Here is a 141,979-nt window from a genome sequence, read left to right on the forward strand (position 1 = left end):
AGAGAGAGAGAGAGAGAGAGAGAGAGAGAGAGAGAGAGAGAGAGAGAGAGAGAGAGAGAGAGAGAGAGAGAGAGAATGACATGCAGCAAAGGGCCGCAGGTCGGAACCAAACTCACAGCTGCTGTGGTTAGGACTGAGCCCTTCGCACATTGGAACACTCGCTCTACCAGGTGAGTGATCCAGGCGCCCCAGGATGTGAGCTTTTAAACAGTTTTCTTTCCCCCACTGTCTCAGTAACACAACAACTACCAAATATGATGTTTAATAAATGTCTTCACTAATATAAATGAGATTAATTGAAATGAAACATCACATTTTACTTCCTCTTGCGTAGTTTTACTTCTACAACGAATACAAGAAAAAGCACGAGTCAATCGGAGAGTGGCAGACCTTGTTGCTAAGCGACGGGTTGATGAATGTGACGTCAGCCAGAGTCAGTAGGATCCTGTTTGGACCCTTAACCTGTCGGATATGATTGATGCGTCGCCTAGGCAACAAGAGAGGAGGGGGAGACAGCAGGATAGAGTTATATATAGACTCATCACTAACTGACTGACTGACTGACTGACTGGCTGACTAGCTAACTAACTGACTGGCTGACTGACTAGATAACTGACTGAATAGCTAGCTAGCTAACTGACTGACTAGCTAGCTAGCTAACTGACCGACTAGCTAACTGACTGACTGACTGACTGACTGACTGACTAGCTGACTGACTGACTAGATAACTGACTGAATAGCTAGCTAGCTAACTGACCGACTGATAGAGGAGGGCAGTAATACGTCATCAAGTAGCATCTAAACTGCCATAATTTACAAGAAGAAGAAGACTGACTTGCTAACAGCTGTTATCAAAAACAGCTTTATTTGTGAAAAATACTAAACTGCAAACAACGGTCACATCTTCCTGTTAACTTTTTTTCTACCTGGAAGTAATTCACTTTAGTCTCCGTTTTTAGTTTCGTTTTAGTTCTAGTGATATTCCAGACCAACATGACTACCTGATGCAGTAAATAACTGCCACTCCAAAAACAGAGGCGGCCATTGCTTCGAGGAATATGCTGATGGTCGAGAACAGATCCAAGCCTGAAACAAGACAAACGTGATCTTTAAGATTTGATGAAAAGATTAAAATGTAAAGTGTTTTTTTATGGAAATAAAGAAAAACAAATTCAAGAACACAAATCTTAAATGCAGAAGGATTTTAAACTGCTGACACTATTTTCAAGTAAAAAAAAAAAGGCAATCCAAGATAAACAGCTGTTTGTGTGTGTGTGTGTGTGTGTGTGTGTGTGTGTGTGTGTGTGTGTGTGTGTGTGTGTGCGCATGCGTTGCTAACCCCCAGAGCAGATGACTCCAGGAGTAAACCAGCAGGAGGCGTCCTTCCTGGGTCCGTAGCCGCGAGGGAAGTGGATTTCTCGACCAAGGAAACGCACCATACCGCCCTCCATGTCGATCCTGTCAATCAATTCGACCGAGTTATTAATCCAACAATAACACCTCCATTCTTTGAGTAGAGTAAAGGCACACATTAGAACAAAATGCAAGTAAAACTACAGCCTGAGAAATGTATGTTCTTTTCTTTCTGACTGCTCTGTAAGTAATCGAAATATTGCAAAGAAAACCTTTTCCCCACTTTACTGTAGTGATGACCAAATGAAGTTTCGTGAAGCATTATCTTTATTTTCTGAGCCCACTAGATGGCGCTTTTTGTTAAACAAAGGGTTGAAAGCACACTGAGCTGCCATTCTGTCAGTGTTTTTCTTCAAACCCAAAGCGCCATCTAGTAAAAAAAATGGTTTGCGAAGCTTCATTTGGCCATCACTATTTTACTGTGTTTTAATTTAACAAAACTCCAGTTCTTTTTGAAGTTTATCGACATGTTAAAGCCTAGTTTGACTTTGTTTTACCTTACCTATCTGCCATTGAATATTTCATTTGTTTATTTGCTTCTCTCTCTCTCTCTAACTTTAGTGCTCATTTACCTGTATGTTGGCTTCAGCTCCCAGGAGAGTCCGTCCGTGTCCAGTATGAGGTATTCCAGCAGAGCCGCTCCAGCGCTGTTGGTTTTGATCGGGTGGCTGAAGCCCTGCAACGTTAAAGGTCCCATGACATGGTGCTCTTTGGATGCTTTTATATAGGCCTTAGTGGTCCCCTAATACTGTATCTGAAGTCTCTTTTATATAGACCTTAGTGGTCCCCTAATACTGTATCTGAAGTCTCTTTTATATAGGCCTTAGTGGTCCCCTAATACTGTATCTGAAGTCTCTTTTATATAGACCTTAGTGGTCCCCTAATACTGTATCTGAAGACTCTTTCCTGAAATTCAGCCTTGGTGCAGAATTACAGCCACTAGAGCCAGTCCCACAATGAGCTTTCCTTAGTATGTGCCATTTCTGTGTCTGTAGCTATTGAGGAGGAGGTGGGGGGGGCAAGGTGGAGAGTGGGGGTGTGGCCTTGACCAACTGCCACTTTGCTCGTTTGAAAGCCATGATGTCTCTCTTTCTCATGGGTGGGCCAAATTCTCTGGGTGGGCAAAGCAGAGAAAGGAGAGGTAACCTGCCCAGATGGAAGATTCCAGATCGGCCCATCTGAGCTTTCATTTTCTCAAAGGCAGAGCAGGATACCCAGGGCTCGGTTTACACCTATCACCATTTCTAGCCACTGGGGGACCATAGGCAGGCTGGGGGGAACTCATGTTAATGTTAAAAAACCTCATAAAGTCAAATTTCCATACCATGGGACCTTTAATACGATGTATAGTTGGAACAGCCCTTTTTATTTTGGGCTTTTGTCCTCTATCATGCCAGTGAGCTTCAAGTGTTTGGTTTGGATACTGTGAGAACAATTATATGTGGCTAATTAGTTAACTATATAGTGTCATTTAGTCTAGAAATTTTAGGGAAATTGAACAAACTAATAACGTTCAACTGTTTATTATTAATGCTCAATTAAATTAATTATTTTATTATTATTAAAATTAGAATGTGATGTGTGTGGGGTAATTTAAAGGAAATATGACCTTTAGAAATGCTACAACTGAGAATGAGAATAAATACAGACATTCCGAAAAAAATCTTTGGTCCCAAAGATTTTTTTCAAAACTTCCCACAACGGGCTTGTGGCTAACGTTAGGTGCTACCTAGCTGCTACCCAAAGTAAACCATATCCAGTGTAATTTCTACTGAACATAAATTAAATTTTCTGAGATTATCGGTATATTTTGAAACACTGTTTGTCTTATTCACGATCCTTATTGGTACCTGGAAGTCCAGGTTGTGGGTGTGTCTTGCCAGGTTTCCCCCAGACATCCACTCCCGAGCTTGCCGGACGCGATGCACCGCATGAGCCATGAAGAGGACAGAGCTGTAGATGGTGCCGAAGAGTGGCGACACCTGCAGGACACACAGACAGATCGAACCGCTCAAGGAGAATCTCAACAGGGCACCAAAGCCCTCCACCACGGCCTGTAATCAACACCAAACCACGCGCCAAATGCGGCTGCATTTTGCCATTGGCGGATGAAACTGTCTACCTGCCACGTTGGCGGGTAGCCGATGAGAATTGAGTGATTCATTAGTTATTTTTGCCACTGTTGTTCTTTCACATACAGTATAAATCAAATCTGCCATTTTCTTGGATTTGAGCTAAAAAATGTGGCGGCACATTACTGGGATGAAGACGCCGGCTGAAAAAAGCAACAAATAAAAGGATGTGGATGATTCAAAGAAAAGTAAAAGAAGACATTGAAGTGGACAGTTGAGACAACTGCAAGGTTCATGAGGTGCTGATTTACGACAGCAGTACAGAACAAATGTACTGCAGTGACTGTCGTGTGTATGGCTCAGAGCAGGAGAAAGTTAAAACCTTTTGTAGTCTTGCATTGCCAGACCTTCATCCGCAGCGCTGTGGAGGAAGGTCTTGCTAGTCCACACAACATTCCAGGATGGGAGAAAAACGTGCTCTTTATTGGCATTTCTTTAAACCAATCACAATTGTCATGGGCGGCGCTAAGCGCTGGACGGAGCCACGGTGCCGCTGCAAAATAGCCTCGGGAAGGAACTTGTTTTGTGTACGTTCAAAGGTTGTTTTAGTTGTGCAACAGCAAACTCAGATTGGACAGATAGTCTAGCTAGCTGTCTGGATTTACCCTGCAGAGATCTGAGGAGCAGTTAACCATAGTCCTCATAAATCCACCGGAGTTTAAAATTCCAACACAAAGAAAGCAGAATGTGACGGAAATCCAGCCGAAAAGAATGTCATCCGGCGGAATTTCTAGCGGCACCAGAGCAATCCCTGCAGTTGACTGTAGTGGATATAGACTACCGTTTTGTAATCTGGACTAAAAAAATAAATTGGCTGGTAAAAAGCTTGTGTGGCGGATTTTCAAATCACACACATAGACTGTTAATATTAATGGACAAAGCATCCGGTTCGGCGAAGTGCTGCAAATGCGGAAGTTCCTTAAACCTGCATTCTATCTGAATTCCAGCAGGGGGCGACACATGCGGTTGCAAAAGGAGGTCGGTTTCTGTAGAAGTCAATGAGAAAGTGACCCACTTCTCACTTGATTTATTACCTCAGTAAACATTTTCATAATGAGTTTATGGTCTCAATTGTTAGTTTTAAGTCTTCTGCAACACAGAATGATGTTCATTTTTTTAATTATGCTCTCGTTGATTTTAAAATCGGCAATAAAGCAGGGGGTGTTTTGGGGTGTGGCTATGATGTTATTGCCATTGAAAGTGTGTAACATAACGTGGCTCCTCCCTCACTCTTCCCTCTTGTCTAAAATCATCACATCCGCAACCAGGATGGCTGCGCCTGTAATGGCAAACTTGACTCACAGCAGATCTCCACAAACCAATGGGTGACGTCACACATGCTCTGTCCATTAATATTAAAATTCTATGATCACACACCACAAAAGTTAACTTCAGGCCCTGGTCAACAGTCCCACACATCACCTGCTGAGGCTTCAGCGTCCGGGCCAGCTCTCCCCTCTCCATGGCATCGCTGTAGGCCTCGTAGAAGGACACCTGGGGTGAGTTGATGGTCACGGTTAACACAGCGTCGTAGGCCCTCAGCAGCTTACTGTTCCTCTTCAGAGCTGGGTAGGTCACGTTGCGGTAGGGCAGGCTGTAGAGCAGGGCGTCGTAGGGCACAAAGACCAGCGAGCCGTCAGTCAGTTGCATGTCGTACGCCGTCTCCAAGAGCTGCTTCTGGGCTCCACCGCCGATTAGTACGGAGTGCATGCAGAGGATCACAACTAGAACCGGACATAATGAACTGCAGGTTTAATGTTTCTACCACTGAAGAACGGACATTCCTGATCAGGATTCATTCATTTCAAACAATAAGGAAGGAAGGTAGGAAGGAATAATAGGTTTTGTAGCCAGGTCTCTTTTTTACTGTTTTCAGTTCAATGAAACATACATAAACTCACAAAGACATAACTCCAAGTCCCTTCCCTGACGCACCTACTTACAAATTAAGTAGGCCCTACTCAAAAGGAGTAGGTGATTTAAAAAAGAAAAGAGGCAATGTAACTTGTCCTGACGACCAGTGGCGTATCAATTCAGATTAGATCTGCTATATGACTTGTTAAGGTATCCTTATAGGCCGAATAGGGCTTCCATATCTCGAGAAATTTGTTATATTCATTCCGAAGAGTACATGTAATACTTTTAAGTGGAAAACTTCCAGAAACCATCAATAGGGAGAGGGGAATTGGACTTCCATGTCATGACTATGAAGCTTCTTTCGGAAGTTTCTTAAATGTGCACTGGTTATAAAGGGTTGTAAAGTTGCCTAACAGCAGATTTGTGGATCTGGTGGCAAGGCAAATCCAGTAAGTTTTGTCTTAATATACTATCACATAATCACTGTAGATATGCAAGAATGTTTTTTTTTGAGGCTCTGAACATCAGCAATAGACTGGAACTCACCCCGTATTTCTGCCATCTTGCGGAGCTTGGTCAGAGTTCGTCTGATGCCGTGAGGCGTGTTCTCCATGATGCTGACCAGTCTGACTGGCAGACCGTGGCTCCTCAACGAATCAGCAACCTGGACGGGACAGAGGCAGTCACTTTTCCCCCTTCATTTCTTAGTAAATTAAGTATTTAGGTATCATAATTATACATTATATGTCCCAACAAAGCATGAGTTCCTCTGTCATCAGTTTTTTTGGATAAATATTCAAACCTTGGTGGCCGTCTCCACCCAGATGTCCTCTGAGGAAGAGATGATGCCAACGTGGGCCCACCTGAAGTAGTTTATGACACTGAGCAGCACCCAGGTGGGCCTCGGCATGGAGCGGGCAAAGGTCGGGTGGCTCTGAATATCGTCCAGCTCGTAGCCAACACAACTCCAAGAAAACAAAGCCTGGAAAAGAGGAGGAGAGTAGAGGAGATGTGACCACACATACAGCATCTAAAGTCCCTCTGAAATACCGTTCACACAGAAACACATCCTACTTTGTTCCAGCCTTTGCTCAACATTGAAGCAGCGTCACAGTAGCTGGGGTTGGATGGTCCGATGTACCCCGAGGCCTTCGTGTGGAAACCGATGAACTTCTCGAGCGCCCTTGATGTCTCACATGGCTCCTGAAGAGTGACAGGCAATGCATAGATTAATTGATGTACCAATCAGTCAGTGTTGTGAATCTGTTTAGTAAAAACTCTGAACAAAACCTCTCTCATCTGTTTTAATTTGTATCACAAATTGGTATGATAAATTGTAACACTGTTTTCCTTTCTGAAGATGTATCTGCTTGAACCTTGAACCACTGCTCCTTTCCTCTGGAGCTTCTTTCTTATCTATCTACTCTCACATAACCAAAGTGAATGGAGCGATTGTTAGACAATGTCTCATTAAACCTTGAACATTGTGTACTGAACCCTGCTTCATGTCGCTTTGTTCTCTGAGTGTTTCTTACTGCTGAACCAGTAGATGATAGGATAGGAAACACAAAACAATCGTGATCAGATCAGATTGTTTCATAACTACTTTGATTTAACGCTGAGACAATTCCTCCAAACCATACGACGAAATGGTCATTTGTTTCTATCCTCTAATACGACCCACAGGAGCGTTTTCCGTCCTCATATCTAAACCAGAGAACATCGGTCGTGGTTTTGAACCAACACGTTCTCACACTCATCTCGTAAAATATGGACACTTGGTCAGACGCCTTTATCGTTCTTATTGACGATAGAAGTCCCCTTAGCGCTTTAAGTAAACGACGCAGTTATGTTAAGGAAAAGGTCGTGGGTGGGTGTACGGTTCTGTTACACACGGGAAGAACGGGACGGTTGGGTTTAGGAAAGGGTCGTGGGTGGGTGTACGATTCTGTGACACGCGGGAGGAAAGAAAATAGCGACTATAGCAAGCGTGACAAGTGGGAAGCGAACCCCGCTCTCCTAGGTGACAGTCTTGTGTTTGACCCATCTACCACCTCAACCAACCTCCTTAAATGGAAATTTGCCCTTACATACTACTCGCTAAATCCTATCTAACTACTGCTCTCCCCGGTGCGTTACACAAATATGCCCGAAAGATGCCTTTTTTGTTGCATCAGACGCTGACAGCCACTGTCCAAACGTCCTTATTTTACGAGTTCGGAATGAGAACGGGTTGTTTGAACTTAAAGATCGCAGTTTTAAACACGTCTTTAACATGGAATGGTCACATTTGGTTATGTTTAGGCACAAAAATGACTTAGTTAAGTTTAGAAAAAGATCGTGGCTTGGGTTAAAATAAGATGTTACTTCACGTCCACTTATGCACGTGATGCACGTAAAGTTTGAAAAAAAACGTTTACTTTTATTTTCAAACGGGACTCGAACCCATCCTGGGTGAAAGTCCTGTGTTTGTTTGAACCATCCACCACCTCAACCTGCCTCTCTACATGGAAATGTAGTACTGTTATACTTCAACCACCTTACTACCTGCTTTGCTCCAGTCATAATCTAGGGACACTGCCACTAGAAACGTAAATATGAGTCGTAGTTGCTGCTTGAACAAACGATTATGGGAGAGTTTTTCGAGGGAGGACAGTCTTGGCTGAGGTCAGCATCGTACCTGCAGCACAGTGTAGTCGAAGGTTGCAGCGTAGGACAGCGAGCGGTCCTTGTTGATGCGGTTGACGGCGAGCTGTGCAGCGACACTGGGGAGGGCTTTGGCAAAGAGAGGGTCACACCCCCACGGCCCCACCACCCCGACCTGAAACCAGGCCGCTTGTGCTGGGCGGGGCAGTAAAAACAGGAAGGCCAGGAGGAGCAGGAGGAACCTCAGGAGGGATGGACGGAGCAAAGGGAAGAGGGGGGATAAAGCAGAGGAAGAGGAAACAGAACCAAGTTTGGATGCAGCAAAATGGTTGACAGGAGAGAAGTGAAGACGAGGAGGAGGAAAGGAGGATGGATGGACGTCAGGAGCTTTGTCTGGTGTCTGCTTCCATGTTTGAAGTGAGAAGAAGACGATGAAGGCGCGGCACTGTGGTTGCATCTCAAGTCTCAACACCTTCAGAGCTCACACGAGCCCGGAGGAAGATGGTCTGAAGGTGTGGCTTCCCTGGAACAACAAAGGATTTGAAGAAGAGTAACGGTGAGGTTATTTTGTAGCGATACTCTGTGAGAGATAGTAGGCACTCAGTGGTGGAAGAAATGAAAGTACCCACATCAAAATATACAAATACTGGCTCTGTGTTACTGCAGCGCCCGGGGCTCCCGGCCCACCTGCCGGAAAAAAGTCACCCGGAAAGGCCCTAACATACCAAGGAGATCGTCGGCCGATGGTGAGCGTCTGTCACCCTATAGTTGTTGCGGTGTGTCACGTGGCCTTCATCTGCCTTTTTTTTATGCAGACAGATTCAATCTGCGACTGCATCAGTGTCGGTGCAAGGAATCCATCTGATTGGCTGTTCAGCTCAAGCAAATTAGTACACGAGAAGAAAACGGAAGTGCGGAAAGCAAACAAACGACTGTGAGAGCGCACACAGAAGGCAGTTCTAATTTTGCATGTCATCTGATCAATCTGTTCAAGTGTCATTTTTTGGCTAAGACCAAGACGACGTGGGGCTACGTCACAGTCGGCCGCCGTTGCCACTAGCTCTTTGCCGTCTGCCTTAATGTGTTGGTTTGCGTCATCTGACAGACTTTTACCGCACTTTGGCTGCATTCACACCAAATTGCAGCGAAAGTTAGACTGTGGAGATTGTGTCTCGCTCAGTCAGCTACAGGATTAAGATGTACTGAATCAAAATCCTCATGTCACTAAGAGAAGACAAATCCTAGTTGTTCGAAGAAGAATTTCCCCAGTAATAGAACTTTTGCTCCATTGACTTTCTGGTCCAGTCAGAGAGACTGGGGGGAAATGACACAAGTTGAAGTTATTTTATAACCCTAAAAGTTTCGGGGCTTTTGAGAAAACATTCGGGGCTGGAGCCCCATAGCCCCCCCCCCCCCTTGTACAATAGGTGAGTAGATGCAGTGTTATCGTCAGAACTAATGAATGTTTTCATGTCTGCAACTTCAGTCATTTCAGACATAAATGCACAGTCGTCATTAAACAGATGGATTACGTCTTCCGTAAACAGGATTGTTCATATTTGCATGTACTTGTTCTATGTTCTCCTTCTCATACATCTTATTGTATACTCATGCATCTGATTCTTTTCATTGATTAAAGGACTCCTACCGAGCATTGATGAGACGAGGCAAATCTTCTGCTCCAAAGCGCCACAGCGATGGATACTTTCATCACTTCCTGTTTGGTTCGCATCCAAAAGGCAGAAAAGTTGGAAGAAAAAAAATCCGGAACCAAGTGAGTGGTACTGCCTTAGACACACACGTATCACAGTTGGTGTATCTCAGCTCGTCCGTGTGTGTGTGTGTGTGTGTGACGACCTAGAACAAGTGTGTGACCTGTCCTGTCAGATTATATCAAATCTAATCAGGACCTCTGAAGAGATAAGCCGCACTGATTGAGGTGAAGGGAACATGATGACCAATATTATTATTATTATCAGGACCCGAGCACCAGCAACAAATGTATTACTCATTAAAATTATTGTGTTTTACTTCCACCCTTAAAGCTACTTAACTTATATGATAGTAATTCCAGTTTCATCCATCTCCTATTGCAGCTGGAGACAGTTTAGTTGTGATAACTGAAAGCTGATTCCCTCGTGTTGCATCGTCTGCTTACGTAGAAAAGCACCTTGACTGTGTGCCTTTGTTAGAGAAAGCTTCATGTTCCACAATGAAGACATTCCCGTCAGAAGCATGCGGCTGTGTTGCATTAATATCTGCCCTGTTGTTGTAAACATCATATATAGGCACAATGTTTATAAACTGAAGGGTTATGGCAGCAGATTATTACTTGTTTTGTTGTATTTTCATTTTAATGTTCTTTGTAAACCATGTCGATTTGATTTGTTGGAGATTTTCCACCTGTTGATTTTCTGTGAACAATAACTCATTGGAAGTAAATCCTAATTTAATGTGGAGACATAATAAAATATGTGTAATATGTGTGATCAGTGCATGAATACACACACACACACGTTGTCAAGAAGTGTTGTCACTTCTATGTCGCCATAGCACTGCTGAACAAACTATCTTGCTGACTTTGTATAGATTTGGTGTCGCCGTTGTAAATGTGGTTGTTTCTGTACCTGTCTTTATGTTACCTGTTGATGTATTTGTCTGTGTAAATTACCATGTGCATGAAGCAGACTGTGAAAACAAATCTCCCTCAAGGGACAATATCTATCTATCTATCTATCTATCTATCTATCTATCTATCTATCTATCTATCTATCTATCTATCTATCTATCTACACAACCCTTTGCATCATAGCATGAAGCTATTGCACAACCCCTGCAGCCTCAAGCAACATTATTTAATTGAGGTAGGTCTAAATTTGTTTAAAGAAAAAAGGTTGAGCTTACATTGGGGTACTCTACTACTACTCTACTACTATATCATCTGCCAGAGGGCAAGAATGTATACTCTGCATGGAGAGTATGAGAGAGATCAGACAATTCTGTGTTTGTCTGAGAATAGACAGCTCTTATATTGCCTGGAGGGACTGGTTTCCATTCTCTCCATAACCTTCATGGCAGTCTGTACCTGACAAGCAAGCTTTAAATGAAATGTTTTGAGATATTACCATACCTGACATCCCGACTATGCTATGGCATCGCACTACTGCACAAAGCTCTCTTTTTCAGCAAAATTGGCTAAAGGACTTATTTTGTGCAGTAGGCTGAGGATAGCAGTGTGCCAAAAATGACAACCAAAAAACATGGTGTAAATTTAATAATTATTTAATTATTTATTTATAAAAACACATGGTGTAAATATACACATTCAAAGCTACATACTAGACAATGATATCTTATTTTGTGAACAAAAATCTTCCCAACAATCTACTTTTCCTTCTAAGTTTAGGATGGCTACAAGCTAGTAGCTAACCGTGGTGATTCATATGATAATCATCTTTTGAATATGATAATTAAATGATGTTGCCCCAAATTGTTACTTGTCACTAGAAAAAGTGATTTATTTTCAAGAACTAACATTGCACTGTGATGTTATATTAAACAAAGGTACACACATAAATGAGTTCAGTTTATGTTTCTTTTCCCTTTCGTCTCTGGCTATTAACGTTTATGAACAAAACTAGCACATTGTATTTTCAAATAACGTGATGTGTTACAACAGTACAAGTCAAATACACCAAATGCAAATTTGTCAAACAAGCTCTTTTTCTTAACACTGGACTGTGAGGTTAGATGAACTTGAAAGGCACAGACAAAAACATACAGTACGTTTAACTGACATGCGAAACATGTCTCCTGGGGAAAGTTTGACCCATCCATTTTCGGTCTCTCATACTACTCGCTCTTGTAACATAGAATAGAATAGACTTTAATTGTCATTGTGCAGTAGAACCATACAATGACATTTGCTTGTGCAGCCTCTAAAACAACACTCACTTTCATATACACACTCACACAATAAATAAAATAAGAAAAATATAAAAAACATTAGGCATCCAATATTGCACTGAGTCCCATTGCATAGAATCCCTATCTATAAAGTGCAACTGTGCTGGCTGGGGGGGGGGGGGGCATGATTGTTAATTTCTGTGATGGCCCATGATTGTTCAATTCTGTGATGGCCCTGGGGAAAAAACTGTTCTGCAGCGCCACAGTCGATCTGCTGCTATGCCTGGTGCGTTCCATACAGACGCTAAAGGTTGATTTTTGCGCCGGTACCTGACGCTGAGAGCCACCGACCAAGTGTATTGTATTTGACGAGTTTGGAATGAGAAGGGATTGGTCATAGACATGTATCTGTATACACACAAATGAGGAAATGATCTGCCTTTTTTAAATAATTGCTTGTAGAGTGTGTACATTTAAGGCTTAGTTGAGATGTATAATTGAATATCATCAGCAAACCAGTGATTCTTATTTGCATGTACAAGAAGATCAGAATAGGACCCAGAACAGAACCTTGGGGCACACCACAATAACGAGTTTGACATGAGGTTGTGTATAGCAGCAGCAGCAGCAACTGAGAAGCTCTTATAGGACAGGTAGGAGGAGAGGATGACCCACAGATTCATAGTAAAGAGGGACATGCTAGGGTAACATACGCCGACAGGTGCTGTTTCTGAGGGGCAGGCAGGATGGGCGTTTAGCTGACTTTATTTGAAACATGGTCATGTACATGCACTCATAATGGGCATCACCCCCTTGTTAAAAATATATTCCTGTGAGCATGTACGGTGTTTGTAATTTAAGTTTTGTTATCGTTTGTTAGTGCAATGGGAAGGTGTCACAAATTTTTCAGACAATAACACAAAACAGTAAGACGTAAAACATAGACATTATGATTTGAGTTTGGTATAATTGTTAATGTTAAACTGTTGAACTGCATATAGACATTTGGTATTTGTATTTATTTCTGTGCATGTATAAATGTCCATTGTGTTTTCATTATATATGTGTGACCAGAAGATTGTGCAGGTATGTATGAGGAGTAACTACTTTTTGAGTAAACACTGAGTTGTAGATTTTTATATCGGTAGTTTTATTGACAGATTTCCAACAGAACCAACAATCCTTTATCGTCAGCTTGACAGGAATCAAATGACCTGTAACTAAAATGTGTGCTTATTCAAATCAAAATGTGTCACACGGCCCAGCGCACCTGCCTGGTCTGTAAATCTGAGTGTGATCTTATAATTTTGTCTATGTAAGTGAGGACCTTTTCGGAAAGTGTGGTCATTTTGTCATGTCCTAGATTAGAGTTGTACATGCAGGTGTGATGATTAGTTATGTATTAGGTCAAGGAGGGTCAAGCAGGCAGTCGCCACCGCAGACTTTTGGTTTTCCATTATAAACATGACGGCAGCTGTGTTGTCTCTCTGTCTGTGGAGGCTACAGAAACCACACCGAGACAAAGTATACAGAAGCTCATTTTACCATTATCATCCAAAATTATTATTATAAATATATAGACATATTTGAATTGAACTTAACCAGACAGGTGAAGTGGGGACAGGGGCGGACTGGGACAAAAATTCAGCCCTGGCACTGTAGCCACACCAGCCCACATTACCACGCCCATGCAGCCCCCCCCACAGACATTCTCTCTCGCTCTCGCAGACCATTCCCCAATACGTGAAATAACTACGTTTCTTTCACGCCCACATGCAAAAACATGTTTGTTGCTGCTATATTAATGTGCTGAACATCGAGTACAGCTCCTTTAAAATAACACAAACATGCAAAACAGTTAATGACTCTATTTGATTTGAATACACGGCAGGCTTTGACTTACTTTGAATTCTGTCAACTGTCCATCTAATGGACCGATCAAATAAACTCCAGCTGGATCGATGTTGTGGTAGAACTTTATGAGGCATGAAGGACTGTTTGATTTTTACTTGTAATTTTAATATTAAGTTGTCTGATTGTGTGATTATACAATAATCTAGTTACCATATAAAGCTGAGTGAAATGTAAAGCGATTTGGTATGACTGTGTCCATTCATTCATGTTGTACCAAGATCTTCTCTGATGTCAGATTTGTGTTGCAATAAAACATATATTCAAGTAAGGACAACTGAGGCTCACTGCGTTTGTTCTATTACAGTTTTTTTACAACTGCTTACACACGTTTTCAAAACTATATCTCCTGTTTTTTAAACTCTACACACAATGCCCAAAACTACACACACAAAATGCAAAATGCCTCATATCTCCTTCAAAATGAAACGCTGCATTCAAAATGCCATAAACACATCTCAATTAAGCATTTGCATCAAAACGGCAAACACTTTTTTTCACGATAGTACATTTTTGGATATACCATGTACACACTGTTGTCTCTAAATCTAAAGCTCTTTTTTCTTCCATAGGCTTATATCTACATGTCCATACAATGTTCTAGAGTGACAGTAATCTGCTGAGAGAGGTTGAAAAGTACACTCTAAACACTAATACAACTTGCATACAAGAAAACCAAACCATAAACATGGGTGTGTGTGTGTGTGTGTGTGTGTGTGTGTGTGTGTGTGTGTGTATGAAGCAACATGCTACATTTGCTTTCATTAAAGTGCAAAATAAAGTCTGATTGATAATGCTGAAATAGTCATTAGATAGTTGCATATCTGTTCTCATTTCTGAAGGTTGGAATTATGGACACCACTGTAAAGCAACTCATGTTGGGCTGGACTCTCAGTCCAACTTCTCTCATTGTCGACCTGTGGTTGATCACATGATCAATAAGTGTGGCCCTGATCTTATCAGAGATGGCTCTCCTTCCTTCTCTTCTTTGCCCTCGTCCTCTTACAACTTGTCCTCTTCCTCCTCCTCTTCCTCCTCCTCCAGCACGCCCTCTTTGAACTTGTCCTAGTTGTCGTCCCCTGCCTCTCCCTCCTAATCCCCTTGCTCTATTGTTGGCATCCATTGTTCGAAGCAGGTATTCTGACCATTGACCTTACCACAGGCCTGTACTAATGCAGTGGTTGGTTAGTGATCAGTTAAGCAATTACTGTTTGCACATGTGAGGAGTGTGTGTGTGACCTGGTGAATAAATGTAGCATTTTAATTGGTTGTGTTTGGAACAGGAAAGCAAGTGACTTCCTGTTAGATTTTTGTCTTATGTAGAGAATTGTTTGTAGTGTTTTATGCAATTGAAAACTGAGTGAAAGGCTGAGAAATAGCTTCTGGTTTTGGAGATTTGGTGTGTAGTTTGGCTCTTTGAGTGAGAGAGGTTTCAAAAAACGTGACCTGTAATATGTTGTGTGTAAACAGTTGTAATCATGTAATCATGAAAATCACATCAGATGTGTTGTTGAAACATTTAAAAACTGACACCAATGTCTGTTCAGATGTTAGAACTACTTTTACAAGACACCCGGGTCAAAATGTGTTGAGATATTATATCTGGACACAAATGGTATCATGTAGTGGTCAGTACTGTATGCACTAATCAGTAATGCAACAATATAATAATAATAATAATACTAATACAAGTCATTCAAATAAAGGAAAAAATGTAGGATACTAAGGATATTATATTGATAGAAATTCAATTTGATTGAATTTGATTGATTGAAACTGTGATTGTTTATTTATCAATGGGTTCATTTGTCAATGCCACTTTGTTTTTTATTCAAATAAAACCTTTGAATTTGGATTGAATTTAGAAAGAGAGAGAGAGAGAGAGAGAGAGAGAGAGAGAGAGAGAGAGAGAGAGAGAGAGAGAGAAAATGGGGCTGTGGTATAGAGCCAGTATAATTTGGATCAGATACTCAGACACAGGAGTCCACAGAGGGAGGAAGACCAGCAACAAATACTGACAAGGTCAGTGTTCTTATTACTTTTTAATATCATCATCTTCCTATATCCACATTATTGTGAAACTGATAGAAGACAAACTTTATCTTAGTGACACTTGCAAAGTTGATTCTCTATTTTATAAACTCAGTGGAAGACTCATTACAGAAACTTTAAAGGGGTACTACATATACACTATATACTGTACTGTAAGTAAGTATACTGATATTGTATTTTTGTGTTTTTTTTTCTGTGTGTATTTGAATGTCTTTCTCTTTTCCAGATATGGCAGTAAACTCTTTCAATGACTCCGTCCATCATCCGTATGACGGTCCTATGGGCATACGTTGCTTTATGACCAGACCAAGCTCCTTCATCTTCTTCGCATACAACATAGCGAAGATCCTCCTCCTCCTCCCTCTCTGCATCCTTGTCCTCTACCTGGGTCTCCAACGATGGCGGCAACATCGCTCCACCTCCACAGCAGCAACAACGAGTCACTCAGACAGCTTCACCTACCATATGGTCGCCATGGAGCTGATTGGTGTCTTCGGGTACGCCCTCTCCTTCTGTGGTATCTACGGGGATCACGATGATGTATTTTTTGTGGGGTTCTTTCTTTGGAACATCCCCTGGTACGGAGAGATTTTCTTTCACATCCTGACCTGTGTTGAGCGCTACCTGGCTGTCGTTCATCCTGTCACCTACCTGAGTCTGAGACGAGAGAGAGGGATCAGAATCAGAAATATCAGCATTGGCTGTGTTTGGCTGCTTTCCTTTGTAGCAACAGTTCTGATGCGTTTTGACACCGTATTGTTAATCATGGATTGCAGCCTCTTGAGTTTCTCCTTGTTCGTCATTTCCTTCTGCAGCCTTTCTGTTCTCTATGTTCTGATTCGTCCAGGGCCAGGGGAACAGGGCGGGGACAGGGAAAGAGTTGACCTATCAAAGCAAAGGGCTTTCTACACCATTACGGCCATACTCGTAGTGCTGCTGTTAACATGCTCTGGGAATCTGGTTGGGCTTTTTCTGTCAAGCAAAAATATGAATTGTGTGCTGGTGATGTCTTTATTCTGGTTTAATCTCCCCAGCAATCTGGTGTTACCTCTGCTGTTTCTACACAGAGCAGGAATATTAGCGTATCGTAAGAACAACACCTAAAGAGGATCAGGATTAGATTTGCATTAAATCACTCCAGATTCAAGCAAACTGATGCCTATTTAAACATCTTCTGATTTGATCTCCACCTGCTGCTGAGAAACTATCTGGCTCTTTAGCTGCTCCACATTCTTCACCGGCTCGTCTCTAACTGCCGGTCTGCTGGGTTAGGATTAGTTTGTCCAACTCCCTGCTACACCTGTATGTACAGTATATATCTGTACCTATAAACAGAATTTCTTTTGCCTTTTTTTTCTTTTTATGCAGTTTCATAATTGTGGTCATCCCATGGCAGAATCAAATTGTGATTGTTTTAATTGTTTCTCAAACAAACTGCACCCACACACACACACACACACACACACACACACACACACATCTGATCTGCCCCCTCTGAGTCGGCTCAATGCCAAACCTCTAGCCACTATTGGCCTTTTATGATGGTTGTTTATTAGTTGTTTTCATTAGTCATATATTTTATCTTAATCTCTGCCTGGTATATGAATGATTTAGTTGTCTGCTGTTGACCCGTTTTATTCTGCCTGTTTGTAAAGCACTTTGGTCAGCTCATGTTGTTTTAAATGTGCTATAGAAATACTTGTGACTTGACTTGATTTACCTCTGTTAACTGAACATGTTGTTGTCTCTTTAATTAACTGAAGTTGCTGTATATCTTGTGTTCCCTTTAAAACAACACATATAATCTGTTATGTAACGTTTGGCTCACTGCATAATCATGATTAAACAACTATCAATCAGGGTTTGAATGGTTTTATTTAAGCATCTTTTTGGATGCCACGCAAAACACAAACAGTAATTTACACACTCACTCTCTCTCTCTCTCTCTCTCTCTCTCTCTCTCTGTTAAATGAAGTGTGCATGTTAGATGTCATTGTTTGACTGACCATTGGCAGTTTAAATTGGGTTTCAAGGTTGTTCCTTTTTGTATACTGAACCAACTCTGTCTACTTAAAAAAAAAAAATAGGTTCCCATACAATTAAACTGCAGTCTCAATTACGTTTTGGATGGAGTATGGGCTTATCTGCTAATGTAAACTACCGACCGTTACCTTGAAACCAGAAAGAGTGTAAGCTATATTTTAATCGTTCTTCACTTCTATGAGAAGTTAATATGTTTATTTTCTATTTTAACGGTTCATTTACATTTTTTTACGTATATTTACATTTTCACCAACTGTTTCTCTATAACTGTTTTCTCTTAATAGTCATATTTTCAGACTGCATGGCTCCTTAAGCTAACCTACTACATTGTATGTGTGACGAAATATTATATAGCCTATATAAAAAAAAGATTACTTATTGCCGTTTTTAAAAAATGTTCTATAAACTGGATGTTGGGTGGATGTTGTGGTAGAAAATTTCTCAAATCATGTTTACGGGGGAGCTCATGTCCTATTCTCTGGTCACACTGCATTTTTTTTTTTTTTTTTAAGATTCTTTTTTGGCCATTTTTAGGCCTTTATTCATACAGGACGGTTGAAGACATGAAAGGGGAGAGAGAGGGGGAATGACATGCAGCAAAGTGTCGCAGGGCGGAGTCAAACCTCTATATATGGGCACCTGCTCTATCAGGTGATCTACCCAGGCGATCCAGATCCACCCCCAATGCATTGCTGATGACCTCTCTGGACCTGCCATTTCCCATCCATCCACCAGATGTCCTCAGACTTTTAAACCAGCCCTGACTGTCTCATTCACCCAATACTACCTGCTCACCTGAACCTGAACCCTTATCTGTACTTATACCTGCCAACCTGCTGTGATGTGTGATGTATGAGATAAGTAAGCTCATACATCCCTGAACTGCTGGGATATTATACGAATTGTTGTGCATGAGTTTTGACACCATATCATACGAGCCCCATCATGAGAAGGCGTTAAGCTTTTTTTTTCGATGCACCAACTCCTAACATTTTGCTGAACGGTAGCTGATGGAAACAAGCAAAAACGTGGGTTTTGCAGACTTTATGGAAATTCAGCAACGAATCCTCCAAACCATAAGACACATTGGTCTTTTGTTCCTACCCTTAAATACAGAGATCTTCAACAGGGGGTCTGGGACCCCTAGGGGGTCCTCAGAGTTTCTACAGGGGATTTTCCAAATTATTGTAAATATTTGAAAGTTCTTTTTCAAAAATCAAAATGTCTTATCATGAGACCAACATATTATTAGCAAATATAAATCCCCATTGGTGATAGGCTTACTGGCCTATGGGTAAGGTAGTCACTAAGCTTACACAGTTAACAAGGATTCACTGTGCCCATGTATGGTTAACATTAAAACATGATTTATAAAATCTTGCTGACAATTATTACTTTAATAGCTTAGTATATTATACACTAAAAATTAATGTATAAGGGCTTTAGGCCGCCCTACACATTATTGTAGGCCCAGTTTAATATGCAACTTAATTTTATACAATATATATAGTAGGGGGTCCCTGCTCTGTCTCTCTTTCAGTTAAGAGGTCCTTGGCTTAAAAAACGTTGAAGAACCCTGCTCTAATACGACCCTTAGGAGAGTCCATCCCTGTACGTAACGGTCGCGTCATATTAACAATGGCCACTTGACGGTAATGCACAAAAACAAACGCAAAGTTGTGGTAATTGCTTTATAGGCGAGGACAGTCTCAAATATATTTAAATAAAACATTTAAATCACATTTCATAGTTGTTTAATCAGGCAGTTTGTTTGTTCAGAAACACAACAAAAACTCACAATTTGATTCTGCCACGGGATGATCTATGAACTATGCAAACTACATAAAAAGAAAAAAAGCTAAGAAATCAGTTTATATGAACGGATATATGAGTGTAGCAGGGAGTTGGACAGATTTTAAAGTGCTCATATTATGCTTTTTGGCTTTTTCCCTTGCCTTTATTGTGTTATATATCTTTTTTGTGCGCGTTATAGGTTTACAAAGTGAAAAAGCCCAAAGTCCACCCCAAAGGGACTTACCATCTCCAACAGAAACACCCTCATACTCTGCTTCTGACTGGCTAGTAGTCCTTACCTAGCTACTGAGCATGTGCGACTCCCAACAAAGATGGAACAGAAGTGAGATGTCTCACTCTGTAGCTAAAACAGAGAGCTCAACACACAGGGTGAAAAGAGGAGCTGCAGCAATGTGCAGTACAACAAAAATATGGTGTTTTTTGAAAATGAAACCATGTAAACCTATTCTGATATAAACCTCTAAATACAATTATGAACCTGAAAATGAGCATAATATGAGCACTTTAAGAAGGTTTAAATTCTGCAAGTGTTGCCCAGTATTAGTGCAAGCCCTCTAATATAAAACACTAAATATGGAGGCTCCATTTATATGAATAATGATTCAAATGCATCTGAAATAATTATCACCCAACTCTGCAGCTCTGCTCAGCTTCTGAACCTCTTTTAGCTTTGTTTCGGCTTCACACTTGGCACATTTACTTTAAAACCAAAACTGTGTGAGTTAGTGTCAAACAGCAGACAGCTCAGGTAAATCCAGTGTACACTGCCTCCCCAACATCAAACTGCAAACAGACACAGTTAGAGACGAGCCGTTGAAGAACGTGGAGCAGCTAAAAAAGAGCCAGATATGTTTCTCAGCAGCAGGTGGAGATGTTTAAATTGGCATTAATTTGCTTGAATCTGGAGTGATTTCATGCAAATCTAATCCTGATCCTCATTAGGTGTTGTTCTTACGATACGCTAATTTTCCTGCTCTGTGTAGAAACAGCAGAGGTAACACCAGACTGCTGGGGATGTTTAACCAAAGTAAAGAAATCCCCAGCACACACTCACCACTTTCGATCGACAAACCAATAAAAAGCCCAACCAGTTTCCCAGAGCATGTCAACAGCAGCACTACCAGTATAGCCATGATGGTGTAGAAAGCCCTCTGCTTTGATTGGTCAACTCTTTCCCTGTCCCCGCCCTGTTCCCCTGGCCCTGGACGAATCAGAACGCAGAGAACAGAAAGACTGCAGAAGGAAATGATGAACAAGGAGAAAATCAAGAGGCTGACATCTATGTACAACATTGTGATGTAAACATTCATCAGACTTGCTACAAAGGAAAGCAGCCAAACACAGCCAATGCTGATATTTCTGATTCTGATCCCTCTCTCCTCTCAGTGTCAGGTAGGTGACGGGATGAACGACAGCCAGGTAGCGCTCCACACAGGTCAGGATGTGAAAGAACGTCTCTCCGTACCAATTGAAGCTCCAAAGAAAGAACCCCACAATAACTATATTAACATGATCCCCGTAGATACCACAGCAGCAGAGGGTGTACCCGAAGACACCCATCAGCTTCATGGTGACCATGTGGTAGGTGAAGCTGTCTGAGTGACTCGTCGTTGCTGCTGCTGCTGCTGCGGAGGTGGAGCGATGTTGCCGCCATCGTTGGAGACCCAGGTAGAGGACGAGGATGCAGACAGGGAGGAGGAGGAGGATGTTGGTGATGTAGTATGCAAAAAGCATGGAGGAGCAATCCATGCCCAAAGTGAGGTCAGGATCAAGGATGGAGTCATTGGAGGAGGTAGAGTTCACGGCCATATCTGGAAGACAAAAAGACAATCAAATGGAGAAAAATACACACAACAATACAATAGTAAATGTATAAATACGTCTATTGCATGTCTATCATTCTAGGAGGATTTTTTTGGCAAGGTCACTCAGACATCATCACATCTGCACAAGTCCACCAAATGTGGTTGCAATAGCACAAAGCGTTCCGGAGATATATTTTTTAGTAATACAAGCCGTGCGCACAGCATTTGATAGCCCGCTATAGCCAAACTGTATGGAACATCAAAACTCCGAAAGTATATATTTTTCCGGCTTGGTCCAGAGATGTTCTGCTCCAAATTTGATGATGGTTGCGTACAATTTGTATGAGTATTAGGGGTGAGGGTGGGGCTTTTATGGATAGATTCGCTTACACCCCACAGAATGCAGACACAAATTCATCTCTCTGAGTCTTACGCTTCAAATGCTAAAGGCCAATACGTTGTTATAGCGCCACCATCAAAATTGCCGCCTGTGTGGCTGGCCACGTGCAAAGGCTCAGTCCTCGACTTATCGACCGTGGGTTCGGTTCCGACCTGCGGCCCTTTGCAGCATGTAGCTCCCCCTCTCTCTCCCCTTTCATGTCTAGGCTGTCCTGTCACAAATAAAGGCCTGCAATGCCCAAAACATTATCTTGAAAAGAAAATAAGTTGCACAAAATTCAACACTGCACTTCCTTGGGTCCCCAGCAATGCACCCAACCAAGTGTGAAGTAGATCGGATGAATGGTTCTCCAGATATGGACACACACACACACACACACACACACACACAGATATTCTTTGCTTTATAGTTAGACTACAGTGCAAAGCAGTTAGCCGTTCAGAATTTGTTGATAATAATAATAATAATAATAATAATAATAATAATAATAATAACCACTCTCCACCAGCTGATTACTTCTACTTCTCCATCAGAGGAAAACATTGTCCTCCTACTACATTTACCTGACAGAGAAATGTCACTTGTTACTTTGCAGATTCAGATTTTTCTCTCAAAAACTATGACGATTAAAACATGATGCATTGTAATTTATTAAACTATCCAGCGTTACATTAGAGTTCAATGCTCCCCCTTAAACAGACAGGAAGTACATTTACAGTAAGTATACATTGTGTTTAAAATGACTCCCTTTCACTCTAACTTACATTTATATCAAGAAATACATTTTACACAGAGTCTGTGGGAAAATGACGAAGGAAATTACAGTATTTTCTGATCCTTGTCTTGTCATCCAAAAATAATTTGCAGTATTTTTTTAGATGAATCGTTTCACTTATTTTGATTCAAAAATAGTGAATATATGATAAACAGTCTCCTGTTCCAGCTTCCAAAAGAGAATGTTGCTGCTTTCTTCTGTGTTATGTCTCATTAAACTTTGTAAATCTTCAAGTTTTGCAATTTGAATCCAACAAAACATTTCAAGACATATCTTGGGCTTGAAAATGTTTCGGCACTTTATGAACAAAAAATCGATTAGTCGAGGAAATAATTGGCATATTAATCGATAATGAAAAAAATCATTAGTTGCACACCCAGACATTAATAACTAAAACATTTCATGATATTTTTACACCCACCTTGTTGTTTATTTCTGACCTTTGTCCTGCGGAGACGGCTCAAAACTGACATCTGATCCAAATATACAGTGTATTATATTGTGTGTGTGTGTGTGTGTGTGTGGGAAGCAGGTGTGTGGGTGTTTTTGCATTTTGCAAAACCAGTCCAGACTTTGTGATACTTTTTTTACACGGTTCATTTCTTAGGTAAATGTTCTCATCCTCCCTTTCCAGGGAGTATTAACATCTGCTTAAACCTGACAACTGAAACATAAATACATTTCTTCATCCACTTAGTTTTGACATTACTAGAGCTTCACTGTTTAGAAAATGGTTCATCATTTTCTAAAGTCTTACTACAGACCTAAAATCAAACAAATACTGTAATGATTTGAGCTTATATTTGTGCCAGTGTCCAGTTTCATAGCACCAATGCAAATGTAACTCATTGTATTTGTCCATTAAAATGGACAATGACAGAATTCAAATCACTTTTATGTAAGCAATGACTGTTGCTGTGTACTCAAATCAGACAAAGTGAGCGTCTGTATTACTTCATACAAATATGAGCCTGCAGATAAAAGAGAACTTTGCTTTGTGTTGTTGCAAATAACCACATTAACAATCAATCAATTAATCAATTTCATTTGTCACATGAAATGGTACGAGGTACAATTCCAGTGCAATGTATGTAGTATAATGTGTGTCTATTTTTAGCGTCTTAAAATTGTGCGTGATTCATCATGAAGCAGAATGTGGCCATCAGATCGACACACAGAAGAAGGGGTCACCCGGTTGAATGGCAGCGGCACTCCAGGATCCAACCGAGTCTCGGCGGAAGGACACCAAAGATACCGACCAACCCCTATGGAAACCAACACAGGCACAGAGGCCACCCAGCTTAGCTCACCGTCCGTTGCCTACACACTGGCTAGCAGGAAGCCCTGCAAAGAAGTCCCAGTCGGTGTTCCATTCCTTGATTTAGAGATGGATGCAGAAATGGTCTTGCTCTGGGGTTAAAGTGGGAGCTGGCAGGTGAAGGAACCCAAAGATCTGATCCTATTCCTTTCTCAAATGTAACACTTTAAAGTTTCTTATTATGGTAATATAAAGTATCTGTGCATTACACAGCACACTGACTTTTATAGTCTATATCCACGTTACTTTCATCTTTCTTTGTGTTGTAATTTTGGACTATGGTTAACTGCTCCTCAGATCTCTGCAGGGTAAATCCAGACAGCTAGCTATCTGTCCAATCTGAGTTTTCTGTTGCACAACTAAAACAACTTTTAAACGTACAAATGTTCCACCAAAACAATTTCTTCCCCAGCCTGTTTTACAGAGGCTCTGTGTGTGGAGGTTAGTGCCACCCAAGACGATTGTGATTGGTTTAAAGAAATGCGATTAAACCAGAGCACGTTTTTCTCCCATCCCAGAATGTTGTGTGGACTAGACAGACCCTCCTCCGCAGCGCTGTGGAGGAGGGTCTGGCAATGCGAGGCTAGTTCACTGGTTACTCTCGTTATTTCCTTCTTCCAAAACAGTGGGGAAGAACACCAGGAAATTGCCAGGAGTTGAGTTTTCATTAAAACAAAATGATGACTGGTGTGTTACCTGCGTGCTAGTCTGGATCAACGTCGGTACATTTCCAGGATAATTGCCTCAACATCCCTCACCTTCCGCTCTCTGTGCTGACATTTTCAAACGCTGTTCGATTCGTGAAACAACAGAGCTAGCGAGCTACACGCTGAAAATGTCAAGTTTTGAAGAAAGTTTAGATGGTGCAACAAGACAGGCCCGCTTGGTTCTTTCGGGGAGTGATTGTAAAGATTTACAAAGAATATGTTTACAGCATTTCCTCTCTAACTGGGATGTTTTGGGATCGATTGGTGGGATTGCTGTGGACGAAGTACACACGGAGATACACTGAATCAGAATCAGAATCAGAAATACTTTAATAATCCCAGGGGTAAATTATTTTTGTTACCACTCCAGGTATACAAACAACATATACAAACAACATATATTATCCAGACTTTTAACATATATAATAAAAACAAATATACAGTAATAATATATAAAATATGAAATATACAATGTTAATGTGCAAATAGTGCAATAAATGATTACACAGAGGGTGTGTGTGACTCTCTGAGGGAGGCGTTGTAAAGTTTAATGACCACAGGCAGGAAAGATTTCCTGTGGCGCTCTGTGGTGCATCTGGGTGAGAGCAGTCTTCTGCTGAAGGTGCTCCTCTGCTGGGCCAGTGTGACGTAGAGAGGGTGTGATGTTTAACCATGTACCCAGCTAATTTAAATAGCTCACGTTACTGTACCTTCATACCTAAATATTGTGGCGTTTGTGGGGTGAAAATGTTCCACCAAAACAATTACTTCCCGAGACTATTTTGCAGCGTCCAAAGCGTAGCGCAGCCCAAGACGATTGTGATTGGTTTAAAGTGCCTATATGTTGTTTTTTTTAAACTCCTGAAACACCACCTGTTTACCACAGCTTACAACCTCCTTTAGCTTAGCCACAGTCATTCTGTAAAGTGTCCTTGGGTTTCATGAAAAGGTTGGTCCATGTTGTGTCAGGCCTTAAAAAGCACCAATACCACACTGTGAAAACACTCCACTACAAGTCAAAGTCCTGCTTTCTTACTTAAGTTAAAGTAAGTATGTATCAGCTAAACGTACTTACTTAGAGTACTTAAAATAAGTATATATTGATCAGTGGAGATGTGTAACTGAAGTTATGTTTCTTCCTTCAAACAGTTTGGACCCAGAACCTAAGAAGTGAAGCTGCCAAATGTCTCCTCACATCTGGAGCAGTTCTGGCTCTAACTTGTTCTGCTGGAGGAGACATGAGACTAAAGTAAGTGCAAACAAAGCAAAGACGTTTACTGTTGACATTTAGACAACATGAACATATGAAATCACTCACAGATTAGAAAATTGATGCAAAGAAATCGGCTCAAAGTTTTATATTTGGTTCTATTTTCTCCACGATTTTGATCTTGTGATCTTCATTTGATAAATGACAGGAGCCTCATGCTGAAAATCATTTCAATTCAAATTTCTCTCATCACTCGACACACGATACCTCATAATGACGATGACATTGCACATAAATCAAAAAGAGAAAAAGTATTCATACTCTTTGCTATGACGCTTGATGCTTGCATCAAATGCCAAACACTCTTTTCATAATAGTACATTTTTGGATATACCATGACACTGCTGTACTAAATCTAAAGCTCTTTCATAAGCTCATATCTACACTATCCCCTATGGGCCACTACTGATTATTTGTCTTTGGTTAATTGTCTTTTGGTTAAAAAGTTATTTTATGCATGCAGCCACACATATTCAAGATTTTCCTGCAGCAAGGTGCGTAGAAAGATCCCCTGGCGGCACTGGCCGCTCACTACATCGACCTGTGCCGGTTGTGTTCCACCGGCACACCGTTTAACGGCATGTGAACATGGTAACATAAGTTAATGGTCAGTGACAAACTGTTAAGTAATTTAATACAGTATATCCTTGTAGATGTTCCCAAAGTATTAGAGCTAACATGAGCTAACATGGCTATTGTTAGCCTCGCTACCGTAGTGGCTTATTCCCACAGACAGTGCTTAGCTTATGCCACGAACTGTTTACGTTACTCATTAAAAGTAGCCTCATGGTGAATAATAAATAACGTTATGCCATATGTATGCCTGTTTAATGTTCCACAATGTGGAGTTTTGTATGATGGAATGTGTGATCATGTTCTACTATTAAACATACCAAAGGCGAGCATTGAGAAACAAATATATGTATAATGATACAGTCTATACTGGTGGTATAGGCATAAGCCAATCGACATGCAATCATCAGCCAGTTCTGCCGAGTATACGTTGGCTCCAGTCCCGGCAGTACCTCCACACTGCCTAGGCGAGACCTACACAGCAGCTTCACAACTCCCATAAGCGACCTCCGTGTTGCTTTTGGATCAAGCCGATTTGTATCTATCGGGCGGAATAGCAACGTGGATTTCGGTGCATCATTTTGGTGCCGCTGAAATACCTGCGCTGCTCTCTGGTGCTCGAAAACGGACATCAGAGGCATCAGAAGCATCACTGCATGTAACGCTAGTTAACATTACAATTCACAGCAGGTAACGTTAGTCAGTACTTGCTTAAATATGGTTAAATGCTGAAACTAAACGGTGTAACGTTAAAATGTGGCAGTATTTCACTGGAAATGATTCCAACACTGGAACACAAAAACAGTCGGCAGTTAAAGGGGTGCTATGCAGTTTTGGCAATTTCTTCTTCTTTGCTTTTGCTCACAGGTTTCTCTATAGAGCTCCCCCTACAGCTGCGGAATAGATATTTGGCAACACTGGTGTAAAAACTCGTTGGCGACTCTCCCCCCTCCCATCTTCTCCCTCTGATCATGTGCATTTGTTTTCAAAGAAGCCGGCGAACGCATGGAGCCATGTCCACTGAGGTAGACAGCTAGTAAGCTAGCTAGTAAGCCCGTAACAGACAGCGATCATAATAAAAACCTTTACAGACAATAGCAAACATCCTGAGGTCACAATAACAAGAAATACAAAGATTAAACTGAGTTTATCCCAAAGATACTTACAAGTGCAACAACAAGAACGCCATGTCAGCATCGGATTAGCAGGCTTCTGTTTGTCTCAGTTCTCGCCATTCTGAAAACGCAGGTCCGATGTTTACTCGTGTCTGACTCCTCGCTCGGTCAGTCTGCCGTTTCCTCTTTCTCTGTTCCTCCGACAATGCTTTCCTAGCTTTCTGCTTCTGTTTTTGCTGGCTCAGCCATGACGATAATGTGAAAAACTCCATCGCTACCTTGTTCTAGCTAGCCGGTTCCTGTATGTGTGCAGTGCCGTGAAGCAATTCGTTACATCGCAAGACCTGATATCATGCGGCTCACTGGCTCAAAGTTGCAAGGGTGGTTTTTCCGTTCACAGGCGCTAGGGGGAAGCGAGAAGGCCACCATTCAACCCGAAAAAAGTAATATAACAATTCCAATGACTCCGAAGCTGTTCAGTTAAGGTAAATTAAGCTAAAAAAAACTGCATAATTCCCCTTTAAAGACTCAGAGTTGTCGGAGAAACAACACATACTATAATGGTATGTTCGATTACAGTTGGTAAATTAGTGGTGCATTCAATGTTATTGTAAAATACCCTTTTATCATCTAGTGGTTCTTCTTTTTGTCGTATAACTGCAATTGACTAGTAAAATAAGTTTTGTTATAAGTAATTGTTATTATATTCTTAATAAAACAAAAAGATTTGACCATATGGCCTTAGCAATACACAAGTCGTGCTCTTCTTTATTTTGAAGTATCGATTCAGGCACAGTTAAGGAACCTACACCATTTCATAAGTTTCATTGTTTTAGGACCTGTATCAGAAAAAAACCCAAACGATACCCAACCCTACTCTGGGTCCTCCACAGGGTAACTAGACACCAGTCCTATAATGCGAATGAGGAAATCAATGAATTGACATCTGCCGTTTTTTGTTTTGTTTTTAATGTTGTGATATACGTAGGTCTTAAATTTCATTCATAATGGTCATAAAAAGGTCTTAATTCAAATTTGACTTGGTAGAACCTGCAGAAACCCTGCATTTTGACAACATTTGTTGGTTTTGTGAGCTAATGACTGCTTTCTATCAGAGCCAAAGTTGTGGTTCTAGGAGTCCAGAGTTTATTCTGCTGTCTAAATTGTGCCTGTGGCCTCCAAAGATTGCGGACAAGTGAGACCTCATCTTGGATTAGGTAATTAATTATTCTTTTTTGTGTGCCTGTTTTCCAGATTAGGAAAACAAATTTGCTGTTTTTCTCCTTGATTTCTTAACTGCCCGTATTGTTCACCTTCACCTCAAATGTTGAGGATGTTTTTAGTGTTTTTCATGTCCCAAAAAAAGTGTTATTCAAATCTCACAACTACCTTTGAGAGAAGCAAAGAGATGAAAGTATTACAATTTATTTCATATTGTATGATTTAACACGGTGAAACTCCCATGTGCTTTATAAGGTGAATATAATACTGTAAAGAATCTGCTCTAACATATTGACAGATATACATCAATGAATAATTGCTTTGTTGGTTATTTTTCACTAAACTGACGTATGTATTTACCTTGCCAGAGTCACGGCTCTTTGCTCTCAGCTTGTTGACCTGGGACTCTGCGATGTCAGCGCGCTCCTCAGCCTCCTCCAGCTCATGCTGAACCTTCCTGCACTTGGACAGATGAGTGTTGGCCTGCTCCTCCTGAAATACAAGACAGAAAAAAAAATGTGCAAAAAGATCCATAGTACTACTGTACATTAAAGTAATTATTATATATTGTCAAACTTTCAGTGTTGAAAATGTATGTTTTGTCCTTACCGCCTCCTCAGCCTGCCTCTTGTAGGCCTTGACCTTCAGCTGCAATTTGTCAACCAGATCCTGCAGCCTGCCAACGTTTTTCTTGTCCTCCTCAGTCTGTAATAGGCAATATAGATTTGCATGTGTATTTTTAATGGTAAATATATTAGATCATTGTTGTACTGTACATGGTAGCTATCAAAGTGACTGTACCTGATAGGTCAGCTCCTTCACCCTCCTCTCATATTTGCGGACACCCTTAATGGCATCTGCTCCGCGTCTCTGCTCAGCCTCAACCTCTGCCTCCAGTTCACGCACCTTCAAAAACCAAGACAATAAGTATCCGTCTTTCTTTTCCAAAAATCTTGCTTCAGTTGTGCAAATTCTTAACGTGACATTCATACCCTGGACTCAAGTTTCTGGAGCTGCTTCTTGCCACCCTTCATGGCCAGGTTCTCAGCCTCATCCAGGCAGTGCTGCAGGTCCTTAACAGCGACCTCCAGGTTCTTCTTCATCCTCTCCAGGTGAGCGCTGGTATCCTGCTCCTTCTTCAGCTCCTCAGCCATCATAGCAGCCTAGAAGAGACAGCATAAAATGTTAATGAGAAATATTCAGTCAGATCTGAGATCTCCTCTACAGAGAGATGAATGTGTTTTATATTGTTAAGCCTTACAATGTAAAATAAAAACCCTTTATTCTAACACAATTGAATACAATGTGAGAAATACAAGTGTTGAATACAATGTAGCTGTTATATAATGTAGAACTTACGTTGCAGGTTCTTGTTTTCCCGCTTCATGGTCTCCAGCTGATCCAGAGATTCTTCATAAGAGTTCTTCATCTTGAACAGCTCAGTGCTGAGAGAACGAGCCTCCTTCTGTGCTCCCTCGAGCTCGGCCTGACCCTCCTCGAACTTCTGCTTCCACTCTGCCAACACCTGAATAACATAATTAATACAGTTCAGTTGGTTATGTAGCAATATGGGGAAAATAAATATATATATTTAACTGTTTGTATGGCTTGTCCACACAAAGTAAACAATGCTACCTTGTCAAAGTTCCTCTGCTTCTTGTCCAGGTTGGCAGCCAGCCCATTGGCCCTCTCCACATCAATCATGAGGTCCTCCACCTCACTCTGGAGCCTCTGTTTGGTTTTCTCAAGAGAAGCACACTTGGAGTTCACTGCCTCAATCTGCTCCTCAGCCTCCTGAAGACGCTGAGCCAGCTTTTTCCTGTTTGAAAAGGACGAGATTTGTTTTCCACTGAAACTTTTTTCCAGATATTTTTTCATGAATGAAATAAAAATCATTACATAGTCTCAGAACCTAGATGAATATAAGAAAGCACTGCTTTAAAGGTGCAGTAGGTAAGCCTTATAAAACTAACTTTCTGTCATATTTGCTGAAACTGACCCTATGTTCCAGTAGAACTACATGAAGCAGATAATTTAAAAAAAATAAATCTGGCTCCTCTGGCACCACCTACAGCCTGTAGTGTGATTTGCAAAAATCCACAGCTCCCTGTTCAGATGCACCAATCAGGGCCAGGGGGGGTGTCTAACTGCGTGTCAATCACTGCTCAGGCACAGCATTCCATAGCGTCCTCCCCTCCCCCTTCCCTGCGCACGAGCTGCAGATAGGTTTCCTCCCCTTCCCCCCTCTTCACAAGCACTCTATCGTGCACAGCTCTCCCTTGTGGGGGGAGGGGCTTAAGGGACCGTTTGGGCTTTAGCGGAAAGGGGGAAGGGACTGAGAAGTTGTCGATGTTCAAATTTTTTGGCTAAGTCCTGGATCTTCACAATCCTACCTACAGCACCTTTAATCTAAAATGTTATTTTCGTAATAAGATACTAAATACAAACAATTGAAAAACCTGTTTAGAACATGTGTTTAAATGCAAGTACTGTATTTGAGTTATGCTAAAATGCTACACTTCTGATCTGGCCATTGAATGGTTTGAATGTTACTCACTTGGATTCCTCAAGCTCCTCAGTGCGCTGGATAGCATCAGTTTCATACTTAGTTCTCCACTGAGCCACCTCACTGTTGGCCTTGGACATTCCACGCTGCAGCTCAGCCTTGGCCTCTTGCTCCTCCTCAAACTGCTCCCTCAGCAGATCACAGTCATGGCGGGCTGATTGCAGTCCATGGGCAAGAGCATTCTTGGCCTGGTGTAAGACATGATTGAATTTACAAAATTCCTTAATCCCAAACTAATAATACCAAGACACACTCACTTAATGGTGTCTTACCTTAACCTCCTCTTCAATCTGTCTCTTCAGCTCCTCAATCTGCTGTGTGAATGCCTGTTTGCCTCTGGTCAGCTGGGAGACAAGAGCTTCTTTCTCTTCAACTTGAAGGCTGAACTCACCTTGTGTGAAAGATGTCATGATACATTAGTTTTTGTCATGTTACTTGATAATATACACAACAGATCATTCAGTTTAAAAGTTTTAGATACCATTTTCTGTCAGGAGACGTGCTTTCTGTGCATTTGAGTCATTGACTTGACGGACATTTTCATCATTCTTGGTCTTCAGTTCGCTGAGTTGGTCCTCTAGAGTACGGCACAGCTTTTCAAGATTTCCCTAATGAGTAAATAGAGATGAGATCAGTGATCATATTTCATTTATAATATTAATTACATTATTTACTATTCTTATTTAGTTAATAAAATAGCATGTAATGCATTGTGTACCTTTGCTTTAGCAACATTCTCCATGTTGCTGGAGAGGTCATCAATCTCCATCTTGTATTCACTCTTTTCCTTCTCAAGCTTCTGCTTTACACGCTGGAGGTTGTCGATCTGCTCTCCCAGCTCAGCAACGCTGTCGGCCTGCTTCTTGCGAAGAGCAGCAGCGGTGGCTTCATGCTGCAGAGTGGACTCCTCAAGATCACGACGGAGCTTCTGGAACTCAGCTTCACGCTTCTTGTTCATCTCAATCTGAGCAGCAGTGGCACCACCGGCCTCCTCCAGCCTCTCACTGATCTCCTCAAGTTCCCTGGAGAGGTCAGCTCTCTGCTTCTCAACCTTGGCACGAGCAGCACGCTCAGCCTCAATCTCCTCCTCCAGTTCCTCAATACGAGCCTGTTGAATATAGATGTGATGTCTTTCAGTAAACTTTCACTTTTACTACACAAAATTGGGAACACAATGCAGAAATGTTTCGTGTAATGCGATATGTGACCTGGAGCTCCTTGATCTTCTTCTGAAGCTGAGCACCCAGTGACTGCTCATCTTCAATCTTGCTAAGGAGCTGACTGATTTCAAAGTCCTTCCTGTGAGAATTATAGATAAAGTACATAGAGTTCATGCAGTTGACCACAATTTTTAAAAGAATGGTTGTACAAATTCCAAAAATGACGTTACTTTTTGATCTTCTCGTCAGACTGCTGCTTGTCATTCTCAAGATCCATTATGGATTCCTGGGCCAGTTTCAGATCACCCTCGAGCTTTCTCTTGGCTCTCTCAAGGTCCATACGGAGCTTCTTCTCTTGCTCCAGAGAACCCTCAAGCTAAGAAATAAGATGAGTTTTTAACCATCACATTCAAGAAGAATGCTCTTGCTTTGCCAATCCAAGAGACTTTGTAAACTTACATCATCCACTTGCTGCTCAAGCTTGGTCTTGGCCTTGGTCAGAGTGTTGACTTTGTCTTCCTCTGCCTGCAGGTCATCAAGAGTCTGCTGATGAGCCTCCTGAAGGGCTTTCTTTTCCTTGGTTAGCTTAGCAATGCTCTCATCTTGAGAGGCCATCTCCTCAGTCAGGTTCTTAACCTAAGTGTGCAAGAACAATCTTGTCTTTAAACGGTCATCATTATAATCTTACTTGATCTGCTGGACAGATTATTATTTACCAACCTTGTTCTCTGTGGCATGTTTCTCTTTTTCCACTTTGGCCAAGGTAAGCTCCAGGTCATCAATATCCTTCTTGAGCTCAGAGCATTCATCCTCCAGCTTTCTCTTCTTGGCAGTGAGCTCAGCATTGATTTCCTCTTCATCCTCCAGTCTCTCAGTTGTCTCTTTGAGTTTGGCCTCCAGCTGAATCTTACTCTTGATAAGTCCCTCGCATCTCTCTTCAGCATCATTCAGATTCTCTGATTCCTAGTTAATTTTCCAAAGATTGATGTTAGCGCATTAACATTAAAGGTCCCATGGCATGAAAATGTCACTTTCTGAGGTTTTTTTAACATTAATATGAGTTCCCCCAGCCTGCCTATGGTCCCCCCGTGGCTATAAATGGTGATAGGTGTAAACCGAGCCCTGGATATCCTGCTCCGCCTTTGAGAAAATGAAAGCTCAAGATAGGCCAATCTGGAATCTTCCCTTTATGTTGTCATAAGGGGAAAGGTTACCTCCTCTTTCTCTGCTTTACCCGCCGCCCACAGCTGCCCAGAGAATTTGGCCTGCCCATGAGAAAATAGAGCTACAACCATGGCCGAAAGCTGGTCAAGGCCACACCCCCACCCTCCACCTTGCCCCCCCTCTCTTCTCCTAAATAGCATTTAAAGCTACAGACACAGAAATGGCACGTCCTAAGGAAAGCTCATTGTGGGACTGGTTCTAGTGGCTGTAATTCTGCACCAAGGCTGAATTTCGGGAAAGAGACTTCAGATACAGTATTAGGGGACCACTAAGGTCTATATAAAAGAGACTTCAGATACAGTATTAGGGGACCACTAAGGTCTATATAAAAGAGACTTCAGATACAGTATTAGGGGACCACTAAGGTCTATATAAAAGAGACTTCAGATACAGTATTAGGGGACCACTAAGGTCTATATAAAAGAGACTTCAGATACAGTATTAGGGGATCACTGAGGCCTATATAAAAGCATCCAAAGAGCACCATGTCATGGGACCTTTAAACAATGTGAATCCTCTCAATGAACTGAATCGCACAACATTCAAGCAAACATTTGCGAACAAAGTTTTGCTAGACAAAATGGATCGTGCCATCTACCAACAAATGATCAATATTGCACAAGTTGTAATAGTGCTTATGTGCCAGCTGATAGCGACATATCAAGCTATAATAAGAAAACAACGACGCTATCAACACATTGCTATGATGATGCAGATGCAGATGCACGTAAATGCCCGACGACGGAGGCGGCCTGTGGTGTGGGAACGACAGCGCTCCAAACAGTTCTGGGAGATCGTGGTTCAGAGACACTTCACGGAAACCCTTTAGTTGAAGCATTTTCGGATGACCAAGACAACATTTGACCTGTTGTGTAATTTTTTTGGCCCGTCCCTTTCCCCAGATGTCGCAAGCTATCACCCTCCGGTTCCAACCGAGAAGCGTATCGCCATTGCACTCTACAAGACTACTGGCTACATGCGCAGAGTACAGAGTGGTAGGCGAAACGTTTGGAGTCAGCAAAACCATCGTGCACCGGCGTGTTTACGCCGTGTGCAATGCCATACGAACAAGGATGATGCAAAGGTATATATACCTACCTGGAGTGGATGAGGCGCATGATATCTCGCTGCATAACTCCAGAGCGCACCTTGTGCCACAGGTGTATGGCGCAATAGACGGGACTCACGTCCCGATTAGACCCCCTGCTGAAGGCTACAGGGATTTTGTCAATAGAAAGGGCTGGCCATCAATCGTACTACAGGCTGTGGTAGACAATCATTGCATCATAAGGGACATTTGTGTCGGCACTCCCGGTAGTGCGTCTCCTTGTTCGTCCACTTCCATCTGTCTTTGTTGACACCCGCCATGTGTGCAAACTGGGCGGAAATGAACTAAAACTTCTTCTTCTTCGTTTTGTGGCGGGTTGCAACCATGAAATGACCTAAAACTTAATCGCAATTCATTATTTATTCGGCAAATAACGTTTCCATCAGCGTTTATCGCATAAGCCGTATATCGATCAAGATAAAATCCGATGATACCGAACGTATTTCCTTTGAGTCGATATTCATGAAATTCAATCAAATTTTACTGTTTCCATAAGGCACTGTTTCCATAATACAATTTTACTGTTTTCATTCGATATCACTTAATTCAGATAAAAACATGTGGATGGAAACATAGCTAGAGACGGATCAGGGAACCCCTACATGTTGTATATAATTAGGTTGCATAATAAGCTAGGCCTACAATAACGTGTGGGCAGCCTAAAGCCTTTATACATACCTTTTTAGTCCGTAGAATATTAGGCTATTAAAATATTTGTTGCCATGATTTTATAAATCATGTTTTAATGATAAACATACATGGGGCACAATGAATCCTCAGGATTAACTGTATCTGTGCATGGCTACCATAGTGACTACCTTTAGGCCAGTAAGCCTATCATCAGTTTTTTTCACAAATAGGCTGATTTATATTTGCTAATAATGTGTTTGATTCATGTTAAGACATTTCATGTCATGTCATTTCAAACAACTCCCTCTTCAACCTAAATCTGCAACAACAAACCCCCCCCCACCCAACACATTTGTCATCACCACCCACCCAGAAAAACAATAAAGAAAAGATGACATAGTAACTACAATATGTAAGACCAATCAACAAAACAATATCAAAATAAACAATAAAGCATAAACCAAATAAACACATGTATAAATGACCGTAAGCCCATCATACATGTCTCACCCCCTCCAGAAAGCTCAGGTACTTTCCCCATTTTCTAGTATATATGCTGTTAGGAGAGCGACCGAGAAGCACAAGTGTAAAATACACAAGAGAAGTTCTCTTTATACCAGAACAGAAATCCAGATTTTCTTGGTTACCTAAACAGGGAAACATCATATGGTATTGTTAGTAAAGCAGTGATCCAAAAGAACAAAACCCACTTTCATAACTAAAACAACTTGAGGTGACTAACAGCAAGTGTCTCATGTGGTACTGAACAAGTATTGTGTAATATATCCCCTTTAAAATGACATCAACGTTGAAGCAGCTTTTAATAGTGAGAGTGAGAAAATATAATGCTCTTGTTTTGTTTTAATGCAGTTCTTATGATTTCATTCATACTGTATGCTCTGTTACAAGCTGTTTATTGCCAACGTTTTGTATCTCTTATTTTACTATTCTTTTAACCGTGTTATTTATCAATTATGGTCTGTATGTTTTTTTTGTATACTGTCTGTTTTTCTTGCTTTCTTCGCCAATTTCTGGCGCCATAGGAGGTTCGCGGTCCGAGGAGAGGCTTACCCCCTTGGATAGGACCTGTTGAAATCAGGTTACGTTACCTTGCGTAAGCATGATCGCCTGGCCAATAGTAAGGGCGGGTCTTGCCCCCCCCCCCCTCCGTCCGGTTTTGTGGCGAAATTAAACGAAGTGTGCACGAAGCAAGTGAGGATTTGGTCCTCTTAAATGAATCTAAAGCAGCAGGGAAATGCCTCTTGTTCTGTTCTATGGCTGTTCTGACAGACCAAACCAAGATATAAATATGGTCACTGACACACTTCCATTGACATCTTGCGGAGAGACTTTCAGACTTGCAGAGAGTTTCCTGGGAGGAAAGGCCAAAGTCATCAATGAAGAGTTTACTGTCACTGAGCTGACAGATTGGTTGGATTAAATCATCTCCATTATCAACTCCAAACCACACCACGTGCACCTTGCTGGAGGATGACAGCGTCACGGTAAGATAAAACGCTACCTCTACGCCCGCCGTGGTCGATGGATGATAATAAATATGCTACATCATTAATAATGACACTATGTTGCCTTAGCATGTAGACCAGTTAATGGTGTTCTGCTTCTGTGCGGTTGTGTGAGATTGTGTTTGTTAAGGTGTCGCTGGCTTTGTTCTCTGTATGTTTTATTATAGGAGAGTTTATCACAGCCAGGTATGTCAAGGCTGCGTCTATCGCAGGCCTCAGTACATGTATTTATAATAGCAGGACGATCATGGAAAATGTAGACTTTGGAAAACATAACAAGAACTATAGGCTAAATACCTATCCGTTTTTTTCACAGTCCCAAATGTGTTTTTTTATTTTATGGTTTATATCGACTAGCACTTTTAGCCAAAATGTGCTCAGTAAATAAGGGACTTCACTTGACAAATAACTTTATAGAAACAGAGTTAACCCTAGTTTGTTTATTTGCCTCCTCAGCATGGTCTGATTTTAATAGTGTGCAAAAAGGCCTTTTTCTGACTTCACGTTTTCACTGCGCTGATCTAATCTCCGAATCATTTCACATTTAAGAATAAAAAAAGAGAAGGAAGTTGTAGAGGATGAGTGGAGAAGGTGAGGATGTGCTAGGCTACACCCAGGCAACAGGAAACCCGTTTGATCTTTTGACCAAAGTTATGTGAGGATATAATGATATAAATATAATCCTATGACAAGTGTTGTAATTTAGTTTTTCACCTCTCACCAACAATGAATGCGTTGATCAGCAGATTGATTAACGGTGGTGTGGACGTGCTGCCAGTGTCTCTTTCACGCGCAGCCTACAGCTCGTTTGTAGGTTTGCAAAGTAGTGTAAAAGTAGCCTAAATGTCTTTAAGTTTATTCCTTTTTGCAGTTATTCATGTTGCCAATTTTATATCCCAACGTCTTTATTTTATTTAGTGTTTGAGAGGAAATTAGGTGTAACTACCTCCACACACACACACACACACACACACACACACACACACACACACACACACACACACACACACACAATCCTGATAGTCAAATGGTATTTGCAATTCAGTGTGTGTGGTATTAGTAGTGGTTTGGTTTTATCTACTTGGGTGTGTCAGACAAGTGGGGGGGGTTTATCACAAATAGAGTTCCAGGCAAATAAATAAAAAAGGGTTATAAGAGAGAGTGTGTGTGTGTGTGTGTGTTTGTTTAACTATATTCGTGGGGTCCAAAAACCGGGAGTCCAGTATACTTGTGGGGTCCTGACAGCTTTGTGGGTCCCAAAATGCTGGACCCCACAACTTTAAAGTGCTGTTTGAGGGTTAAAACTTGGTTTTAGGATTAGGGTTAGAATTAGGTTATGGTTAGGGTGAGGGTAAGGGTTAAGGTTAGGCATTTAGTGGTGACGGTTAAGGTTAGGCATTTAGTTGTGATGGTTAAGGTTAGGGTAAGAGGCTAGGGAATGCATTATGTCAATGACGGGTCCCCACAAAGATAGTGCCACAAACATGTGTGTGTGTGTGTGTGTGTGTGTGTGTGTGTGTGTGTGTGTGTGTGTGTGTGTGTGTGTGTGTGTGTGTGTGTGTGTGTGTGTGTGTGTGTGTGTGTGTTTTTCCCTGTACTATGTAAAGAGAACAACTTGGAACTTAACCTCAAAACACATAAACTGTACATAAAAGGGGATAGAGTGAAGAGAGCATCTAGTTTTAGGTTCTTGGGCACTCACTTTCCTGAAGATCACACATGGAAAATAAACACAAACTCACTGGTTAAAAAAAGCACAAAAGTGACTCTACTTCCTAACAACAGTCAGGATGGCTGTTGAAGTCATTCAGCAGCACAAAGGACTTCCTTGACTCAGCACATGAACGCGCTTTTCATGTTTGAAAAAATACAGGTCCATCAGAGCACCGACCACAACACTGATCAACAGTTATTACCCTGAAGCCATCACCACACTGAACTCTGCACTGAATATACAATATCTTATAGACACAGCAGTGCAATATGATTTTTTTTCTTGCAATTATCTTTTATTTTATTTTCAAATGTTACAATACACAATAACTTTTTAACCTTTTTAGTCTTTAAAACTTTTAACATGTGTAGGATTCCTCTAGTCTCAGGATTGCTGCACCTGTTTAGATATGGAACTTTTTTTTAAATGGAACAGACTTGAGCATTAGATTTAGAAGATGTGTGTGTGTGTGTGTGTGTGTGTGTGTGTGTGTGTGTGTGTGTGTGTGTGTGTGTGTGTGTGTGTGTGTGTTTGCACGCTTTATCATTTACTGCATAATTGTAAATGTATAAACATAAACATAAACAGTTAATGTAATGAGAATAGACCCTGTGCTTGTTTCTGGTCTAAAACACTTCACTGTGGAATGTTGATAAAATTATAAGATGTGGCTTTTTTTTAAGTTTTCAAACTTAAGCAACAGGAACCTCTTATTAGTCTCTTCTCCTCAGTTGTGCCAGCAGCATGGGAGCTGACTTTCTTGGCATCTTGCACAGGCTGCTGCTCTCTTTGTGCGAGCGTGAGTCATAACCTCTCCCCCTTCCCCCCACGAACTCACCACTGAACACACATACTGTCAGTATCACATATGTTACAGCAGAGTGGGTGGGTGAAATTAGGTCGAGGTTCATTTTTTTTATTTTTTTTTACCTGGAAGGAATTGCGCTATCTGTTTTCCTTTTGTAGAAAGAATAATACATATACATTATCTATTGTGTGTCTCATGTGAAGGAATGCTTTTTAAAGCTCTGCTTTTGGATCAAAATAATGTACATTTGCATAACAGCAAGTGTTATATCCTCATAGGCTCTCGAGGTGTGTTTTTTTGGACAGAAATGACTGCAGAATCACAGTAAGAAAGCGGTTTATTGCCACAGGGTTATGGGGCCTTGTTTAATGTAGAAAATGAAGTTGTTGACGCTCAAAACTTCCCTGGGGGAGGACACCCAGACCCCCCCACTATGATATGTCCCCCCTTCCCCAAAGGCAGATTCTGGCCCATATATATAGGCCAGTATATATACAGTACAGTATACCCACTACAATACATTAGACTACACCACTGATCCTTAGACCTACTTATGTAGGCTGGGCACTGTTGTGTTTAGTTTTATGCATATGTTTTTTATGATTTCCCTTTTCTCGTTTTATAATTAGGAAAGGATAATATTTTGCTTATCTTTTGTTGTATGTTATTTATTACGGTGTCTTTGGTGTAACGCTGTACCAACTTGCTGCCTTTTGTTTTAGGTAGATTGCTGGAGGGGAGAGGGCTTTTCCTCATTACCATGGAGACTCCTGCCATGGAGTCTGCCAGCTACCACAACTACTGCAGCTGCATTCCAGAATAAACATAACCGAGGCCACTCACTCAGTTTGGAGCACACACACAGAAACACAGAAACAAAGAAACACACATCCAGGAGTAGTGAAGGACATGCTTCTCCTCCTGCCCTCTGTAGTCTCGCATTGCCAGACCTATCGCCCCAGACGTTATCTGGAGCACACACACAGAAACACACAGGAGTAGTGAAGAAAGTGTCCTGACAGCATATTCTGTCCCCTGAGGTTTTTTTTAGAGCCTACAGTCCCGGGCTGTTTATCTGACCGACTAGAGAGATGTCTAAAAGACTAACATCTCAGCCATGCTTACACACACTTTTTCACTCCTAAGTAAAGATAAAACACGACCAAAGGGCTCGTCTTGATTCATTGCCTGTACAGTTTACAGAATGTGTCAGGCCACACCCTGACCAACCAACGTTCCCACCAGGCATTAACAGCTGTCCTGAGTGAACAGCTCTAAGTACGTGTGTTCTACACCTGGGATTAGAATGTGTTTCCACATGTGTCTTGAGTGACCATTTGTGATCAGATCCACTTCTCCTACTTTCTCTATATGCAAAGAAACACAAGTCACATGGCAGACCATGTTCAGCAGTTACGTAACCACTCATCAAAAATTTCCCACAATGCATGGATTTGAGGAAGAAGTGCACGAAACGGGTGAGGATTTGGCCGTCTTAAATGAAGCTACAGTAAAACAGCAAGAATCCCTAAAAATATAATTGAATTCCTTAGCGTCACTGCTAGTCTTCCATTGGCGACATGCAATGTGTGTTGATTTTACTGTCACTGAGCGAGCAAATTCATTTGAAATCATCTCAAAGTCTGATGGAGATACAGGAACGTTGATCAAATTCTGTGCAGGTGTCCCCAGCATAATGTAAATGAATATTAAACCGAATATTGAAACTAAACTAAAGATGGAAACATTTAAGTGTTTGGTACGTTTGGTGTCATGTCAACAGCCCAGGATAAACATATTTTTATGTAAAATATACACTTTGCATTATCAGATGAAAACTGAGACGGAAAATCTTTGTTTCTGGGTTCAGCTTTATTGTGATTCCGAGATTGTGAAAATCGCAAAATGAAATGCATTTGTAGCTACACACAGAAACGCTACAGAAAAAGGCTAAAATATTTTAAATTAGGAGAACAGACATAAGAGATGATATGTAGAAAACACAGTGACTAGTGTTGGGTGGTCAGTTAGAGATTAATAGAATAAATTATACACAGGTATTATTTTAAAAACATGGGACTCATGGATGACAATTGTTGTATGGGATGTTAAAAAAAAAGCAGGTAATTTTTGTCATTTCCTGTGTGATTGTTCTTTTGTTTCTCCCTTTTTGGAATCAAGTAATTAGAAGTATTGGAAAGTAGCTAAACCATCATCATAAACCAAAATCTTCTATCCCGAGGTCAGTTCATATAACGACATAGCATGTTTAATAAATAAAATGATGATTTTATAAATAGTCTATATGGATTACAATGGATAAAATGTTCTCTCTATTGTGTGTGTGTGTGTGTGTGTGTGTGTGTGTGTGCGGGCGCAAATGTAGTTTAAAATTATAGAGAGAACATTTTTCAGCTATAAAGTGTTAACCTGCACGCACACAAATAGTGTGATGTAAAAACAAAACCATGATCTGAGAAATGAGTTATTCAATGGGCTTGTTTTTATCAATCTACCGAGACCAAGACACGTCAATATATTATTTAATCCCAATTTTGATTCCATTGAAAGACGATAATTTATCAGTGTCCGATTGTTTGAGCTGAGGCCGGGGTGTCAGACTGGGGGGGAAAAAGGGGACTGAGTACCCAGGGCTCTCATGTGAGGAAGGCCCAAAAAGATGCTAGAATGAATAGCTGTGGATGTGGGGAGGGGCCCATAGACAATGCCTTTCTACGGTGTCCAGAATGTTGTGCTACGCCCCTGAGCTAAGGTGTGACACTTAAACATGGCAGGAAAATACAGTACAGGAAACTCAATTGAACCCAAAACTTGGATGTCTTTAGACCGTGGACTCTGCTTGAGCATTATTTGACGGGGAGTCCCCGTTGGCTTGAGGAGGAGGAGGAAGAGAAGGCACATCTGAATATCGTCCTCCGATGGGCCCGGGTCTAAATGAGGAGTAGCGGGACTTCAGACACCTGGTCCAGCCAAGCAGAAAAAATGAAGGGGCCACAATCACAAACACAACTGCTGCTGTTATGCTGACAACAGCCCAAGTTCCCATTTTTTCTTTCCCTTCTGTCACCTTCTGTGTCGGCTACAATCGGGAGAATGAGATGAAAGAAGATCTAGGTTAGACTTCAGTTTCAGATGCATTGTTGCGTTATATCAAAATATGCCTGATGTGTCACAGTGTGTGCATGCTGGTAGAGGTTGCACATATCCTGGCGGCAGTGTTGGAAAGTTACAAAGTACATTAAGTCCTGTTTAAATACAATTTTGAAGGTAGTTGTACTTAAAGCTTTACTCCACTACCACTCAAGTGGAAAATAGGCTGTTGTACGTTTTACTCCATAACATTTAACAGACAGCTTAAGTTACATTGTAGATTTATATTAACACAAAATAAAGTGAACAAATGATTTATGATGTAATGTGAAAGATTTACATCTTTACTTTTTCGATCCCAGAGGAAAATGAACAAGCTACTCGGCAGAATGTAGTAATTTAAATGAGCTCCACATGATTAAAGTGAACACATTACTGCACTAATAGGCTTTATATTATCTAATAATATTATAAAAAAATATTAAAGCTGCAACAATTAATGGATCAGCTGTCAACTATTTAATTAATTGCTAAGCATTTGGATGATCGATTAATCGGGTTGAGTCTGGTCAGCTTGTTAAATGTAAAAATGTTCTAGTTTCTTCTGTCTGTGACAGTACACTGAACATCTTTGAGTTGGGGACAAAACAAGACATTCGAGGACGGTTTCTTGGGCTTTTTGGGAAACACTGATCCACATTTTTCACCATTTTCTGACATTTCAATGACCAAAAAACTCATCCATTAATCGAGACAATAAACAACAGATTATTAATCGTTCGATGCAACCCTAAATATTATTCTGAAATGAGCCATTCTCCGGGTGATGACCTCAAACCATTTAGCTGATTCAGGCACATAGCCTCCAGAGAAAAGTTGGATATATTTAGTTCATAATGAGCTTTATATTTTCACTGCGCATTGTTTGTGTAAATGTATGTTAAGTTGGTGTTTGCGGTCTATAAGAAATATGATAATTAAGCTATAATAATAGTTACACATATGATATGAATCAACAGTGATACATACAACAGTTGATATTCTCACTAACTTTCAGCCGTAACCACATTTATTGCACAATAGGAGTTTTAGCTGTTATTAAAACTGACATGAATCGCGAGGCAAATAAGTCCACGCACACAGAGCACAGAAAGGGAGATTCCCTTCAAAATAAACTCCAGAATAATATTCTTCCACTGCCTGGGGAGATACTTACAGTCAGATACGGGCGGCCGGTGGTCTGATCCCGTCTTCTCTCTGCGACCCTCATCCTCACAGCAGCAGGGTCTCCCCGTCCCTCTGGCGCGCCGTTTTGGTTTTGGTGGAAGGAGCAGAAGTAGTCCCCTCCATCCTCCAGCAGAACCGGGTTGAACATCAGCGCCCAGTTTCCTTTCTTGTTGCCATCAGGTGACAGAGAAAGTCTCTTCTTAAATCCTGGCCCATGTTTGATCTCTCCGGAGGACAGATTCTGCTCCAGCACCATCTCTCCGCCTCTACTCCACTTTATAGACTCCACATGTCCACCTGTAATGTAGTAACATGGAAGTGTGGCGTTACCCCCCTCAGTGGCTAGGACTTCAGATGCTAGAACAATATCCAGCTGCGTAGAGTTATCAGGTTGGCCAGGGCATCTTAACTCATACAGTCCTGTGTCTGAGTATTCTGTGCGACTGAAGGAAATGAACGCTTTGATCTTCATCCTGTCTTCGTAGTCCTTTGCCGGCTTCCAAACATCTTCCTCACGAGTAGCCACCTTCCCGGTGATGTGCTGTGCAGATTTGCCCTCCACGACCCGGTAAAGGTAAGCCTGACCGTCTGTCTGACAGTTTCTAAACACATACGAGTCTCCTAAAATCACAGTCACACATTCTCCAAAGTCAGGGTGGAGAAAATAAATTAAGAGAAATGCCAAGACCGGTGAAAATCGTGTCATTTTGAGTGTGGATTTTCAAATGACGGGCTGGCTGTGAGAGGGAGAGAGAGAGAGAGAGATATGACGGGCTGGCTGTGAGAGTGAGGACTGTAATTAGAGTGAAGTCATTCCAATAGGTTAGTTTTAGTGGTACTTCCTGCCATAACTACTTCCTCTATGATGTCATAGAGTGCAAGCCGCAGAGTGCATTTTAGTAACATTTCTGGTCTAGTCTCAAAAGCCTACCTCTCTCTTTATGTAAAGTGGTATGTTAGGATGGCAAGAATGGAGTGTAGAAAGAAGAGGTCGGCACCACACGTCTTGAGTTATACTCAGTAACTTTAATAAACCTTCAACCCTCTTTGTGTGTGTGTGCGCGCGGGCGCGTGCGCGCGAGACTGTGGGGAAAGCAGATGCCATGAGCTTGTTGTAGGGCTTACTGGCACTTACATGGCCTGGAGGTGTTTTCAGTGTCTGACTGGCTCCACATTCAGAGATGCAAAGTTACCTGGACAGAAAGAGAATGGCAAGTTTTTGTTGGACAGGGGATATATTTTTGATTAAACTGGATTGTAATGTGGCGGAGAGCTGCGTATTTCACAACATGTCTGATGACATGTCATTTATCTGTTCATGGCTTATTTGATAGGGACAGATACAGTAGGCTATACGTGGACAAACAGAAAACAACACGATTCAAATAGTGTTTATAGCGGATGATAGTTTGCAGCACATGTCCCTATAGAAGGACTTTAATCGTGCATTTATTAAACATCTTGTGTTATCTCTACTTTCTGCTGTCTGTGTGAAGAAATGATTGTGTTTCTCTGAGGGGATGCACATGCTGGGGCCCACCTACTTTAATTTTTGTTTGGGTGTGGTCCATGTGCCTCGCTCGCTTTCTTCTGAGAGCTGTGGTCCGGTCGTCCTGACACAGTAATGATCTCCCTGATGCAAATGAGTGAAAATGAAAAAAGAGCCTTAACAGGTTTATTTCACCTCATAAGAAAATATGTAGCCTGATGCAAGCAAGGAGGCTGCTGAGGAATGAAAGGACATTGAGACTGTATACAGACTTTAAACAACTCTATACTTTAAAACATTGGATAACCTCCTTTTTATTGAGCAACTTTTAAAATATGGAACAGAATGGAGCCTCTCATTATTTGACAGCTGAAATGACTAGACCATTAAACACTGTTTGGATCGTTTCCAGTTTCTAAAATGTGAGGATGTATCTGCATTGAGTAGTTTTTATTTGACATTTTCCTGTTGATACTTAAATACCTTTACTTAAGTAACATTTTCAATCCACTACTTTTACTTGTAACAGTATTTTCTTACAGTGTGGTAGGCTACTAGTACTTTTATTTAACCTAAGTAAAGAATCTGATTACTTTCTCCGATAAAACGGGAGTGATAGTTTTGGTGCTATACTGCGAATGGACAAGAAATTAGGGCTCATCTTGATACGTTATCTATTAAAATAAAAGACATTCTGAGCCCCAGTTAAAGTGTGAAAGGAAAAATGTTGACAGCCTATTTTAGCAACATTTTATAGAATACACAGATCAGTGAATGCTGCAGTTGGCTACATCAGGACACGCCGCTGCCTGGCTGGACTATTGTAACTCCCTATTATCAGGATGCCCAAATAAAACTCTTAGGACTCTCCAGCTGATCCAGAATGCTGCAGCACGTGTTCTGACAAGAACTAAGAGGGGAGATCACATTTCTCCTGTGTTGGCTTCTCTGCATTGGCTTCCTGTAAAATCCAGGATTGAATTTAAAATACTTCTCCTGACCTACAAGGCTCTAAATGGTCAAGCACCATCATATCTTGAAGAGCTCATAGTACCTTATTGTCCCACTAGAGCACTGCGTTCCCAGAATGCAGAGTTACTTGTGGTTCCTAGAGTCTCTAAAAGTAGAATGGGAGCCAGAGCCTTTAGCTATCAGGCTCCTCTCCTGTGGAACCAGCTCCCAGTCTGGGTTCGGGAGGCAGACACCGTCACCACCTTTAAGAGTAAACTTAAAACTCTCCTCTTCGATAAAGCTTATAGTTAGGGAGTAAGGAGTTGCAGCGTTCGCCTAGACCGGCGAGGGAAGGTGTGTAGGGGGAAGGTGTGTAGCCACAGTCATGATGCACCGCCTCCCTATTTCAGCTTCTCTTCATAGAAAGCCTACTATATTTAGGGTATGAGGAGTTGCAGCGTACGCCTAGACCGGCGAGGATGGGTGTGTAGCCACAGTCATGGCGCACCCCGACCCATCTCTGCTTCTCCCCATAGAAAGCTTACATATACTTAGGGAGTAATGAGTCGCAGCGTTAGCCTAGACCGGCGGGGGGAAGGAGTGTAGCCACAATCGCGGAACACAGCCTCCCTATCTCCCCTTCTCTGCAGCTCTTAGTTATACAGTTATAGTTCTAGACTACCAGGGTACATCCTAGGACACACTGAGATTCTCTCTCCTCTCTCTTTCCATCTGTGTGTATTCGTGTCACAGAAATGCTGCGGGGAATAAGCTCCCGGGAGCTTATTCCCCGCAGTCCTTATGTTCTTTTTCCAACTATAGAATAGATCTACCTATCATATAATCAATAATATAGTGAGAGTAGAGGGGGGCAGGAAGTACAGCCCGTTCCGGCAGGGGAGAGTTCAAGCCCGATCCGGCACCTCTCTTTAGCCTGCCTCTCTTAGTTATGCTATTATAATTCTAGACTGCTGGGGAATGTCCTTCCTCCCTATGACACAATGAGCTGCTCTTTCATCTCTCTTTTCATTTGTTCCTTTTATGTGCATCCTTCTCCCAGAAATGCTTGTTACTAACCTAGCTCTGGGGAGTTTACTCCCCGGAGTCCTTATGTTTCTTCTTCACCCAGAATATCGCCTTGGATTAGGGTGGCACCAAGACATGGGTTTTGGGTGCAGCTGTCGCTAGGGACCTGCTACACCCTGCTATGCTCTGCGATTCCCTGCAGTGTCCGGCTGCGTCCTGCTGCGTCCTACCGCGTCCACCCATGCTGTGCTGTCCCACATTACACCTCGTAATGCCCTGCTGTGCCCTACTATGACATGAACTACTACGACTACCATTGTAGTCACTGTTCCATTATCTTTATTGTGACTATAACTGCCACTGTTCATCACACCCCCAACCGGCACCGTCAGACACTGCCTACCAAGAGTCTGGGTCTGTCCGAGGTTTCTTCCCGAAAGGGAGTTTTTCCTCGCCACTGTCGCAATAGCTACCACTAATACTTGCTCTTGAGGGAATTATTGTAATTGTTGGGGCTTTGTCTTACTCTGTCTGTAAAGTGTCTCGAGATAACTCTTGTTATGATTTGATACTATAAATAAAACTGAATTGAATTTTAGCTATTGAGTGAGACAACTCACTTCTGTTCCATCTTTGTTGGGAGTCGCACATGCGCAGTAGCTAGGTAAGGACTACTAGCCAGTCAGAAGCAGATTATGAGGACGTGCCCCGCTAGCAGCTAGGCGAGCATTATAACGTGTTACAAAGTGACGCACGTTCATCACGGAAGTAAAGGCTGGACTACAATAGAGCTGTTTGGAGCAGTTTGTGAACAGTGTTTTCTGTTGGAGATGGTAAGACCCTTTGGGGTGGACTTTGGGCTTTTTCACTTTGTAAACCTATAACATGCACAGAAAAAAATATATAACACAATAAAGGAAAGGGGAAAAGCCAAAAAAGCATAATATGTGCACTTTAAATAGTTTTCGGTTTCAATTATATAATTTTTTTGCGGATGCCAGCTCAAGAATAAATGTTTTTGTGCATTGTCTCGTTAATGCGATAGTCTGGCTTCACTTGTTTGCTATAGAAGTGTGAAAATAAATGTTTGTCTGTTTGATTTTCAGATTAGCATTCCTATATTTTTATTCATTTATTTTACAGATTTTAATTCCAATATTATTGTTTTTAATAAATGTTTTGAGAGAATGTTTGTTTGAATAGGTAAGAACACCCTTACTCCACACGACAATCTACACTAATAGGCTGCAAGTAAACAACAAATAATAGTTTTTTTATGTTGTGATGAATAATTATATTTCTTTTATTATTTGTAAACCCTGCACTATTTGGAAAGGCTGAAAGGAATAATAACACACACACACACACACACACACACACACACACACACACACACACACACACACACACACACACACACACATACATATATCATGAACAAAAGATGAAAACATGAACATAAGTAGAGAAATCTGAATCAGATTTATTGGCAAAGCAGAAGATGAAGCAAGGACTACAAGGCAAAACACGTAGCAAGACATAGGTAAAAGCTGGTCCAGTGTAAACTAATAGAATAGACTAATTCATACAGTTAGTGTCCTCAGCAGTTATTATTTATAAATTATTATATAAAGGTTCCCCATTGACTTGAGGACCAGTGAAAGGTTGCTCCTCCAAATCCAACTCATCCATTCTGTCTGTCGGAGATCCTCCACCACTGGGTCCAGATGAGACATTTGATCTGAAGGATTTCACCCACCAACCGCAGCCAAAGCACAAGCATGCACTCAAAATCACAGCTGCTGTTACACAGAGAATGGTCTTCGTTCCCATCTTGTTCTCTTCAGTGGCGTTCTGTGTCCGCTACAGAGGGGGACAAGAGAATACAGGAGCACTTAGTTAATCCGGACGTGACGGGAGACAGGCCTAGGCTTTAAAAGTGACTTCGGTTTTTGCACCGCATTTTCTATGGGCCGCCAAATGCAAAAATTCACAATTTTAAAGTTGGTATATTTGGATTAGCCTATTTAGGTTACTTTCCTCACATTTAGATACTTTTTTTCTCACATTTGAGACAGAAATAGCTGTAAAACGTGTTATATGCAATTGTCAACAATATGTTTAGAAAAGTAAAATAAAAAGCTACATTTTAAATCTAAATATGAAATCTAAATGTTAAATATAGCTACATGTTAATTATAAATGTACATGTTAAATCGAAATAATCTGCAATACATAAATGCGCAATTGGGCACCCTTAATTTCCATCCTCTAAAAGTGCTGTTTTTACCACTGACAAGCTCCGATTATTATTCTAAGTGTCTGACAACATTATGAAAGGATCCCTACAGAGATAGACCTTTTTGTTAAAAAACACAAACAGCCCCAAAATCCCTATCCAAACACTCCAGAATAAACAGTAGCCTACTTTTTATCATCGTAAATCACTTCATTCAACGTCGACAGACGATCAAAAGCCTTACCTTAATGTTGTCAGACAATAATAGTCAGTGGCAAAAGAGCACTTTTAGATCTTTGTTCACAGTAGTCATTACACCAATGAATGGGAATATATAGACGCCTATAGGCTAGATATATGTTGCGGTACTTACTGGCACAATCTGGGGCGCACATGTGATCTGATCCGGGTTTCTTTTGGTGGTGATCTTCACCCTCACAGCAGCAGGTTCTCCCTTCGTTCTCTCTGGTCTATCCGTGTAGCAAACGTATACACCCTCATCCTCCGGCTGAGCTCGCCCTAAAGTCAGCGACAAATCTCCAATGCTGTACCAATTAGGTGACAAAGATACATTTCTTCCCTTAAATCCTGTCCCATATCTGATCTCCCCGGAGGGTTGTTGCCGTTCATACACAAGCTCTCCGTCTTTTTCCCATCTTATGGGCTTCGCTGGTTTATCTGCAGTATAGGAATGGCACGGGAGTTTGACTTGTTCTCCTTCCGTCACCGATATGTCGAAGGGAAGAAAAACCTCCAGCCGGATAGTGGTAACAACGCGGCTGCCGCAGGTAAACTCATAGAACCCGTTATCGTTGTAGTTGACACGAGTTAACACGACAGAAAGCTTTGAACCGCGTTCAATGCGGACTCTAGAACTTTCATGCATCATCCAAACACCGTCAACAGAAGTTGCCACATCCAGCGCTCTGTCATCTTTAAGCCGATGAATCACTTTCCAATTCTCGCACTCCTCACTCGCGGTCAATGTAACGGAGTCTCCCAAATATGCAAATATGTCTCGGCCTAGGGCTGCTAGAGGGAGCGCAAAGAGAGTGATCACTCCTGTCCATGCCATTGCTTCAGTAAGCCGAGAATGGCGTCAGGGAAGTGGATTTTTAATGGTGGGCGGTTTTACTACAGCCTGTGATTGGTCAAAAAAAGGATGCGTGTGGATTTCCCAATGCGATCAAACGGTTACAAGTGGTGGACACTTTGTGCAACGTTTAGGTAGGCTATTTAAACGACATAGCACAACACATGAAGAGTATGGAGAATCAATGAAGAAAATAAACATGATTATTGTGTGTGTGTGTGTGTGTGTGTGTGTGTGTGTGTGTGTGTGTGTGTGTGTGTGTGTGTGTGTGTGTGTGTGTGTGTGTGTGTGTGTGTGTGAGAGATCCCATTATTTTTTTTTACAATATCTAGGCCTAGGTTTTTATTGTTGATAAAGCATTAGATTTGAAATGTTGCTGTAGCTAAATAGTAATATACTAACTATAAAACTAATATAGGCCTAAGCAGCTACTGTCTCACTGGATCGGGGTTCAGATTTAAAGAAGGGATGTTAGGCTATATAATGTGGCACCCCAGGGACCCTGAATATTATGCATTGTTTCCTTAAAGTCAGGACAGCGCACATCTTTAGGTCATTGTTTCTCTCTCGAAAGATCACACCCAGGGGTTAAACCAGGAAAAGTTTAAAGCTATTTGGCCACAGGTTTGAGGGTGAGACCCGTGTCCACGAGAGGACTGGTGCATGAGCTGTCTGCTGAATTAACACTGCCTGTTGCAATCTGACATTAAAATGAATTTAGGCCCGTATTTTTACCGCCATATTTATTGTGTCTTCTGAGTAGGCTATATCGTTATTTCAATAATCCTGTGCACGCACGCAGTGTAAGATGTGATTGGGGGTTGTATGTGAGGTTCCTACTTACAATTTCTTTGCAATGACGATATTATTTAATCAGAAAGTCTCGAAATCGGGATCTCATTTTGAGACCTGAGTACAGAGATTTAAAAATAACAATAAATGATAATGCTAAAGTCGTAGATGTAATAAAGCAACAATGTAAATACATTCAGCATGACAAATGAATGGCTAAGATTTGAAAATATCCTTGGCAAAAGGATGAAATATAGGCCTACAGGCATATTATGTAAAACAGTCGCACCTAAAAAAAAAAGACAAAAAATGATTCTTTATTTCAAATAAATGTATGAATGATGCCATTGTTGACTTCAACAAAAGTAGGCTATTTTGTAGCCTATATTTTAATATCCTAAAAATAAACAAAGCTCTTCATGTCAGAACAGTACATCAGTTTTCTCTTGTGAATAAATAGGCCTAGTTGTATTTTGTAGGCCTATTTGCGTTATTTGAAATACAGAAGCTAGGAGTCAGAATGGACATAGAGCACGCCACGCCACGCCACGCCACGCCACGCAGCAAGTGGATTTGATTTGTTACCAATCTCACAGTCGAATCGTAGTGTCTGAAAATGTGCTTATGAAATAAAAGATGATTCCATTCGGGCTTTATGAAGTGCTGAATGTTTGATTTTACGAAATTGCTTGTTCAGCCTCATAATAGTGTTATAAACGTAATAGCCTAAACGTAGCAGAATGGTAAGAGCAGTGTATGTGTACAATTGCCATGGTAACTATAAACGTAGCCATTTTATTTATGTGTATTCTGTAGTTTTTTATTTTTTATTTTTTTTATTTTGAATCATTGTAGGCCTATATTAGGCTATACGGCTGTATGTATGGCTGTGTGTGTGTGTGTGTGTGTGTGTGTGTGTGTGTGTGTGTGTGTGTGTGTGTGTGTGTGTGTGTGTGTGTGTGTGTGTGTGTGTGTGTGTGTGTGAGTGTGTGAGAGAGTGAGAAAGTGTGTGAGTGTGAGAGTGTGTGAGTGTGTGAATGTGTGTGAGTGTGAGAGTGTGTGTGTGTGTGTGTGTGTGTGTGTGTGTGTGTGTGTGTGTGTGTGTGTGTGTGTGTGTGTGTGTGTGTGTGTGTGTGTGTGTGTGTGTGTGTGTGTGTGTGTGTGAATGTGTAAATTGTGTGTGTGTGTGTGTGTGTGTGTGTGTGTGTGTGTGTGTGTGTGTGTGTGTGTGTGTGTGTGTGTGTGTGTGTGTGTGTAGTGTGTGTGAGAGTGTGTGAGTGTGTGAGAGTGTGAGAGTGTGAGAGAGTGTGTGATGTGGCTGTATAGCCTATGTATAAAATGTATGTATAAATGTTATGAAAAACGTGACACACGCCAATCCCCTTATGGACCAGCGGGTGTAGAAAACGCTTAAAACCTACTTTTACTAGTTCTGTATCTAGGCTATATATTTAAGACTACAAATGAATTTAGTATATGCTAATGCTTAAGTTATTATTCTATTATGACTGATTATATATTACATTATCAATCAACAGCCTACATCATCAGAAAAGCAACCATCCACTGGGCTAGAGTGCTGTCAATCTGACAATTTGTGATTTCCATTGGTCCGGCTGCCTGTTCTGTCAATCTTCCCAGCCCTTGTCACATGACTAATTAATGTTTACATGACGACTACCACTATCAACAACACTCTGATACCATGGAAACTGGAATTGTTTAAAATAAAAAAGTGGCAGACCGAGCCTAAAGAAACTGTGTTTTGTATTTTGATACACACTTTCTTTAAAATGAAAACAAGTGAAATTACTGTGATATTGTATTAAGCAGAATCACACTGTGTTCTATCCTTTCCAATATTTCCAATATTTCTAAGCAGATTTTCTGTCTGGAATCGACCCTGGGTATTAGTACTCTAACTTAGGCCTAAGCAAATTGAAAACTTCTTCCACCTCTGGTCATTTGGTATTCAGATCCTGGACTCAGCCAGGAAATCTGGACTCATCCGAGAATTAACTTGAAGAAAAAACCAAGAATTAATGTGCAGCTTCCCTGCTATTTTCTGCTGTGGGAACCACGGACTCAAACATATCAACCAGCCATGACAAACATCCGAAATTAAAATGAATTTAGCCTACCTGTCAAGTCCAGGGACGGTGTCGGTCATAGCGCACGGATGAATATATCACCTTCCCCGTCATTGATCGCTTATTAATAAGATACAACAGACCTGTGACTCTCACTGAGCCTTCGTCACACGAAGCTCTGTGGATAATAAATAAAAAAAGAGGCTACGTGTAATCCATAAGAAGTTGAAAACTGACCAGCTGCAGTCCTCAACATTTTCTCTTTTGAGAGGGAGTGCCTCTTGGACACTTTAAAAATAGCTAGAGGAACCGGATTATTATGGGTTCCTTGTTTACTATAGGCAGCGTAACCAAGAGTACGATAATAATAATGTTACAAGTGAATGCACGATGGGTTTACTAGGCCAGTTATTATGGTTTAGCTCATTTGTTAAATATTCTCTCTTCAACACATCTTGTTGTGTGAACCACTGAGGCCATAAATCGTCATGTAATTTGTTCTCTAAAAAAGAAAGTTGTAGATAAGACCATTGGTACTTATCAGTATTTTTCTTTTTCAATAGGCCAGTCTGACTGACAGGCGCACACACGCCCAAGCACACAAATGTAAATATTTATAAATAAATATGAATATTCCGGCCTACCATTCGTCCCCTTTCATCCGCCTAACACGCACATACCCATACACACACACACACACACACACACACACACACACACACACACACACACACACACACTCATACTAGGATGTGCAGTGAGCTAGGCCTGTGAACAGCTTATAATCGAATCGATTACACACTTAGGCTACGCCATGGATGTATTCACACACCCATTCTTCTGTTAATCACGTGGTACTAAAATCGAAAGCAAATTTCCATTCCCCTTGAATGACTCGGAGGGGTCAGAGCTGCTGTTACCAGTTCCAGACACTGATTCATTTTCAAACCGCCTGTATTCAGAAGGAAGGATTCTTTTTGGATGTTTTTGTGTTTTTTTGCTATGATGGGTGGTCGTGTGTTCCTGGTCATCCCCGTCCTTCTGTCTTGTTGCGCAGGTAACGTTACGCATGACACGTTTAATGTCTGTATCTTGACTGCTTAACGTTGTATCGCTATACGGTTCAGAATGAGTGTGTTAGCTATAAAAGCTGTTAAAGTCACGTGTATGTAAAACGATCTTCGCAAAAAGCGGTGGAGGAAAGGCGGAAGTTGACTAAATAGCCATAGTCGTGTGTTTGTTTGTGATCACTGTCTTTATAAAATGATGTCCCCCCCCCTTTTATATCACACAGCAACAGTGGAGGAAAAGTACTGAAATATTTGGTATAAATAATAGCCTAACAGTCCTGCATTCAACATCTTTACTTACAGTTTATTTTCGATTGCTAAACGACAGTGGGCACAACTGGAGTCACATGTAAAAACTCTAACTACAGTCTGCATTACCAACAGTCACCTGAACTAAACAGTTCACATCATCTGCAAAACTCATTCAAAGCAACACAACTCTTAACACACTCAAAACAGGCTCGGTGCAGCCAAACACTCAGAACAATCCTCACTGAGACAACACACACTGTCACTCAGAACACACTGAGAGTAAAAACACTAGCATCAAACACCAATACTCAATAGTTTATTTAAGGAAAAGATATAGATTGTATAATATACCAATTTTTACGTAAAGTAAACAAGAAGGAATGAAAATCAGCAGTTTTCTTCAGTGTAGTATTTTGTCTCTGGTAATGTATGGAATTACTGGGGGAAAAAAACTAAAGGTACATACGTAACAGTAACAAAGAATAGTGTGACTAATCCTGCCTCTCTCCAGCTTCATGCAGCAAGTTTTCTTCATCACATTGGATGTCTGCATCATCTCTAAATACTAATGAATGTGGTGTTTCCATTGCTTTCACCTCCATTACTTTCTGAAAAACAGTAAGAACGCAGTTTTACTATTGTAAAGATATAGTGTTTTTCACTTCTTTTTTTATAGCTGTGTACATAACCTCATAAAATTCCTCATAAAATTCCCATCAGCAGTGTTTGATTGGCACCTGACTGGAATATATTATGTTTGGAATGTGTGGTTAACAGTTTTGACAGCAGTGTGCAAGTCTGATTTTTCCCATAATCCCGCAGCCTTAATATATTTGTTCTTCCTACTGCTTCAGGCTATACGTCCGTGGTACTTTGAGCTAAACGCTAACACCAGCGTGACATTAAGTCCGTATAATGTTTACAAGGTTTACCTTCTCAGTTTAGGGTTTTACATTTCAGGCTGTTGGAAATGTCATAGGTCTTGCAGGAATTTGGTCAGACACTTAAAGTTTTGGAGGAATGAATATTTCCAACAGATGAAGTTCGCTGGATGAAAAGTCCGGCAAAGTTCTTACAGTTGCATCCTGTGGGAAACCTGAACATCTGAGCCAAAGTTCATTGCCATCCAAACAAGCATTGTTGAGACAATTTCCTCAAAACTACAAACGTCAACTTCTTTGTGACGCTAGAGGAAAATTCAGAGGATCACCCAAGTCTGTAGAATGAGTGACGTAGAAAAAACGTCTTCCATACAGGTTACAAAACACTGGAGTTGTTGTGATTACATCAATTTACTCTCATTTGATGTCATTTTCAAAGATCTGAATGCCAAAGAGGAATTGAAAGTCGACATATTGTGTCTTGTGGCTTTGACATGAATCAGCATGACACTGTGAAAACTGTCTTTAGGCGTTCTCTGAAAACTTGAAACAACACGGATAGATAAGAACTTTATTGTCATTATACTTCTGTGCAAGACAACATTACAACAAAATTGTAAAAAAAAAAATTTTTGTAAAAAATCCACGCTATAAAAGAAAGTCAAAATGAACAATAGCAGCAAAAAAAACGTACACTTTTTACATGTTCCATTGTGCATTTTTTTACTTTTGTTTTACATTATGTCTTTTTACTTTTGCACTGTGTTTATTGTTATGCACCAAATTATCACCAAGTCAAATTCCTTGTGTATGCATTTTTGTGTAGGAAAATAAGAACAGCCAGGTTTGAATGAGAGGGACAGTACAAAAACGTGTGTGTGTGTGTGTGTGTGTGTGTGTGTGTGTGTGTGTGTGTGTGTGTGTGTGTGTGTGTGTGTGTACTATGTGTCTGTGGGGGTGTATGTCAGAGTGAGGGTGTTTGAAAATGCTCTCCCTGTGTGTGTGTGTATGGGTATGAAAGGGGGCGAATGGCATATGGAATAGTCATATTTATTTATATCAATATCTATATTTGTATCTGTTTTTATGACTGTTTTGTGTATCTGCAGCTTGACCACCTGAATTTCCCTATTTTGGGATAATAAAGTTTACCTTGACCTTGATAAACCATTTCTGACTTGAAAACAAAAGAGGCAAGTGTTAGAAAGGAATGAAAACAATTATGGCATATGGACATATCGCCCATTAGAGAGTTCAGTCGGTTTCACTTCTCAACGGCTGCTCGATAATGGAAAAAAAGTCATAATCACAATTATTTTGATCAATGTTGAAAATCAGGATTGACGACACTTTTTCTTGCCTAAACGTAACCGCAATCTCCTCCAAAGTGACCGGCTGCTCGCGGTGCTCTGTACCCATCTCGCAGTCACCTTCTCGGGTAACTGAACCACCAACTACCGCTGACCTGATGGAGCACCGCGACCGGCAACTCGCGGTGCTCTTGCAAGGGTTCAGTTGGCGTCTCCACAGAGGCTGGCTTTTGCTTGTTTCTTGAGTGGATTTTGTTGCTTTTAAGAAAAAGTAACTAATTTTTGGCTGTTTAGGTTCGTCACTTTCTCCGCTCCTCTTCGACGTTTTCTGCCACTAGTTACTACGAAGAAGCTTGCTACAGTTATGCTACATTATCAAGACCATGGAATGTTAATGTACGTTACTCAGCAACAGGTGAGTAACATGTTCATGTTTTTTTTTTTCATTGCTAGGAAAAGCCTCGACGGATGGTGTATTGAAGATCTGGACCTTTGCTGGCCAATCGGTCATTCTGCCCTGCAACATCAGTGTCAGTGTCAACGACGACATCCCATCAGTAGAATGGTCCAAGGAAGGTCTGAAACCCAACATTGCCTTCCTGTATCGGGACGGCTGTGAGACCTTCTCGGAGAAGAATCTGGTCTTTGATTACAGGACAAACCTCATCATGGATGAACTGAAAAACGGAAACCTCTCGCTGAGGATTTCCCCCTTGCAGCTGTCTGATGCGGGGAATTACACATGCAAGACGATCCGGGGACGGCCTCGGGAGATCGTTACAGTAGAGCTCTCCGTGGGTAAGCTAGGGGTGACCCCTGAATAGTCGATGCTTGGCCAATATCACAGTCAAATCTTTGCAGAGGCGTTATGAAATGAGGATCATGCCATGATTTTGGCAATATGGGGGTGCTCAATGACTGATTTTACATACTATATAACTACCTGTTTTCTCCCAATAAGTTAAAGCTTTAGTGCGTAACTTTTTTATATTAATGAACGTTACATTCAAGCCTTTGCCAAGTGAGTTTAAATAAATCTAATTAAGACTATCAGCTCCATAAAACTCTTTTTGTATTTCTCAGTATGGCTATGTTCAGAAACTGGTGTCGTCCGGCGACTTTTGCAAGTTGTGTGCCACCGCCCCGATACGATATGGAAGCACAGCCGCGACAATACAATCTAATTTGACTATGTAAATTCTTAGTCTGGGACATAGGCGAACTGTCAATCTGGCAGTTCTGGCGAATGCCAGAAGGGCCAATGCACTCTTGGGCCGAGATTGGGCCACTGGAAAACAGAAAAAACTGCTGCAAGACTGTACGGCTGCAGCCTGGAGCCTTCCGTCTGGTGCCGCGGGGTTTTCTACTTTTCAAAATAAAAGCTTGCGTCTGGTCCACAATGTCTTCGTACTTTGGTGTTTTGGGTGTTAAAGAATGTAATAATATGTTTTAAATGTGCAAGCATTTCAATTCTGTTCTAAGATGGTGCCATGGGATTTAATTTGAAGGTTTTATTAATTGCTTCAGTGTGTGTATTATTTCATTAGGAAAGCCTGTAAGTGCACCTCATGCTGCTGTTGCCATAATCTTACGTGAGCCTGGTTTTTATTAATTATAAACATAACGTCCCCATCTGAAATTGGGCCAGTAAGGGACGGAATTGCCAGGGCCATATTTTTGTCCTAGTCCATCCTTGGTCTGGGCCACCCCTAGGGTGAGCTATGCCGTTGCATTATAGTCTCCTAGCATTAGCTTATTTCCGTTATGGAGGAAGGGTTTGCCTTGGAGTGCTGCACAGGCGTCATTGCTGCAGATTATGGTCAGGTGTGATACATACGTTTGATTGGTTTATCATTAAATGTGTAGATTTCTGCCGCCAGGGGTCTTTATATCAAAACAACAACAAAAGACACAGTTTGTTGACTTAGTAAAGCTATCGTGGGATCATGGCAGTTGTTTTCTTCAACCACCATTGGCGTCAGCAGTCAGCTTCTCACGGTTAGGAGTCCTTCAGCGTTTATCGTTTAGGAGTTTTTATTGGGAACCAAATTATCCGCAGAGGTCTCCTCTCTAAGACAAATAGACCCTGGGATTTAAACCGGTAAAAACACTGAATAAAGCAGTTTTACGCTAAAACTCTGTGTTTCTCTGACGCCGTCCTATTGGGGGCTGCGAGTCGAGCTGCCGCTAACGTTTGTTTTTAAAAAACGACCAAGATCTAAAGACCATATCGTAAAATGTGGCTAAAGATGGGATAAAAAGTCAATTTATGACACATGCACAAATAGCGCCTTCGATAGGTGACCAAATGTAACGGACCGTTACCTTACATAAGTGATAATGTAATTCAAAATATATAACACGGTTTAGTCCGTTTTAGACATTTTAATGCAGAAAAGTGACATATCGTTAAGGACATAGGTAGAGATTTGGGGAAATAATCACTTTCTTGCTGACAGTTAGATGAAGAATATCAATACCACTCTGATAATTTACTGTATCTGTTCAATACAAAGCTACAGCGTATCATAACGACAGCAGCCTTGTTCCGTGCAAAGGTAGCCAAATCTTCCAACCAGCACCTCTATAGCTCTTTAATTAACACGTCATATCTTGTTTGTTTAAGGTGTACAAAAAAAATGATTCTTTTGTCCCAGTCCACCCCTGTTGTCTAGATTGATAACTAATATGATTTTGACATAAATATTGAAACTACACCTTGTATAATTCTTTTTGTAGGGGCAGCCTCTGAGCCAAAACTCTCCAGAGTTTCAGTTGCGGGTGATGGAGTGACTCTGCAGTGTGAAGCCAACTGCTGGTTCCCGAGGCCTGAGATAACGCTTCATGATGTTCAGGGAAACGTCATCCGTGCCGAAGACACAAAGACTCATCTTGATTCCAGAATGGGATGTTTCACCGCCACAAGGAGAGCGACTGTGCAGACTGCCAACAGGTTCTTTATCAGTTTTATACTCACTTATGTTCTCTAAGAGATGTATAAATGTGGTTCCATCTTTAACTCTAGGTTGTCCTTTACTTCCCTCACGTAACCTAATGAGACTGAAATATATTTCTGTATCATTTGAGCATTGTTACAGTCTGCTCATCGCTCCACACAGATCGGATGGTTTCATCTGATGCCTTTTTTCCAGCACAGACCTCGACATGTATCAACTAAAAACAAACTAAACATGTCTTTGCATATCAGGGTCACCTGCAGAGTTCACCAACCTGAGATGAACGAGGAGAGGGTCACAGAGATTAACATACCAGGTATGCTGGTGCTTTAACAATCCATCTGTATGGCATGATTGCTTTTTCTAATACTATCATTTTTCTCTAATTTTGGCTCTGTGTTTTACAGAAAGAAATGTCTTGTCCTAATCTGAGATGATAGGAGGATAATAGGATGATGGGATGATAAGAAAATGAGGACGGCTGTATATAAGCCTCCAAAAGGGTGGTTCCTTCATTGAAGGAGAGTATCATGTCATTAAACTGCATCTACGTTTCCTTCACTTGCTTCCTTTCCTCGCGTCTTAGTCCGTCCCACCGAGGAAGCATGGGAGAGAAATCATGCAAGGAGAGAGGAAATGAAGAAATGTTTTTAGGGGAATGAGACGTTCTTTCCTCTGCAGCGCCACATTAATTCGTCGAGTTAGCAGCAGCTTTCAGCTGCACGGCTTCCATAAAGGCTGCTCTCTGTATCCTTGCTCATAGCACCTCAGAGATCCATTCTCCATTCTCGCTCCACGGCGCAGGATAAGAGCGGCCTTCATGAAGGAGCGAGGAAATATCAAATAAGAGACCTGAGATTCAGCCTATGATTTTATCTTCAACTCCTATGTGTGGTCAGGTGACCTCTGTTTGGGGAATTTTAACACTTTATTTTCATTTCAGATGAATGCATCAGATCCTGCACTCAAAACACCATCATCGCTGTTACAGTTACCACGATCCTATGTGGATTAAGCTCATGCGCATTAACAGCCCTCCTTTGCAAGAGATGTGGCCACTCTGGTAAGTCGGTAACACGTGTTTTTTTCTGCAGCTGCTAAATCCAAAAATTCATTGCCAGCTTCTTCAGCCAAGTACTTCCAAGACACAGCTATGTGTACAGTATGTGTGATTATAACTTCTTGTGTATGTATATTTGTACCACTCGGGGGCACCAAAGCTGTTGCTTAGCTTCTGGTGATTAACTAACGGCAGCTGATTGACAATAAAAGCCTTTACAGCAAGTAAAAGTGCTGACATAGAACTTTTAATGTGCACCAAACACAGTAAGAATTGAGTTTAATTCAAACAGATGGACAGTATTTTTAAACAGCATATCAGGAAACATTCTTTTATTTCTCGTGTTTCTATTCTGTTTGATAATTTATAGTAACAGTAGTAACAAAACGGAAATGTCAGTGATAAAGTGATACATGTTTCTTTGTGTTTTCCACACAGTGGGGAGACATGAAATGCATAAAAGTCCAACATGCAGCAATGTAGAAGGTCACAACCTTGGTGACCGCGTTGGAAATGCCTCCACTGAGCATGTGATGTCAAACCTTCATGACAAAAAAGAGATCCGCCGACTGACTGAAGAACTGAATCATCTCAGATCTAAACAATGTGTTGCGTGCCAGCATGGCCAGCCTACAGTCGACAGCAGTCCTTCCAAATCTTCAACAGACGTCTCCAAACCCACTGTACCTGACCCAAACCAGTCTCCCCAGAGCAACAGTCCAAAAGCAGCGACCTCAACCAACGGCAACCGTCCAAAACCTGGCAAAAAAGATTCAAAACCTGCCATCTCCATACATATTCCAGCATCCAGCCCCGAGATCCAAAGAAGCAGTCCCAACCACGGCAGTCCCGCTCCTCTGACAGGTAGCGCTGCTTCTTTAGGTTTTCCTTCAGATGCAACGCATGTTGGCCGTTCGATGAGCATGTCGGATTCTCGTCCCCGTCCAAATAGCGCCAAGATCCAACGCAGATACTCCACCTCAGTCCTATCTAACCGCTTCAGTCCTCTGGAAAACTTATCTGAAGAAGATGTGGAGCCGTTGCTGTAAATGAAAACAGAGCAGATTGAGATCTGATGTTTTCCTCTTTTAGCAAGATCACAAACTAAATACTGAGGTCAGTGCTGAAAAAAGAAGTCAGTTCTTTTACATGACTAAAAGTAGAAATACCACGGTGTTAAAATACTCCGTTACAAGTAAAGGTCCTGCATTCATTCTTTTACTTAAAGAGCCCCTATTATGCTTTTTGGGATTTTTGCCATCGTTTTTTTGTGTATGTAATAGATGTAAAAAGTAAAAAAAAAAACACATTCACTCTAGAGCTTAGATCGGGCCCAAAAAATCAAGCCCGACCTTACCCGAGCCCGTGCACGTTGTGTCCGAGCCCGGCCCGCCAGAGCCCGATTTATACATTCTTTTGAGACGCGGGCCGCTATAACTGACGTTCTCAACTACAATTCTGAGTTGTTTGAACTACAGAAATCTATTTAGAATTATCTTAATGAATAATGCCCGATGACCCGGCCCGTGGGATTCGGGCAGAGAATCTAAACTCTAATTCGCTCCACATGGAGCTTTCTCTCGCACAGACAGCACTTGTTCTCAACTGCATGAAAACGGCTCATCCACATTCCTCTTTGAAATTCCTCAATTAATGATGTCACTGATAGGCCTGTAACAATTCCGAATGTTGCTGTACAATTTATTGTCTCAGAAATAATTGCGATTAACAACATAATTGTCTCTTTCAGTCAATTAAAAATAATGTTTATTTATTTATTACTTTTCCAAACACAATACAGTTCTGAATGAATCCCAGGATACATATTTTGGTTATATCACTGTTATTTGACCCATATAGGTGTAGTAACACCTATACAGTAAACCATACCTCTTTATAATCATAAAAATATTGTCTTTTTTCTTAAATGAACATAAAATTGACAGTAGTACATTGTTATATGGTTTTCCCGACCTTTGCTTATGTCAGCAATTAATTGCGGTAAAACAAATTAACAATTGCGATTAGACATATATAATGATTGTTACAGGCCTAGTCTCTGATTGAGAATGCCAGCCCAGTCTTTCATCTGTGCTGCCCATTGGTGCTGCCTGAGCAAGCACGGCGCCCAGTGGCTTGTTTGAATTTGGTTGACCAATCTCAACAGAGTGGGCCAGCTGACCAATCAGAGCAGACTTGGCTTTTCAGGAAGGCAGGACAGACTGTTTCAGGTGAAGGCACTGCAGCAATGTAGCCTGGAAATCCAGACCCAAATCCGAATCAATGTATAGACTATAAAAAGAATCCCTCTGAACCATCACTTATGACCCACTTGAAGTGTGTGGTGGTGCTTATTTTACAGTGTTTGGAACATTTCTGGGCAACAACCTCTAAAAACCTAGCCAGACTGTAACCACACACATCCAAGAGCAAGCTACGAAATTGCCGGTGCAGAAAACAGAACAAATGGCTTCTGGTGGGGCCAACTTTGAATGTTGTGTTTACAAACCACAATGGATAAATATACCTTCTGCTTTTAAAGGTATAGTAAGTGGTGTTAATCCAATACACTTTTTTTTGTCAAATTCAGTGAATATCTCTTTTTCTATCGTTATCGTTTTCTGTGTTCGCTGAAAAAAAATCAGAAAGGACGTAGTTGTGTGAAAAGTACAATATTTCTCTCTGAGATGTATTGCAGCAGAAGTATGAAGTAGTATAAAATGGAAATACTCAAGTTTCAAGTACCTCAAACGTTTACTTAAAGTGGCTATATACAACTTTCAGATTGTGTTGATTCCAGCGGCCGCTTTAGACAAAAGCAGTAGAGTTTTTACCACACCTGCTGTCATAAAGGTCTTTTCTTTACGGTGCTGTATTGCCCACTGTAGATTATTGAGTTAGTGTTACCATAACAGGCAGTCCTTTTGGTTTACTGTCATGAAGCGTGAACTTAGTTATAGAGACCAACAGTTTTTAGCACCAGAGGTCGCCATTTCAAAGTGGAGCTAACTTGAACTACTTTATATACTACTTCATGTACAGAGTTGAAGTATCACATAGTACAAACTTGAAATACGCAAGTTACAAATAGTACTTAAATAGGCTGCAGTACTTGAATAAATGTACTTAGTTACTTTCCACAGCTGTCTGAGGTGAACGACTCACAGCTGTGAGCTGGCTGAGGGTTTGGCTGCATGTTTTCGTAAAGGAAAAAGGAGGCATTAGGGCTTTTTACAAAATGCTCGTTACCTATAAGCTGTTGTAACTCGTTAAAGTGTCAGGAGCTGCTCTTTCTGCAGATTTTAAAAATACACAACACACACAACCACACACACACCCTGTGAACCAAAGAAGACTTGCCAAGTGAGTGTATAGAAGTGTGTAGAAATAAAAAAAATAAAAATAAAAAAAAAAGTCTCTACACACCTAAATTGATTCAGGTTTCTGGTCTTCAAACCTTAAACATTGTTTTTGCTGTTTCTTTATGTAGATTCATTTAAGAGAAAAAGTATTTGTCTTAATATACATCATTGGTAGTGTACAAAACCTTTATTTCAAAAATCCTGTGCACATTTTACACATATAGTATGTTACAGTACTTTTTGATGGGTGGGGTTATTTACACAGGTTCATTTTTATTCTGCGGTAGGAGTAAGTATTAATAATGTGTTTAAATGAACTTCTATTGTATCAATGGTCAAGGAAATCGTATTTTTGCATGTTTTTAAAGCTTTTGTATAACATTACAAAATAAAGAACTATGCCAGTTTTAATGTTGTGGTCACTGTTCATTGAGGCGGCTTCATTTCCTGTTTGCTTGTGACTCAGATTGATGCTGATCTGTGACTCAACGTGGCTGAGAATGAGCTGCAAAGTCACGGTGGCATTCTACATGTTGACGTATGTATACAAAGGTTCGTCAGCAAAATGTAAGACAGATGTTCTGTAGGGATACTTGGGGTGTTGTACAATACCCCCCCTCCCCACCTAATAGATTGCCTTTCTGTTTATACAGCATGTTTTGCTTGTCCTTGAAGCAATTCTCTAAATTCATGCTAGATCTGACTTCTAAGCATATACTTTCATTTCTCTTAAATGTCACATTTCATTTGTCCTGTGACTTCCACTTTTGATGGTGATTCTGATGGTGATTCTGAGAAGGATTATTAGTCTTAACTGTAAAATGCAACGTTGTAGTTTCCATTTGAGATAGATGGGGGATTTGTGTCTCTCTCACTTTTATCATTTTCTCTCTGAACATTGTTCTCATACTAAAATCCACGTGTCTGAAGAGAGGAGTATAAAATGTTGAGTAACTCATCTAGAGCCGGGGGACGTAGAGAAAATCAAATATCACAATATTTGTGACCAAATACATTGATATCGATATTGCGGCGATATTTGTATTTTTTTTGTTTTTGCTTTCACAAAATATTTACAAAATGAGATTTTAGATAAATAATCATCAATAACGTGGTTAATAGAATATGATAGAACAGTCTGGTAAGTTCAGAAAATGACATGACTTTGAAGGTCCAGTGTGTAGGAATTTCTCCCATCTAGCGTTGAGATCATATATCGCAATCAACTCTGGCAGCTACATTTTGAATCAACTGGGAAGAATTTAGAGCAGCTTGACTGAGGCACGAGTAGAGGGAATTACAATAATCCAGACAGGAGAAAATAAAGTGTGAATTGATAGTTCAAGATCTGAAGAAGACGAGATACTTCAGGTTTCTTAGCTGAAGAAAACTGGACTGGGAGTTTAGTGACATGATGGACAAAGTTCATAACAATGCCTTTTTTTTTACGTGACCTTAAAAACTGGTCACCTTTATAAAAGGGGAACAAGAATTTCTGAGAAAGTGCTTTTCAGAAATTCATGATAGAGACATATTTAGCTCTCACTGAAGAAAACGATGACCTTTTTTAAAGGATCAAATCAGCATTTTTAGTTTCATTTTAGTAAGAGACTTTAAACGCACAATTATTGCATCCAGTTCTCAGCAGCAACTTGGTGAGTATAATGTTACATAATTATTACAGACAGAAAAAATAGCCTAAACTACAACAATAAGATTCAAGTTTTAACAAAACCAAATTAACCTATTAATGATCATGATGTAGTCATGAAAAACATTCTTTGTTTAGAATAGATGTGCTGAAACATGCAAAAACGTTAAAAAACAGTAAAGTTTCTTTAATTAAGCCACAATGAGCTCATGTTCTGATATGAAACTTTCCAACTTTCTCAAACAGTATATCCTTCTACTTTTTCTATATTGTTCTCAAACTATATTTCTTTAAAATTCACCTTTAAAGTTGATTATACTTTTTTCATTTCATGTCCAGCACTTCCCTGGCTGTTTATCATGCCATTATCCATTATCTTAAATATTTTTAGTCTCTGTTTTTTATCATTTTTATTGTTTATTGTTGATGTGTGTGTGTTTTCTATGTAAAGCGTCTTTGAGCATCTTAAAAAGTGCTCGACTAAACTGCTGCAGTCACAATAAATGTGTGAATGTGAAGCTCAGTGGTTAAAAGAAAGGTCAATTTGGGAGTAAACCTATTACTGATGGTAAGAGCACACCCCCTTTGATGCTCTGCAGAATATAAATATCAGACTTCTTCCTAACATACGCTCAGTTGATATTTGAGAAAGACCAAAGACACCTGTTTGGCTGATATTCGGGGAAACCTGAGGGACTGTAAGACTTATTTAAGATAGTTTTTTCATTCTGTTTATGCTTCATTTTGTTCTTCTTTTATATCTGTAATTTCAGTGAATACAAATTTGCAGAAAATACAAAACAGAACACCTGCCATGTTTGTTTTTGCACTTATACACGAGCCCTTTCTGCTGATTTAAGTCTCTCTAAACAAAAAATAAAATGCAGTTTACAACAACTGTCCCAACTGTGATTTTGATTATTGCATCTTTAAGCTATATTAATACGCATATTCTGAAATTGACCCACAGCTAAAGGTACATTTGAACAGACGGATTTTCCAAAGTCCTATATAAATGTAATGCAAAGTGCATTTATGTGGACTAATAGTGTTATTAAAGTACAAGTAATCTGTTACTATAATATTAATACAACTCATGGATGTAGTTACAAATCTTAGATGTTTTACTTATTACTGTAAAACTTTACAAAATGAACGATAAATGGTAGATGTTAACATCGCAAGATTTACATTGTTTATTTGACGTGTTTTTTTATATTAAGTTTTTATATATTGAAGACACAGATAAACAACAAGACACAAACTCTTTTTGACCTGATACAGTGTTTGACGATGACATCACTGCCCCTCGCTGCTCTCCTCCTCCTCCTTACCATTGTTCCCACGGTAACTGGAAGTGGTCAGGACGATGTCGGACTGTACAGGGTTTCTCCTCGAGGAAATTCCACCACGTGTCCCGAGAATCTTGGTGGGAGGGAACATCCTGGAACAGAACAGATACAAACCCATTTGCCAGACTTTTAAAAACAGCAGAAGTTTTGTGACGCTCTACGACACCACGAACAGGATTCCAGTGTTTTCTGCTTACAAGTACGGAGAGGTGCAGGGCAGTAGACCCAAAAAGCCCATTTGGAATATAGAACCACAGGTGTGCTTTTTTATTTGTTTACTCCGTTACATTATTATTTAAAATATTGTATTTTTAGCTGATTACATACCTACATTGTATTATTGATTATTCTATCCCTCCTCTCTGGTTTACCCCACAAGTCCATCCATAAACTCCAACTGGTCCAAAAACTCAGCTGCCCGTATTATCACCAGAACCCCAGACCCTGAACACATTACTCCACTCCTCAAACAACTGCACTGGCTCCCTGTCCAATACCATATTAACTTTAAGATTCTTCCTCCATAATCTCGCTCCTCTATACCTCTCTGAACTCCTTCAGCCTTACACTCCATCCCGAACTCTCCGATCCTCCTCTTCCTCATTGCTTTCCCCTCCTTCTGCCCGCCTGTCCACAATGTGGTTCAGAATCTTCAGCCATTCTGCCCCTGGCCTTAGGAACTCCCTCCCTCTATCCAGCCGTACCATAGAGTCTCTCCCACCTTTAAACATCCCTCAAAACTCACGTATTTCAGAAGGCCGACCCCACATAACTCCACTCTCCATCGAATTCCCTAGTTATGTTGCTTTTACTTACATTTTTTATCTCAATCTTTTAAATGTGTTTGTTTTAATTATATTTGCCTTTTTAACTGTATTTCTGCTTGTTTTAACTGTAAGGTGTCCTTGAGTGCTATGAAAGGCACCCATAAATAGAATGTATTATTATATATTATTATTATTATTATTATTATTATTATTAAATAAAAACAGCTTGAGAACAGCATTTTTGCTAAATAGTCAACTATTAGCGTATGTTTTAAGATGACATTTACTGGTATGCTACTGCAATAAAGCTGCAAAAAAACATTCCTGAATGCCTTCTAACTGTAAATCTGGTGATACTGCCCATTAGGGCTGGGAATAACAGGGTACCTCACGATACGATGCTATACGATACATGGCTCGCCATACGGATCATATCACAATACAGCAATTCTGCGATAATATAGTGCTAGATAATCTTATAACAATACATCAGGATATCGGTCTGACTATGAATACAAAATGCCCAGTGAAAAGGTTAAGTGCAGGTTTCTCTCCTAATTCCCTGCAAGTCCAAACTGTTAGAAAACAGCACAATTCTGCAGCACAAGTTTTTAGTGTGTACATTAAAATTACACAACTATAGGGCCGCTATGGGGTCCAGACTTTGGACTTAAACATCACTTTCCTCAAACTGATTTCTGCCATCCTGTTAAAGAACTCTTCCTCTTACCCCTCGTTAACGTATGTTCAAGTTTTCCTCATTAATGCTAATGTTAATGAGCGCCACCTCGAGGAGCCATGAAGTAGCAACACTGGGAGTAGAAAAATCTATCTGAATCTATCTTTGGTGCCAGCATATCGATTATTCTATCACACGAAGCACAATATATTGATATTTGTTCCACCCCTACTGCCCACAACTAATCCTCATCTGTCCACAGCGCCTACTATAGACCTTCTCAGTTGCTCTTCCTGAGGTTTTTCCTCTGTTTCTTCCTGTTTAAGTGCTTATTGGGGATATTTCACACTGCATGAGATTGCTGAGTCAATTTTAAATTGTAAAACTTTGTGTAAGCAATTGGTTAATGTACATTTAATTGACCCTGCTGGCATCAGTAACTTATCCTTCTTTTTGTTACAGCTTGAGAACATTAATGACAACCAGAACATGAAGCGATCTAGTGACAAAGGGATCTACATCTACCAGGCTGGGAATGCTGATTACACCAACCAAGGGTTCGACAGAGGGCATCTGTTTCCATGTTCTTATGCATTGAATGAAAATGATAAGAAATCTACTTTTACCCTTACCAACATTGTTCCACAAGAAGGCACATTCAACAAGGGAAGCTGGAAAGCGAATGGAGAGCTGCATCAAATGTGTTCTGGATGAATACTGTTTCAACAGCAATGGTGTTAAAGAAGGCTTTTTGGTAACTGGAGCACAGCCTGGCCAAAACAAAATGAACAACAAGGTTAATATTCCTTCCATGCTCTGGTCAGCATTCTGCTGCTACAGTCAGAGAGAGATGAGGTGGCTAGCAAGTGCACACTGGGGTGAAAACATCCCTGAAACTGAAGTTAAACATCTGCAGACTAAGACCTTGGCAGAGCTCCAGAATCACCTGGGAACATTGACCTCCAGAATTTTACAGTGTTTCCTGGAACACAATGTCCTCTCTACACAACTGTCACTCAGTTATACCCTTACCTTGACAAAACCTGTGAATGCTCACCAACTATTTCAACCACCTCTACCTCTCCAAGTTCAACATCTGTCCCTCTTCTACCACATCTGTCCCTCTTTCTACCACATCTGTCCTTTCTACCACATCTGTCCCTCTTTCTTTCACATCTGCCCCTCTTTCTACCACATCTGTCCCTCTTTCTACCACATCTGTCCTTTCTACCACATCTGTCCCTCTTTCTTTCACGTCTGCCCCTCTTTCTTCCACATCTGCCCCTATTTCTTCCACATCTTTCCCTCTTTCTTCCACATCTGTCCCTCTTTCCACCACATCTGTCCATCTTTCATCCACATCCGTCCCTCTTTCATCCACATCTGTCCCTCTTTCATCCACATCCGTCCCTCTTTCATCCACATCTGTCCATCTTTCATCCACATCTGTCCATCTTTCATCCACATCTGTCCCTCTTTCTACTACGTCTGTCCCTCTTTCTTCCACATCTGTCCCTCTTCCTACCACATCTGCCCCTATTTCTTCCACATCTTTCCCTCTTTCTTCCACATCCGTCCCTCTTTCATCCACATCTGTCCCTCTTTCATCCACATCTGCCCCTCTTTCATCCACATCTGTCTCTCTTTCATCCACATCTGTCCCTCTTCCTACCACATCTGTCCCTCTTCCTACCACATCTGCCCCTATTTCTTCCACATCTGTCCCTCTTTCTTCCACATCCGTCCCTCTTTCATCCACATCCGTCCCTCTTTCATCCACATCTGTCCCTCTTTCATCCACATCCGTCCCTCTTTCTACCACAACCGTCCCTCTTTCATCCACATCTGTCCCTCTTTCTACCACGTCTGTCCCTCGTTCTTCCACAACTGTCCCTCTTTCATCCACATCTGCCCCTCTTTCTACCACATCTGTCCCTCTTTCTACCACATCTGTCCCTCTTTCTTCCACATCTGCCCCTATTTCTTCCACATCTTTCCCTCTTTCTTCCACATCTGTCCCTCTTTCTACCACATCTGTCCGTCTTTCATCCACATCCGTCCCTCTTTCATCCACATCTGTCCATCTTTCATCCACATCTGTCCCTCTTTCTACCACGTCTGTCCCTCGTTCTTCCACATCTGTCCCTCTTTCTACCACATCTGTCCCTCTTTCTACCACATATGTCCCTCTTTCTTCCACATCTGTCCCTCCTTCCTCCACATCTGCCCCTCTTTCTACCACATCCGTCCCTCTTTCATCCACATCTATCCCTCTTTCATCCACATCTGCCCCTCTTTCATCCACATCTGTCTCTCTTTCTACCACATCTGTCCCTCTTCCTACCACATCTGCCCCTATTTCTTCCACATCTGTCCCTCTTTCTTCCACATCCGTCCCTCTTTAATCCACATCCGTCCCTCTTTCATCCACATCTGTCCCTCTTTCATCCACATCTGTCCCTCTTTCTACCACGTCTGCCCCTATTTCTTCCACATCTTTCCCTCTTTCTTCCACATCTGTCCCTCTTTCTTCCACATCTGCTCCTTTTTCTTCCACATCTGCCCCTATTTCTTCCACATCTGTCCCTCTTTCTTCCACATCTGTCCCTCTTTCTTCCACATCTGTCCCTCTTTCTACCACATCTGTCCGTCTTTCATCCACATCCGTCAATCTTTCATCCACATCTGTCCATCTTTCATCCACATCTGTCCCTCTTTCTTCCACATCTTTCCCTTTTTCTTCCACATCTTTCCCTTTTTCTTCCACATCTGTCTCTCTTTCTACCACATCTGTCCCTCTTTCTACCACATCTCCTTTTTCTACCACATCTGGAATGACCACATCTACCCCTCCCACAACTACAGCTGGCCCTGTTACTACGACAACCAGTTCTCCCTCAACTACCACTTTGAGCACCACTTTACCTACAACTACAGAAACACCAACTACTATTCTAACAACCACTCTCCCTCTGACCACAGCATCTGACATATCAACGACAACTTCTCCTACAACTACCATTCCAGCAACAACCACAGTCCCTACAACAACAACAACAACAACAACAACCAAAACTACTTCCACTACAACCACCACCACAACTACAAAGAAGAAAGATAAGGATGAAAACCCAAAGCCTCCTATACCACCTGCTCCACCAGTTCCACCTGTTGAACCAACAAGTCCTCACAAAACTACTACCATTCCACAAAAGGCCATTACCATTCATCCAGCAACTACTACTCAACAATCGTCTCCCATTGCACTGATGCTTCCAACTTCAATTGCTTATCACATCATCTCATCTCATAGTCCACCTTCCCATTCAGCTCCTTCTCAAACCTCAAGCCCTACAACGATGTTTAACCCTCCTGTTCCTCTTTCAAATTCCTCCATCCTCTGTCCTCCTATTACACAAATGCATATTTCTCACTATTACCAGAATGTCCTTGCCTACTACCAAGTGTTATACCAATACCAGAATAACTGACATATTGGCAATTATGTCCTAATCAAGCAATGATGGTACTAACCTTCAGTGGAAAATGTGGCATCTATTCTTATAAAATGAATAAATGTATCTTCCTCTTCAATGTTTTTTTGAATGTTCTAATGAATTTCTTTGCCTTATGTACATCATTTTAAATCACATCTGTGTTGAAAAAGCGCTATGCAAATAAACTTGTATTGTTCAATATTAAAGTCCATACAAATAATATTTAAAGCCAGTGGATTTATTACATGACCAGTATCAAGGTGCACCAGATTGAAAACCAGCCAAAAAAGCCCATCAAGCTCTAGATTGCCCAAATCTCAACTCATCGCTGGTTTTACATATACTTTATTTAATCAGGATATTATATTGAGATCAAGATCTCATTTACAATTGAGACCTGAGTACAAAGTGAAATATTAAACAAAAATTTAATCAAATGAAAATAAGAAAGATTTAAATATCAAGACAGCAGTATGTAGGCATATTAGGAAACATGTACGCACATTTTAATACAGATAAGTTAAAAACATTTTTTTAAAGTGTTTTAAAGCCCTCATTCACCATTGTAGACTGCATGAACGTGTTAGCTGGTATACACATACTTAAACACTGGCATATCTTAATTTGCAAGGCCATTTTAGGTATGCTTCCCTTCTGACCTTCATCAGAATAGTATGGGGAGAGTTGTGTCTGTGTGAAATGGAAGTGGCTTAAATCAAAATGTCCACTAGATGGCATAAGTGTCCCATTTGAGGACAACTCCTCAGAAGCTATCTACAGTAGATGATAATTTGAAAGCACAAAGCATCACTCAATTGCTGTGAGTTGAGGTTGTTAATTCGTCTAACCAGAGTCTGCTGCTTGTGTTTGTATAACAGGGTTTATATATTATGCCATTTCACTTGCCATTATTGTTATTTAATATCAAGGTGTGTAGATTTATTGGCTCAAGGCACCTCTCTACAGTAGTTAAATACTGCTGGCTGATGTTTACTCATTGCCAGTTATGAGAGACATGCCCAAGGTGAGTTGCCGAATGCAGCACGGAGCACAGATATTGTTTATTTATGTCCGTATATTCATTGAATGAACATGTCATGTTGTCTATAGCTTTATATTTAGGGAACAATAATAGGTGTCACTGTCAATGTCAATTTATTTATATGGCACGTTTAAAAACAACTGGGTTGACCAAAGTGTTTTACAAGGTAAAAACAACAATTGAATACAGAGTACATCACAAAGGAAAATAATAAATGAATAAAAGGTAATAATATCTTCCTTAACTGGAAGGAAAGGCCAAAGAAAAAAGATGTGTTTTTAACAGTGATTTGAAGTGTGCAAGAGTAGGGGCGGTTTTAATATGAAATGGTAAACTGTTCCACAAGTTAGGGGCGGCTACAGCAAAGGGTCCATCACCTCTGGTTATGAGCCTGGTTATTGGCCAACCCGTTCTCACTCCGAACTCGTAAAATACGGACGCTTGGGCAGTCAGCGTCAGATACGACGCAAAAAGCACCCTTCAGCGTGTGTGTAGCAGCTACACGGCGCTTGAATGATGATGACGTAGTGTTAAGAGCGACAATGGTAGCAAGTAGTATGAAAGCCCGAAAATCCACATAGCAAGGTTGGTTTGGGTGGTAGATGGGTATAATACGGTCAGGAGGCAGGCAGCAGCATTTCGGACTAGCTGCAGGCGTTGAATAGACGACTGGTCTAAACCCATGCTCTTTAAAAGAATCACAATAGTCAGAGTCGTGAAGTTATGGAGGTGTTGATCCAACCTCTAAGTCATAGGGACGTAGATAGGCCTTTATGTTGGCTATGTTGTCTCAGCTGAAAGAAGCTAGACCTGACAACAGAGGAAATCTGCTTGTCACCCAAAGCGCTGTCGAAATAGACACCAAGACTCTTACGCCGTGGAGCAAATGTTAGGGCTAGTGGGTCCTGGGGTGCCGACCTCAACCAGATCGTTTTTGTCCAAACACTATAACCTCAGCTTGTCCCAGTCTTGAGGTTGAGGAAGTTTCGAGGCTCATCCATCCTTTAATGTCATTTAGACAATCAGCAGGGACTGCAATGAGCCCTTCGTTTTATCTCTTCATCTAATTCTCTGCAAAATAACAAGATTATTTCCCAAAATGTCCAGACTTTGCTTTTTCAATCTGCTTTATCTTACATTGTTCATTGCCATTTCAAATATTAAATGTATATGTATGTATATGTATATATATATATATATATATATATATATATCCTGTCAAACGATTCAGCCCCCCAACACAGAGAGCGACTCTGCAAGCCTCTCTCTCTCTCTGTGAAACGTTCAGCCCCCAACACGGAAGCGACTCTGCAAGCCTTCTGCTCTTTATTTTTATTAAATCTTCGATCTTATGAAGTGCACCCTCTCCCTTTCTTCTGGACCCAAGAAAGTTAATTTCAGGCAGATTTCAAATGTGTTTCTGCGTTCAGATATTTACAGTTGTACAGTCAATTAGAGGTGATTGAAGCGTCCATTTTCAGATATGATTATGCAATATGAAAATGTGATACATTTACATAGGCTATAGAGGGAGAAAGACACTGACGCATGCTGGTTATAGGCGGATCAGGATCAATTCCAGTAATTCCCCCAAGAGCAAGCATTTAGTGCGAGAGTGGCGAGGAAAAACTCCCTTTTAGGAAGAAACCTGGCACAGACCCAGTAGGTAGGCGGTGTCTGACGGTGTCGGTTGAGCGTGTGATGAACAGTGGCAATAACAGTCACAATAAAGATAATGGAACTATGATTAGAAATAGCAGTTGTAGTAGTTCATGGCATAGGAGTCTAGATCATAGTTTGCACAGCAGCACTTGATCTCAGTTTTCTGTCTGTCTGTAGTAACATTAACATAGTTAAATGGACGTAGAGAAGCTCGGTTGCAGCGTTTCTCCATCGCCTATAATCTTACACTTCACCCTCGTCGTCCTATTGCTGCTTGTCGGCTTCACAGCTGTTGAAGGTAAGCTCATGCAACACTGTCTTTACCACAGCAATGACTACAAACTAGCCTACTGATATATTCAGCCTTATAGACAGATTATTGTAGCCTCTCATGGAAATGAATCAGTATCTCCAGTTTACATGTAAACATGGAAAGATGTAACAATTTGTTTCTTATCATGTTATTCTGAGATGTGTTTTTCTGTTTTATTTCTCTAGACATTTGGTAACTGTTGCTTAAATTGGATTTGCTGAAATGATAATTCAATAATGATCACGGATGAAAAAAAAACATTCTTTGTCCATAACATATATAACATTTCAATAAACAAAAGGGCTTAGTGTTTGTATAAAGTTTACTGACTGAAACTCAGAGAACGATATTAGAAAGTCCATTAATCTGTCTTCATGTCACCGGCTTAAGGTTTTACATGTTGTAATGTTACAGGCGACATGTTTTTATCCAGTTATGTGACACCCACTTTATCTTCTTAACGTTTGGATTGATAAGATTTAAGGGGCCAAAACTCCTGTAATGCTAAAATAGCCACTTTATCTGATACACCTGTTGCAATTCAACAAAACAGCTCTGCCATAAATCCTACCTTTACAAAGTGTATAATGTTTAGTTTTTGTTGACATTGTGGGAAATGTGTAAATTGAATTATGTGGTTACTGAAATCATAGTTAAGGTGGTGTTGCTATGGGCTGCATTATATCTGACCTGTTTAAGTCAATTCATTCTGTCATAAAATGAGCTGCAGTCTAGATTAAAAACTTCTTTAAGCTTATGATATCTCAACCGAGATCAAATGTTCTTTTAGAACCCATTGCTGTGTCATTAAGGGTTGTGGTGGTTTAAACTTTGGTTTAGTCGAAACCTGGTTGTTCTGTGTCGCACACCTGCTTTAACAGAGTTTTAATGTCATGGGTTCATTATGAAGGGTGATTGCTACTTTTAAGAACATTTTATTAACTTTTAATAGTTGAAATCAGTCGACAGTTTTGACAGTTCAGGTTTTTGGACAAAACAAGATTCCCAGATTAATCGTAAAACATAATTTGGAGGTTAAAGTTTCAGACTTATTTGTTAGTAAAACAATAGTGGAGATGTTTAAATCATCAGCATACAGTGAAACAGATCCCAGACTTAATTGGCTTCTTAGCAGGGTTTAAATTTAGGCTCCATTTTTCAGGTGACTCTCGCGTGGTTGGTCCACTTCAGCCAATCGTGGCTGCTCCTGGTGATGACGTCATCCTGCCGTGTCACGTGGAGCCTCCGGAAACCGTGGCGGGACTGACGGTGGAGTGGTCGAGGCCCGACCGTCAGCCGGACCCCAGAGATCGGCTGAGCCGGGTCGAATATGTGCATCTTTACCGGGACACCCGCGAGGTCCCGGACATGAAGATCTCATCGTACGTCGGTCGGACAGAACTGTTCACAGAAGGCCTGAGACACGGCAACATATCGCTCAAGATCATGAACGTGACACTTGCAGACAAAGGGAGATTCAGATGTTTCATCCCAAAGTTAAACGGCCAAATACAGTCTTCAGTTGTTCAGCTTGTTGTTGGTGAGTTAGTCTGTTAAGTTTGTGATCCAGATTAAAGCTGCAATAAACATTTTGACGGAAAATTGATCGTATCAACATTTTGTCTTGTCTGTACAGTGCTAAAAATATAATATACAAGATCAGTGCCTTGAATGTCTTTTTGTCAACAACTTATGTTCCTGCTGCCCCATAGCAAAGGGCTGTTGTCTCCTTTAAATATTATTGTAAGTCATTGCACTCTTTACACTTTTGTTTTTTTTCAGAACGAAAATCTGCTACAACAGAGACGCCACCCAGAAGTCACCAAACTCCTGATCCGAGGAAAGAGGCGGATGGTAAAGGTAAGAAAAAGTCTTAAAATGCCAACGTTATTAGTACAAACATTGGGTTTTAAGTTTCTTTATTCCTGTTTGGCAGGCCATCATTGTCAGTGGTAGACTCAGCCATTCCTGCTTTGGATTCAAATTGCCTTTACACACATACAGGAAACGATGCATGCATCTAGTGTAATTTCATGTCAATAATATTTCATTTCCCACTGCCCCACTGCCCATGCTTCACATTAAAAGCGTAGAGCTACTCAAGAAAACAACAAACACTTTGTTGTGAAGTTAAACTGCATTCGCTTTTACCACCGTTAACTACGGGCGTCACTAAATCAACAGGACCAAAATGAGGATTATTACTTACTAATGTCGGTGCTTTGGCTTCTATCAAACCTGACATTGAATCACATTCATGTTGTTTGTTAGCTCTCATCATCATTGTTTGTTTGATTCTTTTTGTCAGGTGGTTTGTCCAGTCAGCACATATGGGTCGTGGTTGTCTGTGTTGTCCTGATCATCCTGGTTGTTTTTGGAGTCATAGTTTATTTACCACAGGGTGTCACAAAGTGTCAAAAACATAAAGTAAGTCAGAATCAATTTTGAGTTTATGCATTTTCTTATTGTCAAAAGAAAACACACAATTCCTTTCTCTCAGTTGACTAATTATTACTTTTTATTTTTTAAATTGTCCCTCCAGCTTATATTGGTACCAACTGTCTAAGTGCACATTGGAAGACACCGAAACCCACCAAAGGTCCTGTAAGTTTCTCTGATCTAGAGAGTCTTAAATGTGAAATAGAAGATCTGTTATTTGTACAATTGCTGACTTCATGTTGAAGGCATCAGGATTATTTGCATCTGCTGTATCCGGACTGAAACAGGGTTTTTTGGATAGTTTCACCCTATTTGAATTTTGTTTCCATAGCTTTGCATGTGGCTTTTAGTTGGACGTGGCAGCAGTGAGCCAGAGCTAAGTTTACATTTAAATGGAAGACATTGTTCATCAGGGAAAGTTAAAGGGTTCTCTGCTTTGTTATTTCCCTTACTTGCTTTTTATTTTATTCTGTTCTAATTTAATTATGTGTTATGTTCTATGTGTGTGACATGAAGAGGCTACAACTTATATTTAATTGTGTTGTGAAATACGAGATATATAAACCTTGTAACAGTGACTGTCAAGTTATGTCTTAACTTATTCTATATATAAACTCTTGTTCTGTTGTTATATGCTGTTTTTATTCTAAGATGTTTCAATAAAAGCGGGCCTTTTCTTGGTTAAACATTGTTCTTGTGATCTAACAGATAACCTTTGTTAATGTTGCACTTCAAATATTTTTTTCAGATTTGATTTGTCAGTTCTGTATGTTGTGCTGTGCGTGAAGAGAATTGTGAGCACAGTTGATTATTCAGATGTTAAAAGCTACCTCTTGTGTTACGCTGCTCAAACAAGCACATTGTATTGTGACTTCTTGATGATTTCGTTTGTTTTAAATCAAAAGTCAATTTGATGAGTAATCGCCACATCTGGAGTGAAGTAGCTCTGTAATCTCATGCAATGAATAGTTGTGTGAAGAAACTGGACACAGTCGGTAACAAGCAAAGTAAGTTTCTAAAGAAAATAGCTAATATAGCTGATCAGGAAACTCACACAAAGATAATTGTTAGATATGGAGTGCAGAGAACATCAGCTCGATAAAAATGTTCATTAGAGTCACGCTAAGAAACACAAACATTTTGTTCAGCATGTTGCCATTATAACTTCACATCATGTTGCCATTTTAGTGAGAACATGTTTCAGACAAAAATCAACAACAAGACAGACAACGAGGCAGACAACAACAGAATTTGAAATTGGAAGTTGAGACTTTTTGGAAAGTTTTTTTTATTTCTCTCATGAAATTAAATTCTAATGTGTTTCCCGTCTGCTTGTTTCTGTTCGTCAGTGCTAAAAAAAAATCACGGAAACTTTGGGGGGCTTTTTTCTGTCCCAGAAACCGAGAGTCTAGTTTCACCTAATCCTAACCCATAAAGGTACATTAACAGAGCTTGCGAAGTTTCTCAGTTTCCCCAACAATCCCATGGGTCTTACGTAGGTAAATCAGTTGTTTGCAGGGTTCGAATTACGTGGGAGCCAGAGGATGAGCTCCTATGAAAGCAGTAAAATCATACACCTGTGGTCGTCTCTAAAAATCATCAGCACCATTATTTAAATCACAAATAAAGCAATTTTCCCAAACACACGGAGCTCTGAATCAGACCTGTGCGTCACTTAGTGTCCACTCTCGCTGTAACAATAGAGACGAGCAGCGGCACAGACCACGGAGCTGCTGCAGCGCGCCTTCCGTCCGTAGTCTGCGCAGCTTCAGATTTATAAAGGACGCGCTCTGCTGTGGAGATGCTGCGATACATGTGTCCCGTTTGTGCTTAGTGTATTTCTGCTGTAGTTTATGGTTTTCCACCTCCGATGTAGAGCAGCGTACAGCCACTCCCCTAAACCTTCTCTCATTCAGAGACCAGAGACCCAAACGGGGCTCGAGTCTGAGATCTACCGTATCACCAGAGCAATCACGTAATGCACAGCAGACTGTGGTGCTGGTGGATTGTTTTCTGAAATATATATATTCTTGTAGCAGCCTATTATCACTTTATTTTTCTCAAAATATCGACTTCTCCAAATCTCAGAGAACACAGATGAGATATATTTTGAATGTGCACAACGTTTTGAACATGAGCAGTAATATTGCTCAAACACATCTGAAATATTACAGTCCAGGGGTTTATTAATAAATTAAAATGAATTCATGTATCATTGAGGTGAATAATTGTCATATGCACATTTAAGGAGGTTACTTCCTCAACAAAAGACGCAAAAGAGTAAATGATGCTAGGCTACATGTGTGGTGACTCAGCTATAATTAGAAAAGTCGATCTACAGGAGAATAAATAGAATACAGAATGCATATATATATATATATATATATATATATATATATATATATATACTATATATATATATACTATACTATATACTATATATATATACTATATATATATATATACTATATATATATATACTATATATATAAATATATAGTATATATATATGTATATACAGTACAATACAGTATATATATATACTATATATATATACTATATATATATATATATATATATATATATATATATATATATATATATATATATATATATATATATATATATTGTACCATACATTTCGTGGCCGGCCGGAAGGAAAGGGGAGGGACTTCGCCTCTGTGTGTATTTCCGTCATTTCCGTCCGACGGGAAAAAAAACAAAACACACGACTAGCAAAATAGCTGTAATGAAACCGAACCTAAAAAGCTCAACTACCACCTAAATGACCATGTGTAGCATACAGGTTAGGCGGTGAGTTAGCTAACGATACGGGGAACTGATGTTGGGTAGCCAACCAGCCTTTTTACAACATGAATTTAAGAGGACTCTTTCAGGACTTCAATCCCAGGTACCTTTAGCTACGACCTAGCTAGCACTTTAGCTAACTGTGTCGCTGTTGTTGTTGTTGCGCTGTCTGCCGAAGGGAAAACATGCTGAAAAGTTTTTTTCATACGGGTGGAATAAAACACAGGTATTCCTCATAGCTGAACAGATAAAGTAATCTATAAAGTAAGTGTAAGTGCAGTGGTTAAAAGAAACGAAAAGAAGGTATCTGGCTAAACAAGGCCTAGCTAGCATGCTAGCTAAGATAACGCTAGGTTAATGTTATCTGCAAAATACGTTGACTGTAGCTTTTAAGTCCAAACCTCACGCATGTTTTCAGTGTCCATACTTAGCTTAATAATGCATGACACGTTGTTTTTAGGTTGCACATAACAATTAGCTACAGTTATGAATATCTTAATGAGATTTACAGGCCCTCAAGAGCAACGGTTCCCGGCTTAAAATAAAAGTGATAACTACTAAAACTGGCCAAAAGTTGTAATACTAAAAAACCAATTATGGATTCCTTTAATAATGGACGTAATAAATGGAGTACAATCCACCTGCAGGCATATATTCACATTTACATTATATTTACAAAAGGCTTCATAGTTAAATGATTTTTTTTTTTAAATCGTTAGATTACTGAGTAAGTAAGTTATCAAATAAATCTATAACTCTGAATCAGCAAATATGTTTAAAACATGTCTAATCTCTAATGGCATTTCTCTTATGTTGTTTATACATAAATAAGATTACAGAAGTGTTCAAAAATGAACCTCTTTTCATCCATTTATCTGATTTTCACATTCTAAGCCGTAGCCAAATACTTTTGTCTATTTATTTGAGTTGCACCCATGACTGATATTACCACCGTCTCCTTCTCAACCATCCTAACTTTCAAGTTGGTCTTTTTATATTATCCTATTGTTTTCCCAAATGTGGACACTGATTACAGCACATTTCAGTTATGCTTCTCTTTCTTCAATAATTGACATTTCACGTGCACACATTGTTTAAAAAAAAAGATGCTCCTTCAATACCTGTAACTGTCAGTACTCACAAGAATACGAACAGGCTGCTTCTTTACATTGACGTCAACGGTCAAACATGTCTCTCTCTCTCTCTCTTCCCTGTTGCAGTAAGTTCCTGATCTACTCCTGTCTGCTTCTCTTCTCCGTGTTGCTCTCCTTGAGGCTGGATGGAGTCATCCAGTGGAGCTACTGGGCTGTGTTCACCCCGATATGGCTGTGGAAGCTGTTGGTCATCATTGGGGCCTCTGTGGGCACTGGAGTCTGGGCACACAACCCCCAGTACAGGTAGACTCTCTCACACATTAACGTGGGCTGCACAATACTGTCCAGCACATGGAATTGTTTACTTAATTATGCATTTAGTGTACATGTACGAAGTATGCATGTCATTAGTAGGGGTGGGTATCATTCCGAAATTTTCGACACCTCTTCCTGATACCAATACCTTTTTTCCCGATACCAATTTTTATAAAATAAAATAAAATCTGTTTTAATAAAAAATACATTACAACATTACACATTATGAAACAAATCCTTTTTCTTCCACTAATGTGACGCACACTGTAGTCAAGCCTCTCAAAACACAACACTCAGACACACTGGGTGGGAATCTTGGGAATCGCTGGTCCCACGATTCAATTCGATTACAAATATCCTTTTCAAGATTTGAATCAGTTCAATATCGCGATGTGTCATAACCTCAATATGATCATATATTGCTACAAATGGTTTTCATTGACAAATTCAATGATATATATATATATATATATATATATATATGAACGCCCCTTTTTTATTGTCTGCTCTTAAAAAATACACTTCCTGAATGTAACGGAACGGTCTGAACAAAGCAGACACAAAATTAACAAGTTACATCTGTAGGCAATAATTGATTATGATCTGTCATTGCATCAATGCAGAATCGTCCACGTCTGCATCACAGTGCATCGATGCAATGATTAATTTCAATGCGCCTAAACACACACACACACCCTGAGTCCGTTTCTGTGTACGTAACGTAGAGTTTTTCCTGCATGCCTCTATGACCTGTAATATGAGACAGCCAATCACCAACATTATTAGATGTTGGTACAAGCATGCCGTGTGCTCATTGGCTAACTGAAGCTGATGAGATTTTGAGCTGGAGAGATGCCAGTTCACCTCCTGGGCACTGCCAAGGTGCTCTTGAGCAAGGCACTGAACCCCCAACTGCTCAGGGCGCTCCTCCAAGGAGCAGCACCCTCATTCTGACATCTCTCCATTAGTTTGTAGCATGTATAGGTCCGAGCATGTTTGTAATTCAGGCCTGTGTTTAATGTGTGTGCAACTGTACTAACTAATTTCCCGAGGGATAAATGAAAGGCATTCTTCTTCTAAAAAAGCGATATTAGAATACTGATTATATGTTTATATTATAATCTTTATGCCTTTATTGTGTGTGATTGTGTCTGTTTGGTTAGCGTGCAGCATGACATTTCATCGCAGGAATCATCAGTGTCAGTATGGATGAACCATATGATGGTTTGATCTTAATGTATTCTCTCTTAGGGCCGAAGGGGAGACATGTGTGGAGTTCAAGGCCATGCTGATCGCAGTTGGGCTCCACGTCCTGCTGCTGATGTTCGAGGTCTTAGTGTGCGACCGTGTGGCGAGGGGAAATTACTTCTGGCTTCTCGTCTTCATGCCTCTCTTCTTCGTGTCGCCCGTCTCAGTAGCAGCCTGCGTCTGGGGGTTCAGACACGACCGCTCGCTCGAGGTAAAGGGTACACTGAGACCAGAGTAGGAAATCAATGCTAAGTCACGGCCAAACACAATTGCAACTGTGGCCAGATGGTGTGAGTTTGTCTGGAGAGGGACAGGGACTACTCATATACAGGCACAAAGATTAACATTGGGACTGGAGTTGAATATTTTATTTTTCCCAGTATGAAGAGTATGTTTTATGTAGGGCAGCATACCGTTAAAAAATTCTCAATAGCGGTACGGATACCGTGTATTCTATACTGGTTCTTAAACAAAAATGTTTTCCAGACCAATTTTATAAATCTATTTTAGAGAGCTTACAAACCAACCAGACGGCCGACCGTCGGCAGAAAAGCCAGTCGGACTGATCAGTCGGGTCCCCGAGGTCCAAAAAAATGCCTCAAAACACACTGAGCCGGCGCCGACTTGAGCGTGCGCGAAACGTAATACGTCTCCATAGCAGCAGGCGGCGCTTCTCTGTATTGTTTCCCAGAAAATGAAAACTGGCAGCTGATTGGACGAACACGTCACGTGGGTCTTCACAGCCAGACTGTCACGGCGGCTCGTTCAGAATACAATCTCATATTGTACTAAAATAGTTCACCGAAACGTGTTTCTGAACACATTTTAAGCGAGAAATAGGCCGTGCAGTTGCTGAATCTGTCTTCATCTCAGATCGACAAAGTTTAAAAGATTTTCGTCAGATTTTGAGAGGCTCATCCTAATCCTAATCTAAGAATCTTTACTTTTCATCTTGTTTACATCTACATGTATGTGACGCACACTGTAGTCAAGCCTATCAAAATGTAACAACACACACACACACACACACACACACACACGAGTCGTCTCTGTGCATAACGTAGTGTTTTTCCTGCATGTCTCTACGACGTGTAGCCAGCCAATCACCAGCACTATTAGATCTTTGTAGAAGCATGCTGCATGCTTTATTGGCTCACTGACGCTGGTGAGATTTACTCCTTTAGGTATTGAACTTTGGTTTTGAATGACGAAGCATTTTTCGATACTACAGAGGCAATTTGATCGTGTCTAAAAAGTATCTAAGCACGGTACTCAGCCCTAGTTTAAAGAATGCTTTGTTGTGCAAGTGAGGAGAATAATTTGCCAATTTGACGTGTCAGGGTTTGATGCACTAGTCACAGTGAACACTGTAATCCCTTTAGTTCCCCACACAAGACAACATTTGACCAAGTTAGCTGTTACATTTCTGTGTCCTCGCCCATGTTCAGACATTTATTTCCGAAAATATCAAAGAAAGTGATAGGTTTGAAAAACAAGTATAGTGCTGATATTTTGTTTGCTTTTTCTCTCAGCTGGAGGTGTTGTGTTCAGTTAACATTCTTCAGTTCATCTTCATCGCCCTGAGGCTCGACAGGATCATCAACTGGCCTTGGCTGGTGAGATACACAAACACAGAGTAGATCATCAGAGATTGCCCAGTGTTTTTATTTCACACACTTTAATTCCATGTATCCATTATTATGTTATGCTTTCACAGGATGGGGTGTTTTTTTGTTATTCTCCAACCATGCGTTAAAGTTTAAGGTGACAACATTGTCCTTACCTTCATCTATTTTAAGAATTGTGTGTGTCTGTGCGCTGCAGGTGGTGTGTGTCCCACTGTGGATCCTGATGTCCTTCCTGTGCCTTGTTGTCCTCTACTACATCATCTGGTCTGTCCTCTTCCTGCGCTCCATTGACATCATCGCCGAGCAACGGCGGACTCACATCACCATGGCAATCAGCTGGATGGCCATCGTCGTGCCCCTCCTCACCTTTGAGGTGAGTTGTCACTACTAAAATTAATTACCTTTGGTGTGTTGTATTTCATTTGTTTAAGCCTGTTTAAGACAGGAAATAGTCTGTTAGGTATTGAAGATACGTCTTCTGTTTAGGCATTTTTTAAAACCTAAATTACACCTTTTCAGGTAGTTAACTGTTATCTCCAAACACTAATTTGATAATCACAATTATCTATCAAACCAAAGTGCTATAATAATAATAATAATAATAATAATAATAATAGAACTAGCCTGCCCTCTACTGGCTGAATACAGTCCTTTTTTAAAAGTCGATTCAAACGGCATACAGGATGTTCTGGAAATTATAAATACCTTTATGGCTTAATTTTGGAGAAAATGTGAAAGAAAATCAAAAAAGTACCAAACTAGATTTCCTCGTGTCTATGGAGATTCATTTATGCATCCAGATAATGCTAGTTTCAACAAAGCTTTAATTTAAAAACACCGGATTAAAAATATATGAAATACAAGACGTTTCAGTGTTCATCTTAACACCTTCATCAGTGGCTTAGTGTGCACAGGAAGTAACTCTGGCCTTAATACACAAGGCAGTTACATGATCTCATGGCATGAAGTCACATGACTGCTAAGATGTAGTCCATTTTTAGGCTCGTTCTAGATGAGCCAGGTCTGCGCAGAATCGATCACCGCCGATCGCCGCCCAATGCATGCCGGTTAGATTTGCGTCCGACTTGATCCCGACTCGCTCTGACGTCACGCACACGTGGGCAACGATAACCTCACGAGATCAAGGCGGCCGCAGTTCTGAGACGCAGGCAGCGCAGTTGCTCTCCACCGACTGCAAGACCCAGGCGGACACAGTGCATGCTGGGAAACGCCGGCCTCTCAGCTGATCTAACAGCCGATTGGTTCAGAATCGACTCAACATGATACGGTTTTATATCAACTTTTTATTGATTTTGAATTGGAGGGATTTTAACTGTGCTACTTGTCTGATTTAAAGGCTTATTCTGTACAAACCACATGTTGTGTGGCTGATAGTTACGTTTAGAAGTCTGTTCAGATTACGGATCATCTACAGTGTGTTGTTAATTAAAATCAGCAACAGATCGCATGTCGAGCATTTTAACAGCTACTCTGTCATAATAAAAACAACTGGAGACTGTGTACAAGCTGATATATGGGTCTGATAACATTTTATTAAATCTGAATCGGACCACAGTGTTTCTGTCACTTCCTGTTCAGCCTGAAGGCTGCTGGAAGCATCTGGAAACTGATCCGACTTTCGACAGCATATTTATTTGTCACTGCCCTTTGCAGATGTAACGATTCAATTTAATTTTGGGATCATTTAAAAATCTGTATTTGATTATCACCATCTCAGGCAGTGATTGAGAATACTTAGACATACCTCCTGCATGTGTGTTCACATTTACGCACAACTTTGCACCAGTTTGCTGCACGCATGTTTGCCTCCCAATGACAGCCTTTGACTCATATCCTGTCTCTCTTCAGATCCTTCTGGTGCACAAGCTGGACGGCCACAACAGCCTGAGCTACGTGTGTGTGTTCGTCCCCCTCTGGCTCTCCCTGCTCACACTCATGGCCACCACGTTTGGCCAGAAGGGAGGAAACCACTGTAAGTATTTAAAGCCAGTAATGGGCTACGGGCTGCTACATGTCTCCACTGCTTCTGTGTACAGTAGAACTATTTGTTTTATAACTTTACCTTCATGTAGCGTTTTGTAAAACCTTACTATCTACAGTATTGATCAACTCATTTGCATCTTGTTGACCGAGCCGAAGCTTCTGATGTTTAACTACTTTTCAGCTCAGAGTATATACTTATACTGCTATATACCTATACGTTTACTTATATCATGCAGAAAGCTTTGGTTGTCAATTCTAGGGCAGCAACTAACAATTCTTTTTTTATTATTGACCAACGCCGGTAGGTGACAGTACAAACTTTGAATTTAAACGATTTCTTCACAATGTCTGAGTTGAAAACGCATCTTGTTGTCACGTAAGGGCCCTGTTCATGTTGCACAGACATTTTAATTGCATTTGTGTCTGTTAAGAGGCACAAAGGCACTCTTTATAAGATGCCCTGACAACTGGCATTTTAGCTAACTGGGAGCTCTGGGCGTAGCTGCAGCAACTCCAGTTTGCTAGCACCTATTTTGCTCGTTTTTTTTCTCCTATTGACAGTACTCGGAGATATATAGCAATCAAGATTCAGGTAAAAATCGGCCGGAATTCTCCTTTAAAAATGGTTACTTGGTTGTCAAAATAGTAAATGTTTCTGTCAGTACGTTCAGCTCGGCCAACGTAGTGATGTCTTCAAATGATTATTTTGGTTGTTTGTTTTTGCAAAAGCAAAAAAAACCAAAAGATTGGTTTTGTATAACATTTGAGAAGTTGGAACCAGCAAGTTATGTTTTATTGTCACATAATCATACAAAGTCAAACTTAAGGTGAAATTCTCGAATGTCATACACTTCTTGTGCACCTATGGTAGATGGCAAGTACCAACGATTATTGTTTCTGCGCCATTGCCTCTGTCCTGATCTTTCTTTTTAGGGTGGTTTGGCATCCGTAAGGACTTCTGCCACTTCCTGTTGGAGCTCCTCCCCTTCCTGCGAGAGTACGGTAACGTGTCCTACGACCTCCAACGCAGCGAGGACCCCGAGGCGGCCGAGGATCTGCCCATCCCCGAACCGCCACCAAAGATTGCCCCGATGTTCCACAAGAAGACCGGCGTGGTGATCACACAGAGCCCCGGGAAATACTTTGTCCCGCCGCCCAAACTCTGCATCGACATGCCTGACTAACTGTGTATCAGAGCGGAAGGGGGCTGCTGTACTGATGTGTTCAAGTCGTGGAGCCAAAACAGCAGAGGACACTGTGTTTGTGTTTTGGTTTTACTGAAGGATTTGGTCCCCTCGCCGAAACTCTGCATTAGCATGGCAGCCGAGAGTGACACACTAGAGCCAATATGGTGATGGAACACTAATGGATCCATTAAAGTAAAGACTGCCCTGCCTAACTCTGTCGAGGATTGAATCATGGAACCAAAAGGACTTCTTTGTTTGTTTTTTTTATCCGTAGGTGAAGTTTCACTGTGTTGCTTACTCCCAGTTTTATCCATTTTATGATGGACATTTTGGGGGAAATTGACAACAGAATTGTCTCCGATTCACTTGGATCTAAATATTTAGGTTGACACGAACGATGACACAAGAGCTGGATCTGCGTAGCCTTGAATATTTGACTCGGTAACAGCAGTTGATCATTGATTCAGACAAAGCTAAAGCCAAGATGGCGCTCGTCTTGCTTTAAGATGGGGCCCATTGGAGAGACTAGCTTGAATTTGGGATCTTTTTTTTCTCCTGTTTCCACTTTTGACCATGCAGGTGGAGAAACAAAAGGGAGGTGGAGTTAAAAGAGAGGTTCAGCTTTTTTTTTCAGGTTCCTGGTCCAATATCTGCACGCCCATATGTATACGGAAAGAGTCAATACCTTCGCCAAGGCGGTTATGTTCTTCGTCTCGGTTTGTTTCTGTCCGTCTGTCAGCAAGATTATGGAACAACTGTTCTCCTGATTTTCATGAAACTTAGGCTCTTCCTTTGCCACACCCTTCCACCATACATTTTGGAGGGGATCCGAATCATGTTGCGGATACACAAATATTTTTTCACTTTCAACATTGTGGGGCATTTGTGCTGCATTCAATTTAATTTATATTGTCAAATCATAACAGATGTTATCACAGGACTCTTTACAGATACAGAGTAGGTCTAGACATCACTTCACACTTCAATTTACAGAGACCCAGCAATCCAACAATTCAACTCTGAGCAATAAAAAAACAACACATCTTCTTTGTAGCGTTGATGTTTCCACATTACGACCTTACGCTCACGGACACACTATAGTTGGACTTCCCAACTCGGAAAATGGGACCATCCGAGGAGCTTGTGAACGCACCATTGGCCTTGGCGGAGGTCTGCTGGTCTCTGTAATCATTCCTTCTGTTCATACCGGCTGTGTAGGGATTCCTGCCGTCCTTCATACCAACTCCAGTGTTTCCCACAGATTAGAAAGCAATTTGTGTTGGGTCGGCCCGTGTCACAGTGGGGATTGGGGGGGGGGGGGGGGGTACTTTTAACAATCAAGTATCAAAAACTAAGGAGGACACGCTGTTGGATGTTGTCCTCCTCTCCTACTTCAAAATCTCTCTCTGTCTCTCTGACCCTGTCTTTCACTGGTTGGAGCCTGAAAATATCGTAAACAAACTAATAACATAACTAATTCCACTGGTCGGACTGATACCTCCGGTTCAGGCTGGTCCTCATCCTCAACACGTGCCTTTTTCAGTCACGGAAAATACTTTTCAATACTCATCTGGATTGAACATTTAGTGTAAGAGTAAAACGTGACATAACATTATTTATAATATGTTTATTTGATTCACAGCTACTACATATAGTGTTTTGACCTCGACAACCCAACTGCATTTTACCGCAAACTTGCGACGAGTTAACTTTCTAAAGCAGGCGCAATCGCTTGTTTGCTGAGTCGGGTCGGTGATTGTGAATGTGTGATTGTGTAAAGGTGTTCACTAGATAGATACCAACCTTTAGTGGACTTGTGAATTTCGCCAGCCGTCTTCTCTCCTTTATGGAGACAGACGCTGTGTGCACGGTGGGCTCGATGGTGTTTTAAGCCTCCAACGTCGCCTTACAGGCAGCTAACCCTCACCTTAACACTAACATAACTTCTTTGACATAATCATTGCCGCGCTGCATGAAAGGCGACGTTGGGGGCTAAAAACACCAAACACCGCACTGTGGGAGGAGCTGTGTGTGTGTGTGTGTGTGTGTGTGTGTGTGTGTGTGTGTGTGTGTGTGTGTGTGAGCAAGAACACAAGTGACAGAGAAACGGAGGAGAGCAGGGAAAGGAAATGCAGAAGAACGTGTTTTTAAATAGTTAAAAAAAAAAAAACTAAACGCAATGTGCGGCGCCCGGTGCTGATAGTGCGGCGCACCGCCGCACATTAGTCTGTGGGAAACACTGAACTCAAGATATGTTGGGGAAAAAATTCACCGTTTGTTAAAAAGTGCAGCAAGTATGAAATTTCCTCTGTGTTTCATCAGAGAGTGTTTCCATGTGAGGCTGCTCAGAATATGCCAACACAAAGGGGATTTCATACTAAAACAGTTATAACTCAGACTGCTGAAGTCTCCCATTAGCTTCAGCCCAACGTTAGAATGCATATCTGCACAGAACCAAAACTGTGGATTTCATCCCCCATCTCTTGCATTGCACCAGTATGGACAGGCTGCATTATTACAGTGACTCTTTCAATGTGCATTTGTCATGCAAATATTGTTTTAAAAATATACCTGAAAAGAAATTGAACCTTTAAAAGAGAACAATGGAAAAAGCACTTTGTTAATCAGTTTTTTGTATTCCGTGTGTGTGTGTGTGTGTGTGTGTGTCTGTGTGTGTCTGTGTGTCTGTGTGTCTGTGTGTCTGTGTGTGTGTGTGAGAATAACATAAGTCACATTAGGGACCAGAGTGGAGATGGCAGGGTTAAAGACCGGGGGAGGGGAGGAATATTTGCAAACAATCATCCACATCTGTTTCAATTCATCTTGTAGTACAATCTGTGCTGAGAGTCAACATATTTAATGAAGACAGTGGGTACACAAAAATAAGATTATCATGGTGTTTTTAGTGATCGTCCACGTTTTCTGTGATTCAAAAACTTAACGAATGTGGCAAATACTGTACCTCCCATATGGGACTGATGATGTGCATCATTGTATTGTCATTTAGCAGCTTTCACGCTATTCTTGTAGCATACTGTAGAAAATTAAAGAGCTTGGCTGTGCCCCTTTTCGTGCACCAAAGCTAGGCATTGTCAATACCTACACATATCCGCTTTACCTGGCTCAAGCTATAACAAATTGCAAATACTTTTTTTTTTTTTTTTAATCCAGATCTAATAAGTAGAGAGTATAACTCCCTATGTGTGTGCACATTGCCATATTTCCTCAAGTTATGAAGTTACTCAGAAAAGCAAAAACAATCATCCCCATTTCTTTTCTTTTTTTTGTTGGATAACCTGATTGCTGGAGTGTCCAGCATGCTGTGTGTATTTTTTTCTACATGTATCTTTTCCATTAAATTGGTCTGATTTACTCCCTACACTCTTCCTTTTATGCTGCAGGTAAAACTACCTAGATAACTGGATTCCAATCCACCAGTATGTCAAAAAAACTATATAGCTATGCCATTAAAATGTTATAAAAAAAAAAAGACAGTATTGTAAATCAAAACGTAAAGTCATAGTATAGTATGTCGGAAAAGTCATAGTCGGTATGTCGGGAAAAAAAAGTCATAATCGTTACACATCGTAAAAAGTGGAAAAAAATGATGTTAAAAAAAAGTCATGGTACAGTATGTAGAAAAAAGTCAGTGTAGTATAAAAGTCATGAAAAAGTCGTATATCAAGTCAAAAAAAAGTCGTACGTCGACAAAAAGGAACAAAGTCATAGTATAGCATGTCGAAAAAAATCAGTGTAGTATGTTGAAAATATTTTTAAAAAAAAGTCATATAGTATGTCGAATTTTCTTTTTTATTTAGAAAGTCATAGTTTAGTATGTCGAATTTTCTTTTTTTTAAAAGTCATAGTATAGCATATAGAAAAAGAGGAAAAAAAGTCTTAGTATAGTTTGTCGAAAAAATTCATGATATAGCATGTCAGAAAAAGGGGAAGTCATAGTATAGCATGGCATAAAAGTGGAAAAAAAAGTCAGTGTAGTATGTAGAATTTTTTTTTTTTTTTTAAAAGTCATAATATAGTATGTTGAAAAAAGTCATAGTATAGTATGTTAAAAAAAAGTCATAGTATAGCATATTGAAAAAGAGAGGAAAAAAAGTCAGTTTGTCGAAAAAATTGGGAAAAAAAGTTATAATATAGCATGTCAAAAAATTGAAAAAAGTCATAATATAGTATGTCGAAAAAGTCATAGTATGTTGAAAAATGAGGAAAAAAAGTCATAGTATAGTATGTCGAAAAAAGTCATAGTATGTCGAAAAAAAAGTCGTAGTATATCAAAAGTTTTTAAAAAAAGTCGTAGTATAGTATGTCAAAAAAAGAGGGGAAAAAACAGTATAGTATGTCAAAAATGTTTATAGTATGTCGGAAAAGAGGAAAAAAGTCATAGTATAGTTTGTCGAAAAAAAGGAAAAAAGTCATAGTATAGCATGTCGAAAAAGTGGAAAAAAGTCATAATATAGTATGTTGAAAAAAGTGCAAAAAAGTCATAGTATTGTTTGTCAAAAAAAAGGAAAAAAGTCATAGTATAGCATGTCAAAAAAATGAAAAAATTTATAATATAGTATGTCGAAAAAAGTCATAGTATATGTTGAAAAAGTCATTGTATAGTATGTCAAAAAAAGTCATAGTATGTCGACCAAAAGGAAAAAAGTCATAGTATAGTATGTCCAAAAAAGAGGAAAAAAGTCATAGTATAGTATGTCGAAAAAAGTCATAGTATAGTATGTTAAAAAAAGTCATAGTGTAGTATGTCGGAAAAGAGGAAAAAAGTCACAGTATAGTATGTTGAAAAAATTGGAAAAAAAAGTCGTAGTATAGCATGGCATAAAAGTTTAAAAAAAAAGTCATAGTATAGTATGTCAAAAAAAAGAGGGGAAAAAACAGTATAGTATGTCAAAAAATGTTATAGTATGTCGGAAAAGAGGAAAGAAGTCATAGTATAATATGTCGAAAAATTTTTATAGTATAGTATGTCAATTTAAAAAAAAAGTCATAGTATAGTATGCCGAAAAAAGAGGGAAAAAAAACATAGTATAGTATGTCGAAAAAATGTTATAGTATAGTATGTCGACATTTAAAAAAAAAAAGAAGTCATAGTATAGTATGTCAAAAAATGTTATAGTATGTCGGAAAAGAGGAAAAAAGTCATATTATAGTATGTCGAAACAACTGGAAAAAAGTCATAGTATAGTATGTCAAAAAATGTTATAGTATGTCGGAAAAGAGGAAAAAAGTCATATTATAGTATGTCGAAACAACTGGAAAAAAGTCATAGTATAGTATGTCAAAATTTTTTACAGTATGTCGGAAAAGAGGAAAAAAGTCATAGTATAGTATGTCTAAAAAAAGAGGAGAAAAAGTCATACTATAGTATGGCAAAAAAAGTCATAGTATGTCGACATTTAAAAAACAAAAGTTATAGTATGTCGAAAAACTGGAAAAAAGTCAGTATAGTATGTCGAAAAAGTCATAGTATAATATGTCGAAAAAGTCATAGTATAGTATGTCGAAAAATGTTATAGTATATCAATGTTTTTTTTTTAAATGTTATAGTATGTCAAAAAAAGTGTAAAAAAGGCATAGTATAGTATGTCGAAAAAAGTCATAGTATAGTATGTCGAAATATTTTATAGTATAGTATGTCGAAATAAAAAAAAGTCATAGTATAGTATGTCAACATTTTTTATAGTATAATATGTCGAAATAAAGTGTAAAAATGTTGTAGTATAGTATGTCGACATTTAAAAAAAAAAAGTCATAGTATAGTATGTCGACATTTAAAAAAAAAAAAGTCATAGTATAGTATGTCGAAATATTTTATAGTATAGTATGTCGAAATAAAAAAAAAAGTCATAGTATAGTATGTCAACATTTTTTATAGTATAATGTCAAAAAAAAAGTGTAAAAATGTTATAGTATAGTATGTCGACATTTAAAAAAAAAAAAAAGTCATAGTATAGTATGTCGAAAGATTTTATTGTATAGTATGTCGGAAAAGAGGAAAAAAGTCATAGCATGTCGAAAAAAGTTGAAAAAAGTCATAGTATGTCGAAAAAAAAATAAAGTTATAACATAGTGTGTCGAAAAAGTCATAGTATGATATATTGGGGAAAAAAATTCATAGTATTGTATGCCAAAAAAAGAGGGGAAAAAAAAAATTCATAGTATAGCATGTTGAAAAAAGTGAAAAAAATTCATAGTATAGTATGTCGAAAAAAGTCATAGTATAGTATGTCGAAAAAGTAATTGTATAATATGTCGAAATTTTTTTTTTAAATGTTATAGTATAGTATGTCGACATTTTAAAAAAAAAGTCATAGTATAGTATATCAACAAAGAGGAAAAAAGTCATAGTATTGTATGTCAAAAAAAGTCATACTATAGTATGTCAAAAAAGTAATAGTATAGTATGTCAAAAATAAAAAGTTATAGCATAGTAAGTCCTAGTATGAAAAAAAAGAGTAAAAAAGTCATAGTATAGTATGTCAAAAAAAGTCATAGTATAGTATATCGGAAAAAGAGGGAAAAAAGACATAGTATAGTATATCGAAAAAAGTGAAAAAAAGCCATAGTATAGTATGTCGAAAAATGTTATAGTATACTATGTTGGAAAAAGTGTAAAAAAGTCATAGTATAGTATGTCAGAAAAAGAGAAAAAAGTCATAACATAGTATGTCGAAAAAGAGGGGAAAAAAGTACATATATATACATATATATACATATATACATATATATACATATATATATATGTATATGTGTATATATATATGTGTGTATATGCGTGTATATGTATATATATGTATGTGTATATATATACACATATATATATACATATATATACATACTTTATACATACTATCATACATACACATACATATATATATATATATATATATATATATACTGCCAAGTGTAGTGTTAACTAGCTAACAGTAGGTTAACGTTACCTGCTGTCAAGTGCAGTGTTCTCGCTCCCCCCCTCTCTCTCCTTTCATGTCTAAGATGTCCTATTAAAAAATGGCCTAAAATGGCAAAATGTATTATTATTAATTTATTTATTTATTATTGATTATCTTAAAATTAAATGTCAGTTTAGTATGTCTGAAAAAGTCATAGTATAGTATGTCGAAAAGAAGTAAAAAAGAATGTCAGTATAGTATGTAGAAAAAAAGTCATAAAATGTCTTAGAATAGTATGACCACTTTGCCCGGTCGGTAATCTGCATTTCCAAGTCTTTAATACAGCTTTTAGCTGGAGAAAAATGAATCACTTCACATCTGCAATGAAATAATAGAATAGTATAAAACCTTTTTTCTTAATTATATTTATTATTGTAGTATCATCGGATACATGAATTGAAATTCTTCCCACAACTAGCAATATGATACAGTAAAGAAAATAAAGCAGCATTTTTATATTTACATAAACATGGAAATCCCTATCAAGTTAATTCTATTCAAGTAAATAAGAGACTGAAAATGAACATTACGAGGTGAGTGTGGATCCGTCTTTAAGACACACTCAGTCACTGGTGTTCACCAGTGACTGAGTGCGTCTATGACAGTGCTCCTTGAGTACAGTACAGCTGATAAACTGTTCTGCTCAGAGCTGGACCCAGGTTTCTGAAAAACAAGGAAAGAAAATTAAGCATTAATAAATCACAATTTCCCCTGGTACAGGTGCAGGTCATCTTACAACTCAAGTTTATTTTTTTCGACAGTCCCTTAACTTCTAGTTGAGTATATTTTCAGTTAAGTCACAGTAGTTTGACTCAATTATGATTGTCTTTGTTTTTTGACAACATGAATCATTGGAACATGCTAGGAAAAAATATGAATCAAGTTTACACTACAAACCTTTTCAGCTTCCCATATCGGATGGAAGAGAGGAGTTTCTCTTTCTCTACTTCACTTGCACACTTTTTATAGGCTGTCAGAACTGACTGAGAGAGAGAGAGAGAGAGAGAGAGAGAGAGAGAGAGACACAGAGAGAGAGAGAGAGAGATTTAAAAAATAAAATCTCTTACAGAAGCTTGGGGCCATAGTCCTCAGTAAAGATATCCATCTCTGCCTACCACCCAGTTCTGTTGATCTAAATAGACCTTTTTTGGGTTACACTTTACCTGAAGGTATCTACATAAGAGTGACATGACACTGTCATGAACGCGTCATAAACATTATGAACAAGTCATAAACGTTTATGACATAACGCTTCTTTTAGTAAGTGTCATTCGGTTTTTGTCATGACAAGTTAGAGTTAGAGTTCATGTGTTCATGACAGTGTCAGTGGTCGGTGACTCGAGTCTGTTCGGTGTGTTCCGTGCCGTCGTCCTTCATTTTGGCCGATGTGACGTGTATAATCGGCGGGGCGGGCACTGCCGGCAGTCGGACTCAAATGACCCATCTGATTGGTGGAGAGCTAACCCGGAAACGGGGAGCTGAATGAGGGTGACTAGAGTCTCTCAAAATCTGACGAAAATCTTTTGAACTGACCTTTGTCGATCTGAAATGAAGACAGATTCAGCAACTGCACGGCCTATTTCTCGCTTCAAATGTTTTCAGAAACAAGTTTTGGTGAGCTATTTTAGTACAATATGAGATCCTATTCTGAACAAGCCGCCATGACAGTCTGTCTTTGAATTTCCAGAGAAACCAGACCCACGTGACGCGTTCGTCCAATCAGCTGCCGGTTTTATTTTTTAGATTAGCGCCGCCTGCTGTTATGGAGACGTATTACGTCTCGTCGCTTTGGTGTGTTCCGAGGCACTTTTTGACCAACTCGGGTAGACTGATCAGCCCAACTGCCTTTACTGCAGAGGGTCAGCCGTCTGGTCTGTGTGTCTGGGCCTTTATGTAGATACCTTCAAGTAAAGTGTTACCCCTTTTTGTTGCTGCTGCATGAAATCATGAGTACATTACCAGGAGAGAAAAAAAGGAGATAATGGGTAAGAAGTGAGTGACATGTCTGTACATACTAGAACACGTGAGCTACCTGTGCGGAGTGCTGTAATGCTCCAGTATAGCAGCTGCCTTGTCTCCAGACAAACCGCTAACCTGCATCAACTGTCTGGCAAACACTTCCCTCACAGTCTGACACTAGAAGGTAAAAGAGAGAAACAGGGATTTATGTATTCACAAACACACCATGTAACACTGTGATTAAACAAAGAAAAATAAATTAAGGACCAACAGTGTAATTCTTTATCTTAAAAAACAGGAAAAGGCAGGCTAAACGTTTTTCTTTTTCTTTTCTTTTTTTTTAAAGTGCAAATACACAGTACACGTGTACACAGACACACACCTTGTTTTTGATTGCACCATAGTTGAACTCTGCAAAAGAAATGAGAGAGCAGGAGGGGGTCCCGCTCTCCTCCTCATCACTCCCTCCATCACCCTCCAGCTCTCTGGAGCGACAGATCAGCGTACAGTTCTGAAATAAAGATGAAAAAATGACACGTGTGAAGCACACATCACAGTTAAAGCTATAGTGCGTAGTTTCTGTCTCCCCCATGAGGAATTCTGAGTAATGGCACAGTTGCTAGTAGCCAAGGAGGACACGGAGGATTAAAAAAACATGACGGACTCTTCAGAAGAGGTCATTATCTTCACGCAAAAGTCACCGGACAGTATAGTATTTCGAAAAAAGTCATAGTATAGTTTGTCGAAAGAAAATAAAAAAAAAAGTCATAGTATGGAATGTATAGTATGACTTTGTGCCCTAAAAATGTCATTAAAAAGTAATAGTATAATATCCCAATAAAAGTCATAAAATGTCTGAGAATAGTATGATCACTTTGCCCGGTCGGTAATCTGCATTTAAATAAGAGACTGGAAATTAACATTACGAGGTGAGTGAGGTTGAGTGTGCATCCATCTTTAAGACAGAAAATAACTGAATGAGTGAAACAGTGTTCACCTTAGCCACGGAGGATTAAAAAAAATATGATGGACTCTTCTCTAATCATCACTCGATTTTCTGTGCGCGAAAGTCGCCTGGACGCCACAATCTTTTGAACAGTCCTACTGAGAAATACAGAGAGAGTTGCGTGGAGCCGATAGTCTTAATTAGCTTTGTAGCAACTCATTTGGCAATGGCTTGAATGTAACGGACAAAATAAAAATCCCCAGATTCTGTAGGGGTCTGTTCATGAGGTGGCTTTTGTTTAAAAAGAAAAAAGGTGAGAGAAAAAGATACTGTCTGTGTGTTTCACCTGGTACAGTTTAGTCAGGTATCGCGTCATGACGGTGAGGTAGGCCACCGACTCCCTCACGTCCTGGACTCTCTTCACGAAGAAGCCATCAACTACCTAACACACAAACACATACGAATGACAAGAGCACACGAGATGTGTGTGTGTGTGTGTGTGTGTGTGTATATATATATATATATATATATATATATATATATATATATAAAAATATACACACACACACACACACACACACACACACACACAAAATCGGCAAACCATCATGAAACCATTGTAACATTTGCTGATGCTTATTTGTACTCCGATTGAGCTAATAGTTGTGTGGTGTTTTTGTGTTTAATGACTAACTTGTTCTAGTGTTGTCTAGAGCTGGAACCATTATGGACTTTTGATGCAGATATACATTTTTTGTTTTAGTCATACAACATTATGGCCATTTTGGCATCAGAAAGTTGTGATACAGATATGTATTAATAGGGATTTTACGACAGCACACGGTACAAATAGCAGTACATTTTGAACAACAGAAATGGCAATATATGACAATTATGAAAAAAAAAACACAAAGACAATAAAAGTTGAAATACACCTAAAATATAGTCTTTATGTACTGCAAATTATTGCCAACATACATGTCAATTCAAATATATTAAGCCAGTATTTTTCAAAAATATTGGCCCATAGAGCAATTTGGTCATACCTGTAGTTGTACAAGAATATTGTGAAGTTAGCTGACAAAAATTTCGTGATTTCTTACTACATCAAATTTTTTTAATCTTCCTATGTAGAAATGAATGGGATACTGTTATGATTTGATGTAATCATTAAAAATACTGTAATGCCAGGAAAAGATGCATATTTGTTGTGCTGCATTATGTACACCAACTGTGTTCCCAATAAAAATTGTAATAAAAATAAATAAATATAAATGCTGTATTGAAAGAACAAGAAACAAAAGACAGATGCATGTATTTCATCAAAGGAAAACAAGAACAATTTCTTTAACGAGGTGCACCTGAATGCACCATCCCTGTCGGCTGCCACACAAACGATTTTTCGGAGGTAGCACAACCGCAACTCCCTAACTAGACATACAAAAACAAGGTGCCCATCAAAATCAACACATACTTCTTTCCCTAGCAGCACAACTGTGTCGTTAGCACGGCAAAAAACATATAAAAAGTATGTACGTGTAAGTGTAGGAGTGTGTTCTCACACCTGTGTGTTGACTATGGCCTGCTGCAGCGTGGTTTCAGGTAAACTCAGGTGGGAGGCAGCCGACCCACACTCCTCTACCAGATAGCAGGGCTTACGAAGACCACACCTCTTCAGTCGAAACTGATGCAGGGAAGAAAAGAAGGGAGAAAGACAAAAAGTTGAATCATGGTTCTACCCAGTAAAACCATTATATAACAAGAGAAACTCAACTCAATTGTGACAGGGATTTGTCTTTGCTCTTCACATTTTGCAGACTAAATGACAATTTGATTAAAAACAACTGATAAATGAATTGCCGAAGAAGACTATGCACCACACACACAGACCTTCTGTTCCCTAAAGCGTCCATCGATGATGCTACCACACAGGTCGTCCATCCTCTTCCTTTCGATGATGTAATCAAGGACGAGCTCCCTGCCTGTAGGGGCACGCAACTGACCTGGAGAGAGAGACAGAAAAACAAAAGGAATGAAGCTATAATGCATTTATGTAGATAGATGGGCAACGTGCAAATAACTTAAGGTGACATTAATGCCCAAAGTATGGAAGTAAATGAGCACACTTTCTTTCAAAAACCAGAATTACAAGTTTACGAGGGCCTTACTATTCGTTTTAAAATTCAGTTTGGGATTCTGTTGATCACTTTGGCTGTGTTGTTCATTTCTGATCTTCCTAATTCTGCACCAAGACCTACGCAAGGAGTCCTGACAACCAAATGTTGTTAAAAGTTCAAACAAGCAAAAGAAGATCATGCTTTTACTGTTTGAGCTCCAACACTGTGGAACAAACACCCTAACCCTAAGAATCATATCAAGACCACGATTAAAAAGCTTAAAAATAAATGCATTCTTCTTTTTATTTTTGTAATATTGTCATTTATGTGCCCCTAAAAAAGTGACTTAAAGTGCTCATATTATGCTCATTTTCAGATTCATAATTGTATTTAGAAGGTTATATCAGAACAGGTTTACATGGTTTAATTTTCAAAAAACACCATACTTTTGTTGTACTGCACATTGCTGCAGCTCCTCCTTTCACCCTGTGTGTTGTTCCATCTTTGTTGGGAGTTGCACATGCACAGTAGCTAGGTAAGGTCCAGTACCTAGTCAAAAGCAGAGTATGAGGGCGTGCCATGCTAACAGCTAGGCGAGCATTATAATATGTGTTACAAAGTGACGCACGTTCGTCACGGAAGTAAAGCTGGACTACAGTAGAGCTGTTTGGAGCAGTTTGTGAACAGTGTTTTCTGTTGGAGATGGTAAGACCCTTTGGGGTGGACTTTGGGCTTTTTCACTTTCTGAAAGATATATAACACAATAAAGGAAAGGGAAAAAGCCAAAATAATAATAATAATAATAATAATAATAATAATATGAGCACTTTAATTTAGAGGACACATTTTTATCAGCCTGAGAGAAGAGTGTATAATATAGTAATAGCATAACAATGGCTCGAGCTACCCACTGGACACAGGTACTAAACAAAAAGATGCTTAGGAAAACTATCAATTCTGTCTGGAGTCAAAAGGTGAGAACTTTTTTGGAAGAAAAAAAAAAGGTATAGGTCACAGATTCTGTATTGTCACTATGATTAGCTTTGCTCATTATTTGGTTGCTGTCTCTCTTAACTTCTTCAAATAAAGAACAGCAGTACTTCCCAAAATGTTCAGTTATGTGCCTCCTTGAAAGCCGGAAATATTATGAAAAATATGTCATTTTGGAGAACAATTCATGTTTTTTTGTCATGTAAAAATAGGTTTTAGAGGTAAATATGTACCCCTAGTTTACCTTCTTGTGTTTGTGTGTGTGTGTGTGTGTGTGTGTGTGTGTGTGTGTGTGTATTACCTGGAACAGGTGCCACCTTTTCTCGAGCAACCCACAGGAAGTCTCCAACGTTTAGCTTCCTAACATCGAAGGTCACTCCGTTCCTCTGAAGCTCTTTGACCAGATCTTGCTTGCAGTGGCTGCTGCCGCTGCACAGGCAATTCAAAACATCAAATACACATGTACAGTATATCTTTGACTTACACAGAAATCCAGACAGCTCTCTTACCCAGTTGTCTCAATGAAGTCAACACAGAGTATAATTTCGTAGGTTCCGGGTAGAAGACGTGGTGCGTTCGGCTTTCTGCTCGTTGCATGTGAATTCTGGGGGTTTTCCGATAAACCCATCCCATCAACGTCACTCCTTGGCAAGGCCACGCAGGTCAACCTCTCCGTGGGGCTGTGGAGAGAAGACGATTCCTTTTGTTCCAGCAGGCAAAAGAGCAGAAGGTGAAGACTTCACTTATTTAAAGCACTCTTACTGTATTCTGTCTCCTTCCTTCTCTTCTTCGTCATCATCACTAGCGGTAAGGTCCACAAGCCCAGGACCACCGTCCTCTTCCTCCGCGTCACCCTCTCCTTCACTTCTAGCCTCTTCTCTGTCCCCCTCTGGGCCATCTTTAGTCCCTTGCTCTACGCACTCCAGTCGCTCCGCCAAAGCCAGACCCTCTTCTGTCAGAGAATACCTGGGCGAGAAAGGAGAGTGAACTAAATTCACATCGCTGTAGTATAAAATGGCATGGAAAAACTGCACTAAACTTAGGTTAGAAGATTGTCAGCATCCCAACATTGCTCACTATGTCCTGTGTACCTTGCAGGGTTGTGGGTCTTCATCACAAAGCTCTTCTGAATCAGAGTGCTCACTGAAGACCAGGCAGTGTACTTACTGCCAAGATCTGGCTGCAGACACGCAGACAGACAAAATAAAAGAGGGAACAGACTCCATTTTAAAATAAATCTACTGCACAAGAAGATAAACAAATATCAAAAGCAGGGGTTAACATTAACAAATGGATGCAATTATATTTCACTTACGACAGTGAAAGACTTATCGCAGATATGCTGTGCTTCTGCTTGTAGCTCCATCTTAAACATATAACCTTTGCTACCTGGGATCTAGAGAGAGAGAGAGAGAGAGAGAGAGAGAGAGAGAGAGAATACAATGGGATGTTGATTACTAAGGCCACGATGGAAAAACTTTGAAACATTTCAACTACATGTGATGGAGAAATGTGTACCTGGGAATGCCTGTAAAGTGTGAGCAGCACAGCATAACCTCCAGACCTCTTCTGGGGTACGTACTCCCTTTTCTTCTTCTTCCTTCCTCCTCCTCCTTGTCCTCCTTTGTCTTTCCCTTGATCCCCTGCTGCATTCTTCTACAAGGAAAGATGGAATACACAGGAACGTTAGAGGTTACACCAATAAACACTTTTTCTATTTTACTTTCCTCTTATGGCTGACTGATATAACACAGAATGATGGTCTTTTTGTTTTGCAGCGGGACCAGGCAAAGCACCATTTTGTTCCTCTGTGTACAGTACTGCCCTGTATATAGAAGGATGACAATAATCTCTTTTATCTTATCTAAGTTACCTTTCTGGAGGGAGCCAGGCTGTTGTTGTCCTGTCTGCCAGGACGGGGCGCTCCTTCAGGGAGAGAGTGAATAGGAGCGTCTGGGCCTAATGGAGATGTAAAGAGGAGCTGGTGTAATTGCCTACATAAACTGAAAACTTCAACATACTTTAAGACTACTTTGTTATGACAAATCTCCAACTATAGTACAAATAGCTTAATACAAATTAGGTTGTGTGATTTTTTTTGTTTGTTTTTCTGATTTGACTGGTTGCTTGTGATTCTGATGAGTTATGATTTGAACTTTGAACTGCTCCACCTTTTTCTTAAATGCTCATGGTGTGTCATATTTGTAGTTCATATATGTACGGTATTCATATTTCAATTGATTCCTCCAAAATTCATTCCCTTCTGAAAATATTCTGTAATACCACTAGTTTCCCATCTTGTATTTTACATAGTTTCTCCCACTCTCAATGCAGCCACCAATCTATTTTTTTTTTAATGATCTCCTATTTTAGAGATTCCTTTGCAAAGACCAAAGGATCTTCAATCTCTCCAGGCTCTCTGTAATGTCCTTGTAGTTTATTGTCTGGTGTTGCAGAAATACAACACAACAAATCCCAGCAGCCTTGGTTCCTGGCAATGTCATATCTGGACAAGAAATAATCTAACATACAATTGGATCAGTCAATAAATGCAAACATGAATCCATACATCCATCCATCCATCCATCCGTTTCTTACCGTTCTCTTTAAGGTACCGTTGCAGTTTTTGATCCAATATTTTACAGATGCCGTCTCCAAAGTTCTGGAGGATCTTTGCCTCTTTGGCGTTTTGAAGCGGTAATGGATATTTATTCAAAGAGCTGATGGCCTGGACAAAGACACAAAGAAATACACACAAATAAAGATAGACTTTAGTAAAAGTAGTAATACCACAGTATAGAAATACTCTGTTACAAGTAAAAGTCCTGCATTCTTCACAAAATCTTACTTAAGCAAAAGTACAAAAGCACCAGCATCGAAATATACTTGAAGTACATCTAGTAAAAGTACACATTATATTCAGCGGCCACTTCATTAGGTACACTCGTACAATCTAATGTGATCGAATACAACAGCTCTGCCATAAATTCATCAAGACCTTACACTTGATAACATCACAAATTTGAGTTTTAGCACTCTAGTTTTTTGGATTTGGGAGAGAGCTGTTCATGTTTACTTAATATTTTCTCGCTCTTTTGTGACTAAGTTTTACATTTTTTTATGAATTCGATTTTCTTCAGAGATAAATATACAACCGTTATATGCACTACACACAACAATGGAAACTGCAGACCTGGAGTGACGAGACCACCCTCTTTACCTTCTGGTAGGTGTACTGGATCTTCAGTCCCTTCTCTTTCGCCTCGTCCCGGAGCTCAGTGAGCCACTTGAGGAACAGCGGGTTGGGGCAGGAGGGCAGGGCACGTTTGCGACCCAACCGGACCGGCTCTGAAGCTGGCATCCCTTTGGATCTGACAGGAGAGAAATGACACGTTAGACTGATACTGATAGCATAACACATAGCACACCACGACATGCTCAAAGACAAGCAAATGTTACATTTACCTGGGAATGACGTCACACCCGAGTTGATTGACAAGTCGGAATTCACGGTGGGGTTTGCTCTAGCCAGGTTAGCCATTGTTAGCAATGCCAGTTTTATAACAACGCATTACGCTGTTTTTGGGCATAACAAACAGCGTAACAACATGTCCACAGGTAGAAGTTGGACAGGACTTTGTGTACGACTGATTTAGTGAGACACAAATAAGACAGGAGTGCTAATAAACTGTATGTTACTACAGCTTTCACTACTGTTGACGCATGGAGACAACTGCAACGTTAGCCAACATAAGCTAACGCTGGCAGCCCCTAATTAGCAACGTGAAAGTTTTTCGCTGACAAGCCACCGTGTTTAAGCAACATGTGTAGAGTGATTTAGCAGAGGAAAAAGTGAGGTAAAGTGTGCTTGTGCGTGTAAATGCGGCTCACCTTTAACCTGTGAGTTTGCAGCAGTTGCTGGCGCCTTGAGTTCAAAGACACAGCAGATCACGTGTTCTTTGTTGACATCACGTCACCGGAAGAAGACGACAGGGCCGGGGGCACAAATATCAACAGTGACATCTAGCGGCGAATATTTAAAAATATTTGTATTTTAAACGATTTTTATTATTATTATTATTATTATTATTATTATTATTATTATTATTATTATTATTATTATATTGTGTTCATTTATTTGATTTCTAGTTTATTATTATTGTTTTTAATTTTGTATTTTTTTGTCGTTGACTTGTTTAATTCATTAGCATTATTATTTGTTTACTTAGAGTTGTGCTAACTTGCGACCCCCTTGAAAACAAGTTGGTGCATCTTGAGTGAAAGAGAAAGAAATACAGGGATGAAAAAACATAAATTACTAATTAACAGGACTGGGAAAATAACCTATACATTTAGGCGACTCAAGTACTATTTGGCCAACTTGTTCTTTACTTGAGTATTTTCATTTTCTGCTACTTTATACTCTATACTTTCACTCCACTACACCACAGAGGCAAATATTGTACTCCACGACATTTACAGTATGTGGTAACTTCTGTGAGGCTGTACTTGAACTTGCTTTGAGCTTCTGACAATTCATCTAAAAGATGTTGAGACATTTCACACAAAACCACAAATGTCAACCTCACAGTGGTGCAAGAAGAAAAGTCAGGGGATCACTACGGTCAATATGACTCATCCTCTGGGCACAATGAATGTCTGTCTCTACAAAATGTTAAGCCCATACATCTGAAAGTTATTGAGAAATTTCACTGTGGACCAACTCAAATTTCCAGAAAACAATCTCCAGAGCCACAGCACGAGCATGGTGCTTCAATGTTTTGAAATAACAATGATCTGATGTATCAGAAGAAGGACGGTGTGAATGACAAAATCACTTCCGGAGCCTCTTTAATACAATCAGTGTCAGTTAACTTCCAAGACCGTTATCTGTTCTTCACTTGAATCTGCCTCTGTGTTTCCTCAGGCTGAAAGGCGTTTGCAGGATTCCTCCAACAAGACCCGACAGAGACCAAGAATCCACACCCTCACCTTGCCAAACAACAACCGTTCTCTTTCTCAAACACAGTCAAAAGCTTGAGGGGAAAAAGTAGCATAATTAAACAGTTATAGAGTATAATTAAACAGCCATCTTCCATGCACTCACTCACACATAATGTTTGTAGAGGCAGTGCAAAGCATAATAAACTCACACTTTTGGATTCAAATGTAACACGGGAGCTGAGGCCGTAAAGACATACTGTATAATGTTGTAAAATTAGGCTGACTCTTTGGACTGAAAAATAACATAAGAGGAAATAGAAATCCACAGATATGTTACAGCTTAAACTAAACTGAGACTTATTTAATAACAATTTTGCTTACAAATAACTGTAGTATTTTAGAGGATGGACGGACGTGTCTTATTGTTCGGTATAGAACATGTTCACTTTTTGACAACAGTCATGCCAAGAATTCCTTCCGTGCCTGTAGCAACATTTCCTGTCCTCACTTGGATGCAGTATCCTAAATATTTGATCCATCTTTGCTTATATCCTTTATTACCATTCCACCACCCACTAATTTAAGCAGTTTGGAACCAGTCAGGGCCATCTTTCAAGCCAAACACAGCAACGATTATAGTGGCCAACATCATCACATAATGACGCAAATTTCTGCAGTTTGACGTATATTTCAAAATACCTTGTGGTACCTTGGGAGATTTTGTTGCTCATTAATGCCTCCGTTTTTCTTGAAAACAAAAAACAAGTTGAATCTGGTCTGCTTCACCCAAGAATGTTAAGGGGCAAAGGCTATATCTACAATGCAAATTAATTTAGAGAACATAAATAATAAAGCTACAGAAAAGTTGTATTTTCAAACACAGGAAGCTCAACTCAATTGCCAATTAAAGCTCGGACTGAGCAGTAGTAACACATTTTCCAAACGGCTCAGCCTCCTTGAAAGATCCATCATCACCAGTAGCCTAAGTACCAGTGGTGGAGGAAGTATTCAGATCCTTTACTTAAGTAAAAGTACTAATACCACACTGTAAAAATACTCTGTTTCAAGTAAAATCCTGCATTGAAAATGTTATCTAAGTAAAAGTATGTAAGTATCATCAAGAAAATGTACTTAAAGTATTGAAAGTAAAAGTACTTAAAGGTCCAATGTGTAGGAATTTCTCCCATCTAGCGTTGAGATCATTTATCGCAATCAACTCTCTCGCACCACGCAGTTCAAAGTACGTATTACAGCTACGGTAGCCTTCACGCTTCAAAAAGACGGTCTCTTGCTCTTTTCAATATCCTTTTTAATTTTCTGGGCGAAGAAGAATACTCCTGTTCCTGAAAATTGGATTTTGAATACGTGTGGTCCTCCATGTTTCCTTCTTCAAACTTGCCGGGGCCGGGGAAGCTACGATACCCATTAGCAGCATTAGCAGCACCTGTGAGTTTATCATGTGACAGTGAAAACGCGAAAGGCGGAGCAGTATGTCCTGTATGTCCCTTACCGGCTAACGTATTTCAAGATGGCGCATGAATATGGAGCGTCTACTCCAGTTCATGGGAACGCAAATATAATACTTTGGGTTTAGGAATACTTGGAATTGATGGTGGTGGTAAATATTCATGAAAAAGGACAAGTTTGTGAACGGGCAACACAGATTTTTGATAATGAACAACTAAGCACATTACATACTGGACCTTTAATGAAGAAAAATCCTCACATTTTAGAAACTGGAAACAATCCAAACAGTTGTGTGTTTAATGGTCTAATCATTTCAGCTCGACTTGTAGGCCGTTATATCGTTGGGTAGTATCATTTATAATAAAAACATTGTATTTAATAAACTACATGTGTTATGCGTCCAAAAATCTTAATGTGTAAAGTAACTAGTAACTAAAGCTGTCAGATTAATGTAGTGGAGTAAAAAGTACAACATTTCTCTCTGAAATGTAGCAGAGTAGAAGTAGAAAGTGGCATGAAAAGAAAAGACTCAAGTAAAGTACCTCAACATTTGTACTTAAGTACAGTACTTCACTAAATGTACTTAGTTACATTCCACCACTGCTCAGTACATATAACCTGTTACCACACCTACACACACTGATACAACGAGCGAGAAAAATGTTTTTTTGTGGCTTTTCCAGAATGCGTCTATAACGGAGCTTTAGTTTGTTTTTGTGGCTATTATGTAATATTGTGTCTAATGTAGCTTTTTGAGACAAAAAAAGAAAGTGATTTCTCGTGTATATATTACTTCCTTTAATGAACAAAGTACTTTCATAGAAAAGAAAACTCATCTTTTTTTGCTGTACAGAGACACGCCCACAGGAAATATTCACACGCAATACAGATGAAGAATAACATGTCGGTATTGTTATGAGCTGTTAATGAGTAAATTATACATTTAAAGAGAGGCTTGGCCTTGCATTATTTCATTTAAGGTTGTAGTCTGCGATATATACAGATACCCAAATCCACACACACATACATTTACTGTACTTTCCCCACTGCTATCTAATTTGGCATCCACCTGTCCTTGCATCACTCCACTTATATGTCCAAATGTACAGAGTTTGTCGTTTGATGATCTCCCAGGTTCCCCTCCCCCTCTACTGCCCCGCTGATCCAGTGGTATCATCACTGTCAGCTCCGTGGGCGGAGCCTGGGGACAATCCTCCGCCGGCTCTCCTCGCGGCCTTCCCCTTCAGTAGCGCACTGTCGGGGTGAAGCGAGTGGAGGTGGATCACAAGCTCCTCCTGAGATCCCGACGTGAGGCCGCACTCCTCGCAGACGTACAGCTTGTTGCGCCGCTCCTTGTAGGCGTACTTCTGCGTGACACTGTGGATCTTCTTCATGTGGGACTCCAGGGAGCAGCGCTGGGTGAAGGCCTTTTCGCAGAGCGTGCACTTGTAGGGACGGACTCCTGTTTTGGAAAATGTGACAAACCAGAATCAGAATCAGCAAAAGTTTTATTGCCACAATAAGTACACTAGTGTGGAATTTGCCTTGGTGAAAGGTGCATACATAAACAAACAAACAAACATATTAAACAGTAATATGACATAAACACTAAATACAGAAAAACAAATATATACATACAAAATAACCTGCATAAGGAAAAAAGAAGCTGAATGGGTTGAGTGCAGAATTTGCAAAGAATATATAGTATGTAGTATATGCAATGGGCAGATGTAAAGTTCAGGATGAAGGTTAGTGCAAAGTGTAGGGGGGGGGTTAAGAGTCAATGTCAGTGGGGGGGTCCGGGGCCTTGTTAACGAGACTGACTGCAGAGGGACAGTGTTTTAATGGCAGAAGGCAAATGTCATTCAGTTCACTTTATTTAAGAAGGGGACATTACAAATTCATAAACCCCATGATTTTTGCATGAATTAAAAATGCCAGAATTGGCCAAAAGGCTATTTTTCATGTGTAGTCCCCTGGCCTTGATGTTAAAAAAAGAAAGATATATATATATATATTTTATATCATATTATAATCAGTGGTGGAATGTAACTAAGTACATTTACTCAAATACTGTACTTAAGAACAAATTTGAGGTACTTGTACATTACTTTTCTTTTCATGCCACTGTCTACTCCTATTACGCTACATTTTCGAGTAAAATATTGTACTTTTTACACCACTACATTAATCTGACAGCTTTAGTTACTAGTTACTTTACGCATTAAGATGTTTGCACCCAAACACCAACAATATAACCAACTGTATGGATCGTTTCCAGTTTCTAAAATGGGAGGATTTTTCTGCATTGAGTACTTTTACTTGTAATACTTTAAGTACATTTTCTTGATGATACTTACATACTTATATATATATATATATATATTTTTTTTTTTTTACAGTGTGGTATTAGTACTTTCACTTAAGCAAGGATCTAAATACTTCTTCCACCACTGAGTTGAATATGTATCATATTCTTGCATCTATTATTGTGACCTTTGTGTTAATGCACGTGTGTGACAAACATGAAAGTGGGAAGCTACCTGTATGTGTGCGTACGTGTCTCTTTAGGTCAAAGGTGTCGTTGAAGCCTTTGCCGCAGAAGCTGCACGGGTGTCTCTTGGTGTCGTTGTGACACTTGAGATGTCTGTTTAACATGCGCTGGTACTGGAAGGTCTTCTGGCAAACCTACATGCAGCAACAATACAAACATTATGTCAGCATTCAATGTTCAAGTCAAGGCAAGTGGGTTTAATTGTCATTTCAACCATATACAATGTATGTGGTGAGACGAAACAGCGTTTCACCGCGGATCAAGTGGTGTTATACGCTGAGCACGCTGTTAACTTTTAAAATATATAAAAACGACATTTGAGACAGGCTACATTTAGTGCACACACATTATAGATTATACATAAAGTGCAATTACTACTTAAAGTATAGCATTTAAGACAGACAAGGGACAGGACAGACAACAAAAGACAGGGCATAAGTAGACTTATAACAGAGCACTGATTGTTATAAGTTAGGTTCACTGTGAGGTGGAATATGTAGAATTTAGCAGCAGAAAAAAAAGTGCAGGATTTCAGTTCAGTGCGAAACATTTACATCATGTTTTGTTGTTCAACAGTCTGACTGCTTGAATGTTTCCAACCAAAAAGGGAGTGTGTGCGTGTGTGTGTGTCCCTGAAGCCTAACAAACACGATTAATGCATTTCCTTCCTCATAAAACATTTGCAAAAACGATTTTTTTTTTGGTTTACATCCATGTTTGGTGCTGTTGAAATGCAACAATGAGGAGCATCTAGCGTCACGGTTGCTATGTCACGTCACATCGATGTGGTTGTTATGCAGCTATCTAGTACAGCGAATTAATATCATCATTATGGGTGTAACGTTATGTCTGTAATGACACTCAGCTCACGATTCCATTCGACTCACAATTTTAAGTCCACGATACGATTTTCTCAGGATTTGTTTTAACAGAATGAGCTGCAGACAAATTACTGAAAATATTCATGTATTTCTATAAACTGATCAAGACAACAGATGCGTCCTCTTATTAAAAGTGCAACTGAAATAGCATTTATCTTAAATAACAGAAATGAAATAAAAATAATAATACTTAGATTTCTAATACAAATCCCACATCCAAATAACTAAATAAATAGAAAGAAATCTCTTCAAATGAATGAACCGAGAAGACGTAGCGACGTCTGAAGTCAAACAAGTGAAATCTCACTTAGATTATGCCCTGGGACGTTTAAAAATTGCATCGAAATTCATTTTCTATCTTAACCGGTTGTCATCTTTACACATTTATATCGATTCTTAACCGATTCACGATGCATTGTTACATCCCTAATCATCAACAAAGGTAATTACATACAAATGTTATATTTTTTTTAGTTGGCAATGTTTTCGATGAACATTCTTTTGTGTGTTTACAGTGACTGTCCCGATTCTTCACCACACTGATTTAAGAATTATAAAGTATTACTTCAACAAAAACGCACCTGGCACACAAACGCCGCTGTCGTCCCCGATTGCGATCTCTGACTATGACCTGCTGATCTGGTCACCATGGAGACCGCTTCCCTGGGGTCGGGGCTTGTCGTCAAGGCAACTGGCATCACAGTGGCGTTTGGAGTTGGAGTTGGAGCTGGCGGGGCGGGAATGGGAGGAAGAGAGAGAGGAAGAAGAGCTGGGTCGGGCGGTAACTCGCCTGTAGTTACCTGTCAGGGAGAGAGTGAACAAACATATTCATTATTCACATTCAACTTCATTTACCTGCAATTATAAAGACATTGTTTCATTCATTTCTATGGCTTTAACGTGCAACACTGAGCTGAAATCCCACTAGGGCTGGGCATCGCCAATGATGTCCCAAATCGATTCGGTCCCGATTCAATGTCAATTTGGTTAGGGAGATTTCAGTTACAATGCCAGTTTAGCTTGGATATAAAAGTCATTCTCAGAGAACTTATTTATTATACATCCATGGTGAAAAGGCAGATATTAAAAGATTGATTTTGGGATTTTATTAATTGATATAAAATCACTCAAACAAAGAACAATTTTATTTGGGGAACTGATTATTTTAACCCCCATATTGTAAATCTAACACGTTACAAAAGAAATTAATAAAAAAAATACCTCATCTGGAAATAAAGCAAAGATATTAGTTCAATTAAGACATTCAATAAGAAAAATATAAACCAGTTTATGGGGTGTAGTCATTTGTAATTAAGACATTTTGATCTACATATTTCAGATGGTACCCCAAAACCTTCCCTCCTTATGTAACGCATAAGGAGTGGTCTCCCCTCAACCGCAAGATTGGTGGTTCGATCCCAGGCTCTTCTAGCCGTATCTTTACAATTTGGTATTGAATGACGAAGCATTTTTCGATATTCGATAGGCTACTAAGGAGGCCCTATTTGTCAGTCACCGCTTCCCACGTTTTCCTCACCTTGATTTTGGAGCGGACGTATGTAGAGCTGCCCTGCGAACTCCTCCTGACATCGGACCTCACCTCCGGCGAGGACGCCGGGCTCTGCGGTCGGCCCAGCATCGTGCTGGATGGAAGCTCGGCGTGCGTTTGCGCGTCGAAGACGGAGCGCTTGGAGAGGCAGAGTGGCGTCGTCTCGGCAAGGCTGGCTTCGGCCTCCATCATCAGGACAGTCGGAGGGAAGATGGAGACTGGAAGAAGAGAGAGGAAGAGTCAGTGTCACCTGTTAACCCTTGTGTCGTCTTATACCGGCGACCATGCACTTGTTGTTTTACTTCATTCTAACTTACTTTTGCACTTCTTTTTGGAATTTATGGTCAATAAACCTCATTTATATGAAATTATACCTAACGGCGGAGTTAAAAAAGCAGAAATTATGAATTATTTTGACTAATAGTTTTGACAAATAAGATCAGAGGAACGTATATGTTGATGGGTGACCACAGATATGTCAAAGTTCATTCAGGATACTGTTTTGAAACCATTTCAATTGGTTTTTCAAATGCTACACATTTTGTTTTGAAGAAAACACCCAAGATTCAATGAAAGTACTGATCCGATCCTTCATTTTACTTGGGAAGAGCGTTAACCATTCATTATATTTTTGGGCAATTCGGTTGAAAGAAACCCATATTTCTGATAAAGAAACTTTGAAAACATGGATAACATGATGGGGTTACGTTTCTTCTTTACCCTGCAAAGATTGGTTATATTTCCCATTTGGGAGAAGCGGAAACAATTTTGGAGTCGTGTTTCTGGCCACCTGGTAAATATTAGTCCAATATTGACTTTCTTTTAGCTCTGTTTTTGGTCTCCACCATCTCCTAAGGGAAATATCTGGTATTTTAGTTGCTGAACGAGGAGCTAGAACTGGTTATAAAGCTCAGTGAAGCTAAAGGGGAAGCTGCCGAATCGGATGATCATTTTCTGTAGGTTTTATCATTACGAGCAACTCCTTTTACATGGTCTCATTGTCGTTTGATAAATTGTAATTCTAAAAAATATTGATTATAGCCACTTTAAATATAAATCACTATTGTAAAAATATATATAACATCCTGATTTTACTTGATTTCTTTTTTTTTTTCTGAATTATTTTACTCTTTGTAACACCGTTTCAAAAAGGTGCTCCTAAAGATGATTAGAAAAATGATTATCATCATGATTGTGAGTATGCTTATGATAAATAAAGATTAGAAGAAAGATTTAAGGGTTAAGTTTAATGTGCTTGTCATGGGGAAAATGTCTTCTGTGGCTCTGGAGAAGTTTTGGGAAGTCTGAGAAAATAAACCCTAATGATGTCAGGGTTTTTTTTGGCTTGGAGACTACCAATTTTTTAACAAAAAGCCTGAGTTACAAGACCGGGTGTTGAGTTAACGGACGTGGACATTTACAAGGAATCGAGGATCTAACTAAACACATCATTGGGTTGCATTATGGAAAATGTAGGATCCAGTGTTTTTTGTAGATTGCCCTCAATAAAAATAACAATATCTCGGCATCTGCAGCTTCAGTTTTAACCATTTTTTCTTGTGAGTCGACCAACGTTATGGAACACTTAATCCTTGCACTGCTCCTTTTAAAGAGAGTCCTTTGGTTACACGATTATTCTGAGGTGCTAGATAAGACTCTTAGACATCACATCTGCACTAAGTGCAACTTGCACAATAGGTTTATCTACATCTTTATCATTACTAGTTAAGCAGTTGAACATTTTGTATTCCCAACTTGTATATATTTTAAATAGTTGCTCTTGTATTCTATCCTATTGTTATTTCATGTATATTGTATGTATGTATGTATATTGTATACCAGTATTTCATGTATATTCTGTGCTGTGTGTCTGATATTTTGCTGCTGTAACACTGTAATTTCCCATTTTTGGGATCAATAAATATCTATCTATCTATCTATCTATCTATCACTAAATGAGCTTCTGTGTCGATGCGCACTGGTTCATACAGCAGCACATCCTACACATCGATAATTCATGAAAATATATGAAATTCAAGCATGTCCTCACATTTACTTAAGTTATGAATGTAAGTAAGCTAAATAGACAGTGATCTCTTTAAATCATCTTTAATCGCTTTAAAAATAGACGGGAAAAGGAGGCTAGGGGGCGCGAGAGTGTACGAGAACAAGAGAAAGAGAGAACGAAGTATAGATATTTCTTGTGCTATAGAATTTCACAATGTGCAGCAACCAGCCTGGACCGGTTCCTATTTGCACAATCGCTCAAGTAGCAAACATGCAGAGTTAAGTATGTATTTGTGTGTGTGCACATGTTTGGCTTTTTGTTTTGTGCTTCTTATTTTGCGCACGCACACACACACAAAGACATGCACACACACCTGTCTTTTGGAGTCTCAAAAGGTTTCTATGATTCTACTACATCTCTCTGTCTCCCTCATTGAGTGGTGTTTTGTTATATTGTACACATACACACGCACACACACACACACACACACACACACACACACACCCCTGCGGGGGTGGATTGTTTGAAAAGTTACAGAGCTGGTGCTGCAAGACTGTCTGGTCGGACAAGTCTAACTGTCTGTAATGGTACTGTGTGTATGTGTGTGTGTGTGTGTGTGTGTGTGTGTGTGTGTGTGTGTGTTCAGGTAGCCCGGAGGCAAGTGTGCTTCAGCTCAGTGAAGACACTGCCGGGCCTCAATCAGATAAAACTCAAATGCATATGCAAATGTAGCCCCATGCCCAGTAAACCACGCAGATGAAAAGATGAAAAGACAAAACAACCGATCTGTATACCAGCGAAGTTAACGGTATGCTGTGACACATCAACAGCTGGGTCCATTCAAATTTGGTCAAGAGCAGGGATGTAATCATGCATCATCAGAAAACTATACATATATATATATATATATATATATATATATATATATATATATATATATATATATATATATTTCATCGTAATCCTACAACACACACGCATGCCTTCTGAATGCCAATCAATAACCATTAATAAATGGAACATTTAAAGTTACAATCTCGAAGATCCCCGTTTTTGTTATCTTTGGCCTCCGGCCAAACATTTTTCTTGTTTTTTTCCCCGGAGATTTTGACGCCTTTTCCGAGGTTTATGTGGACTATTTGTTCGACGTTTAGAAATAAACGGTAAGCCTTAATTGCAGGTGTGTTTATGGATCTCACTTTCACTTGTTTTTTCGTTTCATCATCTGTAGTGGTCGCTCTTTTCTTCATTTGTTAGGCCATAGTAACCGTTTACTTGCAACGCTAGCAGAGACCGGAAAAAACAACAGTATGCCGCTTCACACACAAGTATGTTGAAGAATGAAGCTTTTACACTAGCTCTGGCTGACCAATCACAGCAGGGGGATGGAAAACGTGTCACTGAGGGCCGCTTGTGATTTTTATCCCAGGAATGTCGCCACAGACACCCAGTACGTAATAAATGCAAATGCAAGGGCTTTCATCAGTGGATCATAGGCTCAATCAGCGATAGATAGCGACTTAACAGACATTTATTTAAATGAAAATCTTCCAGGTTTTTACTTTAATGTACATAATATCTGAAAATTGTAAAAAAAAAAAAAAAAAATATCCACAATGACATCTTCAAATACTCGTTTTGTCCGGCCAACAGTCCAACCCGAAGATTTCCAATGTCCAATTTTACAACATTAGTGTTAAATCCTCACGTTCGAGGAAGCCTAAACCATATATAGTTGACATTTAGACCTTTTTGTACCCTTTCATTATAATTCCTAAACTAGTTACCAGTACAAACGTCTAACTTTTAATGGTTTCTTTACGTTACAAAGTGTTTGAGTGACTTGATTGTTTTAGCTCAGAGAACAGCGTACAGGCCGTGTTTGTAAATCTTTCTTTATTATTCCTGCGTGGTGATAGTTTCTGTGGCGACTGCTGCTGGCCGGACATTTAATCTCATCTTGTATTGTTTGTTCACCCCCCTTCCCCCTCACAGATGAATGAAGTGTGTGTGTGCGATTGGATAAGTGTCTGTAGGGAGGTAGGGTTAGGGGTTTGAAATACCCCAACTGTTTCCCCGTAGAGAGAGAGAGAAAGTTGTGTTGTTCGAAATGAACTTGACGTCGCTCAGCTGGGAGCCAACAATCGGTAGATAACTTTAACAAACACAGGGTGTGAGTGTGTGTGTGTGTGTGTGTGTGTGTGTGTGTGTGTGTGTGTGTTTGCTGAAGGCGTACTATCTGCCGCAGTGGGCTGTCTTCTGGGCCTATTACATTTCCTCTTACCCAATAAACATTAACCTTGCAGAAGCGTCTGGAGTGGAAACCCTCTCCGATACGATGAACACACATAATTAGAGCCCAACTGATAAATCGTCAGGCTGATATTATCTGCTGACATCCTTTATTACTGTAGTGGGCTACTTTGGGAAACATGCTTATTGGAAAGTTGAAAAGGAAACACGCTAATTCAAAAAATTTAAAAGGAATCCGGCCCCTGCAGCACATTCAGAACGCAGCAGCTCGACTTGTCTTCAACCTCCCCAAGTTCTCTCACACTACACCGCTCCTTCGCTCTCTTCACTGGTTACCAATTGCTGCCCGCATCCGCTTCAAGACACCAGTACTTGCATACAGGGTCACGAACGGATCAGCCCCATCATACATCCAGGACATGGTCAAACCCTATACCCCAACCCGCCCAACCTGCTTAAAAAGCAAAGGTAAATAACAATACCTACGAAGCTCGTTGTTTCTACACTTCTGTTTCAATTAAACAAACGGGACATAACGTGTTAATTAGTGAGCTTTAGAGGTGTGTTCCAAAAAGTGAAGAAAAGGGTAGCACATCTCAAGTTAACACGTGAAATTCTAGTATTTTGTCAGAAACTTTAGATGTGCTACTTTTTGGAACATGCCTATTGGATTTTGGGTTTAGCACTCCACCGAGAATCTTCATTGTTGAAGCTCAGCCTCCTTTTTCAACTGAGCTTTAGAGGTGTTATTGGTAGGCAGATTTATTTACCATTGGACAGAGCAAGGCTTTATGCTAAGCTAGGCTAACAGTCTCTGAGCTGCAGCTTGCATGATTGACAAAAACATGTGTGAATGGTATGAATTGTCTTACCTCAAATATGTGTCAGTACCAGATTTAAGGTATCTAGATTAAATTGTCTGTTTGTGTTATGCATTTATAGATTAAAAATCAGAGAAAATATAATATTTTAATACTATCTATAAAAACCTGTAACAAGAGCTTATCTTTAGCTATTTTGCTATATTAACACAGACAACACTAAGTAATGCAAGTATCATTACTTAATCCCAGTATTATTCTGGTGTGCTTTGTTTACATGTATACTAGACTTGCTGTTACTTAATCTTACAGTGTTCCTTGAATTTCCTTGTGTAGTTCCTTTCTTTTTTTACTTCCTTATTTATCTGTACTTATTTCTGTCTTTGTGGAGCTGCGACACCTGAATTCCCCCTCTGGAGATCGATAAAGGTTCATCTTTCCCTATATCTTTTTTCCCCTATTTTAAAATGCCTCGTGTCATCTGGCTCACACCGTCAATATTGAAATGCATCAATGTTTCAGTTTGTAATACTGTAAGATTTTAATGTTTGCACTTATTTCATTTTTCCATACTTTTTATTTCCTTTAGCAGCGTGGCATTTTACACATGTCAGTGTTCTACCTTAAACCCTTTTTATTATTTATAAGCAATGTTTTGCCTGATCGCAGATAAACCAGCCAGTGTGAGTGATATCCACTTGTTATGTGTCTGAGTTAGAGGCTAATTTTGACACATGTTTGTGGATTGAAGATAAAAATAAATTCTACACACACCCACACCAAAAACTGTCCAAACGGATGGCACCTAGAGCCTCATACAAATATTCAACAAGCCTGCAATTATCATACCTGTGTGTGTGTGTGTGTGTGTGTGTGTGTGTGTGTGTGTGTGTGTGTGTGTGTGTGTGTGTGTGTGTGTCACCCGCACGTCAGGCAGGTACGTCAAGTAACGGCACATACCAGAGACTTTGGCTCAGACCGTTGCAGGGTTTGGTAAGGAGTGTTAACTATGCGTATTATGTACCGACGCGCAGTTGTTTTTTTTTTATCTTACAGATATGCTTACATGACAAATTAAATATTTTGATCTAAATAACTTTTCTACGACGACTTATTCTTATTTTCTTGGGTGTTGCTTAAGATTGACCATGACTAAAAGTCACAGTTAGACTAACATACAGTTTACAGAATCCCCTTGCATTAAATAAGTACATGTGGTTTTCTGTGCGTAAAATTAGCGTCCAAAGGGCTTCACATGTGCTGTTAATGGTTCCAGAAAATACATGCATGCTTCTAAACTGTTATTTGACAGGGTTATTAGTTCTTTCAAACCACTGGAAAGTTAGCCGCAGTTCAGTACATCCAAGTGTTCCGGTTTCAAACACCAGAGAGGATGTAAAAGTCAATGATTAAAAGTTAACGGTGATGAGATGTGGAGGAAAAAGACAAGAGAGAGAGAAAAGGGGGGAGGGGAGATAGAAGGAGAGCGATAGAGAGAGAGAGAGAGAGAGAGGTTTTGGGTGTAGTCCCGTTACTTGTTATCTGATACCGACGTGGTCTTACAATAAAAACTCCACCGATGGCAACAATGGAGATTGTTCTCAAGGAGTAGAAGTGGACTCTCTGTTTACTTGTCATTTAAATGCAAAGTCGGCGGGGGCAAACACAACGTTAACTGAAAAGCCACACACGTCAAGCTCAACATTTGACAGTTAACAACATGTCAGCTCTTGTAGGCTTTTTTTCAGTTGAGGCACCCAAGTCAGAAAACGTTATTTCCTGTGGGACGTCGGGACCGCAATGAAAACAATAATGCCATCACCCATGTCATGTCTGAAGAAAGGGGTTTGGATTTAAAGGATGTGAGGAAAACTTACACTACCGGTCAAAAGTTTGGGGTCACAGAAATTTCCACTCCATTCCAGACAGAATACCAGCTGAGATCACTTGCATTGTTTTTTTAACCATAGCAGCAGTTTTCAGATATTACATTATGTGTTTACATAATTGCAAAAGGGTTCTCCAATGTTTTCTCAGTTAGCCTTTTAAAATAATATGAGATTAGTAAACAGAATGTGCCTTTGGAACATTGGATGAATGGTTGCTGATAATGGGCAATGTAGATTAGTGCATTAAAGATCAGCCACTTCTTTCTACAACAGTCGAGCTGTGATATATCTCAGCTGGTATTCTGTCTATAATGGAGTGGAATGGAAATGTCTAAGTGACCCCAGACTTTTGACCAGTAGTGTAGGTCTGTAAGAATCATTCCCATCAAGGCTCACAATCACAACCTTGTAGCTACTAAGCTTTAAACTCAAGCTCTCACCAAAAGGACAGAACTGACTGAGCAGTCAAAAGTCTACATTTCTTATTATCTGTATCTTATTTTAGTGTTTCCAAGGCACTTACGTGGACCATATGAATGGTGGATAAGTGGATGGCTATTTGAATATGAGTAGCCTATACATGTATGAGTGCTTTTGTGTAATTATTTGTTTATTTTTTATAGGGCTAGACTTTCTATTTTTCTAAACTGATGTAAATTCTGCTTTTTATTTATTTATTGTTTAACTGTGAGCATGAATTCAATCAACTCAAACTCATATTCATATTCATAATTCAATGCAGTGCTAAGCTGTACAAGGAGGAAGCTAGGACGGTGCAATCAGGGGTTGAAGGTCGCTATGTGAAAAGCAACGGGCCCTTGATAGCCTGTTAGGCCGCAGCACACAGTGCCTTGGTAAATGACGGATATGAAAGTGCCATATCCGTCTGTTATCTACTGACGTGTTTTATGTGAGCTTTAAATTAAAATTATTTATATAGGACTATGTTTTATAGCCTAATTAAAAATACTTTAAGGTGGATACAGTCTGATTTAACGGCTGTTCTAACTCACACACAAACATTAAATAAAAAGGAGTGTTTAATAGGCCAAAAGACAAACATCCGCAACTTCACCCTGCATGCGGGAACTATATACTGTCTCTTCACGGCCCGCTGTGTTTCCCGTTATTCTCTGGGCCCCGGATGGGACTGCAAGCCGCCCCGTTACAATCACAACCCGACCCCCCCCCCACCTCCCTTCCCAACCGCACATTCCTGGTGGATCCAAAACCGCATGGAAATCCACAAATTCGTGCGTAAACGCACCCAGAGACGCGCCAGGACCCGCTGTGTCTAGCCTACGCTTCTGTTTTTTAAAACAACAAATAGGCTGTGGCTCATTACAGCAGCGTGAACTCACCTGGGATGTAGACGTCCCCTCGCTCATGATCAGGCAGCTCGCTCCAGTTCCGCTTTCCCGGCGAAACATTCGCCTTTTTTACCAGAAAGGCCCTCGGCATGCTTAATTAACACGCAGGGCTTTTTAATGTAGGTATTAAGAGAAGTCGATTTTCCACGAAAAAGTTCCAAAAGCAGTAAAGTCCAAAGTGGCAAGAAAAAAATGGAAGGTGTCGGTACCCTCTTCTCCTTCCTCCTTGCACCTTTCTTTTCGTTTCGCAAGCGGTGCACCGCTTTAATATCCTTCTTTTTGTTGTTGTTGTTGCCTCGCACACCTTTCTCTCAACCTAATTATTTTTTCCAGCTCTCAATCCAAATCAAAAAAAGGAACGAGAAGTCTTTTCGGTCGGACAGGTGAGTCTGCTCAGGTGTGCAACCCCGACAGGTATAGACGAATATCCCCTACAGCGAGCTGGAATAACGGGAGAGTGTGTGTTAGTGGGTTGAGAGAGCGGCTTGTATCCTGATCACACACACACACACACAAGCGATAGAGGTGGGTCAAAAAGCAGCACAGGTACTCGTTTGAAAAGCAGGAAACAGGCGCCAGCGCGCATGCGCGTCAGAAATAACGGTGACAACAAGCCGGGGAGAGTCTGGGTTAGGTTAGGCCTCTGTATACCTGCTGAACCGGTTTACCTCTCCCTACCCTCGCTCTGTCTCAGTCTTCCCCTCTCTTTCTCCACCTCTTCTCCATTCCGCTTCAAGGTGTGGGAAACGGTGCAAATGACAAGGAGGAAAAGACAATTTGGGGAAGAGTGAGTGTTTGAGGAGGGGGGGTGAAGAGTACAACAGAGACATAACTGCAACACACATTCCCCCTGGAGCTGCATGAGCAGTCAAAAGGCTAGTAAAGGAAAGGCGTGCAATACGTAGGCTATGTTTTTAACCCCATCCAGTAAATAAACAGCCTCTGGAACACAATAGGATCTTTTAGACACAGGTAATATGTAGCTAAAGTTCATCATCTGTTCTTTTGTTCGACCATTTTATACTTTAACTTTATTGTCCCAGAGGGGCAGGGGTGTAGGTGGGTGGGGACCGGGGGGGGGGGACACATGATAAACGGGGGTCTGGGGGGGGGTCATCCACCAGATCATTGTGAGCATCAAACACTTTAATTTCTGGTGAATTTCTTTTTTTGCAACAATTTATGGTGCGAATGCTTTTATTTATGTGCAAGAACTTATCATTTGCATGTATTGTTCAAAACATTCTGCATATTCAAAACATCCCACGTGTTTCGGGATGTTAGGAATTTAGGAATCATGTACATCTCAACAACACATCTACAAGCCAGAAGCTCTGAAGTTTAAAGCTAGATACAAGACAACAAAAATGACATCTTCATTTTTCACGCTCCCTGTTGTGTTCCTTAACTTAACACCCCGGATGTAGCACAAGTAGACACAGTTCTTGTTTTTTTCCATACATGTTTTGAGCCCCCTGAATGGTTATTTTTACCTCTGCTGGGGAGAAGGTTGTCTTTCATTTTTTTTTGAAGGGGACATATCCCCTGCATCCCAACTCTACGCCTATGCATTCCCCTCTGCTTGCAGCCAGGTAAAAACACAGAACACACAAACGTAGGGGCACACAGACTCTGGTACAAAAAAAAAAAAGAAATACATCAAGTGACAACAGGAAAGCTAGAGTAATGCCATCGCTAAAACCACCATCATCAGTCACCCAGTAGCCTGTTACACTTGTCTTTGGAAGTCTCCGTCCAGAGGGCAGGGGCTCAAATTCTCCAGAGGAAGAAGAGGACAACTGTAAATTATCTCCAGCCTTAGAAATGGCTCTCTTATGGAAAATACAAGACAGATCAGGCAGTTTAACACCAATGATCTTAAACTGCAAGTGTCACCTGTTTACCAAAACCCCATTCGGAGAATTTTGAGGATTCTTGTCAGGTTGGGAAAGTTGCTGAATAACACAGCATTTCAGGACGAATCACTGAAGACAAAATTCACTTTTTAACTCGAGGTGAAACAAGTGATTCCGTGCCATTTTCGGTGTAGCATCCTTATTCTTTATTTTTTATAAAGGACAACACACATTAATCAACATTTCTGTAAATGTGCCAGTATTAGCCAGCCGACAAATTTTCAACTGTAGTCCTTTGGCCAGATGATTTTAGACCAGAGCAACAGGAAACAGCAATACATTAGTACAGGTTAAACTATACAGACAGTAATCAACCAAACAATCAACAAATACGCTTTCTCAGTAAGCCATGCAGAGCTACAGGAAGCAGCAAGACATTAGCACAGTCACACATCAGCAGTATCCCCATTCAGTATAAGAAGCCATGCCAGCATCAAAACACAGCCAAGCAACAAAAACACCATTCAGCCATGCAAAGCAATAAGAAGCAGTAATAAAAAAGATGAGATAGGCTATATCACTCATGAGGGAGGCATTAATACAGCACAGACTAATGAGATGGTAGAATAGTTGTGAGATGGTAGAATAGTTAGTTAGAAAGTTAGAAATGCATATACAAATATAAACAAAGAGTAAAAAACAACCATCCATAGAAAAGTAATATGAAAAGATAGTAATCTATAACTATCCTGTGCATGTGGCCTCTCTGTGGATGAACTAAAAATGAAACCCCAATCAAATTTCATTGTAGTTTTTTTTTTTAAAACTGTGCTCAGAGAGGAAGCTCCATCCCAACAGCATAGTGGCAAAATAAAGGGTTTGTGATGTGGTTTTCTCAGGTTTTTCTTTTTTCTACACTGTAAATGATCACTCATGGCTCATGGGAATGTATCTCTGAGTCTTCTTTGTTTCGTTTTTAACTGTTGCACTGAAGCTTGTCTGCTCAGGAGTTTGAGCTGCATGTTAAATATGTAAATGAACTAAATAAATGAGTTCCTGTGTAGGCCATTCACATCATGTTATACTGTATTTGCATGATCCCGTCGGCCTTAAAAACAATTACTTTACTTTACAGTGACCCCATTACTTTTTCCAGTCATCGTCGACATCGTACAGATATATATATACATTTGTAGCTTGTTCTTCAGGTTAAATCTTTTCACTGTTTTTAAAATCTTTACTCTTAATTTGGAGAATAAACCTTTGATAAAACTCCCCTTGTCTCAATGCTGCCTTTAAGTCACATTTATTTGAGGGTGTAACACAGAACTTGTGTTCTGAAATAGTGGAACTTCTTTCTTTACTTTTCTCACGAGTGATAACAAGTGAAATCTGGTCATTTTAAAACAAGCAATGAGTCATTTGTTTGTTTTCGCCGTTTGAGGATCATAACATTGACGAGAACAACCATCAATCAGCCTGAACACAGGTGAAATGTGAAATACTGCATCTAGCAGTATCTGAAACACATTGATCCATTTGTGGATCGAGAGAAAATAAATCTTCAAATATTCCGAATAGGTGTCTAATATTTTTTTATAATAATAATATTTTTCAAGCAAAAATGCCTAGAACGAACTGGTTGCACCTCCTCTCATGTGATGACATTCACTGCTTTTCTCTCCCGTTGTATGATATTGAACTTAACATTTTGGGGGTTTTGGACTGTTGCTCGGACAAAATAAGCAATTTGAATATGTAACCTTAGCTCTGGAAAATTGTAACGTGCATTTTCTGGCATTTTATACACAAGGCAAATGCAAGGCAAGTTTATTTGTATAGCACTTATACACAAGGCAACTAAATGTCCTTCACAGAGGAATAGAAACACACTGTAAACATAAACAAGAAAAGTACATTCAAGAGACAAAGGGCATGTGCAACAAGAGAAGAGTTCAAATTTGGAAACATAATAAAATAGATATTAAAATCAATAAATGAAGCCAGTAATAGTACATTTAAGGACAATAATATAATGTGTCAGATTTATGAGAAAGCTGCAATAAACAATAATGTTTTTCAGATGCAAATGAGTTCACAGTTTGAGCAGACCTCAGGTTTCGAGGGATTTTGTTCCACAGGTGAGAAGCATAGCAACTATACTCTTCACTTTTTTTGGTCCTATAGTTCATTACATTACATGTCATTTAGCTGATGCTTTTATCCAAAGCGGCTTACAATTGCTATATATCAGAGGCCGCACGCCTCTGGAGCAACTAGGGGTTAAATGTCTTGTTCAGGGACACATTGGTTGATGTATCACAGTGGGAATTGAACCCAGATCTCCCACACCAAAGGCATATGTTATATCCACTGTGCCATCATCACCATCCTTCCTGGAACATGCAACAAACCTGTCCCACAAAATTGATCCATAGAGAAAATAATCAGCAGATGAATCAATAATGAATGTAATTCTTTATCTGGATCCCCGTTAGCTTCCACAAAGTGGTCGCTAGTCTTCGTATATACGGTCCACACAGAAGTGTAGGAGACAAACTGAAGTTTGTAAGAATGTAGTTTACCTTCTTCCTCTAGTTATCCGCTGGTTACGCTGGATTTACATTCCATAGTAGTGCCACAGTGTATAAATACTGTATGTGTCAGGGATGTTGCCGTTTAACAGCAGTATCATAGTACTTCATTTAGTATAATATTACCTTAAATAGACAAATAAAGGCCTGTTGTGTGTAGAGGTAAATGAGTCATTCAGAGATCAGTGTTTGCCCCACCTTTCCATCCCTGCTGTGTGTGTTTACAACCCCCTCCTGCTTCTCCACTGTCCTCGTCTTTGTAATTAACACACCCACACACACACCCACACACACACACACACACACACACACACACACACACACACACACACACACACACACACACACACACACACAGGCCTCTCGAAACACCTGGAATCTAAACATTACAACACACAGGAAAAAGACAGAAGTACGTCATGTAAGAGATAGAACTGCACTTTCTTAAACTCTCTCTCTGTCCCTCTCTGTCTCTCAGACACAGACACACACACACACACACACACACACACACACACACACACACACACACACACACACACACACACTGGCCTCTCGAAACACCTGGAATCTAAACATTACAACACAGGAAAAAGACAGAAGTACGTCATGTAAGAGATAGAACTGCACTTTCTTCAACTCTATCTCTCTGTCCCTCTCTGTTTCTCACACAAACACACACACACACACACACACACACACACACACACACACACACACACACACACACACACACACACACACACATTTCTCATGAGCACATATATGATGTTCACCTCCATCTTGTCTCGGCTTCAACAAGGGCTTTAACTCAGATATCTTTCTTCTTCATCAAGACCCTCCATCCACCTAACATTTAACAACACAACAATCTGTCCCTAGTTTCGGTTTTCACCGCAAGTGAATCAAGTTTAGAAAAATGCTTCGTCATTCAATACCAAATTTCAATACCTAAAGGAGTAAATCTTATCAGCACCCGTAAGCCAATAAGCGTGCAGCATGCTTCTACCAAGATGTGTGTGTGTGCGTGTGCGTGTGTGTTGTATTTTGAGAGGCTTGACCAGTATGTGTCACAAAGATGTAAAAGTGCGGAAAAAATAGTACAAAATAGATTTGTACCGTAATTGTCATTTCTTTTTGTTAAAATGGATTTCATAGGATTAGTATCAAACTAAAGTATTGTTCAGGAGCCAGTATTGAATTCCCAGTATTGGTACCGGTAGAATGTTTGAGCGATACTCAGCCCTTGTCATGAGTCCCAGTGGGCCTGAGACACCCGACTCCAGCAGCAAGTTTTTAACTATTACGTGTTCTTTGACATTGACATCCTCATAGTTTGTGAACAAGAACAGGAGAGTTGGGTTTAGGTAAAGAAGAACGGGACAGTTGGGTTTAGGAAAAGAAGAACGGGACAGTTGGGTTTAGGTAAAGAAGAAAGGGACAGTTGGGTTTAGGTAAAGAAGAAAGGGACAGTTGGGTTTAGGTAAAGAAGAAAGGGACAGTTGGGTTTAGGTAAAGAAGAACGGGACAGTTGGGTTTAGGTAAAGAAGAAAGGGACAGTTGGGTTTAGGTAAAGAAGAAAGGGACAGTTGGGTTTAGGTAAAAGAAGAAAGGGACAGTTGGGTTTAGGTAAAGAAGAACGGGACAGTTGGGTTTAGGAAACGTGACAGCGGGACATGAAGACCGGTCTCTTGGGTGAAAGTCCTGCGGAATTTCAGGCTTTCATACTACTCGCTACCGTTGTCGCTCTTAACACTACGTCATCTTCAAGTGCCGCGTAGCTGCTGCTCTGCCCGGTGCGTTCTACACACACACTGATGGGTGATTTTTGTGTTATCTGACAGCTACTGCCCAAGCGTCCTTATTTTATGAGTTCGGAGTGAGAACGGGTTGCTTTAGTCTACATGTAAAAAATAATCATCATAATTGCAGAACCAATCAGCCAATTCTTTTACCTTTAACTATTTATTTTATTCCTTGTTTTCTGATGAAGGTGACAAAACATGGAAATCACCATAACGCATTGTTTTTACCCAAAATAAGAAACTATTTTATATGTTATCCTACATCGTGATGCTACTACTAGTATGTTCAGAGAAGCCCGGTTAGACCTGTTGCAACACATAATCAAACAGACTTATTTGAGATTTAGGAGGAAGATGTGTAAAAAGTAGACAGATCACTGATATGAAAATCCACTGTATTTGATATCATTTTCTGCAGCAGACTTCTGAAGCATGTGTCACTTCAAGAATCATCTTTATAAGGATTCTAATAATTTCTCATCAGCTAGTAAAGTATGTTTTTTCGTAGCTGTTCATGAGGACCAAAAACAGAACATAAGGGTTGAATTCATTCATATGAACATATATATAAATGAACATTCCATTTGCTGTGTGTGTATTGTGTATGTGCCATTTAGTTGGCAGTATACAAAAGTACAATATGTTGAAGCTTTGTTTTTCATTACTATAGTTGCAAAAGCCTGGGCCCTCTAACCCTGGGCAGAGATGCTTTTTTTTTTCGCAGATTTAAAAGTCATTCAGTTTCTGTTCTACTTGACTCTTTAGATTCCGTGTCCCTCAGTGAGTTCCTGTGTGCCTTCACCTGCAAAGTTTCCCATTTGCATGTGCAGATAGACAAACTAAAATAGACACACTTGGAATAGGAAGCACGACTGGCTGCTGTCTGCTCCTCTGGTTGAACACATGTCAGAGCAGCGGTGAAGGAGAGCTTTTCTGATAAAAGGGAGTGGTGCAGAGCGATTGAATGAACGGCATGCCGCCAGGCCTGTCGGAGGAGTTGGGGCAGATGAGCTACCATCCTCCATTCTTTCTTGTCTTTCTATTACAGCCCCTTCCTAACTTTCATTGACACTATTACCCTTTTTTTGTCACATCAAATCTAACCCTCTTTCACGCGTCTAAACAGTCTTTGGATGTGTGTTTTGCTTAGAAAGATCTATATATCCTTTGCTTCTTTTTTGAATCAGAAAGCGAGAGAGAGAGAGAGAGAGAGAGAGAGAGAGAGAGAGAGAGAGAGAGAGAGAGAGAGATGAGAGACAACAGGATCACCGGTTCAACCAGATTGCTGACAGATCTCTTCTCTGGTGTCTTCCACATTACTGTTATTTATTTCTCTTTCGTTCTCTCCATGTTTGCCCTATTAAATGAACATACAGGCACAGAAACAATAAAACACAGTTCAGCATCTAACCAAAAGTGTGAAGTGCAAAGTGATACACGGAGTAGGCTAGTACACAGAAAAACAGTAATATGTAAAGGTCAGATATAGACAGATACATGTGGGTATGTGAGTATGTGAGTACATCTACATGTTTTGAATGGAAGTAAGATTTGCCAAAGAATGTCTCAACAATGTGAAGCATGGTGGTGTTTCTGCTGTGTTTTTTAGTTTCATTATCAGGGCACCTCTGAGTGGGTTCATCATCATCAACCTTTATTTAGTTCTCGGAGGAACAATTGAGGGCACACCCTCATTTTCAATGTGTGTTTATTACACAAAATAAACACACTGTGGGAGCACTGGTCCGGTAGCATACTGTGCCCATGTGTGTGTTTGTGCATGTGTAGCTGTTGACACAGAAAGAAGAAATGCTTATGTGATAATACCAGGGCCGGCCCGTTGCATAGGCAGTAAAGGCAAATGCTAGGGGCGCCGGCAGTCTTAATGATTAAAGAGAAGTTAAAGATAATTAGAAAAAAGTGCCAAAAATGTTGAAAAAAGCGATAACAACATTGAAAGAAATGGCTATAACGTTGAAAAAAGTGACAAAAACATCGGGAAAATGCCAAAAACTTCAAAGAAGCGACAAAGACATTGTGTAAAGCGACAAAATATGTCGAAAGAAACGACAAAAAAAAAGTCAAGGTTCAAAAAGAATGGAAAAAAAGCCAAAATGTTAATATAAACAAAAAAGCTGGAAAAAACGTTGAAAAAGTGATAGGAACTGACAAAAACGGTGACAAAAACGACTAAAATGTAAAAAAAATAATGTCAAAAATGTCAAATAAAATATTTTTTTTGACAAAAGTGACAAACACTCTGGAAAAAAAAACCATAATGGATGAGACAGTATGTGTCCATATTTACTCACACTGGCATTTGATCGATAGATACAAGGTGATTTCTTCCCAGAAAAGAACAAAAAAAAACCTGCAAAGGAAGCAGACAAAGTTAATAAAAGACTCAACGAGCTATAGGTTGAAGAGAAATTGTGAAAACTGAGGAAAACAAACATGAGACCAACGCAAAGAAACAACAGTGTTAGCTGTGAAAGTGTTTAAAGACTCGACGAAAAGGAAATGTCAACTCGGCAGAGCGTGTCAGTCAGATACTGCAGTCTAACTCAGTTATGTAACAATTATAGTATCCATTGTCAGCGTCATTTCCCCGCTTCCCATTCATTTCTATGGGAGCAGCCGCGCAATGCATTCTGGTAGCGTCGCGGGGACTTCGGAGAAGCGGGGCGTGGAGTTGAGCCCGCTCCCCATTTGCATAAAGTTGAATCCAGCCAACTTTATGCAAATGAGGAGTAAAAGTGTCACAGGAGAATCTGAAGTTTGTCTTATAAGACACTTCTATTCAATTCACTTTTATTTATAGTATCAAATCATATATGTACAGTATGCTTCCAATTTCAAGTGCCCCCCCCCAATTTTGAACCCAAAGTTACGCCCTTGTCTAGACCACACTCTACAATTTACAGAGACCCAACAATTCCCCCAAGAGCAAGCATTTAGTGCAACAGCGGCGAGGAAAAACTCTTTGACAATGATTGTACAAAGTCCACGTTTTATGACAAGATGACGATGAACAAAAAAAAACCTATTGTCAAAAGATGGCCCTGTTAATCAACAAAACACAAGAAGGGCAAAAGGACAGCAACCTGCTGCTCCAGTTCTTAATCACAACTGATCATCATAAATAGTTTCGATCAGCAGGTTCGGTGGCTTTTTCTAACGCTGACTGAATGCTCTTATCTCTGTTTTTCTTCCCTGTAATGAGCTCTCTGCACCAAATTCCTAACAACTTAGTTACATGGCAATAAAGTTTTGAATCTTGAATTCTATGGAATGTCCGAATGGTTTCAATTCATTAATTAATTGTTAATTGTTATGTTATGTTACGGTTGGTTGTGGTTTGTTGTGACTCATTCGCTACACTGGCATTGTAATATTCCTCCGTTGTTACTCTGCACCTTTCTATCAATCACTGAGTCTGAACTTTCAACCTCTTTGTCTTCTTGAGTTAGAACTGGAACATATTTTTTACTTGACATCTCAAAGAAAACGCAATAGCCTAGATGTTGACAATATTTCTTTATTTGTAATTTTTCTTTTTATTTAAATGTTATTATTTTCTCTTTAGAAGGGCCTACTGTTGGACAAAAATAATACAGTTTCATTTTCAAATACAATCAATAACAGTTTAGAATGGCTAAAATGTATTTATGAATATGCTATTTTGCCAAAATAATCATCAAATTGATTACACATGATTCTTTAAAGTGTTCATAATATGCTAATTTTCAGGTTCATAATTGTATTTAGAGGTTTATATCAGAATAGGTTTACATGGTTTAATTTTCAAAAAACATATTTTTGTTGTGCTGCACATTGCTGCAGCTCCTCTTTTCACCCTGTGTGTTGAGCTCTCTGTTTTAGCTACAGAGTGAGACATCTCACTTCTGTTCCATCTTTGTTGGGAGTCGCACATGCTCAGTAGCTAGGTAAGGACTACTAGCCAGTCAGAAGCAGAGTATGAGGGCGTGCCATGTTAGCAGCTAGGTGAGCATTAGAACGTGTGTTACAAAGTGACGCACGTTTGTCTCTGAAGTAAAGGCTGGACTACAGTAGAGCTGTACCCTTTGGAGCAGTTTGTGAACAGTGTTTTCTGTTGGAGATGGTAAGTCCCTTTGAGGGGGACTCTGGGCTTTTTCACTTTGTAAACCTATAACGTGCACAAAAAAGATATATAACACAATAAAGGAAAGGGGAAAAGCCAAAAAGCATAATATGAGCACTTTAACTGTTTCACTATTGTTATTAAACATAAAAAAAATGGAGCAGGCTTAATATTTCAACAGTATGTATTTATTATTATATATATTATTTTGAAATTTTACTTAATATTTTAAGTGTTTTATTAAATATACCAAGCAGTAGCCTACATTTCCTCAAATAAATGTAGTGTGCCACAGCTGTTCTTTGTTCTTCTGTTTGTTTACAGCCGCCACATCCGGAGAAGGTGGTGAGTTCCGAAGTTGTAACAGAATCGCACTCGCCACTCCGACTACACTGCGCGCACCCTAACCCCGCAGAAGCGCACTTGACATCATTAGCCTGTTTCAGTATATAGCTACGGTAAATTACTTTTCTGATCGACAAAACCACACCAGAGATGTTTGTCTTGAAAATATATGCTAATAATCAGGCTGCAATGACCTCGCCAACAATTTCCTAACTTGTCCCTTCTCCACAGCAAATGTGTCCTAACCACGTCACAGCGGTTTCAAAACATATGCAATGAAAACAATTGTTCTTACAGGCATTGCCCTCACAGGGAACGGAATTATCTTTAAAGCAACTTATTCTTTTTGCAGAATAACCAAAGTCTCAGGAGACACTGAACCAGAGCGTAAAACCGTAGTTCTTTTCCACACATGAACAGGAAGTAAGCTCGAACATGTTCCAGTATTTCAGGATAATTACCAATTGTGCCCAGTAGATGGCACTCTAAGGGGGCTTTCACACCGGAAAGTCCAAACCAAGGTCCTGACCAAGGTTCATGTTTTTGTTACATTGTATACATTTGATCCAGTAAGTCTTGGTTTCACACTACAGTTATGCAAGCACACTAAAGATCTTTTTTATTTATTTATTTATTTTTTTTACTTTATTGGAGAATGTGGACATACAGTAGGAAGGAATGTCGTCTGTACATCTTAACAGTCTATGTTCTAGACGAGCCAGGGGGTTACTAAAGGAAAACAAAACCAAAACAATTCATACAAATATTTTGTAAAGCTTACAAAGGTCATATGATCTAACAGCTTGTTTGTTTGTACAGATGGAAATGGAAAAAAGTTATTGTTTAATATTGGCAGTCAGCTCCAAAAAGCTTGGCTTCTTTTTCAAAAACTTTGACTTATGTAAATAAAATTTGGTTAAAATAATTATCAAATTCATCACATAATACTCAGAATAAAGCTTTCTTTCTATCATATTGAGTGAATCCAAACAATACATTTTCCCAAAGTAATGTGAATTGAGGGTAAATGTGAACAGCAATAACATGTGATAATCTGCTCCAAAGACCAAAATAGATGGACCAGTGTTTCATTTAGTTCTCCACAAAAAACTACAGCTGATATCAAAGTCTTTTTTCATTTTCTGCAGATAATGGTTAGTTGGGTAAAATCTGTGGAGCATTTTGAAAGAGATCTCTTTAACTTTGTTGGTTAAGAAGAACTTGTGTGGCAATAGCCAAACCTTTTCCCAACAAATCTCAACATATGAAGACCAGTACGATAAAGCAGCAGGCGTACTCTTAACGTCTTGCTGAAAGAGTTGACGAGTTGCCTTATTCTTACTTTTAGCTTGTAGTGAAAAACAAATATTCCCAACAGTTGTTTCTTTCACATTTAACAGTACAGGGTGATCACCAACTCCATTAAAACCTTTAAAGAGTACAACGACAGCTGAAGGTATTGCATCAAAAACAATAGAGAACTCCTTCGGAGAGACAGGGATGCCGTAGAGATGAATAAACTCAACGTAATTATAAAGCTGACCACGCTGGTTGAGTAATTGGCTTAGAAGCAATATGTTTTTGTCAACCCACTGTTGAAAGAAAATGGATTTGTTTTTATACAAAATATATCTGTTGTTCCAAATATAAAACCTATGAGGAGAGAAATTATGCTTGTAGATCAAAGACCGAGCCAGCAGCGTTTGTTTATGAAATGACGAAAGTTTAAGAGGAATTTTGTCAATATTATAGGTGCATACCAATAAAAACTGCAGTCCACCAACTGAGGAAAAGACATAATGGGGAATAAAATTCCACAAGGAAGTTGGACATTTTAAGTAACGTTTAATCCAATTCATTTTGAAAGTGTTATTTAAGGTATTAAAGTCCAGGAAACTGAGGCCACCTTTACTGTACTCATTCATTAAAACAGACTCTCAGAGAGTGAGTGTGGTTTTTCCACACAAAATCATATAGAACTTTGTCTATAGTTTTACACATTTGTTGATCTACATATAAAGACAGTGCAGCGTATGTTAATCTTGATATTCCTTCAGCCTTCGAGAGGAGAATCCTGCTTTTTAATGATAAGTCACGCAAAAGCCAAAGGTTGAATTTCTTCCTTGTTTTTTCAACAATGGGAATGAAATTATTCTTGCATCTTTGGAGTTCATTTTTATCAATAACAGAGAGTTTTGATCGCATTACAAAAGAAATCCCCAAAGCCAAACTTCTTAAGTGAATGACTCGGCGGTATCAAAAGCCTTGAAAAAATCGAAGAAAAACACAAAGCTGTCATCTGAAATTAAATATGAATAGTCAACTAGATCTGAGACTAGTCTAATGTTGTTGGAGAGATGCCTATTGGGCATAAATCCTGATTGTGTTTCATCAATTATAGATTTTAACACTTTTTTCTAATCATTATTTAAAAGACAAATTGGACGCCAGTTATCAATATAAAGTAAATCCTTGCGTGGTTTAGGGATTAAAGTGATCAGACCTTGAGTCATACTCCAAGGTAAGGTATTGGTTGATATGCTTTCATTAAATACCTGCAATAAGAAGGGCACCATCTGCTGTGAAAACAACTTATAAAATTCTGACGATAAACCGTCTGTCCCCGGGGACTTGTTGTCTTTTAAATGTTCCAAACACTCACTGACCTCTGCCAGGGTTAGTGAGGCTAGCTAATCTAGTTGAATGTTTTCTAGATTAGAATTGTACCCATGTACATTAAAAATAATTAAAACAATCTTGTTGTAACTAATCACTTGGCAAATAAAGTGCCCTTTTGGATCTGTATCTGTGTGTAGAATGTCACCATTATACCTTTGCTTCATCGTTAAGACACCAGCTGATGTTTCTGAGCAGTGAGAGAACCAGAACTCATTACCCCACTGAGTTCTCCAAAAACTGACATCACTTGAAGTTGAATGAGATTCCTGACAAAACGATAAATCTGTGTTCAGCTGTTTAACATATAAAAACAAAGCTTTACGTTTAGTAATATTTCTTAACCCTCTGGCATTAAAAGAAACAATAGACAATGAAATATGTCAAGTAGAAAATGATTGGCTTATGAGATACTATGGAACAAATAACCTAATAAAGCCATACTGAGCATCAGGCTGCACCTTAGAGTAATAACAGGGTTAACTTATTGGTGGAAAATTAAATTGAAAATTGAGTTCCAAAAAAAAAAAAAAAAGACCAACATATTTCAAATAATAGTCTTTCAAAAAGTTGGTCAATAAGTATATTCTTTAGGAGATATATCCAACATAAACGTTTTCCAAACAAAACTTAGGACCAGGCTCAAAATAAACCAAGAGCCTGGATATTCGTAAAAAAGAAAGTTAGTTAGTTATGAGTTATGTTTTATGCTCATCATTTAGGTGATTTAAGGTCACCGTCAGTATAGTCCAGTACTTCATGTGATTTCCTTCCCATCGACAAAGGCTCGTGCTCCAACAAAGTAAGCAGGCTTTCCCTCACTACGTGCCTTACTCCCAAAGGCCACATCTTCAATCTGGCCTCCTTGACTGGTTGAGGGAGATCTTCGACAAAGCGGAGCTTTTTCTCACGCATGATGGGGTGATTTTTGGCTGCCTTCCATAGCTTGTCTTACATACCTTCTCTGTAAGATCTCTGGGAGAATCTGATGATGATTGCTCTCGGCCGAGAACTGGCAGGTGTTGGTTTTCCGATACGATGAACGACGTCGATCGCGGCTGGGAGCTTGTTGTTTTCATCTGGGAGAATACTCCGACAAAGCTCAACAACTTTCCCCCTTCACATTTTCTGCAGAGTTTTCGGCCACTCCATAGAGTTTCAGGTTCCATCTTCTCGAATAGGTCTCCAGTTCGCACACACGAGTTAGAAGTGCCGCCACTTTTTTTTCCCTCCTCTTGAAGACGACCATTAACACTTTTTACTTTCTGTTGTGTTTCTTTTAATTCATTACAAGCAAAGTCTAGAGTTTTCTTCAGCCCTTCAATTTTCAGTTAGTTTCCATCAATTTTCTTGGAGTTTTTACTCACCAGCATTTTTATGGAGTCAGCCTGCTCCTTTATAAGCTGAGAGAGGGTAGAGATAACGACGTTATCCTGGGGTGTTGAGTCAAGTTTTGTTACATAGAGAGCCTTTTTTTGCAGCTGGGGAATCACACGGAGTCACAGGAAGAGGGGGGGAAATCTTCTGACATGGAGACTTCTACCATCGACATAGTGCTAGCCAAGGTTGTGCTAGCATAGTCGTGGCAGGAGGCTATCAGAGCATTACCTGCCTGTACATCAGGAATGACAATCTTCTTACTCTTGTTCATTCTCTTTCTATCACGGGATGACATATGCTCGTTTCCCACAAGTAAAGACATTAGTCCGACAATGTAAGGATATAGTATTTTTTAAGTTTCCACCAAAATAAAACTTTTCCCCGTCCTCTCGTCTCCTCTCTCTGTGTCAGAGTTTTTCAACTGACTGCTGCTCTCCCCTACTGCCACGGCTCTTTTTGTTTTGTTGTGATGTTGAGAAGCAAGACACGGGAACTTTCTTTCTGGAGCATTTATTGAGAGACAAACAGAAACCTACACTGTACATTTACGAGGCCTACCACTTAACAAGTAAACTGCTGATTCATATTCTGCTCTGATAGCCGACAGCTGTCTGCACACTCTCTCTCACGTAGGCTACAAAGTAAGTACTAACAGCTGTTCCTTAAAGCCCATGCTGCAGGGTTTATTTCCTAATGAATTTGCGCAATTTGCTTGGTGGTAATAAACATTTAAACTGTTACCCAACAACATCAAATACAAAGTATATCACAAAACGGAATAAAATACGAAAAAGTAGTACTATTTTACGGCGGTTTGCCGTAATGATTCTCTTTTCCCCCACAATGCATTGCATTACGTCACGTTGGGGAGACGACAGACGAAAGCCGCGTCTCTGTTCACTGTTTATGGTCTCGGTCTGTGCCACTGGTGTTGCAAAATATAGCTTTTGGTCTTGACCGAGTCCACGTGTCTTTATTATGTGTATAATAATATTGGAGGGAAAGTGAAACACAGCTTGGACGGCGATGCTGTTCGGCTTTTCACAAGTTTAGACAGCTAGCTATGCCGACGTTTGCTAACGTTAGCGCAACAGAGTTAGCCTAGACTGCTAGCTAGGTAAATATTACGACTGCCTTCGGAGTTTCCTATATCTGCATCCACGTTGTCAACATAAGAGTGTTGCATTAGTGCTCCTTTTGTACCATAATTTTATTGAATGAAATGTTAAGCTTCGCTCCCACGAGATGGGTGGGTTTTTGTTACATACAAAGCTAACTGGCTATAGTTAGCTTGTATCTATGCTAGCGGAATTAGCCAACGTTGCGTAACCAGCCAGCAACTTCGGCAATCGGCAGTAGTTTCGGTGAGCTAACCACGACAGTATTGTCGCCCACAATCAACCTCTGCTGCTAAAAGCAGTCAACCTGCAGTGATGTTTGAAATAGAGATGCTTGTGGATGTGTTAGCTGTCGTGGTTAGCTCGCTGAAACTACTGCCAAAGCTTGGGGAAGCATGGGGGAAAAATAAAATAAAAAAAAAGGTTAGACATGGGGAGTAGGGATTGGTAAGGGTAAGCCAATCAGAGGCAGATTAAGGCGGGCCACGAGGCACGTCCTTCGACATCGACATGTCTAGCGGATCCAATCTAGCATCTATTTCTGCATCTTTTTTTTCACATTTTATTTTGTTTTGCGTAAGATTGTATTTTTCATTGGAAGGAAATTAATATCTTTTTATTTATTTATATATATATATATATATATATATATATATATATATATATATATATAAATATATATATATATATATTTTAGTATTTTAAGTACGATACCGAATTGTTCAAACACTGTATGACATTTTGTGAAAGTATGCAAATAAATAAAAAAATAAATAAAATAAAGCATCGACTTGCTCGGTTGTTCTCTTCTTTCTGTCAAATAGATCCTCTGTTTGAGTGGTTGTGATTGTAGGCTAGTCTGATCACACTCCAGTTCAGAAGGTGGCGGTAATGCAACCCAAAAGTTGTTTGCCAACCGTCAAAAGAAGAAAAAGAAGCAGCAGAAGGAGAAGTAGAATAATAAGAAAAACATCCTGGTGGCGCTCTCTTCTATATCCAGTGACATTCCGGCGACAGAAGTCACCGTGTTTACTAAAGTGCTACCCGGGCGGTTTTAAATCAAACCGCTGCAAGAGTCGCTATGGCTACCAAGAAAAGAAGTCTTTCCTGTGACAACGGGGAGCAGGGCGAATGGCTGCCCGCTCACAAGCAGCACAGGACGGATGACAAGCGACACGTAGCTGCCTTGATTCTGGCGAGGGGAGGAAGCAAAGGTATCCCTCAAAAAAACATCAAAACGTTAGCCGGAATCCCGCTGCTTGGATGGGTGCTGAGGGCTGCTGCGGACTCCGAGGTGTTTGACAGGTAGATACTAATTCTTGTAGGATAACGTTATGATGTTAACCGTTAGCTGTGAAAATACACCGTAGCCTGTGGGCCATTTTATTATATTGTGAGAAAAAAAGGGGTACAACAGAAAATCTGACAAATGTGTATTACTTGTGTTGTAGCCAATTTTGCTGCGTGCGTGTAGCTATAGCTGTGTTTGTGCGAATGTTTGTTCGCTACGTCACCTGCACACCTGTGTGTGCTAATCAGAGGAGAATGAAGAATATTTAGTGTCCCAAATTCCCCATACAATGTCCTTAATTAATTACGAACCTGCTAAACCACCTGTGCTACCCTACCCCTAACCTGTCTGAAATAAGACCATCATCATTTGGGACACTCAGTTTTTGGAAAATAATTTGGGACACTAAACTGCACGTATTAAACGCATTTATAAACTTAAAGGTTAACCTTAAGACGATGGCGGACCTCATTATTTGCACCAGCAAGCGTTGGAAATGGTTCCAAATTGCCACTATGACTTATATTACTCATATTCTTTTTTTTTAAGAAAGAAAAGGAAACGATATTGGACAAAACAAGGTATTTATTTAGTGAGGATTTAAGTTTTTTGATGGAGACAAGTTCACATTTTAATAAACTGAGTGATTATTTGACTTCAGATGTCGCTGTGTGCCCTTATCATTCATTTGAAGATATTTCTTTGTTTCTATTCATTTAGTTATTTTGATGTGGGATTTGTTTTAGAAATGTAAGTATTCCGTTTTTATTTCATTTGTTATAAAAACTAGAATTTCAGTTGCACTTTTGATGGACACATCTGTTGTTTTGCACAGTTTATAGAAATAAAGGAATTTTGTCCACAGGTCATTCTGTTAAAAAAAAGTCGTATGGTGAACATAAAATCGTTACATCCCTAATGAAAATAGATGATTACAAATGTGATCAAATCATTATAATATTGATAACAACACACCTTCTTTTTCCTAGTATTTGGGTATCAACTGACCATGATGAGATCGAGAAGGTGGCAAAATCCTGGGGTGCCAAGGTGCACCGCAGGAGTCCTGAAGTCTCCAAAGACTCCTCCACGTCTCTTGAAACCATCAGTGAGTTTGTCGAGCTTAACCCAGGTATGCAAATCACACCAGGCTGTTTAGTGCAAACCGTAGACTCCCAGCAGGCCTGGCTTTGTATTCATACTGCCACGCTGTGTGTTTGATCAGTGACAAGGCGCTGCCTCGCCTCAGAGCGGACACAATAAAGTGTCTGTTTGTTTGATTTTAAAGCGCGTCCTTCTGTTGACTCTGTGTTCACAGACGTGGACGTGATCTGTAACATTCAGGCAACAGCCCCTTGTCTCCATCCGTTCCATGTGAAGAAGGCCCTGGAGATGATCACAGGGAAGGGCTTTGATTCGGTCTTCTCGGTGGTCAGGAGACACCAGTTCCGCTGGCAGGAGGTCAAAAAAGGATGTAAGTCAACAGATGTAGGACTGTTGTTGTCACAGTGCACGGAAAATAGTCCCACCTTTCTTTAAAGATTGAATCTGCAAACTCACTTTTTATTTTTTGCAATGCTAGATGATGCAGACTACATCACATATAGTAGTGCTGTCAAACGATTAAAATATTTAATCTAGGGCTGTCAGCGTTAATCGCAATGCGATTTAAGGGCCGACGCAATGCGATTAATTTTTTTTACACTTCACTCGGCTTTGCGTCGTGCCTAACAGCTACTATTTTGACCCTTTGGCGCTGCCGTACTTCTTCATAACACATCTTCTGCTGCAGAATGCAGGCAGGCTGACGGCATGGAGAAAGACAGCAGCAACACACTTCTGAATGGTGCTTTTCTTTTAAAAAAAACCTCCCAGACGGCTCAGTAGACAAGTCGAAAGCCATATGCACATCGTGTAAAGCCGAATTAAAATATCACCGAAGCACGTCAAGCTAAATAAATAATAAAGTTCATAAAGTAACTTTCTTTGCATTCATTTGATTCCCAATCAAGATACACTGGTGATTATGTACTTAAAAACAGTTCTGAAATGCAAAATAATAGAATTTTAATTGTGATAAAACATGCGATTAATCGCGATTTAACTATAGAACTTCAGCGATTAATCGTGATTAAAATATTTTAATCGTTTGACAGCCCTAATTTAATCGTCATTTTTCTCTATTCTAAATGTCCCTTGATTTCTTTTTGTCCCGATATTTTTTTCTCATTTTAATGCTCTTCTCAACATGATACAACATACTTTTAAAACGCTGCCTGAACAGAAAGATTTTTATATATATTAGGGCTGTCAAACGATTAATTTCTTTCTTCTTAGTTGCGTTCAGGAAAAGAAGAAACGGTTGGGATTAGGAAAAGAAGAACGGGGTTAGGTTAGGGTTCAGGAAAAGAATAACTGGGTTAGGGTTAGGAAAACAACAAACACACGCGGGACTCGATCCCCGCTCTCCTGGGTGAAAGTCCTGTGTTTTACCCATCCTCCACCCCGACCAACGTACCTAAATGGATTTTCGTCTTTTCATACTACTTGCTACGGCGTCAAGTCACACGCAATCGCAATTGGCATACGGAAGTACCGGAAGTACATTCCACTGGCACGTGCCACTTAAAAATCTAACTCCCTCTCAAAGATACTGCACGAGGGGAACGAAAACGGTACTTTCTTGGAGTCATAACACAGTCAAATCTGAACACACGGACATGTAACATGATATCATTCAATGTGAATTAGACTTTGACCGATTGTTATGATGTGTGTGTGTGTGTGTGTGTGTGTGTGTGTGTGTGTGTGTGTGTGACCTTGTCAACATCAAAGGAAATGTCTCTTCCACGTCCGACTCCTCTCTCTCTCTTTGTCCTCCTCTTACTCTGACTCTCACTGCCTCCATGCTTGCAAAGTTCTCAAAATGGTTTACCTGAGGCCTGTCTGTAATGCTAAGGCTCAGACCGATTTGGTGTTCTGTTTTCTGTGCAAGTGTTTTCAGGTCTGTATGTAAGTGCCTACAATTGCCAGATTGCATTTTGAACAGAGTGTTTTCCCAATGACAACAGGAGATTTCGTTTTTGAACAAAGTGTCTAATGTAAGAAAACGTGTGTAGTGTTTCGCAATAAGTGCGTTAAAGAATTGCAAACAAAGTGCAAAGTTGACAATGTGTTTAAGCTATGGTTACACTGTGTTTAAGGTATGCTACAAGAAGTTTCGGTTTTGAGGCTTTGGTCTAAGCATTTGTTTTTAGTGTGTAAGCAATGGGGAAAAAACTGTAAAGGCCTAAAATGCACCAACTGCATTTTCTTTTTTATTTATTTATTTGACAGGGACAATGCACAACTCCTTAGCAGTACCAGAGTTGGCTATAAACTAATTTTCATCTGTAGTCCCTTGGCCGCAAACAGAGATCAACATCTCTGTTAAAAAGGGAAACCTAACACTGGAGTATGAACTGCTAACACAGCAGTAAAGGACAACAATCACATTTTACAGTATTAAAAGTCGCCAACAAGAAGAAAAACCACAACACAAAAACACCACTCAAAAATTACGATTCCAGTAGAATCGTTTCTTTATTGGAATCGTTTAGAGGATTTGGTTTCAAATCCGATCATCACTTCCCAATTTAATATGCGTAAGTTTTGTTTTCCGTAGCGGCCAGGCGCTTGTTGTGTTGAAGCCGTGAAGCACAGTAAGCGGCGCTCTAGTGTGGCGGCATTTTACATTGAAAAAGCCCTGTGCAACTGCAAACCACCATTGAATCAAACT

The 141,979-nt window shown here is 39.9% G+C and overlaps 11 protein-coding genes across 17 annotated transcripts in view; 5 read left to right on the plus strand and 6 right to left on the minus strand.

Annotated features, from left to right (window-relative positions):
* gc2 (guanylyl cyclase 2) overlaps positions 1 to 8,505 on the minus strand; it is a 21,039-nt gene extending 12,534 nt beyond the window's left edge. Inside the window, exons 1-10 of the mRNA XM_078276602.1 lie at positions 8,083 to 8,505; positions 6,477 to 6,605; positions 6,205 to 6,384; positions 5,949 to 6,066; positions 4,968 to 5,269; positions 3,264 to 3,395; positions 1,986 to 2,089; positions 1,340 to 1,458; positions 1,002 to 1,086; positions 391 to 487 (exon numbers count right to left, since the gene is read on the minus strand). Of these exons, the coding sequence (XP_078132728.1) occupies positions 391 to 487; positions 1,002 to 1,086; positions 1,340 to 1,458; positions 1,986 to 2,089; positions 3,264 to 3,395; positions 4,968 to 5,269; positions 5,949 to 6,066; positions 6,205 to 6,384; positions 6,477 to 6,605; positions 8,083 to 8,505 (1,689 nt within the window). The remainder of the gene's footprint in view (positions 1 to 390; positions 488 to 1,001; positions 1,087 to 1,339; positions 1,459 to 1,985; positions 2,090 to 3,263; positions 3,396 to 4,967; positions 5,270 to 5,948; positions 6,067 to 6,204; positions 6,385 to 6,476; positions 6,606 to 8,082) is intronic.
* A 16,534-nt stretch (positions 8,506 to 25,039) lies between these two features.
* On the minus strand, positions 25,040 to 34,860 carry LOC144534598 (uncharacterized). The gene is made up of 16 exons (XM_078276603.1): positions 34,843 to 34,860; positions 33,406 to 33,648; positions 33,145 to 33,321; positions 32,916 to 33,061; positions 32,734 to 32,824; positions 32,244 to 32,633; positions 32,007 to 32,133; positions 31,798 to 31,916; positions 31,517 to 31,713; positions 30,595 to 30,778; positions 30,319 to 30,484; positions 30,221 to 30,237; positions 29,952 to 30,122; positions 29,761 to 29,865; positions 29,569 to 29,664; positions 25,040 to 29,451 (listed from the first exon to the last, which is right to left on the minus strand). Exons 1-16 carry the CDS (start codon positions 34,858 to 34,860, stop codon positions 29,182 to 29,184), a joined length of 2,517 nt encoding a protein of 838 aa, XP_078132729.1. The 3' UTR covers positions 25,040 to 29,181.
* Positions 34,861 to 41,923: 7,063 nt separating this feature from the next.
* LOC144534355 (uncharacterized) lies at positions 41,924 to 54,002 on the minus strand. Of its 7 annotated transcripts, none has more exons than XM_078276250.1 (5): positions 53,765 to 54,002; positions 45,578 to 45,666; positions 45,169 to 45,226; positions 44,023 to 44,770; positions 41,924 to 42,676 (listed from the first exon to the last, which is right to left on the minus strand). In XM_078276250.1, exons 4-5 carry the CDS (start codon positions 44,737 to 44,739, stop codon positions 42,647 to 42,649), a joined length of 747 nt encoding a protein of 248 aa, XP_078132376.1. In that variant the 5' UTR covers positions 44,740 to 44,770; positions 45,169 to 45,226; positions 45,578 to 45,666; positions 53,765 to 54,002; the 3' UTR covers positions 41,924 to 42,646. The 7 variants fall into 7 exon arrangements, with proteins under 7 accessions (XP_078132376.1, XP_078132378.1, XP_078132373.1 ...); XM_078276252.1 differs by having other exon boundaries at positions 41,924 to 42,795; positions 44,023 to 44,330; positions 53,765 to 53,999; XM_078276247.1 differs by having other exon boundaries at positions 41,924 to 42,795; positions 53,765 to 53,999.
* LOC144534356 (uncharacterized) lies at positions 48,963 to 50,887 on the minus strand. Its single transcript, XM_078276254.1, has 2 exons — positions 50,112 to 50,887; positions 48,963 to 49,362 (listed from the first exon to the last, which is right to left on the minus strand). The coding sequence occupies exons 1-2, from the start codon at positions 50,811 to 50,813 to the stop codon at positions 49,114 to 49,116; spliced, it is 951 nt and encodes a 316-aa protein (XP_078132380.1). The 5' UTR covers positions 50,814 to 50,887; the 3' UTR covers positions 48,963 to 49,113.
* A 445-nt stretch (positions 54,003 to 54,447) lies between the features above and the next one.
* Positions 54,448 to 65,016, plus strand: LOC144534208 (uncharacterized). The gene is made up of 6 exons (XM_078276009.1): positions 54,448 to 54,770; positions 57,680 to 58,024; positions 59,966 to 60,179; positions 60,435 to 60,499; positions 61,127 to 61,246; positions 61,682 to 65,016. Exons 1-6 carry the CDS (start codon positions 54,695 to 54,697, stop codon positions 62,290 to 62,292), a joined length of 1,431 nt encoding a protein of 476 aa, XP_078132135.1. The 5' UTR covers positions 54,448 to 54,694; the 3' UTR covers positions 62,293 to 65,016.
* A 5,013-nt stretch (positions 65,017 to 70,029) lies between these two features.
* Positions 70,030 to 71,561, plus strand: LOC144534519 (uncharacterized). The gene has a single exon (XM_078276498.1). The coding sequence runs from the start codon at positions 70,104 to 70,106 to the stop codon at positions 71,457 to 71,459; it is 1,356 nt and encodes a 451-aa protein (XP_078132624.1). The 5' UTR covers positions 70,030 to 70,103; the 3' UTR covers positions 71,460 to 71,561.
* A 3,376-nt stretch (positions 71,562 to 74,937) lies between these two features.
* Positions 74,938 to 78,693, plus strand: LOC144534439 (myelin-oligodendrocyte glycoprotein-like). The gene is made up of 5 exons (XM_078276365.1): positions 74,938 to 75,553; positions 76,731 to 77,108; positions 77,351 to 77,428; positions 77,877 to 77,995; positions 78,111 to 78,693. The coding sequence occupies exons 1-5, from the start codon at positions 75,451 to 75,453 to the stop codon at positions 78,132 to 78,134; spliced, it is 702 nt and encodes a 233-aa protein (XP_078132491.1). The 5' UTR covers positions 74,938 to 75,450; the 3' UTR covers positions 78,135 to 78,693.
* A 2,011-nt stretch (positions 78,694 to 80,704) lies between these two features.
* On the plus strand, positions 80,705 to 91,663 carry tmem185 (transmembrane protein 185). The gene is made up of 7 exons (XM_078275709.1): positions 80,705 to 80,918; positions 82,036 to 82,212; positions 83,476 to 83,683; positions 85,005 to 85,088; positions 85,297 to 85,473; positions 86,970 to 87,093; positions 88,038 to 91,663. Exons 1-7 carry the CDS (start codon positions 80,881 to 80,883, stop codon positions 88,286 to 88,288), a joined length of 1,059 nt encoding a protein of 352 aa, XP_078131835.1. The 5' UTR covers positions 80,705 to 80,880; the 3' UTR covers positions 88,289 to 91,663.
* Positions 91,664 to 97,293: 5,630 nt separating this feature from the next.
* On the minus strand, positions 97,294 to 105,239 carry mus81 (MUS81 structure-specific endonuclease subunit). The gene is made up of 15 exons (XM_078276393.1): positions 105,169 to 105,239; positions 104,498 to 104,648; positions 103,876 to 104,005; positions 103,151 to 103,236; positions 102,796 to 102,933; positions 102,593 to 102,673; positions 102,369 to 102,457; positions 102,040 to 102,243; positions 101,787 to 101,957; positions 101,579 to 101,706; positions 100,061 to 100,173; positions 99,735 to 99,854; positions 98,517 to 98,612; positions 97,607 to 97,735; positions 97,294 to 97,401 (listed from the first exon to the last, which is right to left on the minus strand). Exons 2-15 carry the CDS (start codon positions 104,636 to 104,638, stop codon positions 97,294 to 97,296), a joined length of 1,734 nt encoding a protein of 577 aa, XP_078132519.1. The 5' UTR covers positions 104,639 to 104,648; positions 105,169 to 105,239.
* A 3,232-nt stretch (positions 105,240 to 108,471) lies between these two features.
* ovol1a (ovo-like zinc finger 1a) lies at positions 108,472 to 121,541 on the minus strand. The gene is made up of 5 exons (XM_078276202.1): positions 121,005 to 121,541; positions 112,661 to 112,890; positions 111,705 to 111,923; positions 110,232 to 110,376; positions 108,472 to 109,150 (listed from the first exon to the last, which is right to left on the minus strand). Exons 1-5 carry the CDS (start codon positions 121,102 to 121,104, stop codon positions 108,837 to 108,839), a joined length of 1,008 nt encoding a protein of 335 aa, XP_078132328.1. The 5' UTR covers positions 121,105 to 121,541; the 3' UTR covers positions 108,472 to 108,836.
* A 16,276-nt stretch (positions 121,542 to 137,817) lies between these two features.
* cmasa (cytidine monophosphate N-acetylneuraminic acid synthetase a) overlaps positions 137,818 to 141,979 on the plus strand; it is an 8,715-nt gene continuing 4,553 nt past the window's right edge. Inside the window, exons 1-3 of the mRNA XM_078276101.1 lie at positions 137,818 to 138,215; positions 139,191 to 139,333; positions 139,520 to 139,675. Of these exons, the coding sequence (XP_078132227.1) occupies positions 137,992 to 138,215; positions 139,191 to 139,333; positions 139,520 to 139,675 (523 nt within the window). The 5' untranslated portion in view covers positions 137,818 to 137,991. The remainder of the gene's footprint in view (positions 138,216 to 139,190; positions 139,334 to 139,519; positions 139,676 to 141,979) is intronic.

The sequence above is a fragment of the Sander vitreus genome, chromosome 19, assembly GCF_031162955.1.
Source record: "Sander vitreus isolate 19-12246 chromosome 19, sanVit1, whole genome shotgun sequence".
NCBI lineage: Eukaryota > Metazoa > Chordata > Actinopteri > Perciformes > Percidae > Sander > Sander vitreus.

Excerpts from the sequence above, each read along its gene's own strand:
- mus81 (XM_078276393.1), bottom strand. The coding sequence starts at position 104,638 with ATGCCAGCTTCAGAGCCGGTCCGGTTGGGTCGCAAACGTGCCCTGCCC. Across the intron at positions 101,958-102,039 it reads AAGGAAGGAGACAGAATACA|CCCCACGGAGAGGTTGACCT; the intron begins GTAAGAGTGCTT and ends TTCTCTCCACAG. Across the intron at positions 100,174-101,578 it reads AAAGGTGGCACCTGTTCCAG|GTCAGTTGCGTGCCCCTACA; the intron begins GTAATACACACA and ends CTCTCTCTCCAG.
- LOC144534598 (XM_078276603.1), bottom strand. Across the intron at positions 32,134-32,243 it reads AGAATGTTGCTAAAGCAAAG|GGAAATCTTGAAAAGCTGTG; the intron begins GTACACAATGCA and ends TTTACTCATTAG. Across the intron at positions 31,714-31,797 it reads AGATTGAAGAGGAGGTTAAG|GCCAAGAATGCTCTTGCCCA; the intron begins GTAAGACACCAT and ends GTCTTACACCAG.
- tmem185 (XM_078275709.1), top strand. The coding sequence starts at position 80,881 with ATGAATTTAAGAGGACTCTTTCAGGACTTCAATCCCAG. Across the intron at positions 82,213-83,475 it reads GCACACAACCCCCAGTACAG|GGCCGAAGGGGAGACATGTG; the intron begins GTAGACTCTCTC and ends ATTCTCTCTTAG. Across the intron at positions 87,094-88,037 it reads CCAGAAGGGAGGAAACCACT|GGTGGTTTGGCATCCGTAAG; the intron begins GTAAGTATTTAA and ends CTTTCTTTTTAG.
- LOC144534439 (XM_078276365.1), top strand. The coding sequence starts at position 75,451 with ATGGACGTAGAGAAGCTCGGTTGCAGCGTTTCTCCATCGCCTATAATC. Across the intron at positions 75,554-76,730 it reads CGGCTTCACAGCTGTTGAAG|GTGACTCTCGCGTGGTTGGT; the intron begins GTAAGCTCATGC and ends TCCATTTTTCAG. Across the intron at positions 77,109-77,350 it reads AGTTGTTCAGCTTGTTGTTG|AACGAAAATCTGCTACAACA; the intron begins GTGAGTTAGTCT and ends GTTTTTTTTCAG.
- ovol1a (XM_078276202.1), bottom strand. The coding sequence starts at position 121,104 with ATGCCGAGGGCCTTTCTGGTAAAAAAGGCGAATGTTTCGCCGGGAAAG. Across the intron at positions 110,377-111,704 it reads CAGCGGCGTTTGTGTGCCAG|GTTTGCCAGAAGACCTTCCA; the intron begins GTGCGTTTTTGT and ends TGCTGCATGTAG. Across the intron at positions 109,151-110,231 it reads ACACGTACGCACACATACAG|GAGTCCGTCCCTACAAGTGC; the intron begins GTAGCTTCCCAC and ends TTTCCAAAACAG.
- LOC144534208 (XM_078276009.1), top strand. The coding sequence starts at position 54,695 with ATGTTTTTGTGTTTTTTTGCTATGATGGGTGGTCGTGTGTTCCTGGTC. Across the intron at positions 54,771-57,679 it reads CCTTCTGTCTTGTTGCGCAG|GAAAAGCCTCGACGGATGGT; the intron begins GTAACGTTACGC and ends TTTCATTGCTAG. Across the intron at positions 60,180-60,434 it reads ACTGTGCAGACTGCCAACAG|GGTCACCTGCAGAGTTCACC; the intron begins GTTCTTTATCAG and ends TTTGCATATCAG.
- LOC144534519 (XM_078276498.1), top strand. The coding sequence starts at position 70,104 with ATGCTCACCAACTATTTCAACCACCTCTACCTCTCCAAGTTCAACATC.
- LOC144534356 (XM_078276254.1), bottom strand. The coding sequence starts at position 50,813 with ATGGCATGGACAGGAGTGATCACTCTCTTTGCGCTCCCTCTAGCAGCC. Across the intron at positions 49,363-50,111 it reads GTGCGCCCCAGATTGTGCCA|CGGACACAGAACGCCACTGA; the intron begins GTAAGTACCGCA and ends CCCCCTCTGTAG.
- LOC144534355 (XM_078276249.1), bottom strand. The coding sequence starts at position 44,739 with ATGACACGATTTTCACCGGTCTTGGCATTTCTCTTAATTTATTTTCTC. Across the intron at positions 42,796-44,022 it reads CCGGCCGCCCGTATCTGACT|CCGACACAGAAGGTGACAGA; the intron begins GTAAGTATCTCC and ends TCCCGATTGTAG.